At 33.7% G+C, this 144179-nt stretch overlaps 1 protein-coding gene across 1 annotated transcript; it reads right to left on the minus strand.

Annotated features, from left to right (window-relative positions):
* Nucleotides 1-48960: 48960 nt before the first annotated feature.
* On the minus strand, nucleotides 48961-116695 carry LOC145239840 (uncharacterized). Its single transcript, XM_080103387.1, has 13 exons — nucleotides 116600-116695; nucleotides 113106-113287; nucleotides 94628-94950; nucleotides 93746-93818; nucleotides 91814-91956; nucleotides 88633-88773; nucleotides 80393-80567; nucleotides 69564-69686; nucleotides 65859-65948; nucleotides 63237-63408; nucleotides 61294-61463; nucleotides 60310-60482; nucleotides 48961-49093 (listed from the first exon to the last, which is right to left on the minus strand). The coding sequence occupies exons 2-13, from the start codon at nucleotides 113262-113264 to the stop codon at nucleotides 49030-49032; spliced, it is 1806 nt and encodes a 601-aa protein (XP_079959513.1). The 5' UTR covers nucleotides 113265-113287; nucleotides 116600-116695; the 3' UTR covers nucleotides 48961-49029.
* Between the last annotated feature and the right edge of the window lie 27484 nt (nucleotides 116696-144179).

The following is a 144179-nucleotide window of genomic DNA, read 5'->3' on the forward strand; positions in this document are numbered from 1 at the left end:
TTGTTGTTTAACTGATTTTCAGCCAATACTAATCCTGTTAATTCGATCCAAATCCGATATCAGTTTTGCGTAATATGACCCGTGAATATAATTACTGTTATTTTTATACTTATGAGTCACCTCTTATCAGGCAAAAAGCGACTCAAGTAAAACGTTAATATGAATGTCAGTTGCATGATGAAGAATATTTTGAAAGGATTGAAACCATGAATGGAATGGCCAGAATTTGATTACTTAAGGAACGGCTCGACAAGTATTGGTTGGCATCGGGCATGTATAGCATTACACACACCTGTTTATACACATGTTAACATGCAGGGGCTCAACGCGTTGTATACTCCGTCGCAAGGAACATAAAAAGTAAGAGATAAGAAATTCAACTCGTTGTTTCAGATTGTAACAAAAGATCTTTATTTCCCCTTCTCCGCCCTCGCATGACTTCTCGTCTTGACTGTGACGTCACCCACGTATCGCAAACGTGATCGTGATTATTAGTCTGTGAACACGTTCTTTTATAATCTTTTTCTTTTTCCTTTCCGTGACCTTATTTGCATACAGGTGCCATACGTGCATCCGCGCTCTGTTACACTTGTAAACGATCATGTTGTAATCAGCTTTGAAGCAACTCGCGATAATGTGTTCCAGAGATGGAAAGTTCCTAAAAAGAAACTGTTGAATGATATGATTGTCAGTTGTGTGATGAACAAGACTATGAGAGGATTGAAAACGATGAATGGAGTGGACAAATCCTCATTAAAACACACGGTTCAACAAGTATTCGTTGACTTTAGATTTGAAGACGATTCTGTTATAGTTTGCAGTGAAGAAGTCCCATGTCAATGTGTTTCACAGATGTGGGGTTCTTGAAAAACAAGCTTTTATGAGAAATTCCATTTGGTCTTTGGTGTGTAAAGGAAGAAAGGAAATTTTTTTGCATTAATGGTAAAAAATGAGTTCTCGCTGTGAATGTTTTACAAGAAGGAACAGGTAGAGTCTCAGTCGAGTATCTTCCATGGAAATAAGGATAGAGTAGAGAAAGATTAGTGGCGCCTTTTCTGTGATAAACGGGTTGTCAGAGTAGAGATCGCCTCCCACTAGATTGTTAAGTCGATTTTCTATATGCATCTGCATCAGTTAATATATTAATACTATCTGCTTAGTTCATGCCGACGTGAACTGACAACCTCGAGTGGCACGTTCGAATCCTATCGGTTTCATTTTCACTATAAATATTGATAATCTTCATGTGGTGTGTCCTGTAAATACCCTGTATTTTATTGCCGAATTTTTTAATTCAAATACAGTGATACTCGTCGGAGATACGTTCTCGATGATCAGTTCGACAACGGGTGGCTTTTGTGGTTTCTTTCTGGCCTTATTCAATCGGGAGGAGATATTTGTTAGGAAATCCACCATCTCAAGCTTTACCTCCTGTCTTTCAGAAAAGGTTGTTTTTTTTGGATAATCGCCTGAGGTACTCCTACCACGGAATAGCGAGGGGCTGCTCAAGCATTTTTCCAGTCAGAGTGCGCTATTTCTGGTACGCTGGCATACCTCCCCTATCTTCTGGCCTTGTTTTACATCTCCCCACGGTGGGAGGGAGGTAAGATACCTATAGGTACATGATTCTAAAAAAGTACTGAGAAAATCAATGCCAGCAAAAGTATCGAGCCGGTTAAAAATTAGACCATGCTAATTTATAGGATTTTTGTCTTTTTTATTAAGTGTATTTCTTAGCTAGTCTGCTGGAATTGGTTTCTTTTTTTACAGTGCCGTTATTATTACTCTCCCTAGTCACATATTTTTGCTAACATGGGAAGATAGTACCACAACGAACGAACATATACTACAATAAACTCCAAATGAGGAAGTAATGCCTGGGAAAATGGTTTCATAACAACCAGACACTACTACACTACCTATTTCTTTAAAAAGGGGGTTGGTAATGCCTGGGAAGTTTCTATCATCACCACAGAATAGATACTAAAACTAATTAGGCGGTAATATCTAAGATGTATTATTACAATAGTATTAAACTATTCTCACACTGAATTGAACTTAAAGGATGGTATGATAGCATAATTAATAGGAGTAATAGTTTAGTTCCGGCTTAAGAGAGAAATATAACACACAGGGAACAGGAGTTGGAACAGATACATTGAGAGCATTACCAAGGCTGCTGCGAAGAAGGTGGACTCTCTTTACCGTGCTAGAAAGTTACTTACGCCTAAAACTATCATGTACCTCTACACGGCTATCATTCGCCCATGTATGAAGTAGTGTTGTCAAATTTGGACTGGTGCATCTGCTACTAGTATTTCATTCCTAGACAGGGTTCAAAATAGAGTCGTCAACCTAGTAGGTCCTGAACTATCATCTAAGCTTCAACCTCTGTCCAATCGATGGAATGTTGCATCCCTCTGCCTGTTTTACAAGTATTTTAATGGTGGATGCTCCGACGAACTACAACCCCTTGTAACCCCTCGAGGTAAATACCCCCGACAAACACGACAAGCAGCAAAGTTCCACCCTACACAGTAGAGAATCCTAGGTGTAAGAAATCCTTCTACTTTAATAGTTTCTTCCACAGAACTGCTAGACTTTGGAATTCCCTTCCCGGTTCCATCTTCCCCGACTGTACTGACATGCAGAAGTTCAAGAGTAATGTGAACAGACATCTTGCTACTCAACTCCCTACATAGTATCCCTGCAACTTTTTCCCCTGATAGTAGCCCCCCCCCATATCAAAGTAACACTGTGTCTTGTTTGGGGTGAAAATGTAATGAAAAAAATAAAGCAAGTCTATTACAAATACATATTTAATAGGCTATGATTGAAGTGCATATAAAATGCGTATATATAAAATGTGCATTTATATCAATGTGTATGTGCGTTTATAAAATGTGTATATACAATGTGTTTGTACTTTATGAAACGTGTATTTTTATTAATGTGTATTTGTATTTATATATTAGGTTGGTGCAAAAACAATATCGTTTTCTCACATGTGTCACTTTTATATATGATTTCTAAATTAATTCATTGATTATATATATATATATATATATATATATATATATATATATATATAATTTTGAAGCGCGTTTTTCGCTCTATCGAATTGTGTTATTCGTTACCGTTCTCAATATCTCCATTCATTTTTGCAGACTTTTCGACAGCAGCGACAAAATTCAAATCCTCACGATTTTCTTGTTCCAGTTCAAACTAGGCAGAAAAGCTGTCGAGACAGCTCGTGATATCAATGATGCCCAGGAATCACTAACGAACGTGTGTCACAACGGTGGCTCAAGAAATTTCGCAATGGTAACGAGGCCTCAAAGATGAAGACGGTCGCGGCCGACGGACTGCGATTGATAACGAACGAAGATTTGAAAGCCTTAATTGAAGCGGATCCTCGCAAACCACATGAGAAGTTGCTGTTGAACTCGAGTTCGACCACTCAACAGTCGTTCGCTATTTAAAGCAAATAGGGAAGTAAAAAAGTTGGATAAATGAGTGCCGCATGAATTGAACGAGTATAAAGAAAGCGCAGCTTTGAGGTGTCTTCTACGCTCAAACGACCCATTTCTCAAGAAGTGATGAGAAGTGGATCCTCTAAGGCAACCGGCGACGTTCGGCCCAATGGTTAGATGCCAGAGAAGCTACACAACACTTCTCGAAGCCGAAATTTCACCAAAAAAGGTTATGGTGACTTTTTGGTGATTTGCGGCCGGTCTCATCCATCATAGCTTTTTTTGTATCTAGGCGAAACGATTACGACGGAGAAGTACTGCTGACAAATTGACGAAATGTACCAGAAGCTCCAAAGTATCTGCTTAAATTGGTCAATATGAAGGAACCAATTCTCCTTCACGATAACGCTAACCCGCATGTTGCTCAACTGACTCTGTAGAAGCTAAATGAATTGGGCTACGAGACTCTGCCTCATCTGCCATATTCACCGAACCTTTCGCCCACTGATTATCACTTTTTCAAACATCTTGATAACTTCCTGAGCGCAAAATGCTTCAAAAGCCGAGATGATGCCGAATCGGCTTTCGGTGACTTCATCGCTTTCAGAACTCCGGATTTCTATATCAATGGGATAGATAAACTTGCTTCTTGTTGGAAAAAAATATGTCAATTCTAATGGTTCTTATTTCGATTAATAAAGTTTATTGTGAAAGGAGTTATGATCTTTTGAAGTTGAACGTCAAAAAAAACGACATTATTTTTCACCAGCCTAATAAATGCGTATATAAAATGTATGCTTTTATATTATATTTTCCCGGGTCGTAATTTTTTTTTTTTTTTGCTCTGTTTACTGCATAACTTAGCAGCATGCAAGTGTGTTTGTCTCTATTTATTTCCTATTTACTTCCATATGAGGGAAAAGTTAGACACAGGATTGAATTTTACTGTAAAGAAAGTCCAGCCTCGAAAATTCTGGATTGGGACAATTTTTTTATCAAATGCCTCAGCCTAAAAGGATTTACTCTGTCACTGACCGAGGATAAAACAGATGAAGTGCAGTAACAACAGATACTAGACCTTATTCTTAGCACAAAGATCAACTTAAATCTATTATTATATTAAAGCTGGATAAATCAATGTTTGTTTCCGTAAGCTTTCTTTCCTCTTTTGATTATACAAATTACATGACAAAATATTCCTCAGTTTGAGGATTGAATTATCTTTTTTAAAATATAATGTAAAAATCTTAATTCGTCCCAATTTACAATTAATACGCGAAGCTTCTATATATCACTCTCATCCTTTCTCACTGTATGTTTGTTACTCACCTGCTCTAAATTTATAACATTCATCACAGTTTATCAGCAATAGAAGACAAAGAAATAAAAGAGTAAAAAAAAACTGAAATTGTTCATTATAAGCGAAAGGAAATATCAACAGAGTAGTAATATTATTTAGCCCGTAGATATAGAGAAAAATAGTGATGTGCAAGGGAATATTTGGATTTTGTTGTGTTTTATATCTTATTGACTTCTCTTGATTAAATGAATTTGAACTGAGCTCTCAATAGCTGACCCAACGGGTTGCTTTTCCCCTAGTAATTTCATAAATGAATCATGCGCTGTCGAAGTTGAGTTAAAAAAAAGATAAAAATAAATGAATAAACTTATTAAATGAAAAATAATGAAATAATCGTGTGATTTAATTCTTGAATTAAATCACACGATTATGATTCTTGGATTAAAATGTTTACTTCAGCAATTACAAATCTTTTTAAATAAAAAATAAAAACAAAATCTTGGCAAAGGTTTAATATAGTTAAAAAGGAAAAAGAAGTAAAAAAAAAAGCAATATGCAACAAACAACAGCAAACGACTGAAAAGCTTATACCCTATCGAACTGGTGTGAAAACTCTTAAGTTTTGTTATTTCAACATTTGCTTCGTCAGTTTCACTTAAACCGATTTTGGCAAACAAAATGGCGATTGGTTCATTTTATTTTTTCATTTATTTCAGAATTAAAAGACAAAAAATATTGAAATTACAAACTTATATATTATTTTTATATTAGAACTTATTGAGATAATAGAAAGCCCAATATACTAGAGAGAGAGCAATTCCATTTTTAAATATATTTTTAAAAATAATTTTTCAAATTTATGCTAATCAGTGATACAGTTTTTTCTAAGTTTTATTCTTTGATGAAAAGTCTGTCTTTGAAAATTTATGAATGAAGAATATTTATTTATTATAATTCCTTGTTTTAATTTTTAATGGATTAATAAATATTTAACTTATCCAATTTTTATTTTCATAACCAATTTTTCTTGTTTCATTATATATATATATATATATATATATATATATATATATATATATATATATATATATATATTTCGAGTTATTTTTTTCTTTTCAGGCCTAGGAGATCCTGAAAGCAGCTAATTTTTTACTAGTAATCTGAGGCGCCCCAACCGGATAATTCCGACGATTTTGCTCGGCAATTTGCGTCCTCTTGAGCACATGGCGGACGAATAAAGATGGTGGTAGGTGACTACATAAATGAAACACATTTTGATATATCCACGCATTTCTGCAAGAGATTCTGTCCATCGGTTGGCCATACTTGTGTTTGAAATAGCATTTGTATCGCAAAACACACAAATTGTATAGACACATTTTAAGAATGGATCCATGCTTTTCCCTCAAGATTAGACTCGCTTCTACTTGAACCAAACCCAAAGAGTAAGAGAGAATTAAAAAGAAAGGACATGGCGGCACGATCAACGAATGACTAAATCTATTAGAACGAAGCAGAAACAAACAGGCAAAATAGCCTTTTGATTATGGACGAAACATTACCTGGCGAGCTTGATTCTCTCGGTAGGATGTAGCCGCGATTGGACATTCGCCTGATTTGGCTCAGGCACTTCGTTTGCCATATCGAATACGCCCAGTTCCAACATGAAAAAATAACATTAAAAAATAAGCAGTTGCTCCATAAATGAATCGACATACCGATTCGAAGTGACATAGATAAATAGATTGAAAGGCCGATAATGCTGACATATCCCATAGATAGAAACAAAATACAAAGCCCAATAGAGTTCATGTCAAAACGGAAACTTAAACGAAGTCAGCACACTAATGAAAGTGTTGTACAATTATTTTTTAAAAAAACTTGTTTATTCAAAAGATATTTTTATTTTATTAGAAAAAAATCTTCTATAATTATTATTCGAAATATAGTTTTTATTCGAAATCAAATTATTATTTGAATTATAATTATTACTCGATATTTAATTATTATTCGAAATTTAATTTTTATTGATATTTAACTATTATTCGAAATTTAATTATTATTTGTAAATGTAATTATTATTCAAAATATAATTATTATTCGAAATTTAATTTTTATTCTAAATATAATTTTATTCGAAATTTAATTTTTATTCGAAATTTAATTATTATTCGAAATTTAATTATTATTTTACATTTAATTATTGTTCGAAATATAATTACTATTCTAAATGTAAATATCTTTCGAAATTTAATTATTATTCGATATTTAATTTTTAGTCGAAATTTAATTATTTTTCGAAATTAAATTATTATTTGAAATATAATTTTTTATTCGAAATGTAATTATTATTCTTAATTTAATTATTATTCGATATTTAATTTTATCGGAAATTTAATTATTATTCGATATTTAATTATTATTCGAAATTTACTTATTATTCGAAATTTAATTATTATTCGAAATGTAATTATTATTTGAAATTTAATTCTTATTCGAAATTTAATTATTATTCGAAATATAATTATTATTCCAAATTTAATTATTAATCGAAATGTAATTATTATTCGAAATTTAATTTTTATTCGAAATATAATTATTAATCGAAATATAATTATTATTCGAAATCAATTTTGTTCAAAATTTAATTATTATACGAAATGTAATTTTTATTCGAAATGTAATTATTATTCGAAATTTAAGTTATTTGGAATCAACTGATGGTTGCAGATAAAAATGTCCAAAATACGAACGTCGTCGTTAAACGTTCAATACGAAAACAAAACTTTTCTTTCCTTTTTTTTTTTTTAGAGAGAAGCAACCTTTCCTTGAAAATATTATCTTATAAGTCATTTTAATTCATAAGCTATATGCACGAAGAAAGCAAAGGCAGACGGTAGATTTCAAATCATTTTTCGATTGTCGTTTTAATTATATTAGCACCATACTTTCTGATATACGTTTTTAATAGTTTTATATTTCAATTAAAGACATAAATTTTGGATAATGATTGCAGAAAACTTTTTCAATTAAATAAAAATAGAATAAATCTTTTTCTTTTGAATTTCCATTTTTTTTTTTTTTTTTTTTATTTCGTTTCAGTTACATTCTGTTTATTGAACATTGTGCTGGTTTCGTATTTTGTTTGCCTTTCAGTCAGTTTCCGTTTTTACATAAAACTCTATTTGGACATCCATTTTGTTTCTATCGACGGGACATTTCAACATTATCGACAGGTTCTACAACCGTTTACTTATGAAATTTAGAGATTTTTTTAGCAACGGAAGGCCTTTTTTGTTGCTTTTTCGCAATTTTATCTTACGGATTTTTGGACGTCCATCTTGACGCTATTTATTTACATCTATATTTCATATTCTATGCCGATGCTCCCATTGTTACATCTGGTTTTATATTTTTTAAATTTCGGTATTGTTTACGAATGATTGAGAAAATTATAGGTTATTTTGGTCATTCAAACGCATATAAATTTGCTTTTCATCAATTATCCCTTGTAGGGATTATTAGTAGAATGGTTTAGGAGAGATGGGAAATATGGAGTTATCCGTAACTATAAATAACTGTTTTTTATAAATACTTTATTGTATAAATTATTATTAGAATGGATTAGTCTTTAGGAGAGAATGAGGACAATTATAGATTATGTTGGCCTTCCGTAACTATGAAAGTCTGATCTTTCATAAATAAATGTTTGTAGGGATAATTATTAGACTGGGTTACTATTTAGGAGAGGTGGATACATTTTATAGATTAATTGGGTCATCATTCATTATGACAGTCTGATGTTTCTATTATTATTATTATTATTATTATTATTACTACTACTATGAGCTTTCACACGAGTTGTACACTAACTTTAACAGGTGGCGTTCCCTGGAAGCTGAGTAACAATCATTCTCTCCAGATTTCAAGTATTCTCTACCTCTTTCAATAATCATTGCAGATGAAATTTGTGTTATCTCAACATCGGTTTACAACTGATTTCTCGCTGGCAACGACCATTGGTAATCTGAGATTTGGATAGCAATGAGCATACACAAGTCCCAGTAGTCGACCAACTCTTCCAATGAAGGTCTGATTAGTGCTTTTCCTACTCGGTCTTTCCGTCCGCCCTAACTCTTCATAATAATTTGTATGTGTCTTCTTTTTTTTTTTTTTTTTTGAGGGGCGGGGTATGAGATATTTTGCAGTTTTAGTTTGTTTTGTTTGCGAGATGTTCTTTCTATTTTTATTTTTGTTTTATTTGTTTATTTTTTATTTCTATTCTGCATTCCTTGTGCCTAGTAAGTGTTTGTGATTTATACGGGTTGGTTTTCACATTCAATGATTTATCATCATCATCATCAGTAGTAGTAGTAGTAGTAGTAGGAGTAGTAGTAGTAGTAGTAATATCTGCTAATATTCGGAATATATTTAAAAAATATAGGTGTTACGTTTACAATAAATGAAAATAAAAATCATTATATTTACGTGGGTCTTTAAGCGTCCTTCTCTGTTTAGCTTTATGAATAATTTTTATTCTACAGAAAGAAACGTTCATGGGAAATGTTCGCTGATAGCTACTTAAAGGTTTTTTTTTATTTTAGAGAGAATGACGTACATTAGAGAGAGAGACAGAGACAGAGAGACAGAGACAGAGAGAGAGACAGAAAGACTTAAGCTCTTTCAGTTAATTATTTAGTTAGCTTCTTAAATAAATGACATACGGATAGAGATATCGAGGTAACATTTCGCACTTAGCGATTATCGAAGTTCCATGCAGCATTATCGACGACGTGTCTCGTACACGCTTCCACAGACAGACTGACATGAAAACCCTTTGTTTTCTCTCGGTTCGAAACATGACGTCATTCGTCATCTCGACTCATGTATCTGTTTTGTTTAAGTTACGTAACCTCCGCTTGTGCTTTAATCTTACGTGTCATCTATCTCTGGGAACGATTTTGATTTTTAATATGTACTTAATGTGCTTATCTCAAACTCCTTACTAGCTGACCTAATCGTCATTAGCACAGAGTTCCTAATAGGTAACATAGGTTATTTTGACTATCCGTCACTATAAATGCGTAACCGTCATAAATCGATACTTATATGATAAATCGATAGTGAGAAAGAAAATAATAATCGATTATTATTGAATAAAACTAATTCATCGAAAAGCATTCCATGTATTAATTGGATCCTGAATTCAATGCACGGAATAGATTGTGTTTATTATACCAGCCATGAACGAGTAGATATTTTAACTAATTCTTAATGATAGTCTTATGATCGAGAACAGTATTCAAAATGATACAACATATTAATCCTCGTGTAAAAATAATTTCGGAAACGAAGCATTTCAAATCAGTGTATACTGCTATAATCAAGTTGACATCTCAGTTTCTGTAAGATCTCTGAAGTTAAGCTAGATTAAGTCTGGCCAATACTCAATGGGTGACTATTTGGAAATACCAAGCGATGTATGTAACAAAATCTCTTCATAGTCAAATTAATCGTATAAAATCATGTATGATTTCGGTTCGGCATAAAATGACCCAACAATGGCGGACATGCCGTAAACAACAACCTATCCACCCAATGTAACCTTTTTGCGTCGTGTTAGACGCGGTGACAACGTAGTAGTGCCAGAGCTAATCAGCTAACGGGGCTCTGGTGAAAATCCAGGAGGAGCCGGGATTAGGATCCATTGTCCTCCAGTTGTTTCTGCCTTCTGCGTGTCGCAAGCAAAGACACGTCAAGCGCGGAAGTGTGAATCAATCGAGTGAAAGTGGCAATGTTGCTTCTACGTTATTCTTTTGTGTTCTGGATCAAACCTTCCCCGACTTTGCATGCAAATGCTTAGCCTTGCTGCTTTCGGTGTCGAGGTAAAAACCTGCAATCTTGAAGGTTAACGGATATCTGCGATCAACGAGGACTTCATGAAGATCAGACAATTTTGAGATGCGATTCTTGTGAGTCCTTTGCACGAGTCTCCCTCGCTTATAACACCATCACCACCAACATGTCAGACTAAAAGCATTTTAGAGTCTAAATTCTTTAGCGACAAGGATTAATTCTCATTGCGCTAAACTGCACATTTTCACCATAAAAATGCCAAAGTTAAGCGTGACTGATCAACAAAAATACCATCGCAAATTTAAGAGTGACAGACCGCCCGACGATCAAATCTTCGTGTATAAATATTCGGACGCATCTAAAATACGATGTGGTCATTTAATCTAGGCGTTTAATGAATAAGATACTATTATTTAAAATTGAAACTTGACAGACAAAATGTGGGAAAGACATTTGTATGCAAATACTAAATAACATGAGAGATTTTTAGTTAACAATCATATTAACGATCATGTTAACGACACTGTTAACAATCATGTTAACGATATTGTTAACAATCATGTAATGATAATGTTAACGATAATGACCTTGCTTCATTCGATCTATGGTATGATTCTGTTCAGTCCTAGGCGGTACACCATCCCAGAATTTGTCTTTTCTAGTTGAGATAGGGTTATTTTATTGCTAGTTATCTGAGACCTAACTACCGGGGACTGCCAACAACTCAATTTGAACTTTTTATAAAGCATGCATTTCTGCACGCTCTGGTGCACTTTTCATGTGCTGGTTTTTCAAAACCTTGCTGTCTAACTTGCTATAAATAATAAACGGCATGAATGGAATCAGTTTTACTAAATATGAAGACTTTTGGGCGCTTATCCAGTTTACAACAACTTAAGTTACAGGAATGTTACATAATCAGCTGAAGATGCCGAAGAGACTATCGAATCAGATGTCAGAAAATGACTAGCTTCAATGAAAGCGTGAAATTCATTGGATAAATTAAAATTTTAAACCGAAAATGACTTTAAACATGCTATGTTAATTTTTACTCATATTTAGGAACTATTTTACAGATTTATTTATACTAAAGCTTTCGACTGGCATAAGTCATCATCGAAATGGTTATACTAGTAAATGATAAGTATACACTCAAACTGGCATCCCAACATTTTTTTATAGAACTTTACTTGTAGGAGCATTTATACACCAATGAATGACATATGATAAATAAGGCTGATCAAAATATCCGATCTTTGTAATAAGTCAAAATGATCTCTCGTTGACTTTTGTAACGAACAGAATGTGGAGTATTTTCAATGTCTGGGAAGCACCATCTTCTTTAACTGCTCCTTATACAAAAAAAAACTATGCACGAACCAGTAAAGCCAGCCAGGCTTTAGGAAGACTCCGAAACAAAGTGCTCAGTCAGCACAACGTTTGAGTACAAAATTGAAAGTGTACGACGCAGTGGTCCTTTCCTCCTTTCTCTATGGATGTGAGACTTGGATGTTGTATTGTAAACACATAAAAACAGAAATTTTACATGCGTGCTCTGCGTTCCGTTTTTGGAATCAGTACTAATCTTGATGCCTTGGACCATGCTAAATCATTAAACATAGCATGTATGCTCATTAGTGTCCAACTGCGGTGAGTAGGTCATGTCGTCCGCATGAAAGAATGTCGCATGCCAATGCACTTATTGAACGGAGAACTTGAAAAAAAAAAAAGAGAAATCATGGTTGTTCAAAAAAAGCTATAAGGACACAATCAAGACCAATCTACAGTAGTGTCAACTTGGACAGTTTACATTACTTGTAAGTGGAAGACTGTGCCGGTAATCGATTAAAATGGCGACCCACTGTCCACAAAGCTACTGTCATATTTGGTGCCAGAAGCCCATGCCACCATCATCATTACTATATATTCGGTCCAATATAATCTTCTATATAATAAAATGATTGACGAAATTCTCCTCTGCACCTAATTAACTTAGATTTTCAATAGCAGATGCCACATACAAAATTTTTATGTCTAAACAATTATCCACCATCTCATGTAACTTCGGAACGCCGTTTTAGACACATTTATTCGTTATAATAAAATCCTACATTATATTCTAGGAGAAACATCACTACGATCACCAACATCTTTAGAGCAGTAGTTCGTACTTTTCCCCACTAATTCTTATGTCCTCCTACCGCACCCAGTCATAATCGGGAAGAAATACACACATTATTACTTTACTGACCTTTCACTCTTCGTAATTGGATCAAAAACTCATATGCATACCATTAACTTTCCATTTCTCATTTCAAAAATAACAATTCCTCCCTTCTAAAATTTCCTCATTTCCCATTGACTGACACCTGACTAACTAATTATTCCAGATTATAAGCTTATTACATAAACGAACACGATCGACATTTACAAATATGGCTGGTCTCTCTACACGATACAACCGTTAAAAAATAAATTAATCCAAATACAACGATATTAAACTCCCATTATCAAAAATGTTAGTACTGATCCACTAACACTTACATATGTACACATTAACTGTTCTAAACAGCTACATTCTCACAAAATAATACACTGAAAACAAAATAAATTACATTTACGTTTAACCGTGTTTACATTTTACGCTTTCGGAGCGGCGATGTTGTCCTTCTACTGTGCTTATTATGGGCCGTTCCAGTTTTATTCTTTACATTTTTATAGTTTTTGTTTATAACACCAAACAGTTCTACACGTCCCATTCCAAAAAAAAAATAAAATAAAATAGTAAATAAGATAATAATAAAATAAAATAAATAAAATAAAATAGTAAATAAGAAATCTGCATTAATCAAAATATCATATTTAAGCGTATTTTACGACCGGGCAATTCCAGGGAGTTTGCTTATATATATATATATATATATATATATATATATATATATATATATATATATATATATATATATAAGCAAACTCCCTAGAATTATAAATAAACCGTTTATTTAAGCTTTTACTATATATATATATAACGATGTTTTGGTTGACAGTCTTTGGCATGAGTAAAAGCTTAAATAAACGGTTTATTTATTTCCGGGAACTTGGTTGGAATAAACGTAGAAAATAAAACCATAAAAAATGAAATGTAAAAAAAAAAAAAAAAAAAAAAAAAAGTGAAAAAGTGAAGCATGCATGGTCCCCCGGGAGTGCACAGTGAACGAGGCGTAAAAACATCACAAGGTTTAGCATTTGGCCATCCCCCCCCCCACTATTTAACCCCAAAAGTGCCCAGGGGGGCGTCAAACCCTGGGGAAAATGAACAAACGGTGCAGTTTTAGAGTTTAACATATGTAAATTTAAATTCTGCACCATGCAAGAAAACAAATGACTAAGTCCATCATTTGCCCCCCCTACTTAACCCCAATATGGCCAAGGGCTTAACGTATTTAAATTTGAGTTCAACATCACGTAAAAATACTAAATAGACATACACAAAAAAATTGGGACAAATATGGTAAAATAATTTAAAAAAATGTAGTGTTTTTATTGAGCCTAAAAAAACTCCTGGGGCACAGCCAAGAGTTATCGCGAAGTATAGATAAACAAAGTTATATAGAAATCAGTTAGTTACAACATTTCAGAAAGTTTTATAAAAATCCAAGGCATCAATTTTTTTAATAAGCACAAAAGTGTTAATTTGAGAAATTATTATTTTATTTACTTTACGCTAATTTGAAAAGATTTTTGTTTTAATTTTGAAGCAAAGGTAAACTGATCGAATACACACAAAGTTATTTTATTCAATGACTAGCTGGACGCCCGGCGTTGCCCAGTCGTACAATACGCTTAAACATGTTGTTTTAAACAGATTGCGCCTGTATTATTATTGAATCAATCATCTATTGAATATTATATATTACGATGAATAATTTGCCAAGTGGACTAATTCGTAATAATAAATAAATAAATAAATAATAATAATAATAATAATAATAATAATAATAATAATAATAATAATAATAATAATAATGTCGTTAATCAAATTAGGTCTGTTTTTGCTTACAATAACACATCAGCTGATATTTGGGTTTACGCTCTTTCAAATATGCTTTCTTCTTTTCTAGATTAAAAATGAGAATTGTTACAGGGGCATATTTTAAGTTAGACCGACCAAGGTTACTCCGGTGTAACGTAAAATATTCCTCCTTGTAAAAATTATTTTTATCTATAAGAAAAGAATTGCTATTTTTAAGATCGGATTTTTTGGGGTGTTCGATATTTATCGGATGACTTTCTGTACAAAACGTATATAAAGACACTTCCAAAAATATAAATTAACTTTTGTCTGAAATTTGCAAAAGATATGTTTAGCCTTTACGGAACTTGTGAGAAAGGAACTGACACACACACACATACACACACACACAGTAATTTTTCCATAATAGTAGAGGTATATACATACTTTATGATATATATATATATATACACATATATATGCAATATATAAATATATATAAATATATATAAATATATATATAAACATATAAATATATATAAATATATATAAATAAATATAATATGTATAAATATATATCTATATAAATATATATATATATATATATTCCAGAATGTTCCATAAATCAGGAATTATTTTCTATTATATAGGAAACTAGGACTTTAACTACACAACAAAAATAAATAAAAAATAAACACATATTTACAAATGAACATAACGACTATTCTATAAATCTAGCTAGGAACATGTGCACAAAATAACCGGAAATATAGAAATCCTCTTCTTCCTGTAAAAGACATTTCCATATTGGCATTCGGCCAAGCAAACTGAAACGAGCTAAGTACTAATTTTTTTCTTCTTAAAAACTCATCTTAACTCCTAACAAATGTACCATGGTGCCTCGTTATAATTTTGTCTTTCTATTTGTTTTATTTATGTATATTTTTTGTTTATTTTTGTCTTACAAACTAAGATGAAAATTGTCACACACACCCCTTAAAAGGGGCAAAACACTGTGCACCCATGCTATATTCAAGTAAACTAGCAATAAAAAAAGGCCTGGCAAAATTCCAGAATGTTCCACAAACCAGGAATTATTTTCTCCTATATAAGAAGCTAGGACTTTATTTAAGTAGTATACTTAATATCTATTACTATAAGCTTGCTTGTATTGAAATGTTGCTTCCCTGCTAGCTATATAAAATCGCTGAACATTGTTTTACTATCAATTATATTTGTAACTTAAACGCAGGACTTTTACTGAGCCATACCTAACTGACTGTATTTTACTATGAATCCCGACGCACCATACACTAATAGTTTTTATCTCATTACGGTACAAACGCCCCTGCTGGATTGCTATGTATATCCAATATATATACTTTACCTCCAAGACGACTGCCTATGTCTGATTTGCATGTTAAATTAAATTAAAAAAAAATTTTTTTCTTCTTCTTCTAACTAAACTTTACTTTACACTCAAAATTCTAATAATTAATTCTACTGTATTCTGTAAGTCTAACCCTCTCCAGAAAACTAACAATCTGCCCTACTCCCCAAGCTGCCATTAACACGCATACATTACATACGACTCGGATGGGGGTCCTCCGCTTTCAACCCTTAACCATCGCATGCTGACCGATTGGAAGTCATGATCACTAAACATCTATTCATTTCTACATCTAAGGTATGCACTAGTTTGTTCTTAACCAGGTAGACACTTACTAACTACGGTTTGTACTTAGATTTACAACTATCTATATTACGTAGCAATAGCTGTCTCTTCCTTAGCCTTACAATGTTAAAAAACTGAACCGATACATTTAACGCAAAATACAATTTCCTGATTTATAAACGAAAGCTGAAGACATCCTTATTAGAAATGGAAACGTACTTAATACCCATAACCCCCATACATTCGCATCTACTGGAAATCTCCCCATATATCTATTTACTGTACTATACATAATGTAGACGCCATAGCGTATAATTTACTTCCACCTGTACTGTTACGTTACTTGTATCTATTGAATATACATAACGCCTTCTGCCATCTAAAATATCCAGAGCTTGTACAACAATTTTTAGTTAATTCGTAATATCAAGCCATTCTGTAACACATTATCCTATTCCTAAGCCAGCATAAAAATCAAAGGAATAAAATTTTATTTTACTTTTATTTTTTACTTATTTATTTTCTCAATTATAAATTTAAAGGAAAAAATATTAAGCCATATTAATTCCAACAGACCTTTTTGCAAATATACCTGCTTCCACTGCATGAACTCTTACTCACCCCCTCCTCCAGTAACAAACAATGAAATAGCAATGTCCCGTAATCACTTTGAGGAGTATACTCTCTCAGTAGATATATCTTTCATAAACTAACCTAGTAGCAACACTAACCACCCTCGCGGGGTCGCAGAAATACCTGGATTAGGACCCAGGAGCGGGGCAAACCTTCTCGGTACTGATGGACTCGTAGATCTTCCCAGGTCATCCGTCTAGGAGAAGGAAAACGCTAAACCTAAGGGGGAAGGCCTCTCCAGTCTTGGATGATAACCTTCCTAGAGCTGGTAACTCAAACAAATTACCGGTCTGCAAAGCTAAACTGCTTAAGGAGTAGATACGCACTTTCTATCGCCCGGCATCCATACTCCTTCTTTGTCTATTAGCCAGGCGTAGAGGTCGAACAACTGTGAGTCGACAGGAACACTCGGTGGTCGATCTTGTTTCCTGACTAGGGCAATGAACGCCGTTATCCCCCACTCCCGACACATCCCAACCCTTAAACTGGGCACTCGTGAGTGCTTGAATACCGTAATGCCAGTGCAAGCAGATTGGGTTTACCATCATCTGATGGGTTGAGGGTACCGGATAGACAGTTCCTCACTGCTGTGGTAGTACAGGGCCCTAACTCTTTGGTAGCGCTTAGAGCGGTTGCTTCATCAACAGTTGAATAATATTGGGATGTTTGTAGTGCCATGTCGCGCATGGAAAGGGATCCTGCACTCATCCCCGGTGGGCTATCCTGAAGCCACAAGCCTAGTAGATGGAGTGACAGTTGATGATTTGCCTGTGTTGCATGTCTTGTATTCTGCATAACCACTTGCTCAGCACCCCTTACCTAAACTGAAACTCTTAAAAATAAAAATGACGGTACATTCAAAAATTACGCTAAAACCAGGCTAAAACTCAAACAAAAACAACCTGCCTTCTCCCTTGAGGCTCGCACTTACGAACATCCGTGGGCTTAGAACTAATTTAAATGATGTTGAAGCATTTCTCCTAACAAACACCCCGGATATCTTAGCACTAAGTGAGATAACCTACACTCCTCCATCCCCTCTAACTACTTTAACATGCCTGGATACCTCCCACTTTGTCGTAAGGACTCTGACAGACATATGCATGGGCTTGGAGTTTACATTCGAAACACCCTCCCCTTGACTAGAGAAACTAAACTAGAATCGGACGATCAATCCTATATGTGCTTTAAACTTAACATGCAACATAACATTAGCTACTTTTATTTTCTCTCATTTGACCCAGGACTGTACTCTAATAAACAAAGTCTTTGACAGCATAGATACAGCACTTTCCCTCGACACTAGCGCACAAGTGCATGTATTTGGTGACTTCAATGTCCACCACAGCAAATGGCTTGTATTTTCTACTTACACAGACGCAGCTGGTACCACAACACGTAACATCTCGATATCTCATTCCCTATCACAGATGGTTACGTTTCCAACCCGTTTCCCAGACCAGCAAGAACAACATGCATCACTTCTAGATCTGTTTCTGACCACAGTTCCCGATGACTGTGTAACGAATGCCCACAGCCCTATTGAGAACGCCGATCATATAGTGGTAATGGTCGAAATCGCCCTAAACTCTAGAGCCAAAACTGAAGAGTCACTGCTCAAAACAACGAGATATTATAAAAAGGCTGAATAGAAAGCCATCAGTGACCTCATCGGGGACGCTCCATGGCAAAATATCTTTTCACTTTCTGCTGAACAGTGCGCGTGCGCAAATGAGACCACTGAATGGTTCAAAGTGGCAATTGAAGCACGTGTTCCCACACGCAAATTATATAGTAAACCCCACTCTCCCTAATGGTTTACTTCAACGTGTGCAGCTGCCATAGCGCAAAGGCAGCATGCGTACCGCAAATTTAACCGACATAAGTCCAGTTCAAACAGACAGAAGTACATAGAATCCAGAAATAACTGTAAGAAAGAAATAGCAACAGCTAAGAAGGAATTTACTGAAACCACCCAAAAACGCATCGAAGCACAGAAATTAGGAACCCGAGATTTCTGGAAAATCTACAACAGTGTAGTAAATAATGAGCAATCAACAATTCCCCCACTAATCAACAATGATGAGGTTGTTTGCTCAGCAACTGAGAAGGCTAACATGCTTGCCAGACGGTTTGCCTCGAACTCCACACTGAACTCTGCTAACCACTCCCTCCCTGACTTTCTTTTGCAGACAGACGTCACACTAGACGATCTGAAAATCACCCCTGCTCGGATGCATGCTATCATAAGAAAGTTTGACACTGCAAAAGCATGTGGACCTGATCTCATCCCGGTTGTGCTGATGACACGACGCTCTATAACAGACACGACAGGAAAACAAATGAACATATATCTAAAGAAATGGCAGAAACACTAGAGGGAGACCTCCGATCCGTAGTAGAATGGGGACAAAAATGGATGGTCACCTTCAATGCTGCCAAGACTAAACTTGTTTCCTTCAATAATTACAAGAAACCTTCCCTACCGCCAATAGCAATGGCCAATGACTCTTTATTTGAAAGTACATCTTTTAAACTTCTCAGCCTAACGTTCACAGGAAACGTGAGTTTGAACAATTACATTGAGAACATTGCCAGGACCGCTGCGAAGAAAGTGGGTTCTATCTACCGTGCTAGAAAGCTATTAACGCCTGAAAGTATCCTATACCTCTATAAGGCCACCATTCGCCCATCTATGGAGTATTGTTGTCATATTTAGGCTGGTGCATCTGCCACTAGTTTCTCGCTCCTAGACAAGGTTCAAAAAAGAGTCGCCAAAAACTTCAGCCTCTGTCCCATCAACGAAATGTTGCATCCCTCTGCCTGTTCTACAAGTACTTTAACGGTGAATGCTCTGACGAACTGCAAGCACTTGCGCCCCCTCGACGTAAATACCCCCGACAAACCCGACAAGCAGCTAAATCCCACCCCTTCACAGTAGAGATCCCTAGATGAAAGAAAGCCTTTTACTTCAGTAGTTTCTTCCCCAGAACAGCTAGACTTTGGAATTCCCTTCCGGGTCCCAGCTTCCTCGACTATACTGACATGCAGAAGTTCAAGTGCAACGTGAACCGACATCTTGCTGCCCAACTTCCTACACAGTACCCCTGATGCTTATGTCCCTGATAGTAGCCCCCTACAACAAAGTGGCAATGTGCCTTGTTTGGTGTGAAAATGTAATAAAAAATATATATACATAAAACAAAATATATATATAAATATATATATAAATGCATATATAAATATTTTCAGAATGTAAGATATATATATATATATATATATGTATGTCAAAAAAGAAATATATATATAAATATATATTTATAAATATATATAAATATATATATGTATTTTATAAATATAAATATATATATAGATATATATATATATATATATTTAAAAATATATGTATATATTATAAATATATATGAATATATATATTATAAATATATATATAAATATATATATTATAAATTATAAATATATATATTTATATATATATTATAAATATATATATAAATATATATATGAATATATATTATAAATATATATATGAATATATATATAAATATATATATATAAATATATATATCATAAATATATATATAAATATATATATATATTTCTAATTAGGCCCCCGTTCCTTATTTTGTCCGAATGAAATGAGACTTTGGTTATTACTAGTTTATTATATTCAAAACATCACATCAAAACACTAGTTTCTCCGTTGACTGCTCAGAAAAACAATTGACTGTCCTTCATTTTTGTTTGGGGAGGGGGTCACCCTGTATAAATATACATATAAATATATACATAAATATATATACATAAGTATATATATGCATAATATATATATACATAAGTGTATGTATGAATATATATAAATGTATATAAATATATATCTAAATATATGTACATAAATATATATAAATGTATATATACATAAATATATATATATAAATATATATACATAAATATATATAAATATATACAAATATATACACATATATATGTAAATATATACAAATATATATATAAATATATACAAATATATATAAATATATACAAATATATATAAATATATATAAATATATACAAATATATATAAATATATATACACAAATATATATAAATATATATACATAAATATATATAAATATATATACATAAATATATAATATATATACATAAATATATATAAATATATATACATAAATATATAATATATACAATAATATATATATACATAAATATATATAAATATATATAAGTATATATATATATAAATATATATATAAATATATATATGAATATATATAATATATATACATAAATATATATACATAAATATATATATACATAAATATATAAATATATATAAATATATATATAATATATATATATATCTATAAATATATATATATAAATATATATATAAATATATATGAATAAAAATATACATAAAAATATACATAAATATATATATATATACATAAATATATATAAATATATATATGCATAAATATATATATGCATAAATATATATATGTACATAAATATATATATATAAATATATATACATAAATATATATATATAAATATATATACATAAATATATATATATAAATTTATATACATAAATATATATATAAATATATATAGTACAAAATTTTTTTAAATCAAAGACTTACATTTTTTCTTTTATATAACTGTTGCTTATTTCATCCTGGATCTCTTCATTACAGCCATTTCGTTAATGGGATTACAATTCTATTATTTTATTTTTTCATAGACATTTTCTTTCTCATTAGCTCGTCAGATGTGATTTCCATCCGATTTTACCAAAAAAAAGTTTATTTTGTACATGATAACCCTTGTGAGTTCGTTTGGGAAAAAAATTCCATCCGCACGTTGTAACAGGTCGGCCATCTTGGGTACCGTGCAAACCAAAATTCTTGTTTTTAAACTTATTTTTTTATTTTTTGTTTTAGTCTTTATACATACATACATACATATATATATATATATATATACATATATATATATATACAGATTAGATAAAATAATTGAAACGCCTTGTGAATTTTGCATTAATTAATAGATGTTTCAAATAAAAATTGAAAAATTACCAAAATGTTGGTTTTGATGTTTTCAGCAAGATACGAGTCTTTCTAGCTCCTTTCCAACAATGTGTGCATGTGCATGTATTTCAAGAGTAAACACAGAAGGTTCGATAAGATGTGTAACAGTAAAATATATTATTTTGAATAATTTAGTTAGTAATTGATATAGTGATAATTTAGTTAGTAATTGAATTGATATAGTGATAATTTAGTTAGTAATTGAAAATGGCGGTGTTAAAGGATGCGTCAAATCTTTTACATTCTTTGAAACCGCCGGAGGACTAAGTCAATTATTACTGTAACATATCATCCCTTATATACATTATATATATATATATTGGTGACCTGGACGCATAAGGTAGCGTGTGCATATACGTGTGCAGCAGAATGCATATGCGTGTTGTATAATCAGTACTTGTGTAGGCAACGCGTGTTGATACAATTGGCAAATACTACTTATCGTGTACACTCTTGTATAAGTCGAATTTTGTGGCTTAAAACTTTATTTCATTCGCCTCCTCCCCCCCCCCACAGTGGAATCTTCAGATACAACTAAGTATTTGATTTCACCCCCGGAAATTTTCACTCTCGGATTTCGAAAAATCTTTCATCTTAAGGCCTGCAGAGGGAAAAGGGGCGGTGAAGAGAAGTTAGTATTTCACATGTATTTGGGGGGTAAAATTCGGTTTTCATAATCATTAAATATATTCCTTCTATTAATTCTTGTGTTTTTCTACTTGGTGGTCGTCGTCAGTCCAACTACAGATTGAAAACTTCACATGTAGGTGTGAATTTGTTGAATTGTATCCATATTAAATTTATCTCACGTACCATTATCACACTTATTAACATTCAGGTACACATGTCATTTAACACGCGCATACACACACACACACACTTTAATGCATACCTAAGCTAAATATTTTTTGACATATATTAGAAAAGAAACCCTGTTAATAGATATTACTAAGATGTAATAATAGCCAAACGGCTTTTAATGATATTCTCTGTAAGTTAGCGATATCTTTTTGCTATTTTTGTTCTAGAAGAAAACGATTTCTTATTGCATTACAGGAAACAATTATTGGAGTGGTGCAGTAAATATATACTTATATATAATACGCGGCTATACGTGACCCCTATATCCTCCACACACACACATGTATATTATACATGTAAACACTGATAAAAGACAAACCAAATTTACAGTATGTCGTATATAGAAATTATTTAATTTGGTTTAAATGAATATATAAATATACTTTACACTGCTTTAATTTTAAATGAGGATGTACTTATTGTGATTAATGATTAATTATTTTGAATTTATTTCGTATTGGACTTAACTCACTCCTTGGCTTTAAGTAATTATTGTTTTCATAGCTCAAAATTATAAGCTTTTCCTCCAGGCATAGTCTACATTTTTGGTTTGAGTGATACTAGGGGTGCTAGCTTTACATAGAGGTGACCAGTAATGAATATATGTTTGAAATCTTTCTCTCCGTACCCAATATTGTTTCGACTGAGACGTTTGTTTTTTATTATTATTGTTTGAGTTTTTATAGCGAATTATATAGTTATGATAGCATTCTATTTGCCACAGGAAATTAAGATATATATTTTCCGGTTACTGTTATCGTTTGGAGGAAAAAAATGGACGCCTTATATAGAACATTGATGGTATTCTATATAAGTCTAGTTGGCATAATCATGTTTATTCCAAATTTACACTTATCGATGTTGGTATTATATTTATTCGTTGTCGTTGTGTTTATTTTGTGATTTTGTGCATTATATTGTCCATGTTCTTGTTGCAAGTATAACTAATCTTAAGTTTTTTTCTGTGTTTTTTTATGTTAAATAATTCTATGAAATTTGCTGCTCCTGCCGAAATGTTAATTTACTAATTTTAAGAATATATGATCTTGTTTCAACACCACCATGCGTATTCTCTATCCAACACGAACATCTAACCCGTTTTTATTAATTAAACATTTAAATTTTAAAACTTCATAAAAAATAAACGGTCTCCTGATAAATTGCAATGCAATTAAACTGGCAAAAAATAATGATCGTTCTTTGAATCTCTAATAATATTTGTCAAAAAAAATAAGGGAGATAATAAACTATTTCTTCAGAGTTGCCAGAGTGTCTTTTACTTTCATTTTTGTTTCATTTTTTGTCTAAAATTATTTGTTTTAGAATTGAATTTTGAAAGTTAAATTTAATTATTACAGTATCGTTTGTTCATAACATTTATTAAACCAAACTGTCATGAAATAAGAAAAAGATTTCTTACGATAATCTTTGTTTATGAAATGATTAGCTGTAAATAGCTATCAAAATTTTCCATTTTTTTTTTTTATACATAAGGATTAAAACAACTTTCTATTCAACGGTTTAAATGTTTCCAAATGTCTTACAAATTTTAAATGGTTAAGAAGTAATTAAATGATTTTACAACTATTAACAAATGATTTTACATACGAAAATCGAAATGCATTGTGGCAGATTTAATTTCGCAATTATATTACATTTTTTAAAAAGTTCGTTTGGTAGTTTACGCTATTGCATTTTTTTCTCGCTAAATAATAGATTAGAAATGAATTAAAAAATAATAATTCAAAAATAAGAACGTATAAGTTAAATAAAAACGAAAAAAACACATAAGCATGCCCAAAAAAAGGGGGTCGCGTGATTTAATTTGTATAGAAATTAAACTTATTAAAAAATCTACGTTCGATTCACCCATCGGAATAAAGGAAATTAAAAACACTTACTCTAAAATCAAATAATACAGTTATAAATTGGTTTAAATATATAAACGCCTATTCGTTATTTCTTTTCTCTCTCCCCCTCTCTTTCTCTCTCTCTCTCTCTCTCTCTCTCTCTCTCTCTCTCTTATAATCAAGCTTATAAAAGTTGACATGTCGAATATGAACGATTAGTTGGACGTAATGTAAAAGCGGAACGAAATTTCAATTTTCCGTTCCATTTTTACAACAAATTAGGGTTTTTATGAAAAGTAATTCGGTAAAACTTACGGAGAATGCTTTGTTTTACAGTTGTTGTAAAAATGGAACGGAAATTGAAATTTCGTTCCGCTTTTACATTACGTACAACTAATCGTTCATATTCGACATGTCAACTTTTATAGGTTTTCGGTATGCTATAAGGTTGGGGTCTCTACTCTGAAAGCCGTTCTTAACATGGGGAGGTTGAGGTGTTTATTCGTTGTAAGCATACCTGAAAAAACTATAAAAGTCGACATTTCGATTGTGAACGACGAGTTGGACTTATGTAAAAAAAAAAAAAAATACCAAAAAAATATACGAAATTGACTTTTTTCATTTAAAAATTAAATTATTTCGTTTTTGTTAAAAAAATTTATTTATATATAAAAAATCTTTCGTTTATATATATATATATATATATATATATATATGCATATATATATATATATGTATATATATATATATATATATATATATATATATATGTATATATATATATATGTATATATATATATATGTATATATATATATATATATATATGTATATATATATATATATATATATATATATATATATATATATATATATATATATATATATATATATATATATATATATATAAAGTACGATTGTTGAATCTTATTCTTTCGATTACTTTCAGTTTCTGGGGACACAATAAAAAAAAAAGATTAAAACGGAACGAAATTTAAATTTCCGTTCCGTTTTTACAACAACCGTAAAACATAGCATTCTCCGCAAGTAATTCTATTTATGCAGTTACTTATAGAAAATATCAATCTGGCATTTTTAAGGGAAAAAAAAGCATAGTTTAAGATGATTTCTCGCTCAAAATTCAAGAAACTATTTGTGAAAGAATTAAGTTACATATAAAAGAGGCTCGACTTATACAAAAGTATACACGGTCACCTTTTTTCTTTCTCTATTTTCTTTTTCGTGGGTTTTCGCTGTGTGAAATAAGCTTTGCTGTGTTCTTTTTTGTGTCGTTTTTTTTTTTTTTTTTTTCGTTTATTTATTCTTCTCCGTCTCTGTTGCTGCGATTGCTCTCTTGGCTTACGGTCTGTGCCTAAGTCAACAGGGCAAAGGTTCAACTAGAAAGCGCTCTCTCGGCTACTTTGCAAGGAGATGAGATGTACTTACTGTTCACTTAGGTCGGTCAAGGGTTACAATGGCCAAAAAGAGGCAGCCGAACAACAGAAACCACGGCAACCAAAAGCGAATTGCGTTGAAAACGGCGAGCCTAAAGAGTAGACACAGTGATTTATTAGTGATGGGTTCCAGTGGGAGCAGTGTAGAACCGGTGGCAAGAAAAGGGGGCATTCAATGTTCTGTGATTGTCGCGTTGGAAGTTCAAAGACGTGCAGCTAAAGATAGTAGACAGGCGGCATTATAATACACGGTGGAAGAGAAATGTTGCCGAGATTTCAGAGGTTAATAAAAATGCAAACGAATAGAGATAAAAGAAAAAGAAACTTCGTATATTTATGAAGTATATCGAATGTCATTTTTTTTTTATTCAGATAATATTAAGTTGGTGCAAAATAATGTCGGTTTTATATATAAAACGACATTATTTTGCACCAAACTAATATCTCACTATGACCTAGAGTGAAAGGCATCGTGTAATTAATGTAGAAACGTCTCTTAACAACGTATAACCCGTCATTGATCCTTTCGAAGTTACATAACTTCCGTTGTCGTGATCTCGTACCAAATTCACTCGATACGAGATCATGGGTTTTTAACTGCATACAAATACCATAGGCTTTAAACAAGAATAGTCCTGGCGACCCTTGGAGATTTCTAAAAGAACAGAAACATAGCAGATGTGGCAGCTTCAATACAGCAGACTCTAAGACGTTTCGCACGAAAACACGCATCTGCCTTACACAATGTTCAAAACCATGTGAATCGCAAAAAAAACCTGTAATCTGCATATTAGATTGGTGTAAAAGTTTTTTGCCAGTTTGTTGAAAGGACATTTTAAACCATTCTAATTTATTTTATGCATCTTTTTATTACTTGAGCATATCGCCATGATTAATTTATAACTTTCTCTTTCAGATTATTAAAATATAATCGATATATTTCTGCAATATTCCCATTCATGTTGACCTGAAAACGACTTTATTTAGTCAACCGAAAGAGTGTCATCTTCTAACACGATTACACAGCAGAAAATTTGGTTAGGAAATCTTACCCCAGCATTCTCCTGATCTAGTCTCCTCGGGTTATCACTTATTTCGAGGATTACAAAACCATTTAGATGGCGTTAGGTGAATATCACGAGAGGACATTTGTTACATGATAAGGGCTGTCCCCTTTTCATGTAAGCATAAAAATAGAGAGATTTAGTTAAATGTAAAATGAAATAGAATAGACGAAATTCGAACCTTGTAATTTAAGTTTAGAAATAGATTACGAGAGAGAATTAGCAAATGGAATGTAAAAAACAAACCATTGTTTAGCTTAGAGATAAAATAGTTTTAAGAAAAGAATGTGCATTGTCAATTCTGTTATGAAATTCAATTGAAGAATGCAACTATAAGATAATTTAATAAACATGTTTTTAACATATTGGAAATATAGGTTACTGGGAATATAGGTTAAAATTCCTTTGGTAAACAAAGGAAAAAGTTTTGGACACGCATTTCCAGAACACGTGAAAGAAGACACATGTTTTAACATGTGTATGACGTCATGGAAAATGGGAAGTTCTCGATATAGTTAGAAACTTTAGAGTTAAGCAGAGAGAGTCAGGGGGAGTCTGAGAGAGAGCCTGAGGACGGGAGACGACAGTCTGGAAGTCGAGAGATGGGAGTCGAACGTCTGGAAGCGAGACGGTCACCTTTGAAACATAGAATGTAAAACTTTGAATTCTTGACTAAGAAAACCACAACCGGTCGGAGAAGAAATAAACCCATCATGTGTGTTTATAAACGTCATCTGTGTGTTGTAATTCTACCAAAAGGTAAAGTGAAAATTGTCATTATATGTCTTATATATCATGTGTTTTAAAATGTCTTTACATACACAATGTCTCGACATCCCATATCTACAATGTAAACACTAAGACTGTCTCAACACTACCTCCTCACTAACACTTCTAAGTATGAACATTTTATATATATGAATCTCTTCATAACGCGAACACAGAACGCAACATAATCTCTCTTAATAAGACTCTAAGACTCACTATTAATAAGACATAACAACAATAACAACAACAAATAATAATAATAATAATAATAATAATAATAATAATAATAATAATAATAATAATAATAACTATATAACACATTGAGCATGGGTTAGATTCATATTTCACATAAAACCATAGAGAATTTTACATGCGAGGCTTTTATAAGCCCGTTGACAGACGGAATCGAGTTATCGAGAGCGAAAGTCGTTATAGTCGTGATAAAGATTTTCAAAAATACAGTATTTCATTTTCAAGATGAAATTTGAAATCGTCAAAACCTTTTGCACCGACCTGATATTATAAATACAAAGTTCTTCTCTTATAATTATCGGTTTATGTTTATTAACCTTTTAAATCGGGAACTACTTTCTGTCTACAGTGTATGTGCACAGTGCTAAGCTAGAAATAATAATGTTTTTAATAAGTGACCAGGTACAAAAGTGATTCAAGCTGATGATCTGCGGGTCGTATCCGGCTTGCGGCCATGTTTACTCCGGCGCGTGGTGCTATACCTTTTGTTAATTCTACATAGCTTTTAAGTTTTTTTTATTCTACATAGCTTTTAAGATCATATTTTTAACATGCACGTAAATACGGGGTAATTCTTTTGAAGTGCCAGCCATGCGATCGTTTATGAAATTCCCAATTCTTTTTTGCACTTCCAACCATATTTGGTACAAATAAGCTTCAGTCTATGTTTAACATGTCCACCAAGTTACAATCATGAATACCCAACAGCCTTTGTTCTATTGTCATTCAATAATACACGTAGACAATTTAGTTATCGTCTAATCAATAGATGATGTGATCCTGAATGGGCTTCACACTCACCGGATTTTAACACCCCAGATACTTATCTATGGGATTATCTCAACGACAATGCCTATCAAAGAAATCTCCAGACTCTTCCTAAATTTAAGAGCGCCATAAAATGCAAAGTTAAAACAATGCTAAGAGAAGAGTATGTCAAAGTTATTGACAATTTTTGAACGTCGTATCCAGAGTCTGCTTATCATTTAATGACGAAAGAAACAAAGATTGTTGGAGATACAAGAGTTAAATTTGGTGGACAAGTCAATCAATACCTGAAGTTAAAGAAAAGAATTACGAATTTTATTAAAGATTTTGTGAATGACACTTACAGGGACGGGTCGCCCAATATAAGCATGGAAACAGTTAATCACCCAATAAATGAAAATAGCAAGTTAGTTTATGAATATATATTCATTCGTGTTAGAGTAGGCGTGTTATGTGTTGCTGGTTTTATTATTTATGGGTGGAGATTTAGGGATGTGGGTGAATTCTTGTGAGGTGGGGTGATAAGAATTGATTAATAGTTAAATATATTTGTAATGTTAGTGCCAGCTGCAAATGTTATTTTATTAATAGCGCCCAACCTCGCTTATCGTCTCATTTTACGAACAAATCGTTTTATAAACATAATTTCAACACAAAAAATAAATGCACCGGTTTACGTACGAAATTAATTGAAAAACTAAACGGTGATGAAGCAACAGTAACATTGCGACATTGTTTAAATTACCTCCCCTTTATCGTTTGAGCTCTTGATTGCTCAACATAACCTTTACCTCATCTCTACTAAGAATTAAACAATTTATGACATCTATAATTCGAACAGTAAATATTGTAAGCAATTTAGGTAATAATTTTATTCCAGAGTAAAACTACAGGTACGGATATTTTATTCATAGCTGCATTTTGGATAAAGATGTATAAAGCATGTAAGTAAAGTTTTATTTCTGCTGTGTTTAAAAAAACATGACGACACACTGATGCATAAAAATACTAGCAGGGGTGCCCGACGTTGCTCGGGATTGAATGAGAATAAACGACTATACCACGCTTTAAATTCTATAGTCATCGAAATCGGTGAAATTGTCCCTTTTTCAATCACATTAATTGATTGCCTGTTCTAGTCGGGGATCCACCGCAGTCGGCCAGGAGGAAGCTTCACACATCCTCCCGCAGTGACTTAGTCCACAATACATTGTAGTTTACATTGCACTGTAGAGAATTTACTGTTTATTTTATAAAATTATTTTCGTATAATGCCTTGTATTAAAGTTTGAAATGCAAAGGTCAAGTATCATTGTTCACTTGTACTCTGAACAGAAACATCCATTTGGAACACGTCCATGTTCTGTCAAAATACCTACTGTTTATTTTATACGCCCTTCTGCTTGTGCGATGCTAAAACTTCTCAAATGCATTTATGATGTTAGGTTGTATAAGGGTGTTAACTTTGGTCAAAATGAGACTGTTCCTTCTTTAATCGGATTTTTTTGATTATCGATATTCGATACTTACCATCATTCTGATACAAACCTATCTAAGAACACTCTCAAACACATAAATAAATTTGGGTGAAATTTCCAAAAATTAGTCTAGCCGTTTCGGAGTCCATAGAGAATGAATCCACACGCATAATCACACACACACACACACAGACAAATTGTCTTTTATATACAATAGAAATAAAGATATATCCTTATTTTCGGTGATGATTATGGATGGTTGTTCGTTAGGAGGGAGGAGCAGGGGCACGTATGGAAATTCGATGGGTAGATTCTTCTTGTGCAGAAATCGTCAACTACAATATCTTTTTCGGCTGTTGTTATGTAAGGTCATTTGTGACCTTCTGAAACGTCTCTTTTGATATGGCATTGCCACTGCAACCACACCTCGGCGTTTTATTCGGCCATTGTCGTTTCACTGGATTGACCTAACTTTGATTGCAACTGTGTAACCTTTTACCGAAAATGACCATTCAGCCATCATACTTTCAATTTTTATTTATTTATTTATTTATTGCCAATTGATCAAGTTTACTGCTGCTTCACGCAGGTCAGGTTCATATTTTTTATTTAACTGACCTTTTGGTACATTTGATTTGATTTTGTCGTTTTCTCATTTGTCACCAGTGTACGCTTTCGTCAAAATGATTTCTCGGTATGTATAGCTTAGATATTCAACACAAAACTAAATCTTGAATAGTGAAATCTCAATAGTGAAATATTGCCTGAAGCAGTGGTAGTAGATCTGAGTGTGAGAGTGAAAATTCTTCCCACTTTCTACATGGATGATATTCATAGTTGAAGATATCAAGCAGAGAAAATATGTAAAAATTATTAAAAGCAAACACAAATGTATATATATATATTTTTAAATGTGCATCAAAAATTGGCCAAAAGCAAAGCAGAAACATATTTGCATGTTCAACGTTGGAATAGAAGGCTATATTGGTAAATAAAATAGAGGAAATCATTTATTTTTATTATAAAGATACATAAGATTAATAAGAGTAGTATGAATGACCACATCCCTCATGAAACTATTTTTTTATTATACATAACAGAAATAAATATAAAAATAAAAAAGTGAATATAAACAAAATCTAATTTCTAAAAAAAAAAAAAATCACTAACTTATATCGATGACGAAGTATGTCTACCTTTTAAATAGGATATTATACAAAATAGGGGAAAGCCTACTTTACTGGATCTGGTGTTATAGTAAAACAATCAAACACTTTACTTTATAAGAAAAATATAGCAATCTTATCATTTTTTTAGTATTGTTTTAGTTGATATTGTAGATTTTTGTTCTTCCTGTTTTTATATTGCTGAATTCAATGAATAACTTCAATTTGTAAACGCATTTTTCATTAAAAAACTTTAAATGTTTCATTTCTAGATCTGTTCTTTTGTTGCTTTTACATATTTTTCTACAAATTACAAAAATTAGGAAATCGTGACTTCTGGAAAATCTACAACAGTGTAGTAAATAATGGGCAATCAACAATTCCCCCACTAACCAACAATCACGAGGTTTGCTCAGCAACCGACAAGGCTAATATGCTTGCCAGCAGGTTTGCCTCGAACTCCACACTGGACCCTTCCAACCACCCCCTGCCTGACTTTCCTTTGCGGACAGACGCCACGCTAGACGATCTAAAAATCACCCCTGCTCAGGTACACGCTATCATAAAAAACCTTGACACTTCAAAAGCATGTGGACCTGATCTCATCCCAGCTGTGCTATTAAAAAAGTGCTCAGTCGAAGTAGCTCCAGTTCTCTCCAAACTCTACAACAAATGCCTTAATGAATCATGCTTTCCGGGCTGTTGGAAAACTGCTTCTGTGGTACCAATATTCAAGAATTCTGGCGAAAGAACTGACCCTTCAAATTATCGCCCCATTAGCCTCCTCCCACTTTTCGCCAAAATATTCGAGACCATAATTAACTATGCTCTAGTCCGGCACCTTACAAATGCTAAACTGAGAAACTGACAAACAATATGAATTTAGACAAGCCCGTTCCACAGCTGACATCCTCACTGTAATCTCTGAACGTATATACCATTCACTGGACAAAGCGGGGGAGGGTAGAGCGGTAGCTCTAGATATATCTAAGGCTTTTGACAGGGTAAGGCACAGGGTCTCCTCAGGAAAATTAAATCATACGGTATCACTGGTAGAATACTTAGCATAATTAAATCCTTCTTAAATAAGAGAAAAATCCAGGTTGTCCTCGACGGTCGTACATCTAAACAGTGTGATATAAATGCGAGAGTGCCTCAGGGGTCTATCCTTGGACCTCTATTGTTCCTAATATTTATTAATGACCTCCCCGACAAAACTGCCTCTGAGATGGGTATATATGCTGATGACACTACACTCTATAATAGGCATGACAGGAAAACAAATGAACACATATCTAAAGAAATGGCAAAAACACTAGAGGATGACCTCCAATCTGTAGTGGAATGGGGACATATACTTTGGTGTTGACTTTCGAGCCGACTTCGAAGATGTGAGGTGGCATGATGTGTCCTTAACTTGAAACCACACAAAAACTCATAACTGTGGCTGGAAACTTCGTTGAGGTGTACCCTAAAGCGTTGAACCGACCGAATTTGCATTTTGAGGGTGCTAGCAATGGTTCGGTTGTCATAACCTGGATCGGTACAGAGCATGAATTGTACGGCAGCACACTCCGATATCGCTCGTTGAACATTGTGTCACTTTCAAACATGATAGAGGATCCTATCACTCTTGGAATCTGTACACAACTCGCCAACATGGTCTGCAGCAAAAAAAATAACCGGTTTTCATGAAACGGAAATGGAATCATGTCGGCTTTTCTATGGCGATATTTTATCATTCTAGGTTGCATATGACTTTATGGAGATTAAAATCAAGATAGAATGCTACTAACCCTTATGTCTGTAATACTTATTCCAATTTTACTAAGATCTATTATGTGGTTTTATAGTCTAAAAAGATAAATACCTGTAAAAATTGAAATCTGCTCCATTAGTGGAAAGATGACTATGGATCAAATTTAATGTAAATCTGAAATATTTAATTTTTCAAATTGAAGGTTGTTTGATATTATGCCCCCTTAAGCACTCTTTAAAATCTTCCAAGTAAACTGAACTTCGGGGGATATTTATTAAATATTAAATATTTGTAAAAATTTCACAAAAATCGGATGTATTTGAATTTTTATGGAATGCTTCCAATCGCCCTTTTTGCCCTTTGCATCGTTTTCATAGAATAAAATAAAGCTGATGGTTGGCAAAGGGTGGATTTCGTTGTTAGACTCCCTAATCTTCATCTAAACTCACTTTTTTTCTTTTTCCTCTCCTCCTTCTTTTCACCAACCTCCTACATCGCTTGTTTGTTTTACGAAAGAAGGATTCATCTTTCTCATCTTTTTTTTTCATTTTTTTTTTCTTAATCTCTTGCTTCCTTTTTATTTTTTTTTTTTTTTTCGCAATGCTTATATTTGCTATACTCCCTCTCTTCATCTCCTCCTTTCTTCTACTTCCCCTTTCTCTTCCCTTTCTTCTTCCTTCTCTTTCGCAGTTGTTACATATCCCCGTCTTTGTTATTCGTTTTGTGTAAGACGTTTCAGGGTTATGAAAGGATACCAAATCACCACCAATAAATTATCTATGTTTTTCTCCTTTTCATTCTTCCTCTTTTCCTTCTGCTTTTCTTTTCTTTGTTTTTCTTTTCTTCTTCTTCTCTCTCTCTCTCTCTCTCTCGCGTCTTTTCCTTTTCTTCCTTATCTCTTCTCTTTATGGTTACTGGTTACTTTTAATGCATCTAAAACCAAGCTTTTATCTTTACATCATCAACGCTCTGATCCTCATCTGGCATCAACTAAAATGAATGGATCTCGTCTTGGAAAGGCTTCATGTTTTGACAAGCTTCTGGGCTTGACCTTTACTCCTGATCTGAAATTGAACACATACATCAAATCCGTTGCCAAGGCCACTGGAAAAATGGTGGGATCCTTCTATCGATCCAGCAGATATCTCACTGCTGATGTAATTCCCTATCTATATAAGAGCCAGATACGTTCAAGGATGGCCACATCTGGGCAGGAGTTGCTAGAAAGGACTTATTCTGCCTTGATAGAGTTCAAAATAGACTTCGTAGCCTCGTAAGGGATGTCCTTTTTCCTTCCCTGCAACCTCTAGCTTACAGAAGAGAAGTTGCGAGTTTGTCTCTGCTTTATCGTTATTTTCATGGCAAGTGCTCGATTGAGCTCCAATCTATGATTTCCTCTCGTCAAACTTTCACAAGAAACACTCGTCTAGCTGAAAATACTATCAATAATTCCCCCAACTCTTTATATGTGCCTAAACCTAAACGTAGATTCCATAAGCAAAGCTTCTTTCTTAGAACTGCACGCCTGTGGAATTGTCTTCCGTTTTCCTGCTTTCCAGCTGACTACAATATGGTTGTCTTCCAGTCTAACATAAACAAATTTTTGATGAGCCGTTCCACTTAAGTTAACAAGTTTACTGAATTTTCATTACTAACGATTACTATATTGTCCAATTGACTACTGTACACTCTTTAACCTTATCCTTGAGTGGCATCTAGGCCCTGATAAGTGGTGACGCCTATGTAAACAAAAATGTAGCACTGTAAGGCGGGTATGTACAAGAGGGCAACGTAAGTTGTGCACTTGTCTGACCACATATAAAATTCTAGTCAAATTAAAAGCATCTTTATAACTTAATAACTCCGGTAAAATCTGAAACACCTTTTAACATGGATATGTTAAAATTCGCACCACCACCCCTACTGACTGAACCTGTACGCACTAGTATGTTTAAGATTTAGGGCGGTCATCACACATGCATACGGATACTATTTTTTCTAGTCTTCCATTACCTCTATCTCGATCCTTAACCCCCCCACCCTTTCCCATTCATTTCTATAACTAAACACAGACTCAAATTCGCACCCAAAGTTCGTAATACAGTTGGTTCCATAGCACCACTTTCACTATGACTGTTATCAACATTCATGCGGGCCCTCCTGTGTTTATATGATGTTAGCAATAACTACGGGTACAAATGGCAACAGTAAAAACGAGTAGATGAAAACTTGATGGGATGCCGAGTCATACAGATTTACGTTATTGTTTTTTTGTTTGTTTGTTTGTTTGTTTGTTTGTTTTTTTGTTTTTGTATTTTTTACTGTTAGACATTTAATCAAAAACTCACCTTATATGGCAAGTCACATTGAAAGCTGATGGGTGCGTGGTTACAAATACAATTGTTTATGATTTGGCAGAAAATACGCGCGTAGCAGTCTTATAATCCTTATGTACTGTTTTCCTTTGTTGTAAATTATATATAAGTTTCATTTCTGTAGGTCAAAAACTGATAGAGGAGTTTGGTAGACAATTTAAAAAAAAAAATATATATATATATATATATATATATATATATATATATATACGCATACATAAATATATAAAGAAACCTTTTTATAACATTTTTATGCAAATATTATGCAAGTATAAATCATGTAGAATATCTGCATGAATATAATTACACGTAATAGTTAACTAAAGATGATCATCCCATGAGAAAATTGAAAAAAAAACTGATAGGGAATTAATTAAAACCAATGTTTAAAATAATATGCAAGTTAGCTAAGTCTTTTGCAGATAAATGCAATTTAACGATCCATATATAACAAGTTGTATTTTCTTTATAAATAAATAGAAAAGTGGGTTTTTAATATGAATATCAAAACACACAAAAAAAAATTATAGGATAGATATAGATACATAGAAGATTTCAGGATGCACAATCATTTCATGTTGTTCGATGTTTACAAACCATTGTTAAATTTAATTAGTATATGAAACATCGCTGCGGATCTGGTTAGTCCAGCGCTCTGAAGAATATGGGTTGGAAGGTTTTGCCTCCACTCCCATCCTCTCTCTCTCTCTCTCCAATACATATATGCGTGTGTGTGTGTGTTTTTTTTTTGTTTTGTTTATTTTTCAATTTTGTCATTTTCTTCTAGTTCAAGACTGGGCATCCTATCGAACTTCAGACATTCGCCTGCTATCTCATACATTGCAACCAAGAGACCGTTTTTGAAGATCCTAGCCGTCCCTTTAAGTGCAATTGTTTGTGACTCTCTTGCACTTGGTTCACTGGGTATATTTGTCATTAAGTTTTTGAAATTCTTTTCATGAGTCTGGTTGCTTCTATAATTACTGGAATGATTTCAGGAATGTGTTTTAATGTACGTAAATAACGCAAAAATCGCTTTGTTTCCGAGTTATATGCTATTGAAACAAATGCTGATCAACATTATTTATTTTGAACCTCCAACACATGCAATACTTATTGATTGATCTTTCTACGTATGGATGGATAAACACTATCCCTGTACAGGATCACAGATAAAAGTTTGTCCGGGATTGCTGTTGAAGCACACACCAACAAAATCATAAGAAAAACAACACTTAATATAAAATCTGTGGCACTCAGAAGTAAGATTTGAGCGACACGATCGAAAGTGTTTCTTTGATAGTCAAGATACTATTATTTTTTTTTAAAGGGCTACTTTACACATACAAGGTGTTCCAAAATGTTCGCCACCATTTCGTAGGCCAATAATTTTGACAATTTTTGTTGGAATGACCTCAAATTTTCACTGCTTGTGTAGAAACGTTTAAAGTTTTTGTGTGTAACGTGTGGTACTTCTATCTTTTCAGTTTAAGAAATGCCGTTCACTTCAAAAGAAAAGGCATTTTGCGTATTAGAGTATGCTCGGATTCAACCACCGAAGACAGTGCAGGGTGCATTCTTCACAAATTTGGCAAAGAAGTCACCAATTACAAAGCAAATTAAGACTTGGCGCCAAAAATTTCAAGAAAAGGGCTGCTTGTGCATATCTAAATAGCCAGGACGGCCATCAACATCAACAGAGACAGTCGAGCAGGTTTATGAAGCCTTCCTGTGTAATCCTAGGAAATCTGTTGTAGAAGCAACAAATTGTTGTACTTTTATTTGTAAATTTAACCAATAAAACTTATCACCTTCAACATAAAGTGTATTTAGTTTCATTAAGATCCATCGTGTAGTTTCCGAGATATGGGCATTTAGAATGGGGTCAACCATTTTGGAACATCCTGTATAGAAAATAATCCTGCAGATATGTCATTATTTTTCCAAATATCGCTGTAAAGATCATTAGGGTAAATGAAACCAAACATCTTTTACCGTGAGAATATGTATGGCTATCAGTATGCATGGCTATGAATATGCATGGCTATGAATATGTATGGCTAGAAACGAAAACAAGTTTGATTCTGGGTTTTTCAATGGCTTTGTGCCATTAGCCTCCTCACACAAATAAACAAGATATAAACAAATACATGCAGATATGATACAGAAATTTGCTAGTCGAGTAGAGATCATTACAATCTCTACTACCAATAATGAACACCATATCTTTCATGAACATGAAACAACAACCTAACGACTAAAACCAAGGATAATCTTCCTCGACCATATCTAATAACTTTTTTCCAGGAAGAGATTAGATTGAAGCTGATGATTAGAGAGCTAGTGAATGATCGACCCCTCTCCCCAGCCACCTATGATTAACGTGGGAATCCATCTTTCTGAAGTTTTCCCTTCTGGCTCAGAAGCAACTTGGATCCAATGAAGGTCATTCAACCGCTCGAGAACGAGAATGAAGTGATCAAAAACTGCTTTTACCAGATCGGATTACAAAACCAAACTAACCATATTATGATTGCAGATAGGAAAACGATATGATACACACCTGCCTCCGACTAATCAACCAGTGCATATTAAATGATCTTGCAATTCAGTTCAATGATAATGCAAATGGTTGCATAAAGAATTGTAAAACTTTCGTATGAACAAATGATTTAAAGATACGGAAAGAAAAACAAAAAGACAATAAAAAAGAATGAGATTCTTGTTTAGGTCAATTAAAGTAAACTTTATGAGCAAAAATACACCGAGTAAAAACGTAGGGCTTGTCTTGAAGAAGTCTCTTTGAAGGATGAGTTTCCAATTCCACTGCGTGTGTGTTGGGACTGTTGGGTGTTCATGGTCTTATGCAAAGGTACACTGTTCTGGTCTATTAGAAAATAATCTTTATTAGCTCGTGTATATGTATGTACGTGTTAAGTAACAGTTATACAGCAAATATAGATAAAAGACATCATGATAGTTAACTTAGTACATAGTACTAAAAAGTGGAACTTTTGTTTTTATACCTGTTCTGTTCATGCTTCTTATATTCTCGGTTGATTTGTAAACAATGCCACGTGTCTATGCGTCCCATATTGAAGGTTGATTTCTAAGCAATACCAGGTGTCTATATGTCTCATATTGAAGGTGGATTTGTAAGCAATACCACGTGTCTATGCGTCTCGTATTGAAGCTATGCGTCTCGTATTGAAAGTTGATTTGTCAACAATACCAGGTGTCTATGCGTGTTATATTGAAGGTTGATTTCTAAACAATACCAGGTGTCTATATGTCTCATATTGAAGGTGGATTTGTAAGCAATACCACGTGTCTATGCGTGTTATATTGAAGGTTGATTTCTAAACAATACCAGGTGTCTATATGTCTCATATTGAAGGTTGATTTGTAAGCAATACCACGTGTCTATGCGTGTTATATTGAAGGTTGATTTCTAAACAATACCAGGTGTCTATATGTCTCATATTGAAGGTGGATTTGTAAGCAATACCACGTGTCTATGCGTCTCGTATTGAAGCTATGCGTCTCGTATTGAAAGTTGATTTGTCAACAATACCAGGTGTCTATGCGTGTTATATTGAAGGTTGATTTCTAAACAATACCAGGTGTCTATATGTCTCATATTGAAGGTTGATTTGTAAGCAATACCACGTGTCTATGCGTGTTATATTGAAGGTTGATTTCTAAGCAATACCAAGTGTCTATATGTCTCATATTGAAGGTGGATTTGTAAGCAATACCACGTGTCTATGCGTGTTATATTGAAGGTTGATTTCTAAACAATACCAGGTGTCTATATGTCTCATATTGAAGGTGGATTTGTAAGCAATACCACGTGTCTATGCGTCTCGTATTGAAGCTATGCGTCTCGTATTGAAAGTTGATTTGTCAACAATACCAGGTGTCTATGCGTGTTATATTGAAGGTTGATTTCTAAACAATACCAGGTGTCTATATGTCTCATATTGAAGGTGGATTTGTAAGCAATACCACGTGTCTATGCGTCTCGTATTGAAGCTATGCGTCTCGTATTGAAGGTTGATTTGTCAACAATACCACGTGTCTATGCGTGTTATATTGAAGGTTGATTTGTAAACAATACCAGGTGTCTATATGTCTCATATTGAAGGTGGATTTGTAAGCAATACCACGTGTCTATGCGTGTTATATTGAAGGTTGATTTCTAAGCAATACCAGGTGTCTATATGTCTCATATTGAAGGTGGATTTGTAAGCAATACCACGTGTCTATGCGTCTCGTATTGAAGCTATGCGTCTCGTATTGAAGGTTGATTTGTCAACAATACCACGTGTCTATGCGTGTTATATTGAAGGTTGATTTGTAAACAATACCAGGTGTCTATATGTCTCATATTGAAGGTGGATTTGTAAGCAATACCACGTGTCTATGCGTGTTATATTGAAGGTTGATTTGTAAACAATACCAAGTGTCTATATGTCTCATATTGAAGGTGGATTTGTAAGCAATACCACGTGTCTATGCGTCTCGTATTGAAGCTATGCGTCTCGTATTGAAAGTTGATTTGTCAACAATACCAGGTGTCTATGCGTGTTATATTGAAGGTTGATTTCTAAACAATACCAGGTGTCTATATGTCTCATATTGAAGGTGGATTTGTAAGCAATACCACGTGTCTATGCGTCTCGTATTGAAGCTATGCGTCTCGTATTGAAGGTTGATTTGTCAACAATACCACGTGTCTATGCGTGTTATATTGAAGGTTGATTTGTAAACAATACCAGGTGTCTATATGTCTCATATTGAAGGTGGATTTGTAAGCAATACCACGTGTCTATGCGTGTTATATTGAAGGTTGATTTCTAAGCAATACCAGGTGTCTATATGTCTCATATTGAAGGTGGATTTGTAAGCAATACCACGTGTCTATGCGTGTTATATTGAAGGTTGATTTGTAAACAATACCAAGTGTCTATATGTCTCATATTGAAGGTGGATTTGTAAGCAATACCACGTGTCTATGCGTCTCGTATTGAAGCTATGCGTCTCGTATTGAAAGTTGATTTGTCAACAATACCAGGTGTCTATGCGTGTTATATTGAAGGTTGATTTCTAAACAATACCAGGTGTCTATATGTCTCATATTGAAGGTGGATTTGTAAGCAATACCACGTGTCTATGCGTGTTATATTGAAGGTTGATTTCTAAGCAATACCAGGTGTCTATATGTCTCATATTGAAGGTGGATTTGTAAGCAATACCACGTGTCTATGCGTCTCGTATTGAAGCTATGCGTCTCGTATTGAAAGTTGATTTGTCAACAATACCACGTGTCTATGCGTGTTATATTGAAGGTTGATTTCTAAACAATACCAGGTGTCTATATGTCTCATATTGAAGGTGGATTTGTAAGCAATACCACGTGTCTATGCGTGTTATATTGAAGGTTGATTTCTAAGCAATACCAAGTGTCTATATGTCTCATATTGAAGGTGGATTTGTAAGCAATACCACGTGTCTATGCGTGTTATATTGAAGGTTGATTTCTAAACAATACCAGGTGTCTATATGTCTCATATTGAAGGTGGATTTGTAAGCAATACCACGTGTCTATGCGTGTTATATTGAAGGTTGATTTCTAAGCAATACCAGGTGTCTATATGTCTCATATTGAAGGTGGATTTGTAAGCAATACCACGTGTCTATGCGTCTCGTATTGAAGCTATGCGTCTCGTATTGAAAGTTGATTTGTCAACAATACCAGGTGTCTATGCGTGTTATATTGAAGGTTGATTTCTAAACAATACCAGGTGTCTATATGTCTCATATTGAAGGTGGATTTGTAAGCAATACCACGTGTCTATGCGTGTTATATTGAAGGTTGATTTCTAAGCAATACCAAGTGTCTATATGTCTCATATTGAAGGTGGATTTGTAAGCAATACCACGTGTCTATGCGTGTTATATTGAAGGTGGATTTCTAAACAATACCAGGTGTCTATATGTCTCATATTGAAGGTGGATTTGTAAGCAATACCACGTGTCTATGCGTGTTATATTGAAGGTTGATTTCTAAGCAATACCAGGTGTCTATATGTCTCATATTGAAGGTGGATTTGTAAGCAATACCACGTGTCTATGCGTCTCGTATTGAAGCTATGCGTCTCGTATTGAAAGTTGATTTGTCAACAATACCAGGTGTCTATGCGTGTTATATTGAAGGTTGATTTCTAAACAATACCAGGTGTCTATATGTCTCATATTGAAGGTGGATTTGTAAGCAATACCACGTGTCTATGCGTGTTATATTGAAGGTTGATTTCTAAGCAATACCAAGTGTCTATATGTCTCATATTGAAGGTGGATTTGTAAGCAATACCACGTGTCTATGCGTGTTATATTGAAGGTTGATTTCTAAACAATACCAGGTGTCTATATGTCTCATATTGAAGGTGGATTTGTAAGCAATACCACGTGTCTATGCGTCTCGTATTGAAGCTATGCGTCTCGTATTGAAAGTTGATTTGTCAACAATACCAGGTGTCTATGCGTGTTATATTGAAGGTTGATTTCTAAACAATACCAGGTGTCTATATGTCTCATATTGAAGGTGGATTTGTAAGCAATACCACGTGTCTATGCGTGTTATATTGAAGGTTGATTTCTAAGCAATACCAAGTGTCTATATGTCTCATATTGAAGGTGGATTTGTAAGCAATACCACGTGTCTATGCGTGTTATATTGAAGGTTGATTTGTAAACAATACCAAGTGTCTATATGTCTCATATTGAAGGTGGATTTGTAAGCAATACCACGTGTCTATGCGTCTCGTATTGAAGCTATGCGTCTCGTATTGAAAGTTGATTTGTCAACAATACCAGGTGTCTATGCGTGTTATATTGAAGGTTGATTTCTAAACAATACCAGGTGTCTATATGTCTCATATTGAAGGTGGATTTGTAAGCAATACCACGTGTCTATGCGTCTCGTATTGAAGCTATGCGTCTCGTATTGAAGGTTGATTTGTCAACAATACCACGTGTCTATGCGTGTTATATTGAAGGTTGATTTGTAAACAATACCAGGTGTCTATATGTCTCATATTGAAGGTGGATTTGTAAGCAATACCACGTGTCTATGCGTGTTATATTGAAGGTTGATTTCTAAGCAATACCAGGTGTCTATATGTCTCATATTGAAGGTGGATTTGTAAGCAATACCACGTGTCTATGCGTCTCGTATTGAAGCTATGCGTCTCGTATTGAAAGTTGATTTGTCAACAATACCAGGTGTCTATGCGTGTTATATTGAAGGTTGATTTCTAAACAATACCAGGTGTCTATATGTCTCATATTGAAGGTGGATTTGTAAGCAATACCACGTGTCTATGCGTCTCGTATTGAAGCTATGCGTCTCGTATTGAAGGTTGATTTGTCAACAATACCACGTGTCTATGCGTGTTATATTGAAGGTTGATTTGTAAACAATACCAGGTGTCTATATGTCTCATATTGAAGGTGGATTTGTAAGCAATACCACGTGTCTATGCGTCTCGTATTGAAGCTATGCGTCTCGTATTGAAGGTTGATTTGTAAACAATACCACGTGCATATGCGTCTCATGTTGAAGATCGATTTCTAAACAATACCAGGTGTCTATATGTCTCATATTGAAGGTTGATTTGTAATCAATACCACATGCATATGCGTCTCATGTTGAAGATCGATTTGTAAACAATGCCACGTGTCTATGCGTCTTATATTGAAGGTTGATTATTTCAATTATTTTGATACAATTATTAGTTTTCGTTTATAACAGATTGAATGTCCGATATTTTGAGAAACCACACTATGTTAATTTGTCAAAAAATAAAGTCTACTGCTTTTTTATTGATTACATGTAAACAACATGAAAAACAAAGCGGCAAAAAGGTATTAAAAACAATATTTTAGAGTGTGGAATGGCGAACCACTTTCGCATATAAATATAATATAAATGATCACTCCTTTTGGACCAGATAGTATTTTGAAGAACAGTTCTTAAAAGCGCTATTTGGCAATATCATTTGGGGAGTTAAAGTGGATGATCATTTTACGTTAAAGTTATGTGCGAAAGTAACTCTCCTTACTCTTAAGTCTAAAAAAATGATTTGATTTTCTTCTGTTTTTTTTTTTTTTTTTTTTTTTCCGTTTCACTGTCAACTGTTTCAGGCTGTTTACATGCCTAAAATGTAGAAAGTCTTTCTTTTTCTTTCTTTCTTTCTTTTTAAATGAATGAATTAGCGCAATGATACAGGATATATATCTTCTAATTTCGGTTAGATGAATTAAAATTAGCCAGGACAAAAGGATTGTCTGTCCAGGACAGGTTAGGGTTTGATTTGATGTCTGTGTGAAACAAGTGAAAGTGGGAAAAAGGAATCACGTGACGTGTTAGGGGGTCGAGCAGACGTAAAAAGTCTTGATATAAGGATAGTCTAAGCAAACTACGGTCGCTGGTCTTTCCCCCACCATGCCATGACAATAATAAAGTTTCAATAAAAGATGTGATTATGTGTCAGTGTTCATTTATTAAACTTAATAACTACTGTATAAATGTTCTTTCAGTGCAAACAAATCCAGATGAGAAAGTTTAATCATTTCTTCAAAGTCCGACTTAAAAAGTTTGAAATCCCACGTTCACCAGACGATCGATGATGATGTTTGCAATGGAGATTGTGCTATTTTGATATCAAAAATTAAACAAATGAAAGTCACGTTTTTGTATTTTTTAAAAATTTTCAGTTATGATATTTAGTGCAATAAAAATGAAATATATATATATATATATATATATATATATATATATATATATATATAGTGACTTAATAATAAAAATTAAATATATTTTTATATATATGTGACTTAATAATAAAAATGAAATATATATATATAACTACTTCATTTACTCACATAAATTTAATATACGAAAGTATAGATTTATGCGTAGACTTTAAGTATTTACTTCAAAAGTGCTCAATACGTAGGTAGAGCTAGTTAGTAATTTATAAAATATATATGGCGATTAAGTTACACTGAATATTCTGCGTTTCATCCACTGTTGGATTCGTCAGGCTTATTCGCGAATTTTGTGGTTGCTTCTTGTTTTTATATATGTTGAGGATTTCTAGTTAGCCAATCAGCTTTCTAGTATCCACCGCGCCCCCTCCTATCAGCCAATGGGCATGCATTCTATCGAACAAAGAGTCTGTTTTAGAACTAGGTTAGTGGTTTAAGGTAGATCTTTTCCCTCCTTTTATATATATATATATATATATATATATATGAATATACCTATGTGTACACACACACATGCACACATATATACATATATATATATATGTGATCGTTTATGTATATTCATGTTTATTTAATTTATTTATTTGTTTGTTTTCTATTGTTATTGTTAGTTTTAAAGCTATTTTGTATCGCTATCCTAGAGTAAGTTTTATTTTGTGAACACAGTTGTTTGCTATTTCTCGTCTACAGTTTAATAATCTATTTTACTGTAGACGAGAAATAGCAAACAACTGTGTTCACAAAATAAAACTTACTCTAGGATAGCGATACAAAATAGCTTTAAAACTAACAATAACAATAGAAAACAAACAAATAAATAAATTAAATAAACATAAATATACATAAACGATCACACATATATGTATATATATATATATATATATATATATATGTATATATGTGTGCATGTGTGTGTGTACACATAGGTATATTCATATATATATATATATAAAGTAGGGAAAAGATCTACCTTAAACCACTAACCTAGTTCTAAAACAGATCCTTTGTTCGATAAAATGCATGCCCATTGGCTGATAGGAGGGGGCGCGGTGGATACTAGAAACCTGATTGGCTAACTAGAAATCCTCAACATATATAAAAACAAGAAGCAACCGCAAAATTTCACGCATAAGCCTGACGAATCCTACAGTGGATGAAACGCAAAATATTCAGTGTAGCTTAATCGCCATATATATTTTATAAATTATTATATATATATATATATATATATATATATATATATATATATATGGCTTAATAAAAATGAAATATATTATATATATATGTGCGACTTAATAATAAAAATGAAATATTATATATATATATATATATATATATATATATATATATATATATATATATATTTATATATATATGGCTTAATAATAAAAATGATGTGTGTGTGTGACTTAATAAGTGTTCCTCTTGCTTTTCTACATAATTTTATCACACAAAACACGTGTTAAGATTTCCAGTAAGCTATCATTTATAATTAGTTGAACAAGCCACTTATCTCTCTCTCTCTCTCTCTCTCTCTCTCTCTCTCTCTCTCTCTCTCTCTCTCTCTCTCTCTCTCTCTCTCTCTTCTCATTCTACGTTGATTTAACCACAATATTCCGAGACAGAGTGACTTTTCCTTTCCAATCAATTTCCGTAGTGTGTTCATGCACACCATATACACATATGGGAATTAGATAGCAAAATAAAAGATCGCTTTACTTCTATATTATAGAAGTAAAGAGGCTTAACTTGTAACTAAACAAAATACGGGTAGTTTAATAAACTTACATGTATACTCACACACTTTCAATTCGATAAAACTGTTTTTTGATTATTTTTTTAATACAAAACGCAATTTCCGTTTATTAAATTATAGTCAAATAAATAAGGTAACAATCTCCATTTAAAATACGTCACATTAGTTAACTAATCAACCCGAAATGAAAAATTAACGTTGTAAAAATAAAAAGTTCGGCCATATTTAATATTTTATGCAGGGCTTATTTGTATTTTTTCTACTTAGACTCGAGATTTTCTTACCGAAATGTGTTAAAGATTTTTGAATTTACAAAAACATCGTGTGTGTGTGTGTGTGTGTGTGTGTGTGTGTGTGTGTGTGTGTGCGTGCGCACGCGCCTTAATGAACCGGAGAGGAGGGAAAACTCGTGGCGTTTACGAAATAAAAACTCAGTTTTCGGTCATATGCATATAAACCGTATTAAAATCTATTTTCAGGTTAGTTTTGACAGTCTAAAAATATATATTTACCTATGCGCGTGACTACCAGTCTATTAATACGTCGGAGACGCATGAAAAATTTCATGCTTCCCTCCGGTTTAAGATAATAAATGAAGTATACTGCTCGAGAAATGAATTTCTCTAAACGATTTTACCTTCATCGTAAAACATTATAGCACTCTCGTATATACAAAAAGATCTAATAGAATTTAAATCTCAAAATTTACTAAATTATTTTTAATGAAAATCCAAAACTAAAACGATAAATAAATCATAAGTCACCAAACAAAATTTTAAAACAGTAAAAAGAAACTCAAGAGTCACAAAGAAAAATTAAAATGTCACAAAAAATCAAAAAGTCACACAGAATCCAAACATGCGCGAAATTTTTAAGTTACCAAATAAACTTAAGCTTTAATAAAAGATAAAAATCTCAAGGAAAAATGAAACTTGTGTCACTAAACATTTTTTTCGTCACTAAAGGACTCAATAAGCTATTTAAAAAAAAATCAAAGTCACAAAAACTAAGAAGTTACAAAAATAAAAAAGTTACAAAATAAAATTAAAAGTCACACAAAATAAATTAAAAGTCACACAAAATAAAATTAAAAGTCACACAAAATAAAATTAAAAGTCACACAAAATAAAATTAAAAGTCACACAAAATCAAAGTAAAAAAAGTGAACAAAAATTATTTTACATTTGCCTTTTTCAACTTTAATTTAAGACAGGCATTATTCGCAGGCAATTCCAGTGACTTTCGAATTATCAAAATGTCAACCGATGTCGACGACAGGTCGTCCTTTCTTTTTTAATCAAAACCTAATTTTTAACTCTTTAAGCTGTCAATGAGAAAGTAATTTAAGGAATGATGGTTAATTCATACTTCTAAACGCAGTGAAAACATTACTTTCTTACGCGCCCCTGTCGTGTCTAAGAACTGTGACTTACTGTGTGTAATGCATACAACTATAAAATTAGAAGGAAATACTTTATATCTTTACATATTGTGAACCGGGTAAATATCTTATTTCAGTTCCATAAAGAATTTAGAGTGAAAAATGGATTTCAACATGGTTTCCAAACAAGTAATTTTTACTTAAACCATGTGTGTAAAAAAAATAAATAAAATATTAAAAACAATGTTATAACGAGTTTCATTATACACGTAACCGCCGAAATGTAGTCTTTTGCTAGGCTGTTGGATCACCTGCATCCATTCTTCTTTATTAATACTGAAAACTAAACCGGAAAATATATAGTCTCTATCTTTATTAACAAGCCGAGAAAAAGACTAGGTAATAAACAACCATGAGATAAGTTCATGACCTTGTCCTAAAGAAATGTATGGACTTTCATCGTTCTTTCGTAGGTAACCATTTTTGTGGACTTGTTTCCAAGATAACATTGTTTTCATTTCAGCGTTTTCCCATGTACGATAAAGGCCCAGTCGGTGGGGCATTAGAATACGCCGACTGCCCCCCTGCAGAGGGTAAAAGTCCCTCAATGGGGGTCCTGGATATGACCTTAAACTATAACCAGTGGTGAGGCCCCAGCTTGTGGGCTTTGGGGAGTGTGGAGCCACCCTTTAATTGCCATTGCTTCCAGGTCCACTCTGACCCGGAGTGGTAGTACCTGTTAGGGTCCCAACTATGGGTTAAATAGAAACCGACTTGAAAACAACAAATATATTCTCTTAAAAAAAAATTTTCTTCAAAATCTTTGGATTCGGCATTAAATAACCCGAAAAGGGTTGATATGCCGTAAAACAAAAACAACCAACCAACCAATCAACCATGTACGATAAAACTTGCTATGACTTACTAGGGTAAGGGTTTTTTTTTTTGGTTTTTTTTTTAACTTTGTGTAAGTAAAAATAACTTGTCTTAACAGCCATGCCAAAATCCATTTCACTCTAAAAATTTATGTGACTGAAATGGGAATTTACCTGCGAACTGTACGAGAAAAGGATCCGATGTGTGTGTGTGTGTGTGTGTGTGTGTGTGTGTGTGTGTGTGTGTGTACACGGGGAGTTAACAGCTTCCACAATCCTAAAGAAATCGATTTGGTCGAGATTCAATATCCGCAGTGAAAACGGTGCCAATTTCTCTTCAAAAACATGACCATTACTGCCATGCCCCTGGAAGAAAAAAATACTTAGAGACAATATTTTGACGTCAAACAAAATAAAACGTTTCGACATGAAAACCTTTTTTTTTTTTTATCTTAATCGAGACACCCACATCCATACAAACACTACGTGAATTCGCCTTTTAACGAAATCGTCACATTTTTCTATTCCGAAAAGAATCGCGTCTATGTATGTATGTATATATATATATATGTATATATATTTATGCATGTGTGCGATTTGATTTTTTTTTAAATAAAAATTCACGAATTAATTAATAATTTATTTGTGCTTGTCCATAACTACACCCCCTCCCACAAGAAAAGCAAAAATAAAGAAAAATCTTTATAATGTACGCACTCGTGACAAACAGAAAAAAGCATGCACCAAAAATCAACCAAATTAATTAAGTAGTTTTATTAAAAGAGAGAGAGAGGGAGGGGGGAGAAAAGAAAAGAAAAGAAAAATTGTATGGCTAAATGACGAGCGATGTTATATAACCCTTAAAATAGCTCAACAGAGAATTTAGAATCAGATTTTTGCACTATCGTAACGCATACGAACTCCCATTAAGTTTTTTTTTTCGTCATGGGTTTTCATTTTTTCTTGAGCGTGAGAGTGTATGGACGATTACCATTTTATAAAAAAGAGAAGTGTGATAAATAAATTGAAGTTGCAAAATGATATGCCTGCCTTTAAATTCGTATCTATGTATATAAAGTGCATGTGTATATGTCTATATGTGTATATGTACGTGTGTGTGTGTGAGAGAGAGAGAGAGAGAGAGAGAGAGAGAGAGAGAGAGAGAGAGAGAGAGTCACCCCTACACTACTTAACCCGTCAGTATGTATTTTGGAACACAGGTATAGGGCGTAAGGGATCTTAATGTGAGCTATATTTAGTTTTGTTTATACAAAAATGCAAAAGAGTGAATGGAAACCCTTCCTGAAAATTAAATTTATTGTGGAATATGAACAGTAGCTATTGGACATCAATTAATAATTGTTCTCATTTTTTTTTTTTTTTTTTTTTTTTTTAGAATCTGTTAAAATGTTTTTAGGAGACACAATATAAGCACAGCCTTGCATTTGAACATTCAAATATTTCAGATTTACATTAAATTTGATCCATAGTCATTAGACACCAATTAAGCAAGATTTCTTGAATTTCGGTTTCTTTCGAAGACCCTTTTTTAAACATCTTATAGAATAAAAATCATATAACGGATTTTAATCAAAATTCGAATAAGGATTCTAGACATAAGATTTTTTTGTATTATGATTTGATTTTTATCTTTGTAAGAGGGCATAAATGTGGTTCTGTTTGAGAATTACTTTTACCTGTCCTGAGACAGGTATTTTTCTTGTATACTTATAAAACTATGTGTGTTATCTTGCTTGGTTCATAATTATTTTAAATGCATACAGTTAGGTAGATGACCGTCAAATCGGAGGAGAGGTGCTAGTTATCAAAACCAGTGTGACGTCATAAAGAGTGAATGGTATTTTCCAAAAGTTGTGTATATGTACGTTTGTCTGAGAGCAGCATCGGTAGCAGCCGTAATGGCTGGTATTTTCTTTTTTTAACAGCAGCAATCGTAAGTGCTAGCTTCTGTTTTTTAATTAACCATTGCTAAAGTTCAGAAATTATATATTTAATAATATTTTTTTTAATCTAACACAACAGGTCATGGGTGGTCTAGTTATTTATGAATAAGGGGGCTTTTTAAATTTCGAAGTAATCATGCGAATTAAATTCTAGCATTCTGTAACACATCCAATTAATGTAATTGTAAAACTATTTTATCCGATAGATGTATTCCATTAATTGAATTTTCTTTTCAATTAATTATTTGAAAACCTCTATTTCTCAAAATAAAAAAGAAAGGAAAAGAAAATAAACTAAGTCTCCGACTATAGTTGAGGGCGACCCGAAGTATCCTTTTTTACTAGCCGCTAATTCAAGGAGTAGGGGAAGGCGCCACTCCATTTTCAGGATTACTCCACTTTCCCTTGATCTCTCCCATTATAATGCTGAGTGTTAAGCAAGATGGCATCATGTACTGTTTTTAAAGTCATTGGTATGATTCGACTGAGAATTGAACCCTGATCTCCCGACCCATTAGTGAACATTCTTATCATTATGCAAAAATAGGCCGGTAAAAAAACACTTTAATTTTTAAAGGGAAAGAAATTAAACTTTTAATACCACATGACTGAAAACGAGGTGCATTATGGGAAGGATCATTATAAAAATGAATGCGTTTTTAGTTTAAGAGAACTACGAAACTGTATATTAAATCATTTGCCTTTAAAAGTTATTTTACTTTTTGTCTCTATTTACTTGCCTCCCCACAAGACAGAAATAAGATTGGTTTTTAATGCAAAGTAAATTCAGCTTCCTAAAAAACGGGTCCATCTTGATTGGAACAAAAATAAAAATGCTTCAGTGTAGAAAGAATTTTCCTTCGCTGACCGAGAACAGGAAATATGAAGCGTAGTGCAAGAACCGAGACCACATTTTGCTCCTTCTCAAAAAAGTATTTTTGAACTGTTAAAGTATTTTTCTGTAATAAAATGCTTTATTTCATTTATTTGCATAATTAAACGAGTGATCAAATACGTTTATTCGAATTAAATTTTTAAATTCTAATTTTAACGTTTATTCGAACCCGAGATTACGTCAGTTTATCTGTCACTTTCAGATTTGAAAAAGATGTTGGTTTTTAAATGTGCCGATTTGAGTGGATAGCCTGGTTCTGCACGTTCTAAGAGCGAGTTTAACCATCTTTTTCCGAAGAAAGGGGTTTCTAGGGAATAGCATGTTTATCCTGCTCAGGAAAGATTTTAAATCGTGTTATTTTTAGCAGGAAAGTATCGCCGTGGTAGGTGTGTCAGAAACTAACCTTATGAATGCGTGGAAAAATATTGGATAATTCGACCTCCTGTCTTTCCAAGCTTATAACTACTCGAAAAATGTAATTCAAACCCTATTTTTTTTTTCAATTAAAGGACCAAAGACCAAAATTTTAAAAAATAACAGGTTTAATAGCAAATTATGCAATATTTGTTTTTTTAAATCGGTTTTCTTTAAAAGATTTGAAGAAAATAAACGAAATTTAACTTAGGTCGATTATAAAAAATCGAGATATCTTCCAAAAAAAAAACACTTACCTATAAAAATTACCAATCAATGTGAAGTTGCATTCTTCATTTATCCATATTTATATCTTAAAATTCATTTATTTTTTAAATAAAATAATTTTTTAAACGCCTATTTGAAAAACCCGCCATGATGCAAACATTTTACGTTTTTATTTAAAACCAGAAGTAGTTTTTTTTTATTCTTTTGAATTACGGGTGGACAGAAGGAAGTAAAAACCACACGTTCGCGTTAGCCGTCTACCTTTGCGCGTAAAGAAATTTGTGCCTCCATACCTGAAAACTAGTCACATTTTATTTATAATTTTTCGCCTTAAAAAAAAAAAAAAAAAAAAAAAACGGTTCAAGAATTTTTTTTTTTTTCTTTTCTCAAAAAATACACGAGTTTTGATTTAATATATTTAATTTCTACTTTATGGAGTGGATTTTTTTTAATATCTAAAAAAAAAAAAAAAAAAAAAAACATTGAATGAAATAGAAATAATTTTCGTAATAAAACGAAACTTTCTGTACAATATAAGAAGATCATAAAGTTTCATTTAAAAAAAAAACAAAAAAAAGGTTTTAAACTTTGGACTTTACACGTAAATTTCTAAAAAAAAAACACTTCTTTTTTGTTTTAAGTTTAAATATATTATTTATTGATCTTTTATCTTCGATTTGTGATATATAAAACTTTGGTATATGAATTAATTATTAAAGTTTTAATAGACATTTCAAAATGGGGGGTTAATTTAAAAAAACGTTTGGAAAGAGCATAAAATTTCACATTGACCCTGAAAATATCGTAAAAATTTAACCAATAGAAAAATTTTGATAGCTTTTTGAAGTTTAAAAATTGAAAAAAAATTAACTCGTAAAATTCAATTGATTTCATTACGTAAAAAAAAAAAATGGCTGCATGAAGGCGCGCCGGCACTTTGTAAACACTGATTTTTTTTGGTTTTTTTTTTAATAAAAAATAATATTTCTATTATTTTTTAAACAACTTTAATAGTTTATTTTGGAAATATTATAAAAAAAAGAAAATAAACAACCCACTTTTAAAAGAGAAATTACGAGTTATTTTTTTATATTTTATTCGCAGTTTCGTGTTAGGGGTGTCAAAAATTCACCCAAATCTTAAATGTTCACCCATCCGATATTGACCAGGCCTGGCGTCGCTTAACTTTGATGATATAATGAGAACATGAATATGTCTTAAGAAAATCCGCCCTTGTTCAGTTACAGTGAGTCCTAGGAATTAATAATATTGTTTGTTTCTCCAGTTTATCTCCTTACGTGTTGGGCGGGGCGGGGCGGGGCGGGGCGGGGCGCTATTTTACAATTTGTAATCGTTTACTAAGCTCAGATTTGTTCGTCTTTTTTTTTTTTTTTTTTTTTTTCATCTCATAATTTAAAAATATCGGTGGATCGTCGATCGAGCGTCATAAATTATGAGATGAAAAAAATGAACGAATCTCTTAGTAAACGAGTTTTGTCTCCCTCCGCACAATGACAAATTGTAAAACAAAGCCCGTGATGGGTGGTTATTTGATCAAAATTAAACAGGTGTAGGGGAAACAACTCTGTTCGTACTATCGTTTGATTGTTGCAAATTATTTCCCTTTTTTTATCGAGATTTTTTTTATTAGCGGAAAAAACACAAACTAAATGCTATACAGGCGAAGATAAAAGAAATTAAAAAAAAAGTGTTGTATAGTTTACAACCAAGAAATTGAAAATACACAAAACATTTATTTTTACTAAATAGTCACCGCTTATGAAGATTAGAAAGTCATTCAGGGATAAGAGTCACTATGTTTGTTAAGTGGACGATGAGACAACACCATGATGATTGGTAACGATGGTTGAAAATGGGCTGAATTCAATTATTTAGAAGAGGGCGACTCGACAAGAATTTGTTTACATTGGATTTGAAAACAAACATGCTATAGTCAGCTAGGAAACACAGGTGGGTAGATCTAGGAAAATCTCTGCTCATAGAAGGTCAGTTTAGCTTAAGGTATACGGAAACGAGAAGGGAAAATTATTGATAATGGTTGTAGATAGACGAGGTTTTGTTGTGAAATTTTACTAGGGGGACTATAGATTGAACTCGGTCGAGCACCTACTATGAACATAACGATGGAGCAGAAAAAGACTAGCAACGTCTCTTTTGTGGTTTCGAAGTTAGTTTTGTACAGGAAAGGCGTTCACCAAGTGTCCTCGTTAATTCCAGGCATAAAATAATAAAAAGAGGAAAGAAAATAAGAATAACGCTTACCCTAATCCGATTGGAAAATACCCGCAGGCTTAGGGTTAGTGGTATCGTAAGCATTTTTTTTTTTTTTTTTCTTAAGTTCCTTCTAAATCTGAAATTAGCGACCACCTCAAAACAAATTCGACGGCTATTTTTAATTGACAAATTCAGTGAAAATAACGAAACCAATTTTGAAATAACGAAGCTCCCAAACAGTTTCAAAAGTTTCAAACCATGCAGGTCGACAGAAAATTGCATTTTCTATCGTTTGGCAAAAGTTATTTGGCTTATTTTCGAAATCTTTTATGTTTTACTAGCGGGGACGCGTCCGGTTTTGCCTGGTTGTAAAATACGCTTAAATATGATATTTTAATTTGTCCAGATTTCGTATATATTATTATAGAGTCATGATTTCAAAAGTAAAAAAAAAAAAAAAGAAAAAAAACTATTTGCTGCTAAAATCGAAACCGAAAGCAAAACTGTAGCAATCAAAGCTGGTGACGTTACCACCATAGCAACGTAACACGCATCCGAAGTGATTGAAAATAAACTAAAATGAATGTACAAAATGTATAACGATTTTTTTCAATTTCGACTTCTTTTTGACCCTTAAAAACTATTTTAACCTTTTAAAGACCCATAAAAGACCGTCCATAAAAATCGAATCATTTGAGGTCCCTACCATGCTCTGCAACTTTTAGAAGAGTTAGAGTTTAAAAATATGGAAACAGACAGACAGATAGACATAGCGAGTTTTATAAATTAGATTTATCGTATGGAAACATTGTAAACTTAGAAGAATGAGATTTTTAGAATTTAAGAAACTGTGACAGGTTGAGCCATCCATTGAGCTCGGGTTACCAGAAAAAAAAAACGAGATTACAAAGTCAGTGAAATATTACAAAAATTAAAAGATAAAGTCAAAATTAGTATTTTTCTTCTCTAGCCTCCCCCCTCTCTCTCTCTCTCTCTCTCTCTCTCTCTCTCTCTCTCTCTCTCTCTCTCTCTCTCTCTCTCTGTATTTTTCTCGAATCCTCTCATTCTATGTAGATTTAATCACACTCTAATATCTCTTAATGTCTTAGCGATAATTTACAGAGAGGGTGACTTTTTTTAGTTAATTTATACGGTGTAATCGTACACACCGCAAAGACCTATGTAGAGTAGATAGGGAAATAATAGGTCGTTTTACTTCTACATCTAATATATACACGGCTATATGTCTGTCTGTCTGTCTCCATATTTTCAAACTCTATCTCTTCCGAATCTAAAAGCCGAAGAGCGGCGCTAGGGGCCTCAAATGGTTGGATTTTTACGGGCCATTCTTTTATGAATCTTTTGCCGATTAAAATGGTTTTTTAAAGAGTCAAAAATGGGTCAAAATTGAAAAAAGCCGTTAGACATTTTGTACATTCATCTTAGTTTATTTTTTTTATTTTTTTTAATCGTTTTTTATGCGTGTCATGTTGGTACAGTGGTAACATCACCAGCTTTGAACTGTAGCAACAGTTTCGATTCTCGCTGATGGCACCTAATTATATTTTTTTTTCTTTTCTTTTGAAATCACGACTATAATAATATATACGGAATCTGGGCAAATTAAAATATTCTATTTAAGCATATTTTACGCCCGGGAAAAGCCGGCCCTCCCCCCGCTAGTTATCCTAGTTATTTTAAGAAATTTTACTTGCATTGCATTATCTATAAGCTTAGAATAACAGACATTTTTAGTGATGCAGGAAAAACGTCTTTAAAAAATCATCATTCATGAATTTTCGAAAAAAATCAAAGGGAAACAAATAGTTGTATTCTACGAGAGCCATTTCAAAAGTAATGTCTCCGATTCCGATTCCGCCTGAATGTATCAGAGGGGATTGCAGATTGCATTGTTCCGATAACTGAACTTATACACTCATGACCTGAAAGTTTCATCTCTTTGTTGCAGATATTGACGGTGTGAGACTATAAAAAATAACCCCTGCATTGATATGCGTCAGAAGCAGAGTTGTGTCATTGAATTTCTGGCCAAAGTGCTTTGAGAATGGTGATGTCTATGTAGAAAAATAGGTTCTGGGAAAAAAAAAGGTTGCTCATTTAAATTGTATTACTTCCGTCTTTGTAGTTCTTCAACTTTGAGTTAACAAAAAAATTTTTAAAAAATAGGAGGTTTGACTTTTGGACTAACTCTCGTGTAACAAAGCATGCTCCGGGCGCCCATGCACAGCCATTGTTCTTTGCTGGCAAAAGTGCATTGAGAATGATGGTGACTATGTAGAAAAATAAATCCTGGAGCACAAAAAGGTCGCTCGTTGTAAGGGTACTGCCCTCGTCTTCTTAGCTCTTCAAATTTTTTAATAGGATGCTTTACTTTTTAAACAATTCTCAACTGGAAATGAAAAAGTAACGTAAAAATCAAAAGTGCCTTTTTATTTAAATCTTGTTAACTTTGCATGTTTAATGCATCTTCAATATACATTTGTATTTTTTCCAGATGGGCACGATTGTGGGTGTGATTTTCTAAACAATTGTGAAAGATTTTTAAGTAAAAGTGCAGTCTAATTAACAACCGAGAAATCGAAAACAAAAATTATACAATAAACAACCTTTACCAAACGAAATTAAAATTTCATTTTCTATCGTTCTGAAACTTTCTAAAAGTTCGTTTTTTTATTTCGAAATTACATTTCGACACTCTTTTTGAAGGATACAGATATAATTAAAGATTGCCGATTACAATTTCGTTCATATTCAGACCCTTCGGTACATTTAGACAATCAGAATATTTTATACAATATACATAAAACTTTAAATGAAATAAAATCAAGTGCGCTTGAAAGCCAAATCACAACGTAATATTAGGAAAGTAAACAAATACATATATATATATATTATTCCTTAATTGGAATTCATTTTTTTAGATGAGCATTATATATTAATTTATTTTTTATTTCGGACTATTAGTCTCATCTTTATTAGTTGTTGTTTTTTTATCTTTTTATTGGTTTGTTTATTCACAACGTTTCGGCCAACTATTCCTCTGGCCTTCGTCAGATCAAAAGATCAAAAAACAACAACTAATAAAGATGAGACTAATAGTCCGAAATAAAAATAAATTAAAACAAATACTTGTTTGAAATTTATAACATAAATATATTTCGGAGCTATACTCCATCCTCAGTATGTTGTTTTCTTTCTTTTTTTTTCTTTTCTTCTTTCTTGCCATGTTGTAAAGTTGGAGAAAGAAAAGTCTGTTTGACGTTAAATAAAACTTTAGTTTACGTTTACGTTATCAGGCTAAGGTATGCAGTCTTATGAACTGTATATCTTCGTCACCTTTTTGCTATCGTTATTATTTAGATTCTACACATTTCATTTAATGTGTAATTGATGGTGTTTCAATTTTTTTGTTGTGTTTGTAAATATATATAAATAGATAATTTCTACATTATAGTAAGCTTATACAATTTGAGATTTGTTGTGTAGAATTATGCTTTTTGGTTGGAAATAACGTCCTTTACATAAAAAGTTGTCTGTGTGGTTAGCAAAAATTAAAAAACTACACAATACATACCCACAACGCTGATGCATTCTTTTTTAGCATTGCCTTCAACAAGCGACAGCCACATTTTTAACATTCATTGTTTTGTGGTTCAAATGGAACAGAATTAGTTAAGGTGGGGGGGGCGATATTTAGAGCAACATTTTAATGTTATCATGCAATAATTTGATTACATTTATTACATTTTCTAACTTTTATCGGCGCTTCTACACTATCAGAACGAAATTTCGGAAATCACATGAAAACAATCGTATTTACGTATCCTCGTGTTTTTAAGATGATTATATCCAAAAATTACGAAAATCGAAAAGATAGAAAATTATTTATTAAAAGAAAATAATAGAATTTGAAGAAAACGATCGTATTTGCTTATGTAAGATACAGGAGAGTTCAAAAGGGGGGTAATTTTCCGTTTCGATTTAAACAAGATGGCCGCAGTTTTCCCCCTGCTGACACGATTCCAGTTTTTTTTTTCTTTTTTTTTAATAATTCAATAATATTCGGGTAATTTAGACTGCATAATTTGGAGGATAACATTGTAATTTATTAGAATTGACAAAAAAAAATCAGTAGAAACCATTGTTTTTTATCTGAAGATCGCATTTATCGACTACAAAATTTCGTTCTGATAGTGTAGAAGTTCCTTTTTTCCTTTATTCGTAATTGTACAATTACAAAATGAATTTGAGAGTTAAAAAACACCAACTTCAGACTATTATCCCCGTCAACATTATTTATCTTTAGATTAGCTTGACAGAAGAGCGGGGTAGATATTAAACTCGATGATGGCCAGACCCATTAAAAATAATAATACAGTAATATATTTGCTTAATGCTATATTTGAATTCACAAGTGTTCAATATCTTGCGTTTTATTAAAATATTTTGTACTAAAGAAGGAACTCGGCGTTGCCGAAGATCAATACTAGCAAAAGGACAATATTCGTAAATGATATATTTTTATTCAAAATATTCAATACTCAAGATAAAGCAGATGCGTTTTATCGCCGCATTGCCCGGGAGCAATAACTTCAATATGTTTCCTTAAAGCGACGTATTCTATACAGGGAATTTGACGTTTCCTGGGAGCAACAATAGCAATAAACATTTGGTAGATAGGTGTATGTTAATCCAAATGTGCTCAATATCCTAGACAGAGTAGGTGCGTTTATACGCCGGAATGCACGAGGATAATAACTTGAATGCGTTGTATTATAGTGTTGTATACTAGATAAGGATATCGATCTGGCCCGGGGACAATAAAAATAATTACACAGTATTATGTTTCGTAAATGGTATATGCTAATCACAAAAGTACACAACACCTTATATAGCAGATTTATTTAAATACTGCATAATCTGAAAACAATTACTTCAATTTGTTTTGTTATCTTGTTGTATGCTAGAAAAGAAACTCTGTATTGTCTGGAAGCAATAATATTAAATATACAATATTATATTTAGTAAGTGGTATATGTTAATCTAAAAGCTCTTAATATACTAAAGAGATCTGATGTGTAATAACTTCAATGTGTTTTGGTATATTGATGTGTAAACCCGGACAAGAGACCCGGTCGTGTCCGGGAGCAACGACAGTAATAATACAGTATTTAATTAGGTAAGAGGTATGTCTTATTCCAAAAGTACTCAATGCTCTAAATAGAGCAGTTTTGTTTAAACACTGTGTTTATTGGGGGCATAACCTTTTGTTAAAGTATTGTATACTAAAAACGAAAAGTCAGAGTACTCAATGCTCTAAATAGAGCAGTTTTGTTTAAACACTGTGTTTATTGGGGGCATAACCTTTTGTTATAGTATTGTATACTAAAAACGAAAAGTCAGAGTTGGCTAGAAACAATAAAATTGGATATACAATGTTGCACCTGATAAGTGGTATGTGTTAATCCTGAAGCGATCATTGCTTTAAATAGAGCTGATGTGATGTAAAGTCACATTTCCTTGGAGCAATAACTGCACGGAGCTTCGTTGAAGTGTTGTGGACTAGAAAATCGACAAGACTCAGAAGAAACAATAGTAATAATAAAATATTACATCTATTTCGTGATATACTATTTCTTTCCCTCTTGTTACGGCATTTCTTGAGTGCAAATGGTGGATTAAGGTGTAGTATTATTAAAAAAAAAAAAAACTATCCGAGACTGAGGAAAGGCAGATTGAAAAGAAAGACATTTTTAATGGATTCAGAAATAGGTTTGGAAAAAATCTTAAAGATAAATAAACGGATAATAGCGGTGAGAACTTACCTCTCTGTCAGACGGATCTTGTCTTCGGCTAATTTCTGTTCGAGAAGGTTTTTCTCAGTCTCGTGTTTAAGTAACAAATCTTGCTTCTCCATCGCGAACTGTGTTTGTAAGTCCTTTTCTAGTTTGGCGAGCGCCTCTTGCTGACGTTTGGCACGATCTTCAAGAATTTTTTCCTGTTGAAACAAAAAAAAAAGCACAGTGAGATTTCATTCAATTGGAAATATATTCCCCCTTGACATACGCAAGTGGAAAATATAGCAGTCCTACTACGAATGGCAACAACAGCAGCAGCAAAAGTCGCCATTAACGAAGTTTGCTTAATTTCTAAGCTGGGCGCTGATTGGAGCAAACATTTAACTTTGATTCTAATTTACCCAATCAGAAACTATCTATTATTTAATTGTTGGAATTCTTTTGAGATGAATAATGTGTATATATTTTTCCTTTATTTACAGACTATTATCCTCGTCTTTTATAACTGTTGCTTACCAATGTTTCGACCAACTATCCCTCTGGGCTTTGTCAGGTCGTTAACCGCGATGGGATAGGAATGCTGAATCTTAAACTGTATCATCAGTAATTACTGCATTCCGAGACGACAACTATGGAAGGCAGTAATTACTGAAGATACAATTAAAGATTCAGCATTCCTATCCAGTCGCGTTTAATAACCTGACGAAGGCCAGAGGAATAGTTGGCCGAAACTGAGAGAGAGTATGAATGTATGGTACAAAGATGACTAGCAATTCGGTTTCAGTATATTATACATCTTCAGCCAAGATGGTGGTGATAACATTATAAATAAATATAATTGACAGGGTAAAAGACAAATAAAGAGACACGGAAAAAAAACGAAGAAAAGTGAATGGGTAGAGAAAGAAACTTAGATAAAGAGTCAGAACTTTTGAATCCGTTAATGAGATATAAATAGAAAGAAAGCAAAATAGGAACTGAGCAAAGATTTTTATGTGCAACATTGCTCACCTTTTCGCGTTTCGTTTGTTTTATAGTCTCTGACATTTCGTAGTTGTGGCGCTCTTCGATCTGTGCAATCTCTATCAGATAGGCGTGTTCGATCTCTTTGTGTTCAATTTCCATGTTCTTTTTCAACTGCTTCAGTTCTCTCTGCATTTGATTAAATTCATCTAGGTCGACTAGAAAGAAAGTCACGCGTACAAAATCAATAAATAATAATAATAATAATAATAATAATAATAATGCCTATAATACATACTCAGTAATAGGTATATATATATATATATATATATATATATATATATATATATATATATATATATATATAGTTTGGGAAGTTTTTTAACCTTTAAAACTGTATAAAAAACTTATTTAACTTTTATATTTTTTTACCATTCATTGGCAAACTATTTAGTCAGTAAGTTATTTAATCACCTGCAAACGCTGCATCAACTTGCTTTCTTGAATTCACAATAGTCCTAAGGTTATTTCAGGGATCATCAGTTGTCTACCACGAAACACTGTTTTGGATATATATATATATATATATATATATATATATATATATATATATATATATATATACTAACGTCCAAAATTTAAAGAACGGTCGATAATTTTCTTTTAAATGGCTTCTAACTTTATCTATGAAAAAGGGGGAAAAAACTTTGGTGAATTTTCCAATGTTTAATAATGGTTGTTAAATAAAAATATTCTTTTTATTTTTTATTTTGAATACATATTAAGGTTTTTTTTTTACATATAAACAAATTTAATTAAATTACTGGTGCCCAAAAGTTAAGGAACGGGTAAAATTATTAATGAAAAAACAAAGAATCCTTTCAGTATTTAGTGAAAAGCCCCTCGTTTTCAATCACACTATGGCATCTTTTGCTTTTGTTTTTTTTTTCTGTGATCTTATCACCAATAATTTTCCAAACATTGTAAATTGGTTTAAGGTCGAGTCTGAGCTGGCCAATCCATAACGCAAATATTGAATCTATTTAGCTCTTCCAAAACTATTTTGCTTTATGGCACTGTGCGCTGTCTTGCATAAAGATATCAGAATCAGAAATATTTCTCTAATCAATGTTTTCTAATCAATTCTTTGTACATTCGGGCATTTACTTTTCCATGAATCCTCACAAAGGGGCCAGTTTCTTTTTGAAGATATCATGCCCCATACCATTATACTACCCCCTTCAAATTTTACTGTCCTTTTAACTTTTAAAATTAAAATGTTTAAATTCAACGTTATTTCACGCGGATAATGGTAGCCGAATTGATACGGTCTTCGCTAATCGAGCCAGAGATGTCTCGTGTTGCGGGGTTCGAATCGTTCGCCTGGTGTTAATCGTGGTACCTTGCACTGAAGATTCCCGAAAGGATGAAACACTAGTGTCTGTAGGTATTTAATTATTATAATAAAAAAGTATTATATATATATATATATATATATATATATATATATATATATATATATATATATTATATTATATCCGGAGAGAGGGGGGGGGAGAGCTAGTTAATGAAAATTTGGATTTTAGACTCTAAATTTGCTTTTTGAGCTTAAGAAAATTTAAACTGGTTGCTTCCATTAGGCATTATCGTTAGCATACTTTTATCCTATCCCACTGTATAATGCAATCGTACTTTTATTACCCAAGCACTAACCCTAAGTGCAGGTTGGCAATACAAAACAAATAAAAGCAAAATATATCAGTTCTAAAAACCAAATAATAATAATAATTTTCTCATAGATCTTCATTTAGAACAGTATTATTTTTAAAGTTTTAGAGATTCAAAGAAAACTCTGAAAATGTACATAGCTTTACTGAATCAAGTAATCGTCGCTGGTCCGTGAAAATAGACTTTTACCGCTATACCTTAAAACGAACAAACTAAACTTGTATCTGCTTTTTTTTATTTTCCGGTGATAGTTTTATACTCACCAGAGCTGCCTGAAGATCTCTGTAAAATATCCATGTTGCTGACCGGAAATACTTCACTCAAAGATTGTTCGCGCAGACTCATGCTGCGAGAAAGATGCTTCCGCCTGTCCGTTGTCCGATGGTTGATTTTTCGACATTGAGGGCTTAGTTCCTCCAGTCTGTCGCCGAGATGCTAAAATCAAAGAAATATATTTTAAATGGCTCAAAATCAAAACATTTTATTTTATACTGGTTTCAAATCATCAAAAAAGTCACATGTTTGTGTTTTGTCTGTTAAGTGCCCCTCGTGCATCTGTGGAATCATCTCACAGAAATACAATGCGAGTCAAAAGTAATCGGACAGTCAAAATAAGGCATACTTAATTGATGTAAAGTCGTTTCAAAATTTACTAGAAACATATGAACCGTTAGTTTACCCATTCTACTAGATTGTTTGAATTATGAAAAGTGAGTTTGCAAAGCCAGTTAAATATTTTTTTAAGTCAAACAAAATCTTAGATTACTCTCTCTCTCTCTCTCTCTCTCTCTCTCTCTCTCTCTCTCTCTCTCTCTCTCTCTCCTTTCTTTTCTTCTTCTTCTCTTCAGCTATATGTTAAATTTTATTGTTTGTGTTATTTTTCAGTATGGAGAAGACTTGTCTGACCGGTTTCCGATCAATCTCGGAGTCAAACAGGGCTGCGTGCTAGCCCCAGCCCTGTTCAGGATGTACTTCTTCTTTGTTTTCAAACAAGCATATCAGAATGTCGATAAATCTGTGGGGTTTTAGATCCTCACCCGGGACGATGGTAAGGGGCTATTGTGAATTAGGGGGCCATACTTACAGGGACATTCTAAGTAAGTTGTGCAGCGAGATTCTATTCACGTTACATTTAAATTTCTTTTATATTCGCGCAATCGGGGAAGTAGGAAACAAATTATTATTTTTTTTATAATAGACTGCTCTAAAGTTTTTTATTTATTTTTTATCTTCGATTGTTAATTAACAGAAACAGGAAGAGACACACGAGAGTTATGAAGGAGACTATAAATTAAGATGAGGATTATAAAACAATACAATTAGAGTATTGGAAACTGATTAATAGAATTAGCAGTAATACCAAAAAGTGTGGTTGGTTCTACACAACGGCTTCACCACTATAAACAAATCATCTGTGTGGATTTCCGAGCAACTTAGTTGTTTTGACGGAAGCTTATACGTCGAAATTGACGGGAGAGTCAACTAATATATATATATATATATATATATATATATATATATATATATATATATATATATATATATATATATATATATATATATATATATAAAGCTGTGTGTCTGGTCACGAATAGGATCCTATATGGTTGACTATTATAGGAAACTGATCACATATAATGATAGAAGATGTATCGAGACACAGGAATGGGTATGTTTGATCTGGCATAATGATGATTCATTAAAATTATGGGGTCTGCCTACGCGCCTGGTCTACAAAGTATGAAAATAAAAAATTTAAAAATTAAAAAAATGTTTACAAGTGTTTTTGATATAGATGTACATAATAATACTTTGATAAGTATGTTTTAATTTAAATAGGGATGGTATAATAAAATTGTAGGCTCTGCGTTCGCGCCTGGCCTCCATAGAATGGAAATAGGCACAAACTTTAATAAAGACTTTTCATATCTATCTGCGTAAGTATACTTTGATAATTATGTTTCAGTTTGAAGAAATATGGTATAATAAAATTATGGAGTGTTCCTTCGCGCCTGACCTCCATAGAATGGAAATATGTCACAAAGTTTAACAAGGTTTTTTTAATATAGATCCACAGTATATTGTGATAAGTGTTTCAGTGTGAACAGGTATGGTATAATAAATTATGGGGTTTATCTATTTTAATTTTACTTTCATCATATTTGGCTTTGGTTTTGATACCCTCAAATTCGAAGCTATCTCTTTACAACCCTTCCTTTTCATAACCTATCATACTTTCATAAATCAGAGTCCATTTTCTGTAGGCTGTTTTTGAACCCAGTCAACGACGGGTACTTTTGCTAGTATATATATATATATATATATATATATATATATATATATATATATATATATATAAAGAGAGAGAGAGAGAGAGAGAGAGAGAGAGATTATTTTGAAAATAGTCATGTTAGTGGAATTGGCAACAGAAAATTGTCGCATACAGCTGGTCATGTAGGACGCCCATTATTGTTATCTTAATGAGAAAATAATAAATGACTTGGCTGGTTATTATAAAAATGAAATAATTAATAAATATTCGAAATACATCGTTACTTAGCCATCCCAATATAAAATCACAAAGATGATCAAGAATAGAAAAGAACTGAAACTTGCTTTTTTTTTTTTTTTTTTGTACAACGACATTTATTTCTTCATTCTCTCGTTACTGCTGTTACGTCTATCACGTGATAGATCTTTTCGAGTGTCATTCGCGTCTTGAACGTTCTTTTCCGTCTCTAATGTGATCTCCTTTTTAAAGTCTTTATTTTTCCCTACCGGTGACGTCATTTCGCATGCATTTGCGTACGTGGGTCCGCGCCATGTTACACTGAGTCTAAATAAAGCCATCAGGATATTCACAAGGAACGAACAATTTCGCTCACCTTATTTTCGTCCTGCAGCAGAGCGATCTGTTGCCGCATCATATTATGACTGTCGTTGGTGGCCTGGAAAAGATCCCATTGTTCAGAAAGCTGAAATAAAATATATTTTTATTTTGGATTAATAGGAATATTTATGATCAATCACAGAGTTAATGTACTCTCTCTCTCTCTCTCTCTCTCTCTCTCTCTCTCTCTCTCTCTTTCTCTCTCTCTCTCTCACTCACACACACACACACACACACACATACACACACTGAATAATTTTGGGATCATGCTAATAATATTGAAGACCATTCGGGCCGTTTAAGATCATTTTTTCACATCTGACAGCAAAACATTGCTCCATTTATTGTCTCACGTCTTGTAAATGAGAGCTTCGTGGCGTTAAAACAGTCTTGGCTTCTATTTCCTCCTCATGAGTTTCATACAGTGCTGGACATATCTTTAGAAGCCCACTTTTATCAGATGTTTTTCTTTCTGTTGAACTCCGTTATGTTCGATGATCCATAGAATTGAGAACCGGTTACATTTACATATCAATCATGTAAAATTTAACAAGGGCTGGACAAAACTTTAGAAACTAATAAGAAAACTTGGCGCTTCTACAGAATTGGGACGAGATTTTCGGAAATTGTAATACTGGATTTCACATGAAAACAATCGTATCTACGTATTCATCGTATTTTTAAGATGATTATATCAAAAAATTACGAAAATTGATAAGGTAGAAAAAATTTTATTAAAGAATATAAAAATAGAATTTGATGAAAATGATTGTAAAGCACAGGAGAGTTCAAAAGGGAGGTAATTTTCCGTTCGAATTAAACAAAGATAACGGAAATTTTTCATCCACTAACACGATTAAAGTTGTTTTTGTTTTTTTTAAATAATTCATTAATATTCAGGTAATTTCGACTGCATAATTTGGAAGCTTCCATTGTAACTTATTAGGATTGACAACAAAAAATTACTTAAAACTATTGTTTTTTTATCGGAAAACTCCATTTATCGACTACAAAATCTTGTCCCAATTCTGTAGAAGCGCCGAAAACTTTTTTTCAGAATTTGTTTTCGACAAAAATTTACTCTAATATCTAATAATGTGTGGCTTCCCCATTGTTTATTAGAACTTCACCAATTCTGTCTTTGATACTGGAAACCAGACTTGGTCATACGTGGGCACGCTTCTCCATGTATCAAATATTCCCTTTGTTTGTTTTGAGTGTTGAGAGTGCAGTGGTCTAATGGCTGCTAGAGCGAACTGTGAACTTAGCATGTAGTGTTCAAGCCTCGTATGAAGTTATTGAACCAATATTGAACTGATATCCTTACTTATAACTGTTCTCTCCAACAATGGATAAAACACTAGGTTAGACTAGACTCTTAAACATTAGTAAGGAAACTAGTTTGGAAGAATGAAAACTTGGCTATAACACAATCCACCAGGTGAATATGTCAAAAGTGATGTATGTATGTATGTATGTATGTATGTATGTATGTATGTATGTAAGGACGTAACTATATATCAAATTGACAAGAAAGTTATTGCGGTTTTTAATAGTTAAGTTCAAATGAACATATCTCGGCCTAAACAAAAATTTATTGATCGAAATAAGCACCATCAGCATCAAACCACGTTTGGCCAACGCAAATCAAATGTATTTATGCCAGTAACGTAAAAATGTTACTTTCTCGTGGCGATGAAGTCCCTGGAACCGTTTTTGATATCGCTTAGAATTTGGAAATTTTTCTCACGCAGAAAGTTGTCGGGATGATTGAAAAAGTGCTAATCGGTAAGTGAGAGGTCCGGAGAGTATGGCGAGTGATGCAGAGTTTTGTTCAATTCGTTTAACTTCTGCAGGGTCGGTTTAGCAACGTGCGGTCGGGCATTGTCGTGGAGGAGAATTGTGCCTTTTCTTATCACTAATGCTGGGTGCTGTTGTCGAAGTTTCTGATGCATTTCATCCATTTGTTGACAGTACTACTCTGCCGTAATGGTTTCGCCTTCATTCAAAAAACTGTAATGGATGATACAGCATGACTTTCTTTTGGTGCCGTGGAGCTTCGTCGGTGTCTAACCACTTGAGCGTCATCGGTTGTCGTAAAGAACACACTTTTCACTGCAAATCACAACCCGGTCGAGAAACGGATTGTTCTTGTTGCGCAAAAGAAAAAGAATATGACACTTCATAACAGCGTTTCTTTTGGTTCTCATTCAATTCGTGAGGGACCTATTTACCAAGTTTTTATATCTACCCAATCCCTCTTAACTGGTTGGAAATCGTCGTATACGTTACGTCTAATTCAGAAGCAAGTTCTCGAACATTTATGCATGTATTGGCTTCGACTGAGGCTCTTAATTGGTCGTTGTCAACATTTGATCGCCGACTACTACGCTCATCATTTTCAGAACTCTCGCCGCCGCCATGAAATTTCTTAGACCACCATTGTGTTGTGCGTTCAGTAGTGGTTCCTCGGTCAAATTCTTCGTTCATATCGCGGCCTAGCTTGAATTGAGATAAGAAAATTGTGTGAATTTGCTTTTTTTCTATCTTGTATTCAATGTTCTTAAAGGAAAACATAATTGTTTTAAAACGATTGTAATTTAAACGATTAGAAATCAAAATTTCTTATCCGTGTTTTCTGCATTTATATGTGTTTATGTGTGTTTATGTGTGTTTATCTGTGTTTATATATGTGTATGTGTGTTTATGTGTGTTTATGTGCATTTATATGTGTTTATATGTGTTTATGCGTGTTTATATGTGTTTATGTGTGTTTATGTTTGTTTATATGTGTTAATGTGTGTTTATGTGCATTTATATGTGTTTATGTGTGTTTATGTATGTTTATGTGTGTTTATATATGTGTATATGTGTTTATGTGTGTTTATGTGCATTTATATGAGTTTATATGTGTTTATGCGTGTTTATATGTGTTTATGTGTGTTTATGTTTGTTTATATGTGTTTATGTTTGTTTATGTATGTTTATGTGCATTTATATGTGTTTATATGTGTTTATGCGTGTTTATATGTGTTTATGTGTGTTTATGTATGTTTATGTGTGTTTATATGTGTTTATATGTGTTTATGTGTGTATGTCTCTGTTTTATGCTGTATCATAGGACTATTGTAGATATCAGTCTAACAATGAATTTGTTACTGTCGACGTGCTGTTCTGTTTAATCTTGGAAACTCTTCTCTCCTAGGTTTTATCTTTTCTCGGAGTAGAGATTAATTTATTGCTGATCGCCTGATATGACCATAGCAAGAAGTGCCGATGGACATGCCCAAACATTTTTTATAGGTCAGACTCCGCTTATCCTAGTGCGCTGTTTTTTTAATGATCTTATATCTCTGTTTGCATGTGTGTGTGTCTTTCATTGTATGTGCATTTGTATGTGGGTGGGTGTGTGTATGTTTGTATTTTGAGTGTGTGAGCATGCGTGTGTGTGTTTCTTTAATTAAATGTTATTAATAAAGAAATTTGTTTTATTGTTTGATTGTTTTAGCTTATTTTGTTTTTGTTTGTTTGGGTTTTTTTGTTTGTTTTTTTATTCTTTTTTTTGTTTTTTTTTGTTTGGTTGGGTTTTTTTTGCTTTTTTTTTTTTTTGTTTTATTTGGGATTTTTTGTTTTATTTTATTTGAGGCTTTTTTGGGGGGGGGAGATTGTGAGTGTACGTAAGAAACCACGAAAAACTTACCGTTTTTCCTCCTGACTTGAGTTTCTCTACGCTGAGTTGATATTGTAGTTTATGCTTTTGTCTCTCCAAGTCTTTCACTCTCTCCCGAACTTCATTTAATTCGATCTGTGCTTGTCTTAGATCCTGGTTAAAAACGGCGAAATTATAGACCACGCATAGAACGTTCATATAATCATCAAGATTACAAATGAAAACATAGTTAATACATAAAAATTTAAAAAACATGTTTTATTTGTATCCAACGATAATCCCCTTCATTGTTGTATTCTTTGTTGTCCATTAACCGATATTACAGATTAAGTTTTCTGAATAAGATATTTTTTCTAAAAATAGTTCCAACGAGAAAGATATTGGAGAAACCAATGCCAACATTATAAGCATCTGATTCATAAGACATTAGCTGTAGTTTTAGGGGTTTACAGTATTATATGTCCATATATGCGATTGTTGCTTAAACAATTGATTTGTGGGTTAATTTGAATTTAATGAAATTTTGGTCACATATAATATATTGTTTTCCTCTCTCATTTAGTACTGGCCATGTTTGGCGTAGTTTAACTTCATCGATATTATTGGAACTGGTATACCAGTATGGAATACGCTTATTTAATAATATGTGCAGGAAGAAAAAATACCCTGATAACAAATTGTTGCCTGGCTATTTTTATTTAATACATGTCGAGCAAAGGTGGGAATTTCTGCACTAACTATCGGACAATTATAGTACCAACTATGAAAAACAATATGTTAAAATCTTAAAGTTTTGTTAAATATCCGGGTCGTCTATACGAAACAATCATTTTGACAAGAAGTGCACCTGGAAATGGGATGCAAGAAACGACGTAACATGATCAATTGTCAAATGATAAAATAACCGCTGAATGTATCAAAAGTCCGTTTGAATAAATAATGGAACTAACATCAAAGCGCATGAGAAGAAATAAGATAAACATGACCGATTGGTCAAAGATGAAGATAAACGTTGGGTGTATGAAAGGTCATTTGTCCAAAGTGTATGCAAGTGCAATCGGGTCGCATCAAGAGAAGAATAGGTTGATTTGTCAATTCAGTGAAACAATTGTTGCTGAATAAAACACCCTGTGAGCGTAGCTAGAGTCTGTGCTGTTTTATGGGGTGTTTGCGGTGGTCACAAATTGTTACATAATAACAATCGAAAATTATATTTTTAGTTAGCAATTTGGTAAATTATTACTTTCTTTTCACTTTAATATTCGTATTTAAAATGACGACTTTTAAAGGTTTTCGAGTATGCTGAAAACGAATATCACATTTTAATTTTGCGCAGGCAATTTGGTTTTTTGGATATTTAGAAATTTTTTCATATGTATTATTAAATAAATGTTACTAGCATTCGCTATTCTTTACATGAGGAGGGGGGGTGTTTTGTGACACGCATGCGTATTAGTACTTTTCAGTTAGGAAAAAATATGACCACCAGAAAAAACATAATGGATGACATTGCATAATAAACGTCTTGATGTCCAGAAAACTACTTGTCTGCGCAAAATTTAAACGTAATAATTCGTTTTCAGCATAATTGAAAACCTACAAAAATCGTCATTTTAAAGATGAATGTTGAGGTGGAAACACAGTAAAAAAAATATCAGCGGTTTGTGCTCACTATCTTTTATCTTTAACGGCAATAAAGATACACTGTTCTATTTTCATATATCAATGTGTCGTCATTTTATTAAGCACAATAGTAATACAACAATTATCTTTAAAATCGCTAAGATTTTCCATTCCAAATCACGTGTTTTGTGTAATATGAGATAACACACACTAAAATATAATGGAATCGACATGGTTTAGAAAACAGTTGAAATCGCTTTCTGGCAGTAATATAAAACGAAGGACGTGTCGAAAAGAAAAGACTTTGGTATGTGAAACGATGTTTTCGAGAAACTTCTTTACATCTCCTACGGGGGGAGTCGAGACCCATGTGTAATCCTCTGCACAGTATATAATACACATGTATACAATCAAATAACATTATAAATAACACCGTAAGGCGGGACAAATACCGTAACCAGAGGCCGGAAAAACATAGTATTCCACATCGTAACCGGAAAAAACGTATCCTAGGGCCACCGTATTCCGGGGTTCTACTGTACTATAACTAACTAGAACGGAGATTGACACAAACGTGTTGTGTAACCTGCTACTTCGTCACCAACATAATTTTAATACAAAGAGACACAATGAGAAAGGCTGTACTCGCTGCTACGACAATACACACTTGACGTCACATAATAGAGACCTTTAGTTATGCCGGCTATTTGCTTACGTTTCGATGATTCGTTCGCTGTTGTACAATAGACCACACAGCAAATCAAATACTAGACATGCTTAGGCATTTTAATGATTATGTCATTTTCAGAAGAGTGATTCTTAACCGTTTTTTAATCCCGAGCCCATTAAGAATTTGATGAAAGTTTGTGAAAACTCCGTTAAGAACACACACAAAAACATAATATTTTATATGATTTCTTTATTAAAATACATTGCCTAATACATTGTGTCTGCTGGAAAGAACTTAAGTTTAACTGCGTGTCTAAGATCTCTCTATAAAGGGGTCTGTCAAAGCAATCTGGCATGAAGATAATTTTCAATACAAGTAAACCTTAACTTAATATTCAAAATAACATAGTATCCGCATCCTAAACAAGATCGCCTCGTTATGGTTAACTCACGCTAGCTTTTATGATCAATGGGGCACCTTCGCCAAGTGATATTACCTCAAGTAAAAACACAAAACTGAATACTCCGCCAGACAAGATAAATTCTCGTTTTGGGATCCAATAACACCAAGAGACAACAAGAAAGATATACTATAACATAACTAAATGGTCAATTGGGGAGGGGAAAATTATGTTCTTAACTTCTTACCTATCTCAGTTAAACTCAAGTTAAGGGAACTTTAATGGAATATTCGAATATCTATGTATTTTATATAGAGATCAAGTGTCAGCCCCTTGGAAGGGGCTATTTGATTTTTGCGAACTTCAAATAAAACAAAAAAAGAGTATAATATACACGAAGTATGAGTGAAGAATTCCGAGTATTCCGTACAGCACAACGTGTTGATACACCTGTTCTCGCCGGATCACCGAAGTTAAACAACGCTGAGCATGGTTAGTACCAGATGGGTGACCATTTAGGAAGGCGAGGTGCTCTATATACCGCGAGGTAAAATATCAGGTTGGGAAACTGGCGCCACGTTCTATCCCTCACTCGAGGGTAGATAGGACTCTCTTAAGCCGTGTCAGGCAACCCATCTAGTGATGGCGTCACAATAAAAAAATACCCTTGATAGCCCTGGCGAAGCATCAAGTATTCAGCTAGTGGCAAGATTTGAAATACACTATAAACTCGTGTAGTGAAATCAATCTCGGCTACGGCCGCATATTACGTTACATTAGTATTTCTTGTGTGACTGAAATATGATCATATTTTGCAAAACAACAAAACAAAAACTTTGGATCCAAAGTTCATTTCAACGAGAAAGTTATTGTTGTTGGTTTTCGCCATCTCCTATGTAAACTAAGCAAGGAACTAAATTATAAAAATGTAAATTATATAGAAAACAGCAAATCTTCAATACAATAAGCACGACAAGAAAACAGGCGACCATAACATCTGCCATATATTTAGCAAATATCACTTCATACTGCACAAAACTATCGTAAATATGAATGTTAATTTTTAATTTGATCTGTAAGGACTCGCAACCTCAGCTCATTAATGAGAGGTTCATTATTCAAACATCCATGGGCGGCTCAGTATCCAAATATCACAGCGCGTGCTGTGTTTCTCTGGTGGTATACCAAGGATATTGTTTTTTAAGATTTACCCAGTTTACAAAAGTTAAAAGAATAAGATTATTGAGTTGGTATGAGGTCGGGCAATCCCCCATGAAATGTGTGAACTAGTCATAATAGTGAATTTTGCGGTGAAAGTATATGAATGGTTGAACGAAAGCTGATTTATAGACTATAAGCGAAAATAACTGTTTTAGATTTTTATTTAAGTAATAGAATGATCTATATTGCCAAATATGTAATACCACGTGTTACTCCATACGATAATATCGACGACCTCAATCTTGTTTCCGTGGTCGTCTTCGCCTCCGTTTTCTTCTCTGGCCATATCGTCGTCATTCACGTTGGCGTCTGTCGAGCGGGGCGCACACGGATTCACAAGTATAAAATAATAAAATAAAACAAAATACACACACAAACTCTAACACATGCCGTAGATCTGTAGATCTAAGTTTCGCTTCGCGGGAACAGTTCGTTGATGCCTCTTTGTCATTGGTGTTTCTTTTTTTCGACTTCGTACAGTTTTTACGATCTTATCCAAGTCACAACCTGCCTTCAACTGTGTCCAACTTGCCCTCCACTGTAACTATTGTCAACCGTCGTAAACCCCTATGACAGTCTGCAAATGTGACCGTCATAAACTATAGCAAACCCCACCATCACACCTAAAACTGCCTGTAAAATAACTCGAAATTTATATTCGATCATTTTGTTTCCGTTTACTGCCACACATTGATTAACAATTCTATTCAACTTTTCTTTTGTGCTTCTTTTTGAAGAAATTCCTCTACCTTTGTTCTGCTGACAAACCTATTCCCTCTTTTTGTGTTATATTTTTCCTTTTTTTTACTTCCTAACACTTGGAGGGATATCGGTAGTCTCACAAATTTGCGAAAAAAAACTATTTGACATTTTTAATACACTAGCAGTTCGGCCCGGCTTTGCTCAGGCCCTATATAACTTTACGTGCATATGTTACATGAAGGGCTGTCCCCTATCATGTAAGTAAGAAGACATACTAGATAAATGAAAATTATATTAGAATAAGGTAAGAATCGAACCCTGTAGGTAAGTGTTAAAGATAACGGAAAAAATGGAATGTTAAAAATCCAGTCTATTGTTAAGACTATTAAAATAGTTAAATATTGTTTATATCGGAAAAAGAGTCGATTCTCTATTCTTTAGAAATCTAGATATTAAATATGTCAGTTAAATGAATGCATAATGCGAGTTAAATTATATTATTAAAAAATAGGTTAGAAAGAATTGAGGATTCTTTTTTTTTTTCTTTTTTGCCAAAAATGTGTTTGGACAAACATATGTAAAGCCACGTGAAAATTAGTCACGTTTGAAAAATACACTTCTGACGTCATAAACAAAGGAGATTTCTCAATATAGGAATCTGAGGGTTCGGAGTTAGAATAGTTGATCAGAAGAGTTGATCAGAGAGTTGAAAGTCGACAGTTGATGAGAGAGAGTCAGTTGGAGTGGGAACCCCTTAGAGGCGAAGGGTAGAAGATTAGATCATGTAGATACAAGTTGAATTCCTGATGTCTATCGGTCGATGAATAAAGACATCACCATTTATGTTTGTAACTGTTGTCTCGTGTTGTCATTCTTTACAACAGAAAAGGTAAATGTGTTTATCATCATCTTTAACGAACTTTGTGTAAACCCTTCCGAGTAAAATGTGTCCTCCCCACCATCATCATAAGTGAAATATCTCCCTCTCCAATAATATGTGTTAAAAGAACTGTAATATATATAAATGGCTTCCCATCATAATTGCCATCGTTGTTCGTGTATATGAGTCATCGCTATGTCCCAAATATGAGTCCCCAGCTACACAACATAATGCGATTTGGTGCCGTGACCAGGATTATATATATATATATATATATATATATATATATATATATATATATATATATATCCCTCATTATCGTCATCTGTTCTGAGTCCTTGTATTAAATATACCCGTTATATGTTTCCAATATGAGTCCCCGTTAATGTACTACACAACATATTCGTTGATTTAGTTCTCGTTGTCAGGTCACCCGTACAAGGGTGCGAAAAAAAATCGAACCTCGAAAATACCATGGAACGAAACTAACGGTCCTTTGAAAAAAAAACACAATGTGATGAAAAACAACTGCTAGACAAAATCCACACATAAACACAATAGTCAAGAAAAAAGAAGAAAGAGAAACACAATCACAATATGAAAAAATGTAATAAAAAAGTCACAAAATATGGTCCTTAAAACACACGGAAAAAATCCTCGACCATTTATCGCACACATGCACACAGTGTCAAGAAAAAAGGAAAAAAGAAAAGAAAAACACATACAAACACAATAATATGTCTGAAAAAAGAAGAACTAAATACACACGTATACACGTACAGTCTTTTATGGAGAATGAAACAATACATACGCACACACACATACGTAAAACTTTATATGTAGAAAATAGTTAAGAAAATAGAACGTTTAAAAATATAAGAGAAAATCTCATTATCAATAGAAGAAAAATATCACTCGATGTAAAAATTAGAAGAAAGAAATTACGTTATGCTGTTTAAAATAAACGATGCACCGAGAAAAAAAGACAAAGAACTTAACTGAAACACACAGAATTGAATATATCGGATTGTTTTTTATTTATGTCAATCATGGTTGACGGTGTTTATATCTGATACATAAATTTATAAAAAAAAATGGCCATCGCTCGTTTGAACTGTATGTTGTAAAAAAATTATGCTTTTTTGGGTCAGAAGCAATGGACACTTTCTGAAAATTGTGAACATTGTTTTTTTTTCCAGTTTTAAACGGCATTTATTAGACAAGTTTTTTTTTAAGAACTGGGAAAAGGTTGTTTTATGTTTCTGAATTTTTGAGATGAGGATTGGTTATTTGTATTATTATTCATCAGACTACTGTTCTCATCTTGAGTGTGATTTTCACAACGTTTCGGTCGATATAACCTCCGACCTTCTTCAGGGGTATCTTGTTGAACTCAGAAATGTTTCTGTCGAACTCGGGAATTTGGACGGAATTTCGAGCGGAACCCTTTATTTACTTCACGAGGGTAGCGTGCTCTTGTTCCGTCAGCTATGACTGGATAGAGGTCCTAAGTAATTCGCAAATGTATATTTCGGTCGCCCACACTGAGGATTGAACCTTCAACCTTCAGGAGAATATCACTTTTACAATTGATTTTTCCCAGTACTCTAACCACTACGCCACGGACAATTCTAGTACGAATTTTAGGAGCCTTAACTCTACTTTTTATTTCTAGCTGTAAATATCACCATTTATTACAAATTATTACTATATATTAATGTATATCTATCTCTATACTTATTACTTGTATATATTAATGTTTTTACCTATTACTTGTATATATTATCTATTGTTTATAATTATAAGGGTGTTTTATATAATTTACTTAAAGATTAATGTTGAATGTTAGGATAGAAAAGCGTGTATTGATGATTTTGTTTGTGTTATATATTGTATAATTCGTTGTTTTATGTAATTTGTGCATGTTAAATGTTTTTCAGAGATTAAAACGTCAGAAAAGAAAGAAGTGATTCGATTTCCGTTGATTTCGAGTAGAGTCAACATGGAGAAAAATTGGAGTACTTCATATGTGGAAATCCGATATTTTCCGCTAAGCTATATGCCTTGAAGGCAGTCGCGGTTACGGACCTGGCAAAAAAGTTTTTTTTCCAATATAGTAGAACGAAATATATTTCTGTCCCGCGTCAGAGAGTAAATGGAATGCCCCTGACATGGCGTAAAGGGCAGAAGATGTAATGGCAGATGTGGCCATTACGTTACAGTTCACTTATGATGAGTAGAGATGAAAGTAAAAAAATACCACCAATACGTAATAGCTAAGTAAGTAAAGATTACCCTATATGGGAATTAAATAATATATCTTTTCTGACGTAAAGAACATTTAAAATAAATATGTTTAAAATTCGACGTTATTTCACGCGGTTAATGGTAGCCGAATGGATTAGGTCTTCGCTAATCGAGCCAGAGATGTCTCGTGATGCGGGGTTCGAATCGTTCGACTAGTATTAATCGTGACACCCTGCACTGAAGATTCCCGAAAGGATGAAACACTAGTGTCTGTAGGTATTTAATTATTATAGTAAAAAAAAAAATTAATTATGACAGCCCCTTTAAGAAATTCGTTTCTTATCGTTGAGCACTTTCAGTTGAATTAAAGTCGGTCAATTTAGCTCTTATGCATAGATCATCGTATAACGATTAGATCACTGTCTGGCTGACGTAAAGAACATTTAAAATTAAAATGTTTAAAATTCGACGTTATTTCACGCGGTTAATGGTAGCCGAATGGATTAGGTCTTCGCTAATCGAGACAGAGATGTCTCGTGATGCGGGGTTCGAATCGTTCGACTAGTATTAATCGTGACACCCTGCACTGAAGATTCCCGAAAGGATGAAACACTAGTGTCTGTAGGTATTTAATTATTATAGTAAAAAAAAAATTAATTATGACAGCCCCTTTAAGAAATTCGTTTCTTATCGTTGAGCACTTTCAGTTGAATTAAAGTCGGTCAATTTAGCTCTTATGCATAGATCATCGTATAACGATTAGATCACTGTCTGGCTGACGTAAAGAACATTTAAAATTAAAATGTTTAAAATTCGACGTTATTTCACGCGGTTAATGGTAGCCGAATGGATTAGGTCTTCGCTAATCGAGACAGAGATGTCTCGTGATGCGGGGTTCGAATCGTTCGACTAGTATTAATCGTGACACCCTGCACTGAAGATTCCCGAAAGGATGAAACACTAGTGTCTGTAGGTATTTAATTATTATAGTAAAAAAATTAATTATATATATATATATATATATATATATATATATATATATATATATATATATATATATATATATATATTAGAGGAATCGTGTAAGGCTAAGAATATTAACACCCAGGGGAAGAAAGAGTCAGTAATTTAATCGACGAGATATTGTCGACGTGGACAGGCAAAAGAGGCCTTCATGGATTGTGGCACGAATAGACGAGGGTGTCTTCGGTCCTAGGAGGAGTAACCTACAGCAAGAAAATGCCATAAGATCAGTCGATTACAAAGGACTGAAACTTCAAAACGATACTAATCTCATGAAAATCTGTCGCCTCTGTCGAAAGTTTTAGACAGCAAACATACACACATACGTACATTTAAACAGACAGATGATATTTATATGATATTGGACGCAATATATGGTAATGATTTAAAAAGTTAAAAAAAAAAAAAAGACTCGTGCGCCACCACCGAGAATCGAAACGAAAACGTTCAGCTCACGATTTATTGTTGTCTCTGCTGTCAATGGCTATGAAGATATGTTTACTGCAAGGATAAAAATTAAAACATGAACGAATAGCTATTACGTTATGCATTCGTAATGCCGGCGTTCGACCTTCACCTTGACAAATTTCATTTTTTTTTTTTTAAATTTTCACACTTTTGCACCGATGTTTCCGGGCTAAAACCCAAATATAAAGTTTTGCATACATTAAAATACCTTATATGAAGTTTCATGTCTGTAGACCAAAAACTCTAGGAGGAGTTTGGTAGGCAACATTTTTTCAACAAAAATATATACGTATACGTAAATACACGTGTTTTGTGTTTACTATAACTTTTTAGGTAAATACTATGCAAGTATAAATCATGTAGAATATCTGCATGAATATAATCCCACGTAATAGTTAACTAAAGATGATCATCCCATGAGAAAACCGAAGAAACTAATAGAGAATTAATTAAAATGAATGTTTAAAAGAATATGCAAATCAGCTATATCTTTTGCTAGGAATGCAATTCCACGACCTATATATAAGAAAATTGTATTTTCTTTTTAAATAAAATAGGGAAAGGGTTTTTAATATCAATATCAATACACAAACAAAATAACGAATTTATAGAAGTATAGCGAGATATACATAGATAGATAGATTGACATATGAATTCTCTTACGAACTATTCGAGATACAAATGTTTCATATGTTTGTTATTGTAGAGCAATGAACCATATTGTTAAATATGCTAAATTGTTTTACTATTGTATTAGAATGAACTGGCCCATTTGGCATAATGGTAAACGTGTTCGATTATTAGCTGGGAGACCAGGGTTCAATCCTCGGTCGAGTATTATCAAAGATTAAAAAAATAATGATAGTACTTGATGCCCGCTTGTATATAAGGAAGAGCAAGTGGGGTGATCCTGGGAATAGAGTGGCGCCCCCTACGCCTCGGTGAAGCAGCTAGTGAAAAGGGGGCCTTCCTGTTGCCCTCGACTGTAGTCAGCGATTTAGCTCAGCTTTAGAATGAACCATAATGTAAAATATGCGAAAATAACTATTTTATTATTTTTTAGAATGAATCATATTACTAACTATGCAGAAAAAAATTGCGTTAGCTTTCTACTACAATGATGTAGTTATTTTTTTAATTGGAATTCATTGAGATGAGTATTATTTATTAATTTATTTATATTTATTGTGGACTATTATCTCGTCTTTCAGATGTTGTTTAATGACGTTTCGGCCAACTATTCCTCTGGCTTTCGTCAGGTGGTAACCGCGACCGGATAGGAACTCCGAATTTTTTAACTGCATCCTTGGCAATTACTTCCTTCCATAGTTGAATATGAGGATAATAGTCCGCAATAAAAATAAATTAATTAATGACGTAGTTGATAAGAATTTAGGAATGATGATGCGTGTGAAAGTTGAAAATGATGCTGGATGCCAGTTTGATTGAAACATCTTTTTAAATATATAGATGAAGCTAGGAAAAAGGTGCTTTTTCTTTTTTTTTCCAGAAGAAGAAATATGGTGGCTTATTTTGTTAAGCGGTGTAAAAGGAGGCAATCTCTAATGTTTTAAACAGAAACAAGAGTTCATAATTTTAGTAAAGGGGATAAAGTAATGTCTTACCTCTTGAGTTGTGGTCAAATCTTCTTTGAGTTTTTTGTTTTCTTCTCGATAGGACGTCGTCATCTTTTCGACTATCAAATCGTGTTCTTCCATTATATCCATTCGTTCCTCGCGTTCTTTTTTCAGTTCTTCCTTTAGAGTCTTAATCTGTTCCTGGTAGACGCCTTCCATCGAACTACATAACATAAAAAGAACCAAAATCAATTATTAAAAACGTTAAATCTGCATCGATTATATTTGTACCAGTAGCACTATAACGGAAGTAGCAGGAGAAACAGCCGCCATTAACGCCATTTTAAGTTAGGAGCTGATTGGAGCATTGATTCTAAGTTGCCTAATCAGAAACAATTGCCATGCTAGCAGAACACTTTCCCCGGGGGTTATTTAAGGCAGTGCTCGGCAACATTCTTCTTCCTCTTTTGCCGTAGGCAGACCTGTACACTTTATACGCCCACGTCGCTAAGTTGGAACACCAAACTACTTTCTAGAAATACAAGAAAAATCCATCTTAACCACGGACTCTCGACGTCGATAAAAAGGCTTTTATATCCAAAATGGCCGACCTGTCACAGGTGAACTGATTCGCAAGACCTTTGACAACACACACACTTACAAACCACACATGAATTATGTTTACCTTTAAACTATCACCTTCATACATACGGACTTTCTTCTAAGAACATTCTTCTCTTATAAATCTTCTCCGTTTCCTACAGCTAGGAGATTTATCATTCGTATTATGAAACGTCAAACCTTTTTCCTCATTTAAACTCTTGAACTTGGAATGTTGTGACCTTTTGGGCTGTGATCATAGCGTAGTACCTTTGTTAACTGTGACAAGTAAGGTCATGGGTCAAAACATTATTATTATTATTATTATTATTATTATTATTATTATTATTATTATTATTATTATTAACAAGTGGGGCCCGTGGAAATTCCACAGCGGACTCTTTCATATGTAATATATTGATGTTGGCATTTTGTGGATGTTCAGCGTAAATGGAAACGCCCTGATATTTATTGTAGCTCTTTTGTTAAAACTGCAAATATATTTATCTAAGCTAGCAGGGACGTTCAGCATAGCCCGGTCGTAAAATACGCTTAAATATATTTTAATTTATGTTGATTTTGTATATATTATTCTAGTAAATTTTCTATCGATTTTTTAATAAAATTGTGATTTCAAAAATAAAAAGTATATTAAAATAACTCTCATATATCAGCTTGAGTCTAACCCAAAACTTATACAGAAAAAATATATATGTACATATGTATATGTAAAACAAAGAATTCTTAGTAAAATTATTTATTACAAGAAATAGAAGGTCAGAAACGACAGCAACGCAGAAGAAAAAAGATGTAAGCGTGACACACAAAAGAACACACACGATATCGTATTAATATATAGATAATAATAATAATAATAATAATAATAATAATAATAATAATAATAATAATAATAATAATAATAATAATAATAATTGATTCGAGCGACAGCGGGTCGTTGGATTAATTACTATGATTAGAAAAATAAACAATTAAATTAGGAAAAAATGATTGACAAATAATATAATAATATCGTAAACGGAATGTGAAAATGAGAATAGATGTAAACATGATTTTTGGTTTGCATGAACAAATAACTAGATTGAGGTTACATCAGGTGTTGGTCTGAGATACGTAATGAGACATGTGATGAGATATAGGTTTGGTGAGATTCTAGCAGTCGTTAGCTGGACATCAGAGAGAACGGACGACTTAAAAGGGGGAATTGGTCTCTCCATGGCGCGGGGAGCGGCGTCATCTTAAGCAGTCAAGATGTAAAGATGTTGTAATATTTGAAGATGTCAGCTAAAATCATGAAAATAAATGTTCGTAAATAATTCAGTTATGTGCTGTGTTATTTACATCTGTTAAAAAGAACTGTCTGTCTACAATTGTTTCGATATGTCCACGTCAATTGTTTCCTGTTAAAACTGTTGCATAAATGTTAAAATATACACACTAGACGATCAACTAAATGATACGACGTTTATACATACACGCATTTACACGTACATGGATATACAGATAAAATATAAGCCCTATTTCAACCTTATTCAAATGATTGAAACACAATCGTCGCATTTTCCTTCTTTTTGTAACGTTAAAGTTATATATTTATATTATTGACTAGCCCGTGTGGCCGGCGTGCGGTTCTAAAAATGAAGCTTTGGTTATGGAATCTACGTTTAGGTTTAGGCACAGATAAAAGGGTGGGGGTGGGAAATGTACGTCGTTATAGAATGTATTCATACACATAATATTATTCTCAACTAGCAAGGAGACTCTGCGTTGAACGGGATTGAATGATGACCAACAAACGTTCCACCCTCCTATACTTTTATTGTCATCAAAATCGATGAAATCGCCCATTTTCTTTCTTTTTTTTTTTTTAGTCAAATCGATAGATTGCTTACTCTAGCGGTGTACAGGGGGGGGAATCTTCCGATACCGCCTCGCAGTGACTTAGTCTACAATACATTGTAATCTATATTGCACTGTAGAGATTCTACTGTTAATTTATAAAATTATCTGTAAATAATAGCTTGATTTCAAGTTTAAAATGCAAAAGTTAAGTATCGTGGTTTAGTTGTGCTCAGAAATATTCCTTTTGAATGCGCTCCTGTCTTATAAAAAAAAACAACTGTTGATTTTATGAAAATATTTTTACATAATCATTTGAATTAAAATTAAAACGTACAAAAACCAAATACCATGGTTTAATTGTGCTCTAAAAAGAAACATTCATTTCGAACACTCCCCTGTCTTAAAAAAGAATCTACAGTCAATTTTATAGGTTTGGCCCTTCTGCTTGTGCGATGATAAAACTTTTTCAATGCACTTGTCACAAGGTTGCATAAAATCGGATATCCTTCTTTAATCGGATTTTTTCGATTATCTATTATCGATACTTATCAGATGCATTCCGATATAAAACCTATTCAAGAATCTCCCAGACACAAGTACCTTCGTGTGAAATTTCCAAAACAAATTAGCCTAGCCGTTTCCGAGTCCATATTGAACAAACTCGCGCGCACACACAAACACAAAATTTCTTTTATATAGCACTAACACCTATTATAACAATCTTAACAAAGATAGTCAATAAAGTTGATAGAAATGTTACAATCGGATGAACATTTTTTTATTATTCATCCTATTGAAGTAGCGAGGTCCACATTGTATTTTTCCATTCAACTCTGTTTGATTGCAGCAGTTATACCTTGACCGATAATATTTGGGACGCTAAAATCAACGCAACTTCGAGAAATGTTTTGTTTGTTTATTTGTTTGTTTTGCTTTTTCAACTACAGTTTTTTAAAAGAAAATGCAATTTTGAATATTTTGGCGTAACGGAAGAATGGACGGCCAAAATCGTGTCAGTTGAAAATCTTACTAACGTAAAATTTTTCCGCTTGGAAAACTAAATAAAACAAAAAACATTGTATTCTGTTTAAAAATAAAAAAATATATCAATAAAATAAAATACATTGTGTTCTATTTAAAAAAAAAACAATAAAACAAAATACATTGTGTTCTATTAAAAAAAAAAACAATAAAACAATAAGCATTGTATTCTATTTTCTAGGGAATAATACTAAAACAGATCCAAATGATTGAAAAATGTTCTACTGTTATTAAAAAAGAATTAAAATATTTTCGTCACATATCGGCACAAAAAATAGATTTGTGTTTGGCGAAAATGCTCACTGCTGAAAATTTCTCTTACATTACTGCAACAAAGGCTCTCGCCCCATCCCCCGCATCTACATACTGCTGGTGAAAACATAAGAAGAAAAGAAAGTAAAATTCACGTAATTGTGGCTGTAAGATTCCCACCTATCGTGATTTACGATATATGAAAATTGAGTTCGAAATTATGGGTGATTGTTTCTCCAGGTGAAAGCGCTGTCGGTCGTGGATGACGCGACACTTGTTGAACTGTGGACTCTAAAGTGATTTAATTCCAACCGCCTATACAATGATCTTGTACAGTGGTATTATATTAGAACTTTGTAGTCATATAGTTTCTGTTAATATAATTTTTATAAAAAAGAAAACCAACGACTGGAGTTTTTACTTATTGCTTCTGCGAGGGAGTTTGCATTGCTATCAGAACAGACGGTCAACTTGAATTATTTTTCAGGAACCATTTACCAGGAGTGGAGTGCCTACCCCGATGCTGGGAGAAGGCTGTGGCCCGCGGATCAACAAAAACAATCACAACGTGGCGTGTGGCTGCATCTATCTCCATAAATTGGCGGGATTTTCTTGTTGAAATAGATTAACCAGAATCCCTTGTCAAACTTTGCCCTGTGTAGACGATCAAGACTGATCAGACGTGTTATGAGAATTGTTCTCGATGACCAGAATAAATGTCGAACTTTTGGGGGAGTTTTGTAATCGGAAAGGCCTAAAACGAACGCATATGCCGAGGATAATCACGGTTAATAGTGCCAGACCTGATATAACCTTTTTGTTATAACCTTCTTTTTTCAAGAGAACTAACGGTACAACAAGTGCATTGCAGTCAAAGAAGATTACTTCGAAGGGGACTAGAGTTCCATGTGTGTACTATCAATAAAAGTGCACATATGAAAAAAGTATGGAATCTTATTGAAGACACCTTGCAACTGTAATATTCGTTATTAATGTTATCATCATAAATTTTGTACCATTTAAAAGAAGCTTAAAATAAACTAATATTTTTTTATTTATTTCAGCATATGAAAATAATGAAAACGCGTGACAAAATTCAGGTTTACATTATCGGCAACTTAAAACAACGATCAGTTTGAAAGCGTAAATGTGCATGTGTTTAATAAATTTAGCAAAAATCAACTAATAATCAGATATTCATGAAATTTTCGATACTTATTCATTTTTAAGTTGACTTATATTTTATAAGCAGTTTTTGTTACATATATGAGGGGAAATATTTTTAGGTGCCCCCACCCATAAATCATGTTACGAGAAACTAAACAAAATGAATTCAGGTTAAGAAAAATTCCAACATTTTTTATAAAGCTGAACAGTTTAAACAATTAAAATATTTATTAATTTATATATATATTATTTATTTTACTTATTTTGCAGTTGTAAATAAAAAATGGAAATAAAATCAATATTATGATGTTTAAAAAATAAATCAACATTTTTTTTTCTCAATAAGATATAATAAACAAAAAAACAGAGTTCTAAACAATAATTATTTTTTAAAAGATTTAAATGATTTAAATTCCAGTATTCCGCGATATAAAGTTTTAAACATAGAATTTGGAATAATGGTATCCAATTTTTTAAAAGTATTTAAATATAATATAAAAATGCATATGGGCAATTTTAAAATGAAAAAAAAAACCAACCACAGCTAAAATTATTTTAATTATTATATAATTTTATTTGCAGTTGATGCAACTTGGTTTTAACGCTTATTTTCCAAATAATATACGAAGGCATCTAATTAATAAAATCAACACAATGAACAATGCAATAAACGTTACTTACATTATTCGTTGTTTGCATCATTCACCATCAAATTTACACACAATTTAATTTCCATACAAAATGATGACGTCGCCGATTTTGCGTAAAAATTTGGCTATTTTACAAAAGAAAATGGAAGATGGGGCGATCAATTTGATTTTTAGAAAACAGCTAGTATGTGTAAATGTGGATAATGTGGACTATATTTAATTTATTTATAAAAGGATAAAAGAGTGTGGCTACTTTCCGCCAAAAATTTCCATATATCCGATTTCTGTATGATTTTAAGTGACTGTATTTACTAGTTACGTGCAAAATGAATGGCCGATCTCAAAAAATGTAAAAAAATATATATTTTGACTCTTCCCTTCACTTAAGAATTTACCAAAATTCAGGAATTCAATCAATTTTAATGAAATGTTCAGTGTTTATAATTAACGATAACAAAATATAATGAACTCATTTTTTTTTTTTTATCTTTGTGAAAATGTATTATCTTGTGTAAAGAATAAACACCTTTACTAAAGTTATATTTTATGTACAAAAGAAAATTCAGTTTTGGTTTTATGAAATAAAGCATTGTAGGTATTTATAATTAAAAATATATTTCTTGTGATCTTCAAAATAAAACAATATTTTAAAAAAATTGAGGTCCCGGGTTACTAAGAAAAAATAATTTAAAGAATGAGAGACAATTTCTACTAACGATTAATTTGAAGTAGTATGGGTGAACAGAACGGCTAAAAACCAGTTGTAAATTTATAACTTTCATTAGGAAATAATCATTTTCCTTTAAATTTCAATTCTATTTAATCATTAATAAAGAATTGTTTTAGCTTTTTAAAGAATAACTCGAGTAATGTAATTACTAAAGTTGATGCAGTATGCAGTTCGTATCGAAAAAATAAAAAGTTTTTAACATTTAAAATTCTAGAGAAAAACATTGGTAAACGAACGTTATCTTGAGTATTAGTGAATAAAAAATGTAAAAAGTTAAGTCTGAAACATTTTAAGAGAAAAATAAATTCTTACTTGTGTACCTACAAAAGTGTTCTAATTAAATAACCATTCCCTTTTTTACTACAGCAAAATCAAATTAATTGAACTAATACGTAACATAATCAAATCCTTCTTAAATAAGAGAAAAATCAAGGTTGTCCTCGACAGTCGTACATCTAAACAATATGATATAAATGCGGGTGTGCCTCAGGGGTCTATCCCTAGACCTTTATTATTTCTAATATTTATAAATGACTTCCCTGATAAAATTGTCTCTGAGATGGGTATATTTGCCGATGACACCAGGCTATATAACAGGCACGATGGGAAAACAAATGAACACATATCTAAGGAAATGGCAAAAACACTAGAGAAAGACCTTCAATTAGTAGTGGAATGGGGACAAAAATGGATGGTCACATTCAAGACTAAGCTTGTTTCCTTCAACAATTACATGAAGCCTTCTCAACCACAAATAGCTATGGCTAAAGATACATTATCTGAAAGTACTTCTTTCAAACTCCTAGGCTTAACGTTCACAGGGAACATGAGTTGGAACAGATACATCGAGAGCATTGCCAAGGCTGCTGCGAAGAAGGTGGGCTGTCTTTACGTGCTAGAAAGTATCCTGTACCTCTACAAGGCCACCATTCGCCCATATATGGAGTAATGTTATCACATTTGGGCTGGTGCCTCTGCTACTAGTCTCTCGCTTCTAAATAGGGTTCAAAGGAGAGCCGCTCACCTGCTATGTCCTGAACTGTCATCTAAGTTTCAACCTCTGTCCCATCGATGAAATGTTACATCCCTCTGCTTGTTCTATAAGTATTTTAATAATGGATATTCTGACGAACTACAAGCCCTTGTACCCCCTCGATGTGAATACCGCCGACAAACCCGACAAGCATCAAAATCCTGCCCCTACACAGTGGAGAACCCTAGATGTAAGAAAGCCTTTTACTCTATTAGTTTTTACCTCAGGACTGTTAGACTTTGAAACTCCCTTCCGGGTTCCTGCTTTTTCATATGTACTGACATGCAGAAGTTCAAGTGTAATGTGAACAGACATCTAGCTTCTCAACTCCCTACATAGTGCCCCTGCAACTTATGTCCCCGATAGTAGCCCCCCTACATAAGCCTAATGATTTATGTCAAGTATGTATTTATAAATAATTTGCATGGATTAAAGTGAAAAAGTCTACTTGATGACGGCTTCCGGTTTTCAAATCGAAAATTAAAAGGGGTGCTTATCCAAAAGCAGTTCATATTTCTTTCACCATTATATTTTAGGTCGGATTTTCTTCTTTTTTTAAGGGGGTGCAAGTCGTAATTTTTTTCCACATTTTTTATAATTATTGACACATAAGAAAATCTATGTGTTATATATGGTTTTACGATCTGGCAACTCGGATTTAGTGTTAATAGTAAAAATGTTAACTCAATTAACGAAGTGTTTACAAACTATTGACATTAAAAATCCCACCATGATCTAAGCGGTATAAAATTATGAGGGATTTTTTTATATAAACGCCGCTTGTCAAATTCCAATTTTAAAATGGAAAATCGACACCAAGTAAACTTTTTCAATGCGCGTTGTGTGCATGTGTGTGCGTGCGTGCGTGCGTGTGTTTTCTACATCGTCTGGCTGATTGAGATATCATCAGGTAACTGATTGCTTCAGCCTCCAAGATTAATAATTAGATACTTGCAGAACTTTGGTCTGTAAAGTTTTCTCCAACGCAGCGTGACGTTCGTCATCTTCTTCTGCTAAAATTTGGCTCCTGATATTCGACTCTCGAAGCCCAACAATGAGACGGTCTCTCTCCGCTGATGCCTGCTCCAATAAACACCTTTTAAAGAAGAAGAGAAGGCAAGAAAATTGCGGATTGATTGTAACCTAAAAAAAAAAATCTGCAAGTTTTAACGCGATTATTTTGGTAATTATACAGTTACAATCGATAATACTTACCTTCGAACGGCATACTCACCTGGCCCGGGCCCTTCGGGGCCTGGGCAACAAGTGTCAAGCAAAGACCATATGTGGGAGCAACCCCACATATAAGTTATTGGTCAATGTAGGGGAAACCCTTCACACCAATTGTCACTATCCAGCTCCCCTACTCCCCGGGGAGTTGGTCCGAATTTTTCCTTCACTCCACACATTAAAAAATGCCTAATTTGCTCGGTGGGGGAGCAAATAAATACCCTTACCTTCGAACGGCTTGAGGAAGAGTTCATTTGGCATATAGTTAAAGTATCGTTTCTGTAATATTCTGGAATCCCTTTTAGTTTCAATGTTTTAGCCATTACTTAAAATGTTACTGGAAAAGGTACATAGAGTCGATTTTAACAGTAACGACATATTTATTTCAAATGGTACTGTAGTAAAATCGCGGAACCAAAAATGTTAGATAATTTGATATTTTTTGCTATGATCGACGCGAAATTATCGTCTTATGTAATTAACCATGCGCTCCAAATTGTATTTGGAGGAGAATGCATTGCCCTGAACTTGGAGGTGAACGAGAGCGACCAACCGGACCTAGAGAAGATAGAGGTTCGGTTAATGGAGGGGTTAACAGATGACACATTCACAGCCTATAAGAAGTTTACCGTAGTTAAATGACTGGTGAACAAGTTGATGTTTACGCGAACAACATCAGACGATTGATCAGATTGGCTAGGTCAAGAGAGTTTGCTAGAAAGGCTTGCCAAACTAGTGATGGGAGTTCTCTTATGCCATCTATATCAAACTTCAGTAAGTGCCAAAAATTGAGAACCTGACTATGGCAGACACATTAGCGAGAGCAAGAGTACTGGCATTGATTAGGAACCAAACCCACCATGTGATCGTAGCTGTGCGTATACCCTGCAGTAAATATGCCGTTGCCACCAAAAGCAGCTCTAGCACCGGTATAAACTGCTACAGATTCAGCAGCAGAGGTCATATAGCAAGATACTGCCGAAGACATGGAACACATTTCTACCGATGCGGCAAAGTTGGACACAATCGAGAGGACGAGGCATCAGCTCAAAGTAGATGCGAATCGATGCCGATTCTGGAAGATAGCAAGAGTGTGACTTATTTCGCCAAAAGACTTTGCCCGACGACGACGAAAGCAACAATAAGTCTTGCGTGGATGACCAATCGACAGATCCAACGCCATTTCACCGGGAAAAGGGAACCCTCGAGGTGGCTAGTAATTGGAAATGATTGGGGATGGACATTACACATTACATGCTTACAATTTTCAAACGATCACAGATTCTGGCCCATACGTTTTCCGTGTGGAAGTAGTTAGCACGGCAGGACTCAACGAACGTGATTTGTCATCTGGAAAGTGTTTTTTTCTTTAGCGTAGTTTTTCGTGGGAGTTACTCACGGATAACAATAGAGCCTTCCGCAGTAAGGAATTCAGGACGTTCGCAGATGAGTAGGGCGTGAAACTAAGATTTCGCTGCGCATATGACCCAGCCGGGAATGACAGAGCTGAGCGATGGCACCGTGCTGGATGCGCTGTTCTATATCAGAGGCTGTCTACTGGCACAACGTGACCCTAAATGGCGATGACTCCCATTTGACTGCATCAGCTAATGCGATTTAGCGTTATGAAATCTGGGTAAAATGGGTTGATGTTGTGCCATCATCAGCAGGTCCTGAACACTGTCCTAACCAAGTTGGTGACTGCGTGTAGATGAAGGCACCGGAGAATCGCTGTTGGCCAGAATCGGATAACAGAAATAATCTGTCCACAGTCCGTTCTGGTGGATAGAATACCTTGACATGTCAAGAACGTACACCCCCGCTACAGTGTCCTAATGCCGGAGGACGATTCTGTTGCACAGCATCTTCAGAGAGATGTCAGAGAACAATAAATGACGATGAAATAGACACAGTCAGACGATTTACCTGCGGCAGAAGTGCTCCGCACCCTTCCGAAGAAGCCTACATTTCCAAAGAAGCCCTGCTTTGCAAAGGAGCACTCGACAAAAATGATCACCGCTGTGGAATGTCGTCTGTGTCATCGTAAGATCGGGAGGGGGGGCAACGGTATGAAGAGGCATAGAAATAAGCAGCCATGGTTGACATGTGCTCTGCTATAGAGCAGCAGTGGCACGTGAACCTGGAACCTTTCAGATACAAGAATAATACGATTATGCAAATTTAGGCGCTGCTGGGAGTCCAAAGCGTTAGAATAAAAGACGGATATTTTGCTTGACAAAGAGCTTTTAGTTTGTGCACGTTGCCTCGTTCGTCGCATGTGATTTTATTGATTATCAGAAAACAAGATAAAAAGAAGTAATCGTGGGAAAAATGAACACAAAATCATCCGACTCGACTATGTTTTCTTTTCAACTCGAAATAATTTACGTTACTGAAACAGGAATTAACTGGCTAAATACATTTTTCATTCGAGTAAATTATAAACAATATTTAGCACACTGTTTACCAAGCCCCAACCACTGTCGCTTCGCCGTAGTATTGTTTCCCTGTGCTTGTTTTACAAGCATGTCAATGGTATGTGCCCCAACGAACTTGCTGCGGACCAACCCGTCAATTAGCAAAATCCCAACTCTTCAAATTGGAGGTCTCCAGATGCTAGGAGACTTTCTATTTTAATAGCTTTTTTCCTTCCCTGCTCCTCGTTTCACTGACTAAAATGTAAATGTAATGTGAACAAACATTTCGCTGCACAACTCCCCACTTAGGATGCTCCTTACGGGTTAGTTGCAATGTGCCTTGTTTGACTTAAATATAAATTTAAAAAAAAGAAAAGAAAGATTTTATTAAGTAACTGCTGATTATTACTGTATCCGTTAAAATATTTTAGAAACTCGCTAAATATAATCTGGATTAGGTGGGTAAAAACATAGATTTTTAAGACTCACCGTAAGTTTTTGCACTCTTGCAAACTGGTGATGATGGCGGCGAGCAGCTTTGGGGTGTGATCAGCAGTAAACAGCAATTCGTCCTCTAGGACGGCGGCCAACTTGGCATGACTTAATTCACGATCCGGTTGAAGACCGTAAGCCTATCAAAAAAAATGAGATTAAAAAAAACGCAATTAAAGCAAAAAGCATAAGTCAGTGATTTAATTGCATCATAACTCTGCTTGACAATGTATGAATGGGTTAAAGTCTAATCTGAGTCTTACTGCTCCAGCTATAATATAAAGGAAAATTGTATGTGTGTTTGTTTGTATGTCCGGCTAAAAGTAACAATACAAAACAAACATCCATAAAGTTGGTATTTTATTTAAGTTACATTGTCCAAGATGTATAGTACACTAAATTTAGAAGAATAATCCATTCTTCAACCCAAAACTGATGAAGATTTTGTTGAGTTCAGTTTTCCAGCAAGATTATGTACTGAGTAAAGGGAAGTAACTCTGATTTTATATGAAGGAGTTAATTCCCTTATGCCAACTCATTCCAAAAGGAATCTATAAAATTTGTGTATGTGTGTCAAAAAGCTTAATGGGGAAGAAAAAGCAGTTTGGGAAAAGAAAGGGGAAACGGGTATAGAAAAGATAAATAGAAATTTTAATATAAATATATCATAGAAGCTTTCTGCTGGGAAACTTTTACAGAGAAACTTACCCTTTCGATGTTATTTAAGAGTTATTTCAGCAATTGTATTTTTCTTTCTTATTTGTCATGATGGTCAGTGAAAAAGGCAACTGTTATAGAGATACTATATAAAAAAATCTACACTCTTAAATTCACCGATGAGCTTGACAAAATTAATTTCAGAAGCAAAGATTTAGTTCATGTGCCTGTTTTACCGCATATCAACACTTTCTTCGTGTTATTAAGTACAAATTACAATATGCATTGTAATTGATCATTACAAAAAAAATTTCTTTAGTATAAAACAACGTAGATATGATCAACGATAGATATGAACAGACTAGAATATACATAAACATATATATACATGTATATATACATATATATGCATATACATATATATAAACATATGTATACATATATATATATACATATAGATACATAAATATACACATACAGACACATATATATAAATATATATACACATACACATATATATATCCACATACATACACACACACACAAACATACGCACACACACACATACATATATATATATATATATATATATAGAGAGAGAGAGAGAGAGAGAGAGAGAGAGAGAGAGAGGGGGGCAAAAAAATTGTGATAACAAATCGGTTTAACTAGTCGTAAAAAAAATGTGACAGCGGGTGGGGGAACGTTGCCCGGTTGTAAAATCCGATTAAATATGATAAATTGTGAGAGCCGGGGAAGGGGGAAATATATATATATATATATATATATATATATATATATATATATATATATATATATATATATATATATATATATAAACAGCACAATCACGTTGACACACCAGTTCTCGTCAGATCACCGAAGTTAACAATCGTTGAACCTGGTTAGTACCAGATCGATGACCATTTGGGAATTCTAAGAGCTGTATGTGCTCGCCGCTTATCTCGGCATTGCTTCCAGTCGCCCTGAACCTCTACTTACCACTGGTATTTAACCACGCCGAAGCAGGAGAGGTACGGTTGGTAATTGCGCAACTCCTGTCATAAAAATTGAACGCGCAGATTTCTTTATAGTGAGTATCCATAGATAGTCTGTCAAGACTGACGGACGCTTCAATATATATATATATATATATATATATATATATATATATATATATATATATATATATATATATATATATACTAGCTTTTAAGATGATTGATTATAACATTAACAACAAGAACGAATCAACGACTTTTATATCCTACTTACCTTGAGTATTTCCATGGCGTTGGGAATTCCATAACTTTCCCAGAGTTCCACCAATTCATCACCTTTTATACGCCTGTCCATGAAAAAGAAACGTTTTTAAATATCTGGTAAATATCGGTAAAAGTTCAAAGGTGATAAAAAAAAATGATGATGCTTTAGGTGTTTGCTCGTACACAAATTCAAAGATGCGGTTGGTTAACAAAAAAGAGGAATAGGCAGAGTACACGTTACTAAGGCAGTAGTTTTTACAATGGTAATGTCTGAGTTTGAATTTCACGTAAGTCGAAAGGATTTTTAACTGGATAAGTGTTTTATGTATTTAAAAATAATAATATAAAAACATAATAAAATGGTCAAGTTTATGAACCACCAATGAAAAATCGGAATTATGATACAAACGTGTATATATATATATATATATATATATATATATATATATATATATATATATATATATATATATATATATATATATAGGTGGGTGGATGTGTGTGCGTGAATTAAGATATATTCAAGCGTAATTTATGACCGGGCAAATCCAGGCGCCCCTTGCTTGAAATAAAACGAAAATAGTTGCCCATTCTCCGTAATTTTCGGTGCATGCTAATATTTTTCAAAACCAAGTACTTCATGAAATTTTGCTATCATTTTGTTTTTAACTAAAATATTCCGCCTTATTATGCACAAGTATCAATTACATTAACGAACGCTACAAGAGTGCTCCACGAGCCTATGGCGTTCAGTAATCGTCATTTATCGAACTGATAAGTTCTCAATAAGAAATAATCAGTTCGATGAGAGCGACGGGTGAAATAACATTTTACCTCTCGCACCCCAGAACCTGTCCCTTTATGCATATGCAACATAGTATCTTCTTCTTACCCTCGATTGTTGACGTCCAACGTTGTGAAAGACAAGGAAGCATTTCCCTGTGAGAGGAAGAAAGACTCGTGCTGGGGCATACCAGTTTTTCTGACGAAAGAGCGCCGGCGTCGAGACTTAGTACGTGGCACCTGGGGAGACGCGGTCTGCGATGATGCTGAAGGCAGATGATAGGAAGACGACGATGGCGGCGATGACGGCATCGTGCTCTCGATATCGTCGATCGACGGCGTTGAATGTTGAAACATCTCGCTGAGGAATTCATCGAACGTCACTTGGCCGTCGCCGTCCGCGTCCAATTGGTCGAACAATTGATGCACTTCCTGCGATAAAAAAAAAAAAGTAGCATACATAAAAGCATCCTTGTGTGTTGATTTACACATTTCTTTGGTTGGATCGTCACGTGTCGTCTTCATCAGAAACGCTCACTTGTGCAAACATCTGATGACACTATTGACGACGCCACGCAAGACGATATTTGCCATTTAAGACGGAACACATATTAATGAGAACGCAATAAATAGACGATATCAGAACTGGCAAGCATAAGAGAAAACCTCTATATAAAGTTAAGTATGGTTATATGTCCGTATATTTTAATGTACAGGATTAACTCCTAAAGTAATTAACCGATCATTACAAATTTTATAACAAAACTGCTAGGCGTAAGTGCGGGTAATATGGTATATATTTAGTTTAATTTAGTTTCGTGCAAATGGAATCAAGCCCTTTGTTAAAAAGTAAACGACGTCCGACTTTGTTGAAATTTTAACCATTGTTATTGGGCAACAATTATTTCTCCAAATTTCAAGTTCTTTTAAGTATGTAAAATGTGTTTAAGAGTAATAATATGGCCATAAACTTCGATTTAAAAATTCAAATATTTCAGATTTGCATTAAATTCCATTCATATTCATTAGACACCGATTAAACAAGACGCCCTGAATTTCAATTTTTTCTTAACTAGCGGAGGTACTCGGGATTGCCCGGGTACGGAGAGGTGGTGCAGTAAGAAACCTTGGGGGGAAATAAAAAAAAAAAACAGTAGGCAGCCCGAGTAGAGAGAGGTGTTAAAAAAAAGTGGTAGTAGGCAGGCAGGCTCGAACCCGTACCATGAAGGAGGAAAAGACGATGAAAAAAGAAACCTAACGTCTTAGCTGTTGCGTCCATCGCGAAATCGGAAGTTGAAAGCGTTGAAATTAAGTGTATTCAATCGAAAAGAGACGATGACTTGCGAAAATGTCGACGTAAAAACCGACCCCTTCTTGTAAAAAACGGCCCAGTTGAAGGTGAAGAATTAGGGTTTTAGGCCAATTTTTCGATATTTGTCGTCCGAGAGACCGGTTTTTGATTTTGTCACGTTCCGACGCGTCTGTCGGAAGTTTTTGCGAGACATACAAACACACAAACATACACACACATACACACATTTTGCCTTTTATATATTATATTCCCAATAAGCGTTACATTTTAGACATTATCTAGAATCAAACTCATGTAATGGACTTTGATGAAAATTGGAATAAATATTCTAGACATAAGGCTTAGTAGTATAACATGTGTAGATTAATCTCCGTACAGAGTTTTAAAAAATGGGTTAAACTGTTCTGTTCGAGAGTTTAATTATACCTACCTTGGGACGGGTATTCTTCGAGTGTGTTTATATATCTTGATCGAAACTCTGATGTCTACTCAGTCTGAATTGTGTAATTGATATATTCTGTATTTTATAAGCTCCTTTAAATATTGAATAATCCCTTTCATTCTGGTCGTCATGTAAAATTCTGAATGATCTTGGATTAGCCTACACTGGACTGGCACGAGGTCATTCGGTATTATAAGTGTCGCCCGAATGGTAGCTTATGAATGTTGGGTATTTTTAAAGAAAGTTAAATATTTAGTCCTGGCAAATTTCGGATGTGTAACATGAGAGAACGTCCCGAATCATGTCAGGTGTAGGCGTGACTCGTTTATGAAAATAATTAATGATGCTAGCAAGGTAAAACATCAAAAGCCACATATAATTTATGAATCAGGCTATACGAACTTGTTACGTTAATTTCGTGCTGCTCTTTTTACTTGGCCTTAATTTGAAAACGTTTGGTGACAAAATCTTTTTATGAATATAAATAGAAAGATAAAACAATAATTGCTGCTCCCTTACGATTGCATACACTTTGTAGATAGAATACTTTGATGATCATAAACTCTTAAAAGTCCCAAGATAGAGCACTAACTGCCACTCAAAGGATGTTTTCTTATCTTTATAGAGTACAAAATTGACGTCGAAATATAGAGGGGTTGATCTACGGCCTCTTTCTCACAGAAAAGGCTTTGCTACTTCTACGCAAGATGCTTGGCTGAGCTCCAATCACTGGTTCTTTCTTGTAAGACATTCACAACAAGAACTCGTCTTACTACCGCAACGGAAAAATACTTTTGTACGTAGCTAGAATATGTTTTAATATTTTATAGCAGAGCCTTTTTGCGATAGATGCCCGTCTGTGGGACAGATTATTGCGGAACTGGTTTCCTGCATAGTACAACGCGGTTGTATCCAAGTCCAATCTCAACAAATGCACATCATAAACCACCCATAAGTAATCAAACTTAGTTAAGGTCTTTGATTAAATTTAGTACTTTTATAGTTGTCTTCAACTTTTGACTAAAAATCATTCTATCCCATGAACCCTTATCTTCGAGTGGTTCTTGGCTTTGATAAGCGATGATCTCATGCGAAAAGTACTTCAAATGAATCCCGGTGCATTTCGATAACAGATAAGTACTTTTGTTTTTGTTTGGAGGGTTTTTTGTATTGTTTCTGTTTGTTTGTTTTGCTTTTGTTTTTATTTAAATTTTTCCTTTTTTTTCTATCTCTCTATCAAACTACAGCAGTACAAAAACGTCCACAAATAATCAATTTTTACGTGCACAAATCGCCAACGAAGTTCTAAGAAGCACTCATGTATTTAAATTCAAAAATTGGTCGATTTGAGGGATTCTGATAATTTAGTATATTCATATATTGGTCTATTTTTGATACGTTGTTCACTCAACTAAATACTGCATGAAAATGCTATAAAAATATATTGTAGTGTTTTTGATTGGTTATTCGGCACTTTAATACAATTTGCGAAAAAATGGTAATATATTAACAAATCTAAAACTGACATTTAAACTCTTATTTTATTTTAAGATTAATCCTATATCCGAAAATGAATTACTCACTTTATAAACTCCTTAAAATGGTGTTTCACTACTCTTTATCTTATCAACTTCAGAAACTGAAAATTCGTCAATATCCAATATGGCAGAAGACATCATGTTGGATTCTCATTTCTTACGTTAGCTTAATTTCATGTTATTCACTGGACTAAATGCAACAAGAAAATGCATTTAAACCATTTTTGCATTTTCTTTTATGTTTGTCTTGTATTTTGGGCGTGGCATTATTTATCTCATAGATTGATTCTATTATAATAAGATGCATTTTTGTAAACAAACAGCAAATATCTTCATCTTTATTTTTAATGTCATTTTTTAACTGACAAATCAAACTTTAACAAGTAAATTTACATTTATTCTTTTGAAATATCTCCTCTTTAAGGATTTTAGACACAGATCAAGTGTTAATTTGATGAAAGTGTTTATATGGAACGAACTGAATTCGAACTTGGTACAGTCGGGTTTTCGATCCATGTCGTGAACCTTTGCGTCATCGTCACTCCCATAACTTAAGGAGACGCTGGGAAATGAACCGCAGTTGTAACTACTCCACCATGTTATTGGCAATATAATAATGTATTTTATTTGGTTGTTTTGCTTTACAGCATATCAATCCTTTCCAGGTTATTTAATGCCGAATCCAGTTATTTTGGAAATAGTATTCATTTTGCATCCAGTTATTTTGTAGAAGTTTTTTTTTATATTCTTCAAGCTCTTGAACTTTCAATCGCTAGTTTGTAGCGTTTGGTTTGGTTGTTTTATAATGTATTTTATTGTTTTTGTTATCTGCCCTGTAGAACATGAATGAGTTCTGCAATGGGAGAGGGAAATGGGTTACAGTATTTAATATTTGGTACATTTAAAGTTAGGAAACAAGTCAGGAGGTGGGAGAGATAGAAAGTGAAAGGGAAAATGGGAAGAAGGAAAAGGAGGGAAAGGTGGGTTGTTGCTTTTGTTTTTGGTCTTGCAGAACAAAATTAAGTTTTGCAAAAGGAAGTAGAAAAACAAAAAGCATCAATGTTAGATGCATTTCATCTCAGGAAGCCATTATCTTCAGACAGCCTTATCTGGTAGTACCAGTGTATTTTTTGACAATTTATTTATAAAAAAAATAAATAAATAAATAAATAAAACTGAGTCCGACCCAGACAAGCTATATTATGACATTTTTTTTTTTACTAACAACTAATTAAAATATACATTACGAGTTAAATTTGATTCATTTTTCTATTTTATGCAAGTTTCAAAAATGTGCAAACAAAACAAAAGTTAAAACATAAAACTGCATCCCGGTTAACGTTGGATAAGCATAACTAGTATAAGCTATCTTATATTTGCTTCTTTGTTAACGTCATTTTCTGTGCTTCAACGGGGATCAGCATCCGTTGCCAGTAGGCACCACACCTGCTTATTGCTTTTATTATTTGTTTGTTTTCACGGTTCAATTAATATTTAACAACTACTTACACAAATACTCTGGTAAACCCAGTGCACATTAAACTCCTCACCCCTCAACCCTAACCCCTCACCCCTCACTACCAACCTACGCACAAAGAGATAAGAACTCACACGTCCACATATAATAAAACCTTCCCGTACACATACTCAAACTACTGTATTTATAACTACTAGCGAAACCTGTAGAAATTCCACAGCTGCATCTTTCATATGTAATATATTGCTATTGGGCATTCTGTAGACGTTCAGCGTGAATGGAGACCCCGCGATATCATTATAGCTCTTTTTTTTAACTGTAAAAGTATTTATCTAAGAAATCTAGCTAATGTAGTATCACAATATATCTCGTTATGACGGTTTATCTGCAATATCTTTATAGGAGTCATATATGACATATTTTCATTGTATGGACGCCACGATATCATTATACCATCTTCAGACAAAACAGATACTACCCTTGAATCTTAGCTAGAAGATCTAGAAGATATATTTTAGATACTACCCTTGAATTTTAGCTAGAAGATCTAGAAGATATATTTTAGTCTTACGTACGTACGGCCCAAAAGCGACATCATTTCTTTATTTCTTTTTTTTTTATTGCGTTTTCGGTGATCGGGAGATCCTATTCACTAAAAAGGAGGGTAGAAGGTGATAACATACTACGAAAATTAAATTAGCGTATCTCTATACTAATTTAATGTTCGTAGTATATTATCACCTTCTACCCTCCTTTTTTATAATAAGATCTCCAGATCGAATAATTTATAATCTCGAAAGCAAGGATGGAGTACTGTTGCCAAATCTGGACAGAAGCTGCTAGAAGCAGTTTATCCTGCCTTGACAGAGTTCAAAATAAACTTCGTAGCCTAGTGGGGGATGCCCTTTTCTCTTCCTTGCAACCTCTGTCCCAGAGAAGATACATTGCAAGCCTGTCTTTGTTTCATCGTTATTTCCATGGCAAGTGCTCGTCTGAGCTCCAATCTTTGGTTCCCCCTCGCTAATCTTTCACGAAAAACACTCCTCTATCTGAAACCACTGTCAATAATTATCTCGGCTCTTTATCTGTGCCTAAACCAAAACGTAGATTCCATGAACAAAGCTTCTTTCTTAGAACTGCACGCCTGTGGAACTCCCTCCCGTTTGCCTGTTTCCCAGCTGACTACAATTTGGTTGTCTTCAAGTCCAACATAAACAAATTCTTGATGAACCGTCCCTTTAAGTAATCAAATTTACCAAATTTCCATTACTAACTATTACTACAATATTATCCCATTGACTACTGCACACTCAATAACCCTTATCCCCGAGTGGCCTCCGAGCCTTGATAAGTGGTGACCCCTACGTAAAAAAGTGACACACCTACGTACGTACGTTAAAGGTACTATCGTATTAACCCTAACAGATCTGATATATATATATATATATATATATATATATATATATATATATATATATATATATATATATACGAGTTTTATTTTATATTACCGTATCTTTCTGATAAGTTACGTTATTGTTTCAGCTACCCGGCCGTTTGTTTGTTTTTTGTTTTTTGTTTTTTGTTTTTTTGCCGTCTGTAACTTCCTCAGACTTTTACAGAAAACGGCCGGGTAGCTGAAACAATAATGTAACTCATCAGAAAGATACGGTAAGAAAAAAATAAAACGCATGTTTCCTCTACAACAGTATTGAACACTTTCTTCAGTTTTTATTAAATATTATTTCTACTATATATATATATATATATATATATATATATATATATATATATATATATATATAAATTCACAAGCAAAAGTTTAATGTAATTATATCATGTGATATTACTGTTGAAATTAGAACAAATTTTAATCCAGCATAGATGGAATAATCCATGCACTGGACGACCATTAATAGGTTTTATAGTTTAATCTCATTCTAAAAATTTTTTATCTGAAAGATTATCCATAAATCTGTTTTTGTGCCAATTATTAACAGTTGAGGAAGTGTTCATCTTGTTGTTTAGCTACACTGCAACCATTTACTAATGAGTTCAATCCTCACAAGGAGACAAGACATTATTGTTCTTTTGTATTATTAAATCGGCCTTAAATGCTGTGTCGTAGTTTAATGGACAGTAATATATGATATATACATAATTTATATCGATAGATCGTCTCGAATCCTTACATTACTCTTGCGTAATTTCTTGGGGGAACTGGGAGAGAAGGCGAATGCAGTTTCATCTACAAGATAAAATAAGACTAACCCAATACAGAATAGCAATTCGAAATAAACATTAACAATTGAATTATAAAATATAAAATAAAACCCAACTGTATCGTTTTCTACTACAACCACTACCCACTACCCACTAATCATAAAATAACTTGGCTTGGGAGAGATGCTAGTTTAGCGGCACTGATGAGTTGTGATACAACGAAACAGGACTGTATATCGATGACTACAAATATATTTTAAGCCCCCCTCTTTGGGTAGAGCACTGTCGTAAATAATCTCACCCGCTATTTAATTGGCCGAAAAATGCGAAGCTCGTTGTTTGTTTGGCTTGGGAGAGATACTAGTCTAGCGGCAATGATGAGCTGATGAGTTGTGATACAACGAAACAGGACTGTATGTCGATGACTACAAATATATATATATATATATATATATATATATATATATATATATATGGCCGACCTCTAATATATATATATATATATATATATATATATATATATATATATATATATACCAGAGATGTCACCCTACAAAAACGATACATAAATGCATTATCACTCATAGCTAACGACCATAATATTATCGTCTCACCGCCTGACAAAGGTGGGGGATTGTGATAATGGAACTAACTGAATACAAAGATAAAATACTTTAACTATTTCAAGATGAACACACATGAAAAAACTAATTGACAAATTTAACAAATCTTGCAAGAAATTAATAAATAATGATAAAATATGGACTACCTATATAGAATATCATCCTAAAATCCCGACCTTATATGGTTTACCCAAAACATAAAAATAACAATCCAATGCACCCAATCATCTCTGGCATTAGCAGTGCCACCCATAAGATAGCACGAGCCATCACAAAACTCCTAACGCCATTACTGGACACAATTAGCAATTCCTATATAAGAAACTCTGGCGACCTTTTTAATAAGATAAAAAAAACCTAGATATGAAAAATAAAACCATGAATAGTCTCGATATAGAATCTTTATACATTAATATCCCTACCAAGAAATGCCTCAACCTTCTTTCAAAACACTTGAATAAAATAAAAATTAAATTACCTCTGCCAATAGATAATATAATTAAAATTATAAGTATATGCGTTGACATGACGTATTTCACATTCAATGGACTCTACTACAAACAAAAATTTGAACTGCCCATGGGTAACCCCCTAAGTGGGGTTTTGGCATGCCTATTTTTGGAATTCATGGAAACCGGACCCATGAAATATAAATTGCCCAAAGGCACTTCCTACTATAGATATATAGATGATATTTTAATTTTCCTCACCATGTCTTCCGAAATAGAGCATATCACTGATAAATTAAATAAGATCGAACCCACTATTAACTATACGTATCAAAGTGAAAATAACAACTCCATGCCGTTTCTGGATATCAATATCATAAATAACAATGATCGTTTAAGTTTTAAAGTCCTTCGGAAAGTAAAGAATAAAAATGATTACATACATGTTTATTCTCATCACGATGATGAAGTAAAAAGAGGTATTCTAATAGGATTTTTTCTTAGGGCCCTGGAAATATGCAGTGAAGAATACATCAAGGAAGAATTTGAGTATATCGAACGTACATTTATGAACTTACAATACCCTCAACATTTTTTAACAAATACAAAAAGGAAAGCACTAAAAATTTACCATAACCGAAACCGAAACAATTACCTAAATAGCCAGACACACGATAGACAATTAACATTACCAACTAATAAAAACAACGACACAATCTATAAGAACATAAATAAGACAGACATTCAAATAACAAAGCTAAACTCTTTAACAATTAGGGATCTAACACGTAAATTTATGACTAATACCAACACTAACACCAAAGCCGGAATATATTCCATACCCTGCCTTGATTGTGCAAGAATATACGTAGGAGAAACTCAACGTAATTTAAATAAAAGAATATATGAACACAAAAGAGATGTAAGAAACAACAATACACTCAACGCCATATTTTGTCACATCATGGAGAACGATCACCATTTTAATTTTAACAAAGCAACTTTCCTTAAACACATACATAACAGATCCACACGACGTTTAATTGTGTCAGCTGTAATCTCCCATTCCAGCAATATAATTAAACAAAGAAAATGTTTTTTCCACATTGCTCCCTATCTGTCGAAAATAATTATTAAAGAGAACAATTTAGACACCGGTTAAACTTGAAATATATATATATATATATATATATATATATATATATATAAAGTAATAGGTTCGTGTGTTTCTGTCTGTGTGTACAGCTCTCCATCATCAACGAAATATAAAGGAGGTAAGAGGGTAGATCTCTCCTGGTAGAGAAACATTAGAACCCATTTTAGGATGTTTCTGTTATAGGAGACATAAGAATCTATGCCTAATTTCTTTATATACTAGTCTACAAACCACCCCCATATCGAATGACTTATGCTCATTTGCATATCACATTATATTAAATCTCTTTAACTAATTACCTCGACCTTATTACATATTGGAAATATTCTAATCATTTCAACTGTACTATTTACAAAATCTATTTAACATTTAATTATTTAATATATTTTCATTTAATTTTATATTCGATTTATTTCACTTTACGTATATTATCAAAACAATTCATTGGCGAGGAAAGCTTTATGTTTTGGGATTGTATTGAAAATGTAATGGAAATTTCAATTTCGTTCCGTTTTAATCTTTTATATTTTACTTGCCAATATAATTGAAAAAATACAATTCAACTATCGTAATTTTATATAAATAAACAAAAACAAATATTTTAAAATAAAACTTTATTAAAAAAGAAATAATTTTATTTTTAAATGAAAAAAATCAATTTAGTAAAATAATTGTATTAAACACCCCCAGCCTTGTCAGCAAACCTGTAAACCTATAAAAGTTAACATTTCGAATGTAAACAGTGATTTTTCGATTTTGTTAGCGCTTGCCGCAATTAAAGACAATTAAAACGGAACTAACTTTATTTCCATTCTATTTTTTAAACAACCCCCAAAACATAACGCTCTCTTCCAGTTATAGCCAATTTTTTTTTAATTAAATAAAACAGGTCAAAATAAACAGATAAGCGCATTTTCTTTTACATTTTTCTTACAACCATTGTCATTTAACCAACTGCAGGATATCGTTACTTTTGTGGGGTTGTTTTGAAAATGGCACGGAGATTATAATTTCGTTCCAATTTAATCTTTCTGGTCGAGCCTATTTCGAAAGCCTGTCTTATCATAGATTTGAACTACAAATAATTTATTACATTTTGATTATTACTATCTTAAGACTTAAAGCTTATATTTATTTCATTTTTCTATTTATATATTGAATTAGTTATTTCCAGTCTTATTTAAACTTAGTGCTTTCTTTAAACCGGATGAACCTTTTATAAAAATATGAGTTTAACGTAAAGAACACGAACAAGGTTTTATTCAACTGAATTTCTTCCAGTTTACTAACAAAATATATAAATTTAAAAGAGATATAAATAATAAAATAAAAAGGTTATGTAATTTAAAAGAAATACACGTACTCACAAAAGCAGAACTTTTTTTACACATTTTTTTCTTTAAAACCATAACAATGAGACTAACAATTACCTAGATCTTAGTAATTATTTGTTTTAATAGAACTGTTTTAATTGTACTGTTTACTTAGTTAAACTAAGTTGGTATCACATTTATTTTACATTTACTTTTTTTTTTTAATTATTACTTTTAGACTGTGACGTTTACACCCGGAAGTAATGAGTCACACGTAGGTCGCTTTTATTCATTCCTTTTGGTCAAGATCAAAGTGTAGTATCTGTTCTTCAGATGCTGCACTTCATTTTCTTGTTCTCTTTCGGTGGAGGAGAAATCCTTCACGACTGAGACAATTTTTATTTTTGTACCTTTTCTCCACGTTAAAAAACGACCCTGGTGTCTAACTCTGTCCCGTGGGGAGGCATAGTAAATAGGTACAATATAATTGTTTATAATTGTACTATTCAGAAATATTATTTATAGTTCGTCCATTTCAGTTAGTATACATTTCCTTTACGCTTAATTAATTTACAATCATTAATATCGTTAAACAATTCCGTTTAAAACCGAAATTATGCCACCCAAACGAAGTAGAAACGAAAGTGAGGAAGAAAGAATGGAAAGATTGGAAGCTAATAGACTAAGAGTTGCTGCAATTCGCTCCAATGAAAACAATTCAGATAGAGAAAGACGTCTAGAACTTAACAGGATACGTCAAAGAGAAAGGAGAGCAAGACTGTCAGATTTGGAAAGAGAAACCCAACGTGAAGCTGACAGAACTAGACATGCTGTAAGGCGGTTAAATTCATCACAAGATGAAATTCAAGAAAGGCAAAGATATGCACTGGAAAGAGAAGCAATATTACGATCGAATGAATTATATGAGGTAAGTAGACGTACACAAGGTCAGTTGAGAGTGGCTCAACGACATCATAATGAATCGGAAACCCAACGAAGCTTTCGCCTATACCAAGGGCAACAACGAGAGGCTGCATGGAGAGAGATTATGACTTTGCCCCAGCAATTGACAGAAAACGAGGCAGCTAGACAACGAATGACTGCTTTGAGACACCATGAAATAGAACACTGCAATAGAAAAGGATTGCTCTACAACAAAAATGACTCTCTCACTACAGCTGATATAGGAAAAATGGACAAAGTATGTCAACATTGCTCAGCTGTAAAATTTAAAGGAGAAACCCCTGGTTGTTGTTGTTCTTCTGGCAAAGTTGTGCTTGATAGCTTTCCACCACTGCCTCAGATGCTTCAAGATTTGCTCTCCGGCAATGGTCCCATCTCTAAAGATTTTCTGCAAAATCTACGCAGTTATAACAATTGTTTTGCAATGACATCATTTGGTCACAAAATTGCGGCAGTACATGGGTGGAATCCTTCTTTTAGAATTCGAGGCCAGGTTTGCCACCAGATTGGGAGTCTTTTACCACCTGAAGATGAAACAGCAAAGTTTATTCAAGTCTACTTCTTGGATAGTCTGGAAGAGGAACTACATAATCGGGGACGTGACAGTAGACTCAATAGAGACATTCTCCAAAGTCTGACTGAATTTTTACATGAGAACAACAGCTTTATTTGTCAGCTGAAAACAACAAAGGAGAGGATTGAAGAAGAACACTTGGTAGAACATAAAGTTGTCATAAGGGAAGACCGAAGGCCGCAAGAAGAGCATCCACGGCGATTCAATGCTCCAACAACAACGTATGAGATTGGAATATTAATGGAGAATGAACCAACAGCTAACCGGGATATTGTCTTGCGTTTTAGAAATGATACATTAAAATGGATCTCCGAACTACATCCCCTCTACGATACTTTAATGTACCCGTTAATGTACCCCTATGGTTCTCCATCTTACAACATCTACATGAAGGCATCCAATGGGCGAAAAGTTACCCAACAGCAATTTTATTCGTACCATTTAATGACTCGGCCTGGAAACTATTTTCTCTGGTACCGAAGGCTATTTCAACAATGGCTGGTGGATGTGTACTGCAAGATTGAAACAGAACGTTTACAGTTCCTGAGGCGTGAGCAACAGACCCTGAGAGCTGACAATTATAGGAACTTGAGAGATTCAATTCTTAGGGAGGATGGGAATCCAGAACAGTTTGGTCAACGAGTTGTACTTCCGGCAACTTATACAGGAGGCCCTCGATACATGTTTGAGCGTCAAAGTGATGTCATGGCATATGTTCGGCGAATGGGCCGAGCCGACCTCTTCATCACGTTCACAACAAATCCAAAGTGGACAGAAATTACAGAAAATTGTCTTCAAGGGCAAGACCCTCAGGATCGTCCAGATATTGTTGCCAGGGTTTTCAGGCAGAAGCTAAAAAAGTTACTTGAATTTATTAAAAAGGGAGGATTTGGCAGGTTGAGGGCTTTCCTGTACAGTATTGAATATCAAAAAAGAGGACTGCCGCATGCACACATCCTCACCTGGCAGGCCCCAGAGGACAAACTTCTACCAGAAAAAATGGATCTCTGCATATCTGCAGAGATCCCTGACAAAGAGGAAGATCCCGATCTTCATGCTAAAGTGATGGCACATATGGTGCATGGACCTTGTGGACCATTTAATCCAAATTGTCCATGTATGATTGACAACAAATGTTCCAAAAAATACCCAAAAGAATTTCTTCAGTGTACCGAGCAAGGCCAAGACTCTTACCCCAAGTACAGGCGAAGAAACCCAGAAGATGGAGGCCAGACTGGTACAATAAGGATGAAGAGAAATGGTCGGTATGTTAATCAAGAAATAACAAACCAGTGGATTGTTCCGTACAACAAGGTCCTCCTTCAGCAGTTCAACGCTCACATTAACGTAGAAATTTGCAGCTCGATCCAAAGCATCAAATATGTCCTCAAATACGTGAATAAAGGATGTGATCAAGCAGTGTTTGAACTACAAAGAACTGATGGAGCAGCTAACCAACAAGGCCAAGTACAAAGTCACACTGTGGATGAGATCCAGCAGTTCCAGAATGCAAGGTATGTCGGCAGTTCAGAGGCGGCCTGGAGGATATTGGAACATCCCATCCATGAACATTTCTCCCCAATTGTACAACTTTCTGTTCATCTTGAAAATGGGCAGCGTGTCATGTTCTCAGCTGATACTGCTCTGGAACGAGCCCAAGGTCCACCGCCTGCCACAACTTTGACAGCATTTTTTCAACTCTGCCATGAGGATGACTTTGCAAGGGGTCTCAAATACGTAGAAGTCCCTGAGTTTTACACTTGGAACAAATCGACAAAGAAATGGATGAGAAGAATGCGTGGGGTACAAGTTGAAGGTACTGAAAATGATGATGTATGGAAGGCACCATGCATTGGGAGAATTTACACGATTAGTCCAAAAGCAGGGGAGTGTTATTTCTTACGCCTGTTGCTCAATGAGGTTGCTGGTCCAACTTCATTTCAAAATTTGCGAGCATACAATGGTCAGGTGTTTGAAACATACAGAGCAGCGTGCCTTGCTCGAGGCCTTCTAGAAAATGACCATCACTTGCATCAAGCAGTAGGAGAGGCAAGTGCCACTCAATCACCTTCAAATTTGCGAAGCCTATTTGTGATAATTTTAACAGCCTGTGAGCCAAGAAATCCTCTTGAGATCTGGATGGCTTTTCGTGATGTAATATCTGAAGACATTCTTCACAGATACAGGCAAGAAGTTAACAATCCAGAAGCAGATTTTAATGAGGACATCTACAATAAAACTCTTTGTCTAATTGAAGAAAAAGTTCTCCTTATGTGCGGTCAACCATTGGCAAGCTATGGATTACCTGCACCAACGCAAGGGAGAGATGAAAGACTCGCGAGAGAGTATCAACGTGAAGTTACTTATAATCTTGAAGAACTTTCCCTACAAGCAGAAAATATGCAAGAAAAACTGACCGATTCTCAAAGAGACGTTTACAATTCATTCATGGCAATGTTGGAAGCACAAGGTGAAATGAACAAAAACATGATGTTTCTTGATGCTCCAGGTGGTACGGGCAAGACTTTTGTAATCAATTTGATCCTTGCAAAGATTAGATCCATGAGAAAGATTGTGCTTGCAACAGCATTCAGTGGCATTGCTGCTACTCTACTACAAGGTGGCCGCACTCTTCACAGCACTTTTAAAGTACCCTTGGATACTCATCGAATGGATCAGCCAGTTTGCAAAATTACTGGTAACTCAGCCTTGGCAAATGTAATTAGAGACACCTCTGCAATCATTGTAGACGAAGCCCCAATGACGCACAAGAGTGCTTATGAAGCAATTGACCGAACACTGCAAGACATCACAGGAAACAAGAATCCCATGGGTGGCATTCCAACCTTATTTTGCGGTGATTTCCGTCAAATCCTCCCAGTGGTTAAAAATGGCACAAGGGCTAACATTGTCAATGCAAGTTTGAAACAATCCTATCTCTGGAGGCACGTTATAGTGAAGAGACTGACTACTAATATGAGAGCCTATATCTCTGATAACACAGCTGCAGTAGACTTCTCAAAATTGCTTCTCCAAATCGGTAATGGTCAGTTTCCTATCACTTCTTCACCTGACACAATTAAGATTCCAACTTCGCTTGGTAAATGTGTCGGTAATCAGAAGCAACTGAAAGACAAAGTGTACGCAGACCTGCAAAACAATGGAAAATCACCGGATTGGCTTGCTGAGAGGGCTATTATTTCGCCATTAAACAGCAATGTGAATCATTTGAACAATTCAATAATGGATGAATTTCCAGGAGACACAAAGCAATACAAGTCAGTTGATTCGGCTACTAATGAATATGAAGCTGTTCACTACCCTGTGGAGTTTTTAAACTCTTTGGAGATATCTGGAATGCCTCCACACATTTTAAATCTCAAAATTGGATCGCCAATCATGATTCTTCGATCCTTGAAACCGCCAAAAACAACAAACGGAACCAGATGTGTTATCACCAGATTGCACACCAATGTACTTGAGGCCACCATTTCCTGTGGTCCCTACAAAGGCGAAACCGTTCTACTGCCAAGGATCCCCTTAGTTCCATCGGACTCAGAACTTCCATTTAAATTCCGGAGACTCCAATTTCCTGTGAAGGTGTGTTTTGCAATGAGCATAAACAAAAGTCAAGGCCAGACATTTAACACCATTGGCGTAGACTTGACATCAGACTGCTTCAGTCACGGTATGTTCTACGTCTCCATCAGCCGGACAGGAAGTTCAGAAAAACTCTACATTCTGGCTCCAAATCAAAGCAGCAGAAATGTAGTTTACCCTGAGGCTCTTCAGTGAAAAGTTCGAGAAATGGATATGAGGAAAAACTGACATGATCTGATTGTGGTAAGTTTTTAGTATTGAATGTGCAAGATAAAATTTAAGCAAGAGTTGAAAATTACTTCAATGAAAAATTTACTATGTAACATCAAGTAACCTTCCTTTTTGATGAAAATGTTTTGTGAAGTTCCTGATTGAATTTCAGTCACTATAAGAGGTAGTTAAAATGTTAATCACCTTATGCAATCGTTGCTCTTACAACATCAACTTACTGGAAAGGTGCCCACAGATTTTGGTACCCGAGTGCGCAACAAAGCTCCGTGCGAAGCACGGGTATCTTTGCTAGCATATATATATATATATATATATATATATATATATATATATATATATATATATATATATATATATATATATATATATTAAAAAAATCCATTCGTAATTTCACTTCATTTTATGATTTTTATTTTACTTATTTACTGTATTTTATTTTATCTGTATTTTATTTTATTTTTAGACACCATTTTATCACTTCTTATTCTTATTTTAGATGCCATCTACAGTTCTTACGCTATTTTATCCCAATTTAATTATATCTAATTTTTTTAAACTCCCTTCGTAATCTCGTTTCATTTTATTTACTTAATCTATCACGGTTATATTTCCAGACGCAATCTTTTAAATCTCTACGATATTTAAACTTTTAGACGTAATCCACTACGCTAGTTTACTCTAATTTATTTTCTCTCATAAAATGTATATATGTATATAGAAATCTAATTTACATAAGGAAAACACGCTGCTCTCCCCCATCATTATATATAGCCCCAAATCTTCCGACTCTCTCGTCAATGACCATCCCTCTTGAAAAAGCCCGCATAAATCAGGCGAAACGTTGAGTATTCAGGTCCTTTCACCTCCATTTTATTTCATATATATATATATATATATATATATATATATATATATATATATATATATATATATTAAGACCACTTAAGAAAGTAAACGTTTACGCATATCATCGAATTTTTAATCAAACCAATGGTTGAAACCATTGCCAAAAGGGAAAATATGATGGAAAAAAATGAAATCTGCTTCATTCGAAACCTTAACCTTAAACGCTTACTTTCTTAAGTGGTCTTATAATTTTGACCAGGACTGTATATATATATATATATATATATATATATATATATATATATATATATATATATATATATATATATATATATATATATATATGGCCGACCTGTAACAATGTGGTCATGGAATTTCTTTTCCCAAACAAAGGCGCCAGGTTTATCATGTACAAAACAACTTTTTGTTAAATGACATCGGATGGAAATCGCATCTTACGAGTTGATGGGTTGGAAAATTTCTATGGCAACATAAAATCATATAAAAAAAAATAATCAAAATATGACCTTGGTTCGTTTGCCTGTTTTTGTTCATACAGCACGTTACTTCAACATCGCGATATTTTAAATTGCAAACAGCCTTCTTATACACTTACATACATACAATATATATATATATATATATATATATATATATATATATATATATATATATATATATATATATATATATATATATATAAGCTGCTTTTTGTCAGAATGATTAACTTAAAATATAAATAGAAAATATTGAATTCATCACATGGGGAAAATAAAAGTGAAATCAACAGGATTAAAAAAAAATACTTAACTAGTTACTTTAAAAATATACTTAAGAACGTGAAAAATCCAGTCATTTATAAAAAAAAATCAAAGGAACGGTTTATAAAAATATTTTATCGGAAAAACGAACTTCTATATCGGCTTCAATTTCAAATCATTAAAGATTTTCGAACGGGAAGTCAAAAATCAATCGCATTGATAGAAAGAAAATGTTCAAAGATTATTTTTTTTTAAGCTTTTTAATCGGTTTTCATCCGGAAAAAATAGCTGCTAAGGGGTCAAAATTGACAAATTGGTCCATGAGGCTCATCGGATTTTTATCTGTTTGCTATTTGTTTAACGAATGCACATACGTGAATCAATCACGTGACAGATTCTTATGTTACGAATAAGTATGTTTTAAAACACTATTTAATGTTCGTATCAAGCTAGTCTAATGGTTATCGTACTTGACTCAATGTCTTTAGGTTTTGAGTTCGATTTCAGCTCGAGTATTTTTTTTACTTACAAGAAGTGAAATGTTTAGAAAAACATAATACTCGCAGTTTCTGTATGAATTAAAATATAATATTTATGCGTATTTTACGACCGAGCAACGTCGGGCGGCTTGCTAGTGTGTTATAAAAGCAGAAGCAAATTTTCAAAAAGCAATCATATAAAAATATTTTCTAAAATACATTTAAGAAAAGGAAACGCTCAAAGAAAAAAACTTTCAAAACCTCATATAACACTATTCTTGGAATAGAATGATTATGTACATATAGTCGTATCCATTTTTATTATTTGGGATAGCATAAACAAATTTATTTTATATACCCTGAAGAAATCTATTTAATTGGTGTTTATATTTTTATTTAATACTGATTAATTATTAATTTGTAATATGGAAAGATGCAAATTAAATGAAAAAAATCAATACAAATTAATGTATATTTACGTAATCTCTGATATTAGATGAATATCTGGCTAAAGGTCCGGGTTAGGGTTTTATTTATTTATTCTTATTTTGTCTTTCATTTTGTTTCATTTTCGAAATAAAGTCTCATTTAACAGCTTACCCAGTCTTGCATTTCATCCATTCCGATGTGTCGACAGACCGTTCCCAGCTCGGACACAGTGAGGTATCCATTCTCTCCGATTCCCAGGATTTTCCACAGCTCTTTAACATGCTGTTCTCCCGCTTGCGGGTCCACTTGTGTTTCCGTGTTCTCATCCATTGTCGAAGAAGCACTCAAAACTCCTATTAAGATAAAAAAAAAAAGAATGACAAAAAACACATATAAATTTCTTGCTTATCATTATAAAGAAAGTCTTGAGACTCCGTTTGTGTGCAATGAAATATTCCGACGACGATATTCGCCCCGAAGAGTACGACAGAGTAACAGTGCAGCCGGACCGTACCTCGTGTACATTACAAGTCAGTTGCCTAACTACTAACTACCTATTGCATCATTCACTTACAATAAGAAACTGCTCAAAACAATTATAGCTGTATTTAAATGTAATTTATTTACACAAACATATTTTGGTTACATATGTGCATACATGTTTCAGGTACGACATTTTTACAATGTTTAGCTTCTTCAGTTTCTGAAATATTCTTCTTTGTCGAAAATCTGGCGAGGCTAGATTTTGAAAAAGTTATAATTATAATATATATTCATATATGTAGCTGAAAATATGTTTGTATGAATGAAAATTTATAACAAGCTATATAGTTATTTGTTTGTATAACTTTTTTTCTACAAAGATTTAGGTTTAGCATTTATAGTTGTAATAAAATATTATTTTACTACTTAAATTTAAGAAAACATTCATAATATATGCATCTATGCAATTCATGCCAATGACTTGGCTTGAAGAAGCTCGGCTGTTTTTATAAATAGAACTGAAATATGTCGGCAAATATGTTTGTATAAATAAAACTGTGTGTTATTAATATCTGTATTTATATACAAAATTTGGAATATTTTTATTTCAATAGTAAAAAGATAGATAGATAGATAGATAGATAGATAGATAGATTTATTTATTTATTTATTGATTGATTGATTGATTGATTGATTGATTGATTGATTGATTGATATAATGATATTGGGTGGATCCATTTCTCAACTTAAAAAATATTTGATTATGACTAGCCATTTTCATTTGCCAAACGTTGGCCCATGTTTTGGGGAAAAGTGTGATTTAATTCGGTTTAATTTTTTGCAAATGTATCATGCTGGAAATAAATTTCGAAAATAAGCCATCTTTATTGTCCAGTTTTATTCGGTTTTAATCAGTGTTTATGGTAGGTTTTTTATTATAAGATTTTGTACTTCAGATATTTTGTTAATGAAAGGATAACTCTTAAGTGAACCCCTATAAAATGAGTACTCCTCAAGTGAAAGCACAAACATTTTTACAAATTTAAGTTGTAAAGAGACTTTATGGACACTCTGTACATATTCCCAATATACTTTTCTCGTTTTATGCATGAATTAACTAAACATCACTATACAATATGTTTAATGATTCTTTATGGTGCGTACATTTCTCTACAATGTTTATTTGATCTTACTAGTGCCATTTTAAATACATTTCTTAATTTTTTATTTATACATTTTTTCTGTAAACTCTATAATATAAGGTCGAATTGTATATGCGTACACCAAATCTCTGCTTTTGGTAACCAATCGAAAAACTCAATACTAGAAAAGAATGAAATTCGTTGTGCCACCTATTGAGCTCAGGTTAGGTTGAATCGTGCAAAAAAAAAGCAACCGACAATAAACTAATTTCATTCCCCGAATAAGGCAATGTATAGCGATATTTATTCACATTACATTTAAACTTCTGCGTGTTAGTGGCAGTCGGAGAAATAAGGAGCAGGGAGAGAATACAAAAAACAAGCAATTTGAGGGAAGAAGCTTTCCGCCGTCTAGAGACCACTACAGTGAAGGAGTGAGATTTTGCTGATTCATATGTTGATCAGGTGTATGTAAATCTAGCGGACACAAGTGCAGCCAGTTCGTCAAAGCATATTCCATTGAAGTAAAACAAGCACGGCCATGCAACATAACGGCGATAGGACAAGGGCTGAAGCTTGACAGACAGTGTGGGATCTATTAGATTATCGGCTCTTTTTTTTTAACCTGTCTATCTAAAGTAGAGACTTGTGGTTGGTGCACCAGCCCAGATGTGGTAACAATACTTAATGCATGGTGTCTCTTGTAAAAGATTAATTAATTTTTTTTTATCATTTTGGTCCATTTCGATTTTTTTGCTATTATTTTAATGCTGAAACTTAATATAATTTTGTCTGCTTTGCAACATATCAACTGCTTTTCGCATCAGTTAATATTAAAATAGTTATTGTAAAAGATTAAATGGTGATGTTGGTTTGTCTTTTTTTTTTTTGCATACAACTCTATCGCATGTTATTAATGCTATAACATATGTTAGTAACAAAAATTAATAGCAAAATTTACAAAAACTACGGATTGCTCTTCCGATTGTGTAGAATAGTTTTCACAGTGATGTGTTAATATTTTGCTCAAGTGCAGAATGCTCGTTTTGCATGCAAGAAGCTCGGGTTTCGAATCCCGAGTTCGGTTATATCTAACTGATGAGCCCAAATGAGGGCAAAACTCGAGTCTTGGACTAACGATTAGCTGCCTATCATGGCTCTTGTGAGCTACGACGTTGTTGGCTGCAGAAATAATGATATAATCTCTTACATTCTGAAAATTCTATTATCAATTGCTCGCTAGGTTACAATGTTAGATGGCATCGTCCTAGCGAATATAAAATTCCTACTTGAGAGACATCGGCTTGGGTTATAGCTTGGTTGGATGACCTCATCCCTTGTTCAATCGGTCTCTTTTGGCTGACAGTCTGAACGAATACAAATGTCATTGTTCAGAGCGGGCAACAGGAAGCTTGAAGCTATGCAATACTTCTGTAACTTTGCGGAAATAAATCGCAATGTAATACGATTATATTTGTGAAAAGAAATTTAATCTAGAGAGAATAATATGAAAGCTCCAGAGCAAAATAATGGTGTTTTAATAATGTTCTATGATTACAACTACCAAGCTAAGAAGACAGAAAGCAGCACATGATCACGATTTTGACGACGGCGGTTAAGAGAAAGGGGGAAATTTACACGCCATCACAACTGCCACGACGGCTATTATTACAAATTCAGCGGTTGTATGCGCATCAACAAAACACAGCTGTTACGCAATGCCAGCACATGTGTTATGCCTGTTGGCACTATGTGGCGTAGACCACTTGCTGCATACCGGCTTTTTAGTTCTGTAACGTTATAGCATATCTTATGGGAGATGGACACGTCCGGCCGATTCTAGCATTCACCTTGTCATCCATTACACCATACCCCCACAACCAGTTTGAAATTAATACTAAATGTAAGGTCGAACCATTAAATTTACCCCCATTTTATAAATTAAAATGTGTGTGTGTGGTTTATGTGTCAAAAATGCATTTGTTTCTTTGGTGCTATTTTTTTTATTTGTTTTGTTTTTGTTTTTTACTTCGTACATACCAGGTGGAGACGAGGACCATGGTAGATGTGTGATAAATTCTGTAATTCGGTTTGTGTCAGCAACCTGCCCAGTCCCCTGGTAAGACGTCGTTTTCGGTGTTCTTTACGAGGGAAAAAAATAAAAGTAAAAATAAATACTACCATTTCAAAAAAGAAAACAGAAGAAATCTGAATTTCAATACAGTTCCGTGCTGACATTTAACTAAGTTACACGTACTTTTTCCTAGCTTTGTTCGTATACAAGATGGCGTCTACTAATTATTAAGGAAAGCCACGTTCCTCTTTAGAACTGTATTTTATGTATCCTATATCAATGCGAGTGTTGCTGTTTTTATTTGTTTGTTTTCGTCTTGTTTTTCTGGGTTGTGTGTGTGTGTGTGTGTGTGTGTGTGTGTGTGTGTGTGTGTGTGTGTGTGTGTGTGTGTGTGTCTGTGTGTCTGTGTGTGTTGTTTTTGTTTTGTTTTTATTTTTTGGACACGACTATTTGGATTTCAAGTGTCGCAAGTTGGAAAAATCCAAGATGCATATCTGTATGTAATGGTTAATGGATAAACGAAACTGACCGTAAACTTACATAATGTGTTTTGAAAAATGAATAAAGTGGCCTGTGCAATTTCGAGTTCTATTGTTGCACATGCTTTGTTACAAAATTAACACAAGTTTGACTATTAATCTTATATATAAAAGGCTATATGTCTGTCTCCATATTTTCAAATTCTATCTCCTCCTAAACTAAAAGCCGCAGAGCGGCGCTAGAGTCCTCAAATGATTGGATTTTTACGGACCGTTCTTTTATGGGTCTTTAGCCGGATAAAATATTTTTTTCGGGGGTCAAAAATGGGTCAAAATTGATACAGTGGTAGCATCCCAAGCTTTGAATATTACAGTTTGGGTTTCGATTCTAACTGATGGCAACCAAATACCTTTTTTTTCTACTTTTGAAATTACGACTCTATAATAATATATAAGAACTCTGGACGAATTAAAATATCATATTTAAGCGTATTTTACGCCCGAGTAATATATATATATATATATATATATATATATATATATATATATATATATATATATATATATATATATATATATACAATCCGTTAAGAATGTCAGTAAATCTATTATGCTCCGCCTGTTTTCGCACTATTTATTTATATATTACTAAACTTTTCATACAAAATTACGTTGGTAATTTAATACTTTTATATATAAATTATTATCAATTCTGGTTACCTAAAAAAGAGAACATATCCACCGTGGACCTTTTATTTTAGAGAGAAGAACTTATTTCCAAGTTTCATTCCAGGTGGCGGTGTAAGCCTGAGGAGGTTTGTCTGACTTGCTATTTACTGTCCATCTTTTCTTCACTATTTGAAATGACTTTATTCGGGAATTATAAAAAGCATGCATTTTATTTACTGACTTAATCGTGACGGGATTGGCGTATTTATATATAAATAAATGCACATTGGTTTTTATTACAGACTGAAGGAAAACATGTATATCATTTCGAGTAGACTAATTTCAGTATCTTTGCAAGACTCTGACTTTAACCTATAACCAGTTAGCCAGAAAATTGAAAGGAACAGTTTAAGCATGGTACTGAATATGACGTCACCTAAACAGCTTTTTGAATCATAAAAAAACATCGAACCGGGTTTTTCAAATTAATTTAAACTCAGAATAACATTTATTTCGTTAAAAGTACGGAGAAATTTATAGTTATTTCTTAGAATATTAAAAAAAAATGTATATGTGTGTATCAAAAAATAAATCCGCGCGTTCGAAATAAAGGTTTCTGTTTAGAGCACGTTTGAAGCATCATACTTGACATTTGCGTTTTAAACTTTAATGCGAGCCTTTATATATAAAAAAAATTTTTTTTATAAAATCAGCAGTAGGTTCTCTACAGTGCAATGTAGACTACAGTGTATTGTTGACTTAGACATTGCGGGCAGACATATGAAGCTTCCTCCTAGTGCACCGCGATGGGTCCCCAACTAGAGCAGACAATCGATTTGATTGAAAACCGATTTCGATGATAATAAATAGGGCTAGGACAACAGCATATTCTTTTCATTATTTTGACTCTCGAATGTGTATCCGTTGATATCTTATATGCTTTTATATCGAGTGATGTGGTTCTCAGTTGATTAACTGTGTTTAACTGTGTCGGATATATACTTGAGAGTCAAAACAATGAAAAGAATATTCTGTTGTCATAGTCCTAGCAATAAAATATGGGAGTTTGAAACATTTGTTGATTCTTACAATCCCGAGCAACGTCGGATTTCCCTACTAGTATATATATATATATATATATATATATATATATATATATATATATATATATATATATATATATATATACTAGTAATCAGAATCAACAAATGTTTCAAACTCCCATATTTTATTGCTAGGACTATGAAAACAGAATATATATATATATATATATATATATATATATATATATATATATATATATATATATATATATATATATATATATATATGGAAGTTTTAAAAGCCAAAAACAATGCGAAAAAGTCCGGAATCATGAGAGTGAAGAAAAGAAAAACAAACAAAAGTAGACGGGTATGTTTGAGTAGAGTAATGTCTAACTTTATTCATCTATCATTCCTCACCTCGATGTATAATTATTTTATAACCAAGTTGCTGGTATGTCCGGTGTATATAAAGTCCGTTGGTGGTATGGAACTTTGATTAATTTCGGGAGAAAGATACCTCACCTTTTCAAAAAAAGGAAACAAAAGTATATTCAAGATGGCTTTTGTTTTTTCGCATTGTTTTTGGCTTTTAAAACTTCCATATATTCCTTTACCAACAATGCTTCAAGCAAACTAACATTTACTCTTTTATATATATATATATATATATATATATATATATATATATATATATATATATATATATATAATATTTAAAAATTGAATTGTTTCGTTTTGTAGCCTAGCTAGTAATTAGAATGGGTGGTTATTTTTAGATGAGTCTATTTCATTTGAGTTTACATGAATGTCATCTTTGTTATACGTTGCATCTTTAATCACAACAAATGGCTAGCGTCTCCTAGCAGAAGTGTTGCTTATAGGTTCATAGTCGTAGTGGTAATCGTTGTGGTGGCTGTAGTGTCGCTTGTGCCTTTCTTTTTTTATCAGCGGTAGTGATAATTCTCTTGCAGAATAACAACACTTGAAAATAGTCGTTTTGTGTAGTTTTATCTATATATTAATACGATGGCGTGTGTGCTATTTTGTGTGTCACGCTTACACCTTTTTTCTTCTGAGTGACTGTCGTTTAATTGTTATGATCTTCTATTTCTTGTAATAAATAATTTTATCAAGAATTCTTCATAAGTTTTGGTTTCGGTTTCGTGTATAGCTGATGGCACTCCAATAATCTCTTTTTTTATATAAATAATTTTATCAAGAATTCTTTATGAGTTTTGGTTTCGATTTCGATTATAGCTGAAGGAACTCGACTAACATCCCTGCCAGCTTAGATAAATACTTTTGCAGTTTTAACAAATCAGCTACAATAATATTAGGTCGTCTCCATTTACGCTGAACATCCACAGAATACCAACATCCACATATTACATATGAAAGAGTCGAATTTCCACCGGTCCCGCTAGTTAAATAGTATTAGCATAGCATTAAACGGTATTAATACACAGTATCTTAGTTTTCTGTCTATATCCATCCTAATGGGAAGGAATCAAAGAGAGCTCCAAAATTACGTTTACATCCTTTGTATATCCATAACCAAGGAGGTCGATTCTAGTTTCATTCATCACGTCCCACTGTTGACTTCCTTTGACATATTACTACTTTTGATACAACTTGATTTAATCCCCCACACCGCAACTTCCTAGTAAAAGTTTCTTCTTTACGTGATCTATATATCCAAGTGAAAATTTCTTTTATGCATAACCTACATATCCAACAGACGCTCCTGCTAGAATGTTAAGCAGCTACGATTAATGTGATGGGCGTCGCCGACATGGTGATCATAACTGACGTGGCGATTGCAAACATGATTTTCGTCACTCACATCATAGTCCCAACCAATGTGACATTTATGCACCATCGTTTAATATTCTTCTAGTTTTGTTTCATTGCGATCACACATTTAAATATGTGCCTTTGTTTAAATAGGTGTGCAGCAAAGTGGACAACAACGATGTGCGAAGGTGTTTCTTTTTACCTTTCATTCATTCTGTGAAAACAACAACATTTTAGGCGTCCGTTTCTCGATGTGGGTCACCTCTGCTCTGGTATCATCGTACAGGAACCTATGTTTTCAAAAGAGAAGGGAAAGAATATAGTAAAGCATACGACAAAAGCAAACGGAATGATCTTTGCTTTATGGAAACCAGGTCATTTTATGTGATTTATTGAAGACAAGTTCCTATTTGCTGATAGCTGCCAGTTTAATATTACTGTGGCAATAAGCGACTAGCAACATTTCCAGTTATTTTCTTTTGTTTCCACTGTGAACAACGTGACAGTATTGTGTGGTAAAGAGAAACGGCTGTTCGTTTCTCTGACATGTAAGTAGTTGTGCAGTGGATAGCGACGTCTCGCTGTAAAAATAGTGGTAGTGGTGATGTAGTAGCCGAAGTTTCTGTGTCTTCCTCTCTCCGTTTAGCTGCAGTAATATAACAAAATAAAAATAAAACGGAAGACATCTATTTGGAATAGTTTTATTGTCTAGGTCAGTGGTTCCGTTTTACGTGCCCTTTAAATTCTCCCGGTACACCTATCACAAAAATCAATATTTTCCACCCATAAAACCCTTTTTTGCACTAAAATAGTAATGCTTAGTCTGAAGTTAAGTAAGTGTTAGTAATAGGTGTCTTTTTATCCAACTTGAAACCACTGCTACATGAGATAATGTTTGGCTGCACAAAACACAAATCCGAGAAGGAATCTGTGTATCTTCAGTCCGTGAAATTCAAATTTCAAATAATCATCTCTATACAATCGGTGAACCTCTGTTTTTTTTTTAAATAATGTCATAGAATTACTGTTGTCATCATCACTTTTTCTTTTAGAAACTTGTTTGGTTGTTTTACGGCATATCAACCATTTTCGGGTTATTTACTGCCGAAGCCAGTTATTTTGGAAATAGTATTCATGTTGGATTTAGTTATTTTGTAGAAAGTTTTTATTCTTCAAGCTCTTTGTACTTTCAATCGCAAGTTTGTAGTGTTTGGTTTGATTGTTTTATAGTGTATTCTATCGTTTTTGTTCCCTGCTTTGCAGAACATGAATGAGTTTTGCAATGGGAGAGGGAAAAGGGTTACAGTATTAATGTTTGGTACATTTTTAGTTAGGAAACCAGTCAGATAGTTTCCTTCTTCCCATTTTCCGATTCTCTTTCTGAGATAGAAAGAGAAAAGGAAAAATGGGAAGAAGGAAACGGGGGGGGGGAAGATGGGTTGCTGTTTTTGTTTTTTTAGTTTTGCAGAACATAATAAAGTTTTGCAGAACATAATTAAGTTTTGCAGAACATAATTAAGTTTTGCAAAAGGAAGTAGAAAAACAAAAAAGCATCAATGTTGGGTGCATTTCATCTCAGGAAATCAATATCTTCAAACAGCCTGATCTGGTAGCACCAGTCGAAATTTATTAATTTAATTTATTGCGAACTATTATCCTCATCTTTTTAGTTGTTGTTTTGCGACGTTTCGGGCCCGTGGCGTAATGGATAAAGACTTTGAATCTCTACGGTTCCAGTTGATAATTGTCTGAAGATAGAAGTCTCAATCCTACCTAAAGCCGGCCAAAGGCTTACTTGGTCAAAACGTGGTGTGACGACAACAACTATGGAAGGCAGTAATTGCTGAGAATGCAGTTAGGAGATTCGGAATTCCTATCCCGTCGCGATTCTGATTGATTTAAATTTATATCCGAGGGCGCTTTTAAGAACAAATGCTGTTCCCTTTATGGTTGCTATTTGTATTTCATTACAACTTGGTCTTCCAGGGATTGCTTCTAAGTATTTATGAAGGTTCTTTTTCATTAAACAAGTTGCTCCTATCACAACCGGTATAATGTTTATCTCTTTCAGAGACTATGTCGTTTTTAGATCATTTTTAGGTCCTGATATTTTGTTATATTTTGTTATATTTTCCGGTCCAACTCTATTAAGGCCAAAATCATTTGGGATTGTGACATCAATAACGAGCGCAGTTCTGTCGGGCTTGTTCCATATTACAATATCTGGCTTGATGGCCTTGTCTTTTATGTATCTGCCCGCTTGTATGTCTTTGCCATAGAACGCGGTCATTTTTTCGTTTGATGTTGACCTGTGTGGCCAGAAGAGTGAGAATGTACAACACCCCGTCAGTAATTGTGATAAGTTAGCTCAAAATAGGCACAAGGGGTGGCATGACAATATTGCGAGAAAGATTATTGCAAGAAAACAAGATTAAAATGCAGTGAAAAATGGCACGAACATGTTTCAGAACGAGTGGTGGAGAGTAATACTGTGAAACTATGGTGGGATATGAATATCTAATGTGATAATGCGATTGAAGCAAGGAGACCAGGTGTTGTTTTATTGGAAAAAAAAGGAAACAAGGCAATAATCATTGATATAGCGTCGTCAACTAATGTGAATGTATGGGAAAAAGAAAAGGAGAAAGTCGAAAAATACCAAGACTTGAAAAATTGAAGGTAAAAGTTGTACCTGATGTGATGAAAGCTCTGTAGAGTGCGACAAAAAGGTTTGACAAGTGGATCGAGAAAATTGAGATATAATTGCAATGTTGTAGGACTTCAAAAATCTTGCGAAAAGTTCTGGAAGACAGAAAAAAGGATGCTAATAATCTATGGCCATTTGTTATGATCCGCCTATCAGCATAAAATTGGCAATACCAATAGCCAGACAAAAAATGTGACAACAGAAATAATAAAAATTTGTACAGAAATATTATTATTATCCACGTAGACTACGACCAAGTAGTAGATGTTAATAAGCTTGGTGTCTCTAGTATGGCAATAACTACTTTATTGTTAACGAAATCTGCGTGGAAAATCTAGCGACATCAGATCGTTGAATAAAATGAATGGTAAACATACACATACACGCACACATACACACACATATATATATATATATATATATATATATATATATATATATATATATATATATATATATATATATATATCATCGGCGGCAACTCGTGTCCGAGTAAGACTGTTCTCCGTTGTGGCTTCTGTGGGTCCTCAGGTGAGCATAGAGCCCAATCCTAGACCCAATTTTTCTTGTGCAATTTGGGCAGATAAAGGTAGTGATGGTGGAGTGGGGTTGGGTGTGTCTGGTTGATAATCTGTCTTTTCTGTGATTGTGCTTATCCTCAGCAGCTTGATTTAGGTCACTGCTATAAAGCGAAGCATCTTCGTGGACAGCGCTCCTCCATGCCAACCTGCTCCCAGCCACGTCCTCCCATGTCTCAAGGTCCATGTGAAACCGCTTTAAATTTACTTTGATGTTGTCGTTATACCTAATCTTTTGGCCACCCTGGGCACGTTTTCCCTCAACAAGCTGAGAGTAGAAAATCTGTTTTTGGAGACGGAGATCCGGCATTCGGACAACATGACCAGTCCATCTGAGCTGGCGTTGAGCAACAATAGCGGTGATAGTGGGAATGTCAGCCTCACTCAGGACGCTGGTGTTGGTGCGTCGGTCCTTCCAACTGATTCTGAGGATTTTTCGGAGGCATCTTTGGTGGTACGTCTCCAGGGTTTTTACGTGCCTCCCGTATGTGATCCAGGTCTCCGATCCATAGAGAAGAGTGGGCAGCAAGACAGCTTTGTATACCATGATTTTGGTCTTTGCCAGAAGGTCACGGTTCTCAGATACTCTCTTCCTTAGCCTTGAGAAAGCCCCACTGGCACAGCTGAGACGGTGTTGTATTTCATCATCTATGTTGGCTTTTGATGATAGGATGCTGCCTAGGTATGGGAAGTGGTCCACATTTTCCAGTCTAGCGTTGTCGATGGAGATGTTTGGGGGTGAGACTCTATTACTGCTTGGTGGTGATTGATGGAGGATTTGAAAAAAAAAAAAAATATATATATATATATATATATATATATATATATATATATATATATATATATATATATAGTCAACGTTTACGCATAATATCGAATTTTTCATCAAACAAATGGTTGAAACCATTGCCAAAAGGGAAAATATGATGGGAAAAAAATGAAATCTGCTTCATTCGAAATCTTAACCCTGATCTAATAATTATTTTTTAAAAAACAAATATTTTCACCTGGTCAAAATTATAAGACCACTGATAATTTATCTAACAAAAGGCAATTATAAATTACTAAACAGGGTCTCAGTATTTAGTATAGCCTCCATTATTACAAATTACTTCAAAAAAGTTTTTTATCAGTTGCGAAGGAATTTTATCCCATGTACTGAAAACTGAATCAGAAAATTCCTTTATCGAATCATACTGGGTTCCATCCTTTTGCCATCCATCCCCAAAGATTTTCAATGGGATTGAGGTCAGGAGAATATGCTGGATGATCTAACAATTCTATATTATTTGAAGAAAAGTATTCTCGTGCTTGTCAAGAAGTGTGTATCGCAGCGTTGTATTGCTGGAAAATCCAATTTCTTCCACACAGACGTGGACCTTCAGTCCTGATAGAAGCATTTTCAAGCATTGAAATGTACTTCAATGATGTTTGCCGCCCTTTCACTACTTGCAACTTTAGGGTCCCAGCTGATGAGAAAGCACCCCAGATCATTAAAGACCCTCCTCCACTATGCCGAGTTGAAAAAGTCTCTTTGGTCAAATTTTTATCATGCCAATAGTGTTAAAATCCATCTGGACCATCTAGATTAAACTTTTTCTCATCGGAGAAAATTACATTTTCCCACTTCTCTTCATCCCAAGTCTGGTATTTGGCGGCATATTTAAGTCGGTTAGTTTTGTGCTGTTCAAGGAGACATGGTTTCTGCAGTCGCTTTAAATGATTGAAACCCTTCATTTTCAGATGCCTTCTGATGGTTTTAGGACTACATTCTGCTGCTGTTTGGCTTTTCAATCGACTTGAGCTCATACTGGAGATTTTTTTTAACTTCTTCTGATACGGCGATCCAGTGATGGAGTTATTTTTTTATTTTGACCAGGACTGTATATATATATATATGGCACCAAAAAGAAAGTCCGCACTTGTAATTTTTTGAAAAACCACAACTTTAAGCTAAATTGAATGTAACTTTTTAAACAAACTATACCTCATTTGATTCCTCCATAATTTTACTTGCTTATATTTGACTTTTAATTGAAGTATCCTAGTGTTTACGTTAATCTAAAAAAATTAACTTCAAATCGAGAAGGAAAAAAGAAACTTCGCACAATGGAAAATTGTTATTTAAATGTAACTTTAGGAGATTAATGCAACACAAATAGAACAGGAACACAATTAACTTGTTAATATTTAGTAGCATAGCCCTTTTGCAATTTGACAGCCTGCAATCTTTTTGGAATTCTTTGAATTAGTCTGCGGCAATACTCCGGTGAAAGGACATCCCACTTCTTTTTAATTTTTGTCTAAAGTTCTTTTAGATTTGAAATTTTAACATTGCGTATCCGTTGCTTGATTTAATGCCATACATTTTCGATAGGATTGAGGTCTGGAGATTGTGCAGACCAATTCAAACACGGAATATCAAGCTCTTCAAGGAACCTCTTGACATTGCCAGTTCTGTGAATGGGAGCATTGTCCTGCATGAAGATGTGATTGTCATCCAAATTCAGACCAAAGTAGGGTAGAAAATGCTCAGTTACCATATTAATGTACTTAATAGAATTAATTTGACCTTGCAAGCGAATCATAAGCCCTGAACCATTGGCATTAATAACGCCCTACACCAAAACTGAACCTTCACCTTGTTGCAGCGTTGAAACTGTGCACCTAGGATTAAATTCTTCATCCTTCTTTCAATGGACATACTGTCTGTCATCACTGGCTAGCTTATTGAACTTGCTTTCGGCCCTAAAAATCAGTTTCGACCAATATGAACAGTCATGATCTTAATTGCATCTGACGAAGTCCAGACGGCATTTTCTGTTCTTTACAGAAATCATTGGCTTACGTCTTGCAACACAACCTCGCAATTTAAATTCCTTCAATCTGTTCTTAACTGTAGAAAGAGAGCACTTTTTAATAAGATTACAAATCTATTTCTGAGGCTGCTGATCTTGATAACATTGTCTTCCCTGTAAGAAGTAACTCTGGAACGACAAGAATTAGGGGCATCACGAACACTGTCGGTGCTTTGGTGCTTTTGTAGTCATTTGTACGATTTGTTGTTTAAAAGGTGGATTTTTTTAACTGGTTTTAGCTCATTTGTTGCCGCGGAGTTTCTTTTTGACTTCTTGATTTGAAGTTAATGTTTTAAATTGACGTGTACAATATTTCAACTAAAAGTAAAATATGAACAGCTAAAATTATAGAAAGGCAAATCAAATGAGATATAGGTTTTTTAATGTTAATTTAGCTTTAATTTGTGTTTTTGGAAAAAATAACAAGTGCAGACTTTCTTTTTGGCCCAACTCTCTCTTTCTCTCTCTCTGTCTCTCTCTCTCTCTCACACACTCTATCTATCTATCTATCTATCTATATATAAATATATATATATATATATATATATATATATATATATATATATATATATACAAGCAGGTTCGCACACGATGAAGGTTACAATGTGTCAATCATGAATAAAACGAATTAAGCGTAATAGTTAAATGAAACCAATCATCTGACCATAAATCTGAATGATTATTTAATGATGCTTGTTTTTTCAAAGGAAAAGAATATGCAAGTTAGTAAACATTTATGAAGTCGCTCGCAAATCAACGACTGAGTGTATTAAGAAGTTTATTTTAATAATTTTTAAATATAAAAAGCGGGCTTTTAATATCAATGTCAGAGCGACAAAAAACTTTGCAGGTACGTAGACAGACGAGAGACAGGGGGGAGAGATTAGTGTTTTAGCAAAGCCACAAGGGAGACAACCAAGCAAAGAAAACGCTAAGCAAAATTTATCCCAAAGTAGCAAAACTAAACAAATGTACACAAACGTAGGCAAATTTAATCATATTTCATTGGTTTCAAAATATAGGTTCATTTTTACCAATTATCATAAATTTTAATCATAGAATAGTTTTATAATCTTCAAGAAACTTGTAAATTTTTAGGTAGTTTCATCCCATAGAACCAAAAATATGAGCATATATATATATATATATATATATATATATATATATATATATATATATATATATATATATATATATATATATATATTAGCGGGCCACCCGGTTGTAAAATATTTATTAGTATATTTTAATTTATGTAGATTTAGTATTTATTATAGAATCGTTTCTCTATAGATTATTATATTGTACTAAATACAGGGTTGAATGATAAAATTGTAGCCCTAGAAATAAGGACATGCTTTCATTTCCGTTTAATGAAAACCGGTTTTCTTTTCTTTTTTTTTTTTTCTTTTTTTTTTTTTGTTTCAGACAATCTACTAGTTGGCCAGTTGTGTACAGATCCCAAGAGTGATAGGAACCTTCTATCATGTCTGAAAGTGACACAATGTTCAACAAGTGAGATCAAAGATGCGCCGCTGTATAACTCATGGATCCAAGTTATGACAACAAGGCCATTGCCAGCGCCTTCAAAATGCAAATCCGAACAGTTTGAGAGCACAGCTTAACGAAGTTTCCAGCCACGGTTATGGTCTTTGGTGTGGTTTCAAGTGAGGGCCACATCATGGCACCTCACATTTTCGAAGTCGGCTTCAAAGTCAACATCAAAGTGTACATGGATGTGCTGAAGAGTAGATGATCCTCTCGTGCAATCAGGTGGCCGCTGGCAGACGCTGGGTGTGGCAGAAGGACACTGCGCTGGTCCACAACTCCAAGAATACTACGACTTTGTACCCTTCTCTCCTGTCCCCCTTCCTCACCCGACCTGAGCCCGCTAAACTACTTCGTTTGGTCATACGTCGAGAGCATCACCAACACGACCTCCCACAGCACCAAAGCCAGTCCGATCGCCGCCATCCGCCAAGTATTCGTCGAGCTCCTGCCGGCGCTTGTGGAAAAGGCATTCTCCTAGTTCCGGACTCGTATCTATTGTGAATGAAGGCAGCTACATTTAATATATATCAGCTCCATTACATAATCAAATTACCTGAATTGATTTTTTTCAATAAAAGTGTTAAAATAAAGCTGTAGTATTGTTTTCTTTAGAGCGATAATTTTATCGTTCCATCTCGTATATAGTAGTGATTTCAAAAGTGAAAGAAAAATGAAATAAATATATATGATATGGGTGCAATCAGCTAGAATCGAAACCAAAACATACAGCTTTCCAGCCTTATTCGTTATGTTCTGGGACACGTCCATGAGCACATTAAATGTTTGTTTTTTTATTTTTTTTAAATAATGTTCTTTAATCTATAAATGTGTATTTGCGCATGCATAGAAGTAACATGTTTAGTCGACTTAGGCCTGCCAAGTTTCTATTTTTCAATTTTTAACCATTAGTAATTGTTTTACTGGCTAAAAACCATGGACTCACACACACATACACACACATACATGCATGCACACATAATACGTATATATATATATATATATATATATATATATATATATATATATATATATATATATATATATATATATATATATATATATATGCACTAGCGGGAAGACCCAACATTGTCCAGGATTGAATGATGATCAACGAATGTTTCCCCATCCCATATTTTTATATTGTCATCAAAATCGATTAAATCGCCCGTTGTTTTTATTTATTTTTTTTTGTTTTTTGTTTTTTGCTTTTTGTTTTCAATCGAATCGATTGATTGCCTACTGTAGATTGAGACCAATCGTGGTGCACCAGAAGGAAGCTTCATATGCCTCCCCACAGTGGCTTGAGCCACAACACCAGTGATCTACTTTGAACTATAGAGAACCTACTTTTTATTTTATAAAATTATTTTTCCGGTACAAGAAGCCAAGTTTGTCCAGCTGGAAAAATATCCAGTGAATAAAACGTTGTTTAGTAAATCGTTATTTTTTTTGCATTTTTTTTTTTTTTTTTTGCATTTCCCTACACCAAACATGAATATAAATATCATTTAAACAATCGCTGAGTCATAAGCTTTATTTCGGTACATTACTTGCCTGGGTGGGTTGCCTGTAGACTGAGATAAACCGCGTCACACACATACACACACACATACACACACGGTACGAAAATTTATAATAAGATAATAGCTTGCACTAAGGTTTTAAAAGCAGAAGTTAAGTATCATGCTTCAATTGTTTTCTAAACAGAAACATTCATTTCGAACGCAACCCTGTCATACCAAAGAATTTACTGTTGATATTTTATACCAGGCCTTTCGGCTTCTGTGATAATAAAGCTTTTCAAATGTACTTCTGCTGTTAAGCTGTGCAAAGTGTTAACTTTGGTCAAAATCGCCTGTTCCTTCCTTCATCGGATTATTTCGATTAGCGAAACGTATCGAAAACATTCCAATAAAAACCTAAGAACACTGCCAAGGCCAAAAAGTACTTTCGTGTGAAATTTCATAAAAATCAGCCAAGCCGTTTTCGAGACCATATACATACACACAAAATTCTCTTCGTATGTGTATACATATATATATATATATATATATATATATATATATATATATATATATATATATACGCGTGTGCTAGAACCTCTATATTCTAAATGCTACGCAGTTATGCATCATGTAGAAATATGCAAAAATAGAACTGAGCGTAATACTTAAATAAACTAATCATCCAATAAAAAAACATTTAAAAAAATAATTAATTAATAAAAGTTCGTTTTCCAAAGGAATATGCCAATTGGTTAACTTTTATTTTGGAAGTTTGTTTTAATAATGTTTCAATAGAAAAAGTAGACTTTTAATATTAGTGTCAATGAGACTAAAAACTGAACTTCATTCATAATATATATATGTGTGTGTGTGTGTGTGTGTGTGTGTGCGTGTGTGTGTGTGTGTGGGGGGGGGGCCGAAAAGTCCCAGGACACTTGCCGAAAAGATGTTCGAAGTGCTTTCACAGAAAGATTTGGAAAGCCCGCGCCATCAAGAAGTAATCTGTATCTGTGGGAGAAGAAAGTTTTTGAAACAGGTAGCGTTCTGGATCAGGCAAGAAGTGGCAGGCCTGAAACGCGAAAGGAAACGTGTGCTGGTGTTCAAGAATCACTGCAACAGTCTCCCAAGAAATCCACCAGAAAACGTTCAGCTGAACTTGGAATACCAAGGGCTACCATGATGGATCATATGAAAAAGGACTTGGATGTCAAAGCTTATAAGCCATGTGTATAGTGTCCTGGGACTTTTCGGCCAACCTGTATATATATATATATATATATATATATATATATATATATATATATATATATATATATATATATATATATATACTAGCAAAAGTACCCGTCGTTGACTGGGTTCAAAAACAGCCTACAGAAAATAGACTCTGATTTATGAAAGTATGATAGGTTATGAAAAGGAAGGGTTGTAAAGAGAAAGCTTCGAATTTGGGGGTATCAACACCAAAGCAAAATATGATGAAAGTAAAAATAAAATAGATAAACCCCATAATTGATTATACCATACCTGTTCACACTGAAACACTTATCACAATATTCTGTGGATCTATATTAAAAACCCTTCTTAAACTTTGTGACATATTTCCATTCTATGTGTTACATGATAAGGGCTGTCCCCTTTTCATGTAAGTATAAAAATAGGGAGATTTAGTTAAATGTAAAAATGAAATAGAATAGACGAAATTCGAACCTCGTAATTTAGATTTAGAAATAGATTACGAGAGAGAATTAGCAAATGGAATGTAAAAACAAACCATTGTTTAGCTTAGAGATTTAATAGCTTTAAGAAAAGAATGTACATTGTCAATTCTGTTATGAAAATTCAATTGAAGAATGCAACTATAAGATAATTTAATAAACATGTTTTTAACATATTGGAAATATAGGTTGCTGGGAATATAGGTTAAAATTCCTTTTGTAAACAAAGGAAAAGGTTTGGACATGCATTTCCAGAACACGTGAAAGAAGACACATGTTTTAATATGTGTATGACGTCATGGAAAATGGGAAGTTCTCGATATAGTTAGAAACTTTAGAGTTAAGCAATGGGAGAAACTGAGGGAGAGTCAGAGAGAGTCAGAGGGAGTCTGAGGATGACAGACGATAGCCTGGAGATAGGATTTGAACGTCTAGAAGCGAGACGGTCACCTTTGAAACTTAGAATGTGAAACTTGAATTCTTGACTATGAAAACCACGACCGGTCGGGAGAAGAAATAAACCCATCATGTGTTTTTATAAACGTCGTCTTTGTGTTGTAATTCTACCAAAAGGTAAAGTGAAAATTGTCATTATATGTCTTGTATATCATGTGTTTTAAAATGTCTTTACATACACGTCTCGACATCTCATATCTACAATGTGAACACTAAGACTGTCTGAAGACTGTCTCCTAACTCTAAGAGCTTCTACTGAACATTATATATATATGAATCTCTTCATAACACGAACATCTCTCTCAACAACAACAAACTCTCAATAAGACTCTAATAAGACTCTCTTAATAAGTCCTAACAATAACAACAAAAAGAAGAAAAAGAACAATAACAATAACAAGAACAATAATAATAATAATAAATAATGAACTATATAACATATGCAGGTTAGGTGCGAACGAACAACCCCATAATTTTATTATACCATATTTCTTCAAACTGAAACATAATTATCAAAGTATACTTACGCAGATAGCTATGAAAAGTCTTTATTAAAGTGCGTGCCTATTTCCATTCTATGGAGTCCAGGTGCGAACGCAGACCCCACAATTTTATTATACTATCCCTATTTAGGTTAAAACATACTTATCAAAGTATTATTATGTACATCTATATCAAAAACACTTGTAAACGTTTTTTTTTTTTTTTCAATTTTTTATTTCCATACTTTGTGGACCAGGCGAGAATGCAGACCCCACAATTTTAATGAACCACTGTTCTGCCAGCTCAAACATACCCATTCTTGTGTCTCGATACATCTTCTATCATTATATGCAATCAGTTTTTTAAAATAGTCAACCATATAGGAGCCTATTTGTGACCAAACACACACACACACATACACACACAGACATTCAGCTTTATATTATTATTATTATTATCATTATTATTATCATTATTATTATCATTATTATTATCCATTACATGATTTTGATCACAGAAAATATCTCAAATTCAAAGCTTAACTTTATGTTCCGAATAAGAAATAAAATTCATATTTCATTGGTGTCTAATAAATATGGATCAAATTCAATGTAAATCTGATATACTGTAGAACCCCGGAACACGGCATTAAAAATTAGTAATAAAATACAGCACAGCATATAATAAACGTGTATATAATCAAATAACATCTATAATATAAATCTCACCTGTCTGTTTAAATGTATGTATGTATGTATGTATGTATGTATGCCTAAAAAGAGGCGACTAGATCAATATCGTTTTGAAGCCGACCCTTCGACGACAAATATCGAAAAATTGGTTAAAAACATTAATTCCTTCACCCTCAACTGGGCACTTTTCTACAGGGAGGGGTCGCTTTTTTCGATGATATTTTTGAAAGTCACTCCTTCTTTTCGATTGACTAGCCTTAATTTAAGCCTATGTCACTTCCGGTTTGGCGATGAACGCAGCAGCAAAGACGTCACGTTTTCTTTTTTATTATTGTCTTTTCCTCCTTTTCGGTACTGGTTCGAGCCTGCCTACCCACCTACTACCACCTTTTTTTTTTTTTTTTTTGCTCAACACACACCTCCAAACACTCGGGAAACGATGGGCACCCAGGCTAGTAATTAATAACACAGCAAGACTGAGCAAATACCGTAACCAGGGACCGGAAAAACATCGTATTCTACATCGTAACCTGAAAAAAACGTATCCTAGGGCTAGTGTATCCCGGGATTCTACTGTACTTGAATTTTGAAATGGGATGTTATGCTCATGTTATGCCCTAAAATCCCTTTGAAATACTAAAAAACTGAAATTTAAGAAATATTTATTGATGTCTAATTCCTATTGTTAAAAATTCACAAAAATAGGAGGTATTTGAATTTGAAAAAGTGCCTATACATTTTTTACCTTTTTCTGCATAAAACTAAATTAAACAAAATATAACCCGCATTACGATCCTTTACGTCTAGCAGCTGTGTTCCAAAATTTATTAGTTAATCCTGTATATCTATAAACGTATACATATATATATAACAGACATAAATTAAAATTGTCTGAATTGATAAGTATTTCTCTTTCGCTGACCGAAACAAAAAAGATTAAAGGTACTACACTTTGCTCCCATTACCTAACGTATATGCTCAAGGTTTTACGTTGCAAGTGAATCAGTTGCATTTGCGAGTGATTTTTCAAAGTGACATCTAGAAATAATAAAACGGTTTATCTTTTGGCATTGTATGATTTTCGAAGCGATTACACGTTTTAAAGTGAGTAAAACCACTAAAAACCTTCCCAGATAGGTAGAAGAGTAACTTATCTTGCCTTTGATAACATTTATTTGTGATATATTTGTTTTTTTGACAACTTTTTCGAATCTATGTGTACAATAATACAAACCTAAAATTTAATTTAACTTGAAAATAATATTTAAAATGCACGTGCGTACACTGCACAAGCACCCTTATTATTATCATAATAATTAATAATAGTAATAATAATAATGAAAAACTGGTGTAGATGACATCGACTGGCGCCACACCACACCAATTAGTTGTGAAGGGTCAGAGAGAATGGAAAGACCGAGATGAGAGAGTACTGACCAAATCTCCACTGGAAGTGTGCAGTTCAAATCTGGTGCCTTGGGGAGGCATTTTGTCATCCAAACCCCAGGAAACACCAATGGCTGATGCCAACGAGAAATTAGTGACAACGGCTGTTGCGATAACATGCAATCATCTGCAAAAGTGGTCAAAAGGTGGAGAACACTGGAAATCTGGGGAGACTTGTCACTTGGTCTCCAGGGAACACCACAGGTTACTGCCAGTGAGCAATCACTGATGATGGCTTGTGAGACAACTAATACGCTACACATTTTGATGAAAAACATGGGAAAAAAATGGACATAGAAGAACAGAAAACAAAAACTTTAAATATAATTTCTGTATTTAAAGTAATAGTTATTTAAATAGTTCAACATATAATCTTGTGGAGAAAATCCAGCTTCTCAATAAGGGGCATTCTGGATAGGAACAAAAATAATCTCAGTCATGAAAGATTTCTCCTCCACCGACCGAAGACAGAAAAGGTAAAGTGTAGCATCAAAACAGATACTACACTGATCTTGTTCCGAAGGCCAAAAAATATTTGTTTAATGTTTCTTTAATTGTTTGTTCCCTAAATTCATAATTCAGTTTTATCAGTATTAAATTGTATATTGCTTTAAAATTACTGAATTTTACATAGATAATGTTTATATTTTATATTGAATAAAGTTCAGTTTCAGTATTAATCGAACTGTGTTCCTTTTTCTTTTTAAAAATGTTTTATTGCTCTTTTTTAAATAGCCCTCATATAGTACTGACAGTCTGACAAATCTTACCTACATTGCCTTCAGACATTTTTCAGTTAACAGGCCTTCTTCTTACTCTCGGTGGCCTTGGCCGGAGTGACCCTTTTTGTAAAACTGAATTGCCACTATAATCCGACCTTTGCGGTTAACCTTGTAGTTTAAAAATCCAAAGCGCCTCTTTTTGCGGAACTAGATGACCCCATTATCAAGCGACCATATCTATAGTGACTTGCCTCACCAGGAGAGCAGAATTAGATAGGAAGGTCTTCAATATGGGAAAAAATTCAACTGCCCAAAAGAGGACATCTAAATTGCTTCGGTCTAGAGAGGTTTCTCCTTTACTGACCGAGGACAAAACAAAATGTAGTATCAAAACAATGTTTTCCGCGTAATTTGACCTACTTTTCAAACCTTCGACTTAAAAACAGGCTATGCTCTGTATCGAGTTATTTTCCGATACATTATTCATTTATTTATTATTTTCCCATGCATTATCTTTTCCTTTGAGAGGAGACCGCTTTTATAGGTAATTGCCGACGATCTTTATAACCATCCAAAATGACTCCCTTTTGAGAGAGGTAGATTCCCCACAATAGAATGGCGCACTATAAAATGGCGACGTGTATTTTGCTGCAATGGTAAGGAAACGAACAACTATACAAATAAAAATGCATATATAATTAGTATCATTATTAATGTTTGTAATGCAGAAAGAGTGAGTATACGAGAACATTATGTAGAGAATTTCAATCTGTTGTCGCTGTGGAGCGAAAATCATCATATTTACGCGGAGAGAAATTCTATTTCTTCGCATTACATAACGATCTGTTGTCGCTTGGCATTTCAAACAGCCGTCGCCATTTTGTTGTTGTCGGCCTCAAAAGCAAATTAGACGTTTTCAATAGCAACACAGATTTTTAACATTTTTTATTGACTGTAACTTAAATGTTGCTGTTTTCTTTTTAAACTAAAAATGTTTATCCTTCTGCTTTTAACGCTAGCTTCATTCGACGCAGACATAAGACACATCCCAATCGTAAATCACCGTACCTTGAGATTTATTAATGGCGACATATTGAGACAAAAAAAATCAGTAGCATTTTATATTTAAACAAGAATACAAGTCAGTCGTGAGACTGTATACCATCCGTCTGACAATGTAAGGATGAGTAAAACTCTTATATGGGTTTTACTTCCTTATATTGTATAAAGTATTCATGATGTTATACGACGGAAACGTTGATAACTATTAATCTGATCAAATTAAGCTGAAATTTTGTATGTTTTTTTATATGGAAATCGTTCCCGAATGTATGAAGCTAACAAGAACGAAAGCTGATTATGGCAAAGACAGGAGATGCATTGAAAAGACCCAGGCTGTAGGCAAAAGGAAAACAGTGAGCAGAAAGAGAGTTTCACAATCTTGCAGTCTATGGAAAGAAGCTACTGCAATAAGAAGTTGTATTACAATGAGGTCAATATTATCAAAGGGCGTCAAAGCAATAGGTCGAATTTGGAAAATTCTGAAGTTGAAATTCCATAAAAATTTCGGTCTTATTTGAATTTTTTTTTCAAAATTAATATAAGAGGTCATATAAAATGGTGGACTTCATTGACTGCAATATGTGCCAAGCAATGAATATTTACGATGAACAGAATCTGAAGTTGTTATTGAATCTTTGAGATGATAATTGAGTATTAGTATTATTTGGATTTTTTAGGACTACTGCTCTCATATCGAGTGTTATTTTCAGAACGTTTTGGTCGATGTAACCTCCGACCTTATTCGGGTGTATCAATCTCAGGAATCTTTCTGTTGAATTCCGGAATCCTCACGGAATTTTGAACAAACAGTTTTATTTAATCCACAGGAATAGCATGCTTTTGTTTCGTCAGCCATGACTGAGTAGAAGTCATTAGTAATTCACAATTGCATTTTGAATGTCGCATAACACTCAAGACGAGAATAGTTGCCCGAACAATCCAAATAATATGAATGAACTGAAGTTATCGCCAAATAGGTCCCACACTGTGGGCCAAACTCCAACCTCTGCCCCATCGCCGAAATGTGGCATTCCTGTACTGCTTTGACAAATACTTTAATGGTAAGTGTTCGGACGAATTCAAAGCACTAGTATCCCATCGACGTAAATACTTCCGACAAAGCAGCCAAGCAGCAAAATCCCACCTCTACACTGTAGAGATTCCTAGATGCTGTAAAGCCTTCTACTCAAATAGATTCTTATCTCGAACTGCTAGTCTTTGGAATTCTCTCCCAGGCCCCTGCTTCCCTGACTGCACTGACATGCAGAAATTCAAGTGTAATGTGAACAAACATCTTGCTACCAACTCACTACATAGTATTCCTGCAAATTTGTAATCGTATCACCGATAGAAAGATTTGAGTCCTGGATCCAAGAAAATAAAATATAAGTAAATTTTTTATACTAATTTAGTATTGATTTTTTTTTATATATTTAAAAAGAAAAAAAAAACTTTGTTGATAACTTCAATTTCGAAGAAAACCTTCTCAATCACTAATAGTCATGACTAATGATACATTACCTGCAAGTACTTCACCCAAACTCCTCGGCTTAGCGTTCACGGGGAACATGAGTTGTAACAGATACATTGAGGGCATTGCCAAAGCTGCTGCAAAAAAGGTGGGCTCTCTCTACCGTGCTAGAAAATTACTTACGCCTGAGAGTATCCTGTACCTCTACAAGGCCACGATTCGTATGTATGAAGTATTGTTCCCATATTAGGACCAGTGCATTCTCTCCCTCTTAGATAGGGTTCAGAAGAGAGTCGCAAACCTAATAGGTCTCGCACTATCAGCTAGGCTTCAACCGCTGTCCCATCGACGAAATGTTGATCCCTCTGCCTCTTTTACAAGTATTTTAATGGTAGGTGCTCTGACGAATTACAAGCCCTTGTCCATCCCCTCGACGTGAATACTCCCGACAAATCCGGCAAGCAGCAAAATCCCACCCCTACACAGTAGAGATCCCTAGACGTAAGAAAGCCTTCTACTCTAATAGTTTCTTCCCTAGGACTGCTAGACTTTGGAATTCCCTTTCGGATTCCTGTTTCCCTGACTATACTGACATGCATAAGTCCAAATGTAATGTAAACAGACATCTTGCTACACAACTCTGTACGTAGTACTCCTGCAAATTATGTTCCAGATAGTACCTCCCTACATCAAAGTGGCACTGTGCCTTGTTTGGGGTAAAAATGCAATAAAAAGAACCCTTTCTGGTTTTACAATTTCATAGTTTCGCATCTCTTATTCTTTCTACTTGTTTCGAGATTCCCTACATATTTAGCTTATGGTCGAAAGATCCTAAATGGTAGGTGTTACTCCAGGGAGGGATTTATCTGTGTTTTGATGGGGAGGTTATGTACTGGAAATGAAAATTTGCACAGCTTTTATGCCAGTCTTGCTAGCAGTGGTATCTGAAGGCAGTCAAGCAAGCACTAAATACAAATTTTATGTTATGAACTTTTCCACTGCAAACACATACATGTTCGAATGTTTACATGCTTTGTGAGACAGACGGAATTAAAGAGTCGGATGCAAGGTCAACAAATAAAGCCATCTAAATCATGTTGATGTATTAATGGTCGCTTTGAGTGAGAGCATATTACAGTGCAATACTAATTGAAGGCCTGTGACGGGACGAAAACCAACTCTGTCTACCCCTATCTCCACCCGATGTCGTTATCAACCACTGCAACGATGATGCACGTGATCCAAATCAATGGCTAATCCTCCTTTCAGGGTGGTTGTTGTTAAGCCGAGATTATCTTAACTAAGTTTTCTAACACGAAAATAACGTCATCACTTGCGATCACGACGTATCGTAAATCTGCGATGTTGCGATTTAACAAGTGTTAATTATAAACTCAAATAGAACGCAGAGTATATGTTATGAGAAATGCGCCTCGAGAATGTAGAACGCCGTTAAAGCATAATAAAACAAAACCTGAGTCCAAAAATAGACTTCCGAATCTGTTGTTTTTTGTTTTGTTTTGTTTTTAGAAGAAATAGGGTAGAGGGAATTATGAAAAACTAGGGATGCTAGTGGTTGTAGTAGTAGTAGTAGTAGTAGTAGTAGTAGTAGTAGTAGTAGTAGTAGTAGTAGTAGTAGAAGAAGAAGAAGAAGAAGAAGAAGAAGAAGAAGAAGAAGAAGAAAAACAAAAAGGTGAAGAAAAACAAAAAGAAATATTTTACTTCCCCATCAAACTCAATAAATGCATGCATATATGCTTAAAATCTTTTTCCTTTCTATCGCTTTCTCTCTATCCCACTCTTTCTATCTCTCTTTCTCTCTCTCTCTCTCTCTCTATATATATATATATATATATATATATATAGAGAGAGAGAGAGAGAGAGAGAGAGAGAGAGAGAGCGCAACTGTCTCTCTCTTTCTGTCTGTCTGTCTGTCTGTCTCTCTCTCTCTCTATATATATATATATATATATATATATATATATAGAGAGAGAGAGAGAGAGAGAGAGAGAGCAAATGATCTATATATATATATATATATATATATATATATATATATATATATCGTATATTTAGGCAGCATTATTTAATTTAAACAGACATTTTTAAAGACAACAGAAAGCTTCTGTTTTGTAATACCTTTTTTCTTTTTTTCAACTTTTCGAATTATCTTTTTTGTATATACGTCCAAGGTATGGATGTACGGTGTAAGCATTTTTTCTTCTCAGTGTTTGTTTGTTTGTTTGTTTGTTTGTTTCTTTTTTTTTTTTTTTTCAACTTTTAACTTTTCGTGTTCTCATTTACACATCTTCAGGAATTTGTGTGAGAGACTAGGTGGGAATTATGGGTAGATTTATTTAAATAGTAGTTGGGTTGCGAGTGAAGGTGCGATGAGAGTCAGTGGGTCTGCTGGTGGCGGTGGGGGATAGTATTACGGGGGAACGGGAGAGCGTGCCAGTTTTAGAGTCAGTGGCAGGAACTGGTTAGGTATGAGGGGCGGAGGAATTATCCAAGGCCACGTGCATTGGAACTATTTCGAAATGAAACCTGATTTAGGGTAAGTTTTTGTGTTTTTATATAGCTTCAAGGATTTTTAGCTTCTTGGCATTTATTTCGTGGTGGAGTAGTTTTGTGTTGTTGATTAAAATTTCTCTGAAATTCGAAGGGGAGGGGGCAGTGATGTATTTTATATAAGTGTTCGAATATAGCATTAGATTCAACATTATGTCAGGTAAGCCAACGGGATAATGTGGTAGTGGTATGTCCGAGTTAACTATTAGTTGCGTTGTTGTTATAGGAGTTACATTTTCCTAATGGGCATTTTAAACTGATAGATGACGTTGGTGCGTTCAAAGTTTTGGGTTTTAAATTTTTTATAGTAAATGATGAATCTAATCTTATTGTTGTTAACTGAGGAGACATAACTTTGGATGATATTTTTTATAGCGATTTTTTCTAACTTACAGCCCGGATGTATTTGATTGCAGTAGAATAGGTTGATTGTATTAGAGTTATGGTGTTGTGGTAAATTACTGTTAGTTGTTTAACTTCTGGAGCGTGGAGTTTATGTGTTGGTCAACAATATAGTTTGGGAATTCGTTGCTGATGAGTATTTATTTAATATTTTTTAGTTCGATGAGTATTTTTTTATGTAAAAGTTAAATTTTGTCCGGTTGAGGAGGTTTTTGATGATGGCTATCTTGTAACTGTGGGGGCATTCGCTTTTGAAATTTAGAAGGCAATAATTATAGCAGGTAGGTTTTTTGTAGTCGGAAGTGCTAAAAGTGCTATTGGAAGTACTAATAACGACGTCGAAGAATGGAATTTTTTTATTAACATTAAATTGTAGAATAAATTTGAGAACAAAGTTTTCTTGGAGAAGGTCCTTAAGTGTAAGGATTTGTTAGTTGTTATTAGCAAGGAGGAGAATATCGATTATATACCTTAGATAAATTGAGGGTGTATTGGTGTTGTTGAGTATCAGGTTTTCGAGGTGACTCGTGTAGAACTTACTGAAGATGGATAACTCCCCCACCCCTCACACTCAACCCGCTCCTGTCACTGACTCTAAAACTCGCACGCTCTCCCGTTCCTCATGATACTAATACCCCACCGCCACCAGCAGACCCTTTGACTCTTACTCGCACCATCACTCGCAACCCAACTACTATTTAAATAAATCTATCCATAATTCCCAGCGAGCCTGAAAATGTGTAAATGATTTTATGAAAAGTTTAATTTTTTTGAAAAGAAAAATGCTTGGACAATACATCCATACCTTCGACGTATATACAAAAAATATAATACGAAAAGTTGGAAAAAATTTAAAAAAAAAAAAAGGCATTACAAAACAGAAGCTATCTGTTGTATTTAACAATGTATGTATGTATATATATATATATATATATATATATATATATATATATATATATATATATATATATATATATATATATTAATGAATCGAAACTGTACATTATTATAATCATCCTTCGGTACTTTCAGTTTCACAAAAAAAATGAACTCAATTTGCTGGGTTAAAAATACCAAATGCAACCAGGTCATCAGCCGATGTAATGATAATGTTTAGTATTACGTACAACCACACACACACACAGATACACATACATATATATATATATATATATATATATATATATATATATATATATATATATATATATATATATATATATATATATCATAACGTTTTTAGGGATACAAAATTTAAATATTGCAATTAGGAAGGGAAGACTTTTATTATTCATGATTAAAAGTACATTGGTATATATATATATATATATATATATATATATATATATATATATATATATATATATATATATATATATTCCTTTAATCTTCTCTCCAAAAAAGGGAAAAAAGGGGAACAGGAGAGGAAAGAAAGAGAAATGGTGAGCCAGCTGACCGATTTCGACCCTCGCTTCTCAAAGCTGTATCGAGGGAATTTTTAAAACAAAGAATGAAAAAGCGATTTAAATTGCGTTTTATTCAATTTACGGGGAGAAAAAAAAGTGGGAAAACGATTAAAATCAAACAGCGTTGCAATATTTATCCAAAAGACATTTCAGACAATCAAATTCTCCTATCAGCAGTAGCCAAAACGACAACTAGCTAAAATGGGAATAGTAACGGTAATAAAAACGTTTTGTAAAAAAGAAAAAATGCCGACCCGGATTTTATTTATTAATTTTCAGTTTTATTTTTATGAATTACTGAAGTAAAGTGTAACGAACAATTGGCTAAAAACATTTATTCCTTACCCTCAACTGTGCAGTTTTCTACAAGGAAGGGTCGGTTTTTTCGTCGACATTTTCGCAAGTCATAGTTTCCGTTAGATTGACTACTCTTTAATTCGAAGTTTGCGACTTCCGGTTTCGCGATGGACGCATCAACTAAGACATTAAGTTTTGGAGGACGGGGGTTCACTTTCTTTTCCTGCTTCGCGTTACGGGTTCGAGCCTACCTGCCTATTACCACTTTTTTTTTATACCCCCCTCCACCCGAGCTGTTGTTTTAATTTCCCCTCGCGCTTCTTTTTCTAACACCTCTCTCCACCTGGGATGCCTACCGGCGTTCTTTACTACACCACCTATCACACCCGGGCAACGCCAGGTACCCCCGCTAGTTTAACATCAAGGAAAAATTCATCTTTAATAGACATAAAAAAATATTACCTTGTTCTTAAAAATTTTTCGTAACAAATGTAGAAATTAATCTATAAGCACGCGGATACTTTATTTTCAGGAAGGAGAGAGAGAGAGTGTGCGAATTAGTTTGTTTTTATTTTATTTATTTTTTTTTTTTTAATTTTTATTATTATTATTATTATTAGTAGTAGTAGTAGTAGTAGTAGTAGTAGTAGTAGTAGTAGTAGTAGTAGTAGTTCTCCTCACACTATCATAGTTATCATAGGAGATTTCTTACTGACAATAATCGATGGTATTCCTGGAGTCTGGGTGACAACAAGTCTCTCAAGATTACCAGTACTCTCCACCTCTTTTTATAATCTTCGTAAATGAATTTGCGTTATCGCAACAGTCGTCTGCCATAGATTTCTCGTTGGCAATGACCAATGGTCTTCACTGGAACGAGTGGCAATAAGCCTCCTTAAGGTTCCAGCCCCTTTCTAACCTATCCAGTGGAGGTCTGGTTAGTTCTTTCTATCCTCCTTGACCCTTCGACTATTTGATGTGGTGCCAGCACTTTTTAGGAGGAGGGGAGAAGTCTGCCTACAATTTTATTCTTTCAGTTTTCTTGGTTGCATTTTTGTTTTACTTCTGTCGCATTTTCTATATGATCGGTTAGCGTTTTTCATTCATATAGATTAAATTTCGCATTCGAGGGTTTTCCTTAAGATTTCAGCTGTTTTCAACATTATTGTCTGTGGCATAGTCCCAGTCTTCCCCTTGGTTCCGATTTCTCCTAGTCTTCTTGCCAAATTATTTGGGACTGTTCCTAATGCTCCTACAATTATTAATATTATATTGATTTTCTTTAGGTTCCATATTTCTTTAAATTCTTTAGTAGGTTCCGCGTATTTGCTTCGGTTTTCTGTCTGTTTGAGCTTCACATTGTGATCTGATGTGACGGCAAAATCTACAATTTGAAGATTCTTTCTTTCTTGTTAATTATTATGACGTTCGGTTTTCTAGCTTGGATGATTTTATCTGTTTCTACCTCTATATCCCAAAGAATTTTGTGGTTTTCGTTTTCCAATACAGTCTTCGGTTTGTGTTTGAACCATTTGTCAACATGTTAGAGGTGTAATCGTCTGCATAGTCTCGG

This window comes from Euprymna scolopes, chromosome 19, assembly GCF_053919585.1.
Source record: "Euprymna scolopes isolate OS-2025 chromosome 19, ASM5391958v1, whole genome shotgun sequence".
In the NCBI taxonomy this organism is placed as follows: domain Eukaryota; kingdom Metazoa; phylum Mollusca; class Cephalopoda; order Sepiida; family Sepiolidae; genus Euprymna; species Euprymna scolopes.

Coding starts and splice junctions, on each gene's coding strand:
- LOC145239840 (XM_080103387.1), bottom strand. CDS start 113,264: ATGGATGAGAACACGGAAACACAAGTGGACCCGCAAGCGGGAGAACAG. Junction 94,951..113,105: donor TGGATGAAATGCAAGACTGG/GTAAGCTGTTAA, acceptor TTTTTATCGCAG/GAAGTGCATCAATTGTTCGA. Junction 91,957..93,745: donor ACGCCATGGAAATACTCAAG/GTAAGTAGGATA, acceptor TTTTTTTGATAG/GCTTACGGTCTTCAACCGGA.